Source organism: Plectropomus leopardus, chromosome 6, assembly GCF_026936395.1.
Source record: "Plectropomus leopardus strain MGB_pleo_1.0 chromosome 6, ASM2693639v1, whole genome shotgun sequence".
Classification (NCBI taxonomy): domain Eukaryota; kingdom Metazoa; phylum Chordata; class Actinopteri; order Perciformes; family Serranidae; genus Plectropomus; species Plectropomus leopardus.
Window position 1 is genome coordinate 10,125,841 of NC_142181.1, and position 113,554 is coordinate 10,239,394.

The 113,554-nt window shown below is 40.2% G+C and overlaps 3 protein-coding genes across 10 annotated transcripts; 1 reads left to right on the forward strand and 2 right to left on the reverse strand.

The window, feature by feature from the left end:
* Nucleotides 1-10,821: 10,821 nt before the first annotated feature.
* Nucleotides 10,822-45,673, reverse strand: kcnj5 (potassium inwardly rectifying channel subfamily J member 5). 3 transcript variants are annotated; one of them, XM_088078671.1, is made up of 5 exons: nt 45,414-45,673; nt 39,958-40,149; nt 24,439-24,521; nt 21,390-22,263; nt 10,822-13,149 (listed from the first exon to the last, which is right to left on the reverse strand). In XM_088078671.1, the coding sequence occupies exons 3-5, from the start codon at nt 24,499-24,501 to the stop codon at nt 12,764-12,766; spliced, it is 1,323 nt and encodes a 440-aa protein (XP_087934797.1). In that variant the 5' UTR covers nt 24,502-24,521; nt 39,958-40,149; nt 45,414-45,673; the 3' UTR covers nt 10,822-12,763. The 3 variants fall into 3 exon arrangements, with proteins under 3 accessions (XP_087934797.1, XP_087934796.1, XP_087934798.1); XM_088078670.1 differs by lacking the exon at nt 39,958-40,149; XM_088078672.1 differs by lacking the exon at nt 45,414-45,673 and having other exon boundaries at nt 39,958-40,271.
* Nucleotides 45,674-53,977: 8,304 nt separating this feature from the next.
* LOC121943644 (ATP-sensitive inward rectifier potassium channel 1-like) lies at nt 53,978-59,183 on the forward strand. Its single transcript, XM_042487220.2, has 2 exons — nt 53,978-54,144; nt 57,135-59,183. Exon 2 carries the CDS (start codon nt 57,153-57,155, stop codon nt 58,272-58,274), a length of 1,122 nt encoding a protein of 373 aa, XP_042343154.1. The 5' UTR covers nt 53,978-54,144; nt 57,135-57,152; the 3' UTR covers nt 58,275-59,183.
* Nucleotides 59,184-60,998: 1,815 nt separating this feature from the next.
* Nucleotides 60,999-97,823, reverse strand: fli1 (Fli-1 proto-oncogene, ETS transcription factor). 6 transcript variants are annotated; one of them, XM_042486131.2, is made up of 10 exons: nt 97,653-97,823; nt 95,717-95,828; nt 84,910-85,121; nt 84,445-84,596; nt 83,197-83,400; nt 74,188-74,256; nt 66,632-66,691; nt 65,229-65,288; nt 64,381-64,428; nt 60,999-64,211 (listed from the first exon to the last, which is right to left on the reverse strand). In XM_042486131.2, the coding sequence occupies exons 2-10, from the start codon at nt 95,780-95,782 to the stop codon at nt 63,682-63,684; spliced, it is 1,401 nt and encodes a 466-aa protein (XP_042342065.1). In that variant the 5' UTR covers nt 95,783-95,828; nt 97,653-97,823; the 3' UTR covers nt 60,999-63,681. The 6 variants fall into 6 exon arrangements, with proteins under 6 accessions (XP_042342065.1, XP_042342063.1, XP_042342066.1 ...); XM_042486129.2 differs by having other exon boundaries at nt 84,445-84,599; nt 97,653-97,821; XM_042486132.2 differs by having other exon boundaries at nt 84,445-84,599; nt 95,744-95,828; nt 97,653-97,820.
* Between the last annotated feature and the right edge of the window lie 15,731 nt (nt 97,824-113,554).

A 113,554-nucleotide genomic window follows, 5' to 3' on the forward strand; every position in this document is an offset into this window, starting at 1 on the left:
TACTGGGGATATCACTGCCTAAAGCAAAAAACAATCTCTCTGAAACCATAGAAATACTAAAAACTCTGATCTCTCACTGTGAAGCAGCACTTGCTGATAAAAGGTGCAACAGTACAAAGCACCGTTAACTTAATTGCATAGAATTATGTGTAGCTGGAAACTGTGCTAAAATAGAGGAAAACACTGAAGGATGACTTGTTTGGCATACACAGTTGTCATCAAAATACATTTAGATCATAGTTGCATGCTTGCGTTTTGGCAATACGTTGACAAACTAACATGCAGTTAGGAAACAATAAACTGCACCATAGGGACTTACTGTATGCAAAATGTTTAAAAAGCTGTCATTATGATAATGCCCCCCCCTCCCTCTTTTACAGGACCCTCATTTGTTTCACATGGCCTCAGGTGTCTCAAGTGGTATTTGTTTTCACAAAGGCTATTGCGTAAAGGAAGTTTGCTGCATAATGCTTGACACGTCTGCGTTCAACTTCAAGGCTATTGCTTTCACTCACACAAGATCAACAACAAAGTGTGGCATGATCACATTTTACCACTTTTTGAAAGAATTGCTGATGGAAATGCACTTCACCTTTCAAGATTCCCTGAGATGTTAGAAAGAAACAAAAACATAAATTGTGATCAGCTTTGAATCTAACACAACTGCCAGAACAAATGTTGGTATTTATGCAAACCACAGATATGAGCTTTTGTAAGTTAAGCTTTACATTTCTTTACATTTCAGCCATGCTGTGGTTAGGGTGTAATTATGTTTGGCACAAAAAAACACTGGGTTATGGTTAGTAAAAGAACACATTGTCTTAAAATACCCAATTTGGTGGCACAATCCTGCTGGAATACCACTGATGTCTCATTAATATACAACTGGTTTTGTTGTTTGTTGGTCTTAAACAGTGATCTGCAATTTCGCAGCCATCTTGCCATCGCATCACGCCATCCCCTCCACTTTGCAAAGACAAAGACAGCTCATACACATGTTGTCAGAACTATGTCACTTTTTAAACACTGGTGTGATAAATATGAAATGTACAAATTAAACATGTTTGGTTTGCAAAAAGTACAATGCCAACATTTTATTCTGGCAACCTGGCATGACATATTAGAACCAAGATCCACAGAATAGACTTTTTTTGGATAAACTGAGAAACTGATTCACTTGTAACATAAGCTACTGTTTTTTTGTTAAAAAAAAATATGCACAAAGTGTGCTTAATGCTTCATGATTGTAGGTAACCCACAAAATGGATGGACCCATTATACGATTTCTAATACAATTGTAGTTATGCTTCATTTTGGAAAACAGAATTTCATAATACTGCACATTATCTTCCACTCACAACCTTTTGATTACAAGCATCCAGTATTTTTTTCTTTTTTCCAGCAATGCATTGAAGGTGTGTAAGGTTTGGGGGGATTTAGTGGTATATAGCAGTGAGGACTGCAGATTGCAACCAGTTGAAACTTTTCCCAAGTTATAATTTTTCAGTGTCCATAGGAGGTGAATACTGAGCCAAATTATCTGCAGACCCACTGATTCAAAGTGGTAAAAAAGCACTGTATAAGGAAGTTTAACGTAAAAAAAAAAAAAAAATCTGTGTTTTCCCAACCCACTCATCTCAGAGAGGCCTCTAACTACGGTGGTCAACGGAGAAAAAAAACACAAGACACAAATGGCCCTATCTAGAGCCACTGTTTGGTATGTCCATTAGTGTGATTCAGAGTGGTGGTCATTGTAAACTAGGACCGTCTCCCTATGTAGACATAAATAACTCATTCTAAGTTAATATAACATTCTGATTCTTATTTTTAGGTCATTATACACTCAAAAGAACATACTTATTGTGTTTTATTCCATTGCGGCCAATATATTCCCCACATCTTACATACTGGAGCTTTTAAATCATGAGCTTTATTTTATTTTTTTTTTCAAATAAATGAGTGTCGTCCACTCAGTAGTTAAAGAACTCCACTGATTTTATACATCAGAGTAAAAAACAAACAAATAAGGAATCCCAGAGACTGTCTGTCACTTTAATAACACACAATCCTCAGACCTTAATCAGGTAAAACCAAGGTTTTCACAAGGAAAAATAACGTGTGGATCCTTTTTTTAAAAAAAAAAAATTGTCTGACAGGAACTGCAATGCTAAATTGAGTAAGTACTAGTTTAAAAGAGAAAATATGTCACCTTTTTTAAATCTAATTAATTGTGGATTTTTAACAATTGATTCCTCCCAAGTTTCCTTTTCTCCCTGACTAATCCAGAGGCTTACAGAGTATTGATGTAAGGGGTTTTAAGGGTTACTACTAAAAATAACTTCCATTGATTTTAGGAATACTGTTGAGCCCCTCTTAATTAGAAACAGTGAACAGCTTTGCTTTACTTTCTTCAATAAACACCTTGTCATTTTAACTTTTAATGGATAACTCTGAAGATATGATTTCTTTTTTGATGATTGTCCTTGCTTGTTTGCACTTGCCGCTTAGCCTAGATAGCAAAGTAGCAACTCTCTGATGGAAAACTGCTCAGAAAATAAGGTTAATTATTTTTAGATGAAACAAGACAACCCTTCTGCTGTGATGAAACTTCTTGAGTGAACAGTGAGACTTAAACTGTTTTTTCCCCCCACCATGGGCAGAAGACATGAAAGAGACGTGACTTAACAGCTTGATCATGAAATCACCATAAAAAGGTACGTGAGTTGAGGACAGCCAGCACAGTTGTGACACATTTCTTATCTCTATCTGAGAGCACCGTTATGCAAGAGCTTTTGTTCTCAGGGGGCTAAGTGTCAAATTAAGATGCACTTCAGTAACTAATAAACGTGAGAACTCCCCTCGCCCTTCACACCCATATCCATGAGAACAAACCATATGTATGTTATGCAACTCCATAAGCATTTTAACAATAGGATCACAATAGAGTGAAGAAAAAATAGAAGCTGGGAAAAAAGGGATTTGGGGTAAAGATTATGGACTTGGCAGAGCGTGTGGTGGAGGCTGTCAGATATGCCTTCCAGAAGCTAGGTGCTCATTAGCATACTTCATTCATCTAAATATAGTCCTAATCCAATGCTGAAGGGCAAACAAACAAATCACAGCATGTGTGGGAAGCATATTACTGATTCTTCATCCTTGAAATATTCCATCATGACAACAACATGCACAATCTGAATAAAAATCATCAAACACCCACCTCTGATGCTAGACATACAGTTTATGACCCTTTTGGAAACGTTTACTATGCTGCTTGTGACGGAGCACACTGCAAATGACTGCAGGCTGCGGCGATGCCAGGGGAATCTGTTAAAAGGTCACAGGCAAAACAAGTAGCTTGGCTGGAGGGAGGACATGCAGTGACAAGGAAGCACGTGTTGAAGATGCATAAAGCTTATGGGACTTGAAGAGTCTTTGAGACTCATCGGCTTAGTTTGCATAAAGGAGGCGAGATGTGGGGAGCGTTTCCCTGAGCAGTGCACTCAAGAGTGCCTGCTGTGAATGTGTATGAAACAGCAGCAATGTACGTGTGTCGCTGTATATGCTTGATGTGATTATAGTATGACTCATAAAGGATGGCTGCCGTATGCATGAAGAGTTATAGCGCAAAGCGGCTAACAGATGCATGTAAATGTCAGGACCCAAAGGAGACAATAGCCCCAGTTGGAATCTCTTCGATTCCGTACAGTGCAACACAGCATAGTTTAGTCATATCTATAAATATTTGATATTTCTCTCAAAAAACCCAAACAGCCCACAGTAGTTGAAGTGAGGCAGTGTTCATACTGTACAAGCGATGTGATATGAGTAATAACTGAGCGTGTCTTTTAAGAGGCAAGGATTTGGCTGGCGGTAGACTCGCTCTGTCAGCTGCTAGAGTGCTGCATTTTGTAACACAGACTTTAAAAGCGTTAAGTAGGTGATATTTTGGAGCTTGTGGAGGAAATGAAAATTTTTGTTGTAATCTTCCCCATCACCAGAGGCACAGGAGAGCACTTGAACAGCAATTTTAGCTGCATGACAAAGCAAATAATTGCAGGCAGCTTTCTTTTGATCCATTGTTTAGCCCCTGTGACAGACACTCTTGTGATAGTTTGGGTATGTAAAAATTCTCCCAAAAGCAGCATCATAATACATTTTAAATGACCCATTGTTTTTAATCATGTGGGTGCTGGTTCTGCAATCTGCGGGGATTATCCGCAGGTAGGTGAGAACCGGACAGCGCTCTTCCCTGTTCTAGTATTGTTTTGATGCGTAGGAGGGAGAGGAGTCATGAGGGTTACCCACTCAATGAGCAAGAGTGATGGATAGAAAAAGAGAAAGAGAGAAATGAAAGGATAAATATAGAGTATAAACTTATCTCTGCATGAGGTAATTTGGTTTCCGACAGCTGCTTTTTGCAGACAAACTGCAAAACTGCACAGTATATGCAATTAAATAAGTAATTTCATTTGGTTTTTGGTGAGTTACTTTATACAACATTCTCTCTATTAAATGCACATAAAACCATTTAGAGTGTACGCCAGTTTATTTTTCTGCAACTGCAACATTATGCACTCACTGTAGGGAGTAATGAAAACATGAATAACCCTACTATGATTTAATTTGTATGATTTGTTAAGGCAGAAGCCAGTTGCTTCATTGGCTTGTGTATTGATTCAGACAGTTAGTTTCTAGTGTTATTAAATCAATAAACCCTTAAAGCATCTGAAGGCATGTATGTGTCTTTATTGTCTTCACCTTCTTTGCTTTCCACTCCACATACAGAAAAGGTTGCATCGTCTTTCCTGTATGGCAGACAGTTTAAATATCACTAGCCCTTACAGCTAGCACACAAAGAAGGTCTTGCGGAGGCTTAAAAAATCCCGTTAGAACAAAGTGCTTCTTGGTAACAGAGCTCCCAGACAAAGATAACCGATGCCTTCATTTGGAGCTATTGTGTGGGACTATAGATTTATCTCTATCATTGATGTAGGATCTTTCACATCTCACAGACTTCACTCGCTTTCTCCTACACATTCAAAAAGGTTCTCAAGAGGGCTTAAATCCATCATGAGTTCAAAAGCAAGCTTTGGCTGTAGCCTATTTTTTCCCTACACTTACCAGTGGAATATTTAGATAAGAGACAGATAAAATGTGTTATGTCATAACTGGCTTTAAAATATTCCAGAATGTGGGAAGTAGTAAACAACGGTCCTGGGATGGTGCAGTTATATTTTTTTTAAAAAGCTGGCTGATAACCAAAGGGTCTCTTGTTTTAAATCCATACTTCTCTAATCCTCTGAGAAAAGTTAAAATATGTGTAGGCTACAGAAAGTGAAAATGTCTTCTTCCCAATTATCTTCTGGATGTTTTTACCTCTAACTCCTCCTCACAACCTTCTAGACTCCCACTGTTTATTTAAAAGAAAAGCAAAGGAAACAATCCAGAAAGCTCCGCCATAATCTCTCAGTTTTGTCACAATCCCACGTATCACAGCATCCAGTGTTTGCTGCATTGCTATGTGCTGTGCCATGACGTTGAGTCAGTAAGCCTCTGAAGTGGCTGTGGATTACCTCACTCCACAACATGCAGAAGCTCTGATTCAGTTCATCTTTCACTGCAGTATTAGCCTAATGTAAGTTATGCCTGACTATAATGCTAAAAGGTCAATGTTAATTGATTCAACCCTGTTTGCTTCATTGGCTTATACGGTTTTAAACAAGACCTGGGGTGACAGTATTGACTCACAGAGCATTCAAAAAAATTATAGCCACAGACGTTTCTGACAAAGAGAGAAGACACTTATTTAATTACCCTTACATTTCTTTTTAAAAGAACTTTTTACCTTGGAGACTGTGAAAACAAGTGTCATGCGTTGGGAAATTATTCTGTTTCTTGACTAATATACGTAGGCTAGGCTAAGTTACAGCTGGCAGATGGCTGGGCTATCTTTCAGTAAAAACTGAAAACAGGGAAAAACACTAGCCTGACCCCTCTGTAAGAGGTCCTGGTTTGCGGGTTTTATCAACCTCAGACTAATATCAGAGGTCGACTGAAAAGCTGAACTCGGAGGCAGCTGAAGGCAATCAATCTTTACCCAGAGAAGAAGAAGAAGAAGAGTTTGGGAACCGGTAATCAATCAGACAGCAAGGGCAAACAAGAAAGAGGCAGAACCCAAGACTGTGGTCAGAAACAAAAACTAGAAAGCAGTGGATGACCTGGCACATAACTGCGGACAGAAGTTTGGTATATATGCAGGTGTGCTGGTGAGTCAGGCAATCAGGGGACTGGGATTTTCGGAAACACACTGAGGGCAGCTTCAAGGCACGTGGGGATAGGCAGGTATCCGGAATGACAGGAGAGAATGATAACTGGAAAAACCAGGAAAACCCGCAGAAATTGGCAAAATGACTAAACAGAGGTAGGCGTTGTGACAATATTCTTGTGCCCTCATCGCTGCCTGCCTGTGCTGCTCAGCCAGCTTAATTTCAAGCCACAGCCACTCTGCGGCCATAGAAATCCTCATCAAAGGCTGCCATCGTCCAAACACATCAAAGGGCAGACCTCTGTCTCCTGGCTGGGAAAAGGCAAAGGTTTCTCTCTCTGTGTGTCTGTGCATCTGTCTGCCTGCTCCATTCAAAACTCCAAAAAACCCACAACAAAACAAACAAAAAAAACCTTTATCCAGCTCCTTTTTCACAGACCTAAACAGACTTGCCTAGCAGTACTAATGGTTTCCTCTTTTCATATTTCTAGCCACTATCTGTGAAATGTTTGGAGTCACACAAACAGTCGAAGAAATGTGTGACAAGACTGCATATTGATGTGTGGTAGCATGCAATGTTTCTGCTCGATGAAAAAATGTGCATGGATGAATAACTCCGATATTGGTTATTCATCCCCAAACCTTTCAAACTTTAACCAGCCACACTTCAAACAAACATTCACCATGAACAAACAGCAGACCAAAATGCGTCACCTTCTTGTGATTGGTTCACTTGCTTGTAACATGTTCCTTGCTGGATCCTGGAGGCTCACAGCTTTTGTGCAGATGAACAGTGCAGAGGGAAGAGTAATGGGAAACCCACCAGATCTTATGGGGTGCAGCATTGTGCTGCACATGAAGATGAATGTGCAAAAGCTTATTCAATGGAACAAGTGCACAAGGGCAGTTAAATTGCAAACTAACAAATAGAAAATAACCAAGTAACATACAAAAAGTCTTCTTATACATGTGGGAGCTGTAAGGGATTATCAGGGAATAAGCAGAGCATCATCAAAATGCCAGTAAGCTACTCAAACATTTTAAAATATAAAAGCAGCAGTAACAAAATAAATAGATAAATTAAGAAAAAAAAAAGAAAAGCATTTTCCTGTCGAGTTAGCTAGTTTATCTAGCTAGCTCAACCCCCTGGCTCAGTTGTACTTACAACTGGAAAAAAAAAAACATTATCATATAACACTAGTATTGGCCTCCCTTCACTGGCTTCAGGATTGATTTTAAGATTTTAAAACTTTTAAGGTCTTAAATGGGCTGGCACCACACTATTTAATGGAACTGTCACACCATCACACTCCAGCTAGAGCTCTGAGGTCCACCAACCAAATGCTGTTAAAGGTTCATAGGTCCCGCTATAAGAACAGAGGTGACCGAGCTTTTGCAGTGGCTGCCCCTCATCTGTGGAACAGTCTGCCTTTTCATTTAAGAGCTGCTCACTCCCTAGAAACCTTTAAGTCGCTGCTAAAGACCTATCTTTTTTCACTGGCGTTCACTTCTAGTTGAGCTGAGGTACCTCAACTTAAAGTATTGTGCTGTATCTCTTGTATTTTATTTTGGACTCTTTTTATCATGTTTTACTAGTTTATAGTTGTTTTGTCCTCTTGTTTTTAGGACTGTTCGCCACTTTGGTCAACTAGGTTTTTTTTAAATGTGCTATATAAATAAAATTGACATTGACATTACATGCTCTCTGTTGCCTGTTGATGGAAATTCTAAAAATTGCAAATTGCAACAGATGCTTTTTGTGGATTTGATGTTTTTAGTTGTTGTTTGTTAAAGCACTCATTCATTCATCACACTCACTTCTGTGTCACGTACCTCAGCCGGGGCTCAAACTCGGGAAACCGCATCACCAGTCAGTGTTTTTAAACTCTAGATCATCTTCAGCGCTGATGGAAATGAAGAGTCAGGGAGAGATAGAAGATGAGACTGAAGCTGCAGAAACATCAACCTGCAGAGAAACAAAGTTTACACACTGAAACATGTTGACACTCAAAGATGATCACAATGAAACAAATTCAGACTGAAACATCTTCACACTGACAAACTTCTTATTTATAAGAGTCACTACCACTCCACAAGTCCTCTCAGCTCAATTGGTAGAGACATTCTCCTGTCATCTCAAAGCTGTGGGGGTTCAGGTTCCTCCATTATATTTTGTCTTTTCCTTCTGTTACCCATTAAAACATGCAGACAAACCATTAAAACTCTTCATAGGAAATATAGGATTGACTAAAATTCGGATCCAAAAGAACAATGCTTTTTAAGTGCTTTAAAAAACTTAAATGGAAGAGATAACCAATCAAAACTGCTAAATAGATTGTAATAGTTATTTATCCATTAAATGACCTCAAACCTGCTGTGAAACTCCAAAAATGCTGGGCAAGAAATTTAATTTACATATTTAAAAAAACATGATGGTGTCACACTGACCTGAGAGTTCAGTTGGTAGAGAATCTGCTCCATACTGTGAAGGCTATGAGTTGAAATCTTGCCATTGTTTTTGTTTTTTTTTCCCTCTGACCAGCCTCACAGGTGTCTCTAATTGTGAAAAGCTTGTCTTGAATGAGCCGAATACAGCAGTCTGTTTGCTGAAGACAGTCAGAGGTGATCAGAGCCTGAATTCATCAGATCATCTCAGAATGCATTTAAAACAAAAAAAAAAAAAAAACTTTTACTTTCCGAACCTGCAGAGAAACAAAGTCACCACACTAAATCTTGTTGAAACTAAAACATATTTACACAAAGTTTTATTGAGTGAGAGTCATAGTACATCATATAAGTCATGTGGACTAATTGGTAGAAAATGTGTCCCATATTCTGGAAATTCTGGGTTCAAGTCCCTCCTTCATTGGTACTTATTTGACCATGCAGATGATCCATTAAAACACTTATTGATGATATAATTACAGCAGGGAGTTGCTCAAGAGGAGACGATGGGGTTTGTCTTTTCTTTTGTATGCCATGTTACATATGTATATATACATATATATATATATATATATATATATATATCGTTATAGTTATAAGGGGAGTCCGAGGATAGGGAAAGCATATGGAAAGAGCTTACACTGGTTTATTGTACTGGAGTAAAATTCCTCCCACTAGCTTCTTTTTCCTGCAAGTATAATTCCCTCACTTGTGCAGGATGTTTTATTCTGACTACACAGTTGTTAATGGCCTATGTGCTTCCTCCTTTGTCACAAGCATGCATTATTTAAAGGAGAAGGAAAGAGTATTAGCTAGCCATGGAAAGAAAAAGAACAATTGGTAGTTACTCTGTTGGTGCGGTGTCATTTATCAGCTTTAGCAATTGTATCTTTGTTTGTTCTGTCATAATTTCCTTGCTGGCAAAAAAATATAAGGGCACATCTAACTTGGCAAAAGCTTAAATGGAAAAATTAACGTTTTGTTTTCTGTGGGTGTTTTTCTGTGTTCATGTGTGCTGTTAGTTCGAGGTTTGGATGACTGATTATGTCTCTCCCACTCTCTTTCTCTCTCTCTCTCACACACACACACACACACACACACACACACACACACACACACACACACACACACACATGTTCACCCACATGCACCTGCCTTGGGTACCTATTTCAATGCACCATTCAATGGATGCATTATATTCATCATCGTACATTATTCAGATTTGAATCAGGGACTGTCAGCTTGCTGACGATCCGGCTCCCCAAATTTAATAGCTCGTACAAGAATAGCCTTGACAGCACATCGCTGTGATTCAGTGATTTTCTGACACGCTGCCCACTAAATGTAACATCGTGTTTCATTTTCGGACTGGTTGTAGTCTGTAGACACTGGATAAATGTGATTACCCCTGTGAGTTCTGCAGCGGTTTCTCTGTTGCTAGTTAATAGCTGTGGTGGCCTTCTTAATCAGTCTGCTGGCTGTTTTCTGTGATTGTGTCTTCCTGTGTGTGTGCATGTGTCTGTGTAACTGCAGTCTCCTAACACACAAAGCTGACTCAGGGATGCTGTTAATGTCCTGAGGTTGCCAGTGGCTACAATCATGTTTATTCACGTAAAACCATTGGTTGTTTGGCTTTATAAGCTTGGACAGCTACTGCTAGATGTCATGATTTAGCACAAGGAGTGTTACAACTGAGATGCATCTGCACTTTTCTGCTGTATAATGTTAATTAATTAATTCAAATTTAGGGATGGAAAGGAGGCAACAAACTTCTTGATGTTATCACTCATATTTGCTCCCGTACATGAAACAGTTTCAGCCTCAAGCTTCAAGATTGTTCTGTGCTGATAATAGTCTCCTTTTCATGATTCAATACATGAGTAATCCAGTTTTCAGGTAGCTTATACATTAGACACAGTTGCTTTTAACGAAAGCCATGGGTTAAATCTGTCATTTTGTCACAGTGCAGCTAAGAGAGTGCAGTGTCACGAGTGGGAAATGAAGGTGCTCTCAAATCCTCAGTTGCAAAGTTATGTGCAAAATAATTACACATTCACACACTCTCCTACACTCACTCATGCATGCACATATTATCTAACAGGAACATGTTGTTCTTTAGGCCATATTATGTTTATTCCCATGAGAACACACAGACAACAGATGACATTCCAGCAATGAAAGATGATCTCTCGCTAATGACAAACGTATTGTTTAGCAAATGGAGTACATAGTAAGATGCTAAAATGTCACAGTGAAAATTAATACATTGATTGGACAAGCTTCTGTTAAAAAGGAAGAAAAAAACAAAGAAAAAATGTAATGTTAAATTTGGGAGTGGGAGATTTTAAACTTTGAGGAATATTTCTTTCCATAAATGATAATTGAATAAATTATTTGATAATATAGTGTAGAAATTTCATAATTTGCATGCCTAGAAAATACCCTGTTTCTTACTGTATTAAACTTACTAAGCAATGGGATGCATAAGGGTTGATTCATGCATGCAAGCTATGACATGTGTCCTTTCAAAGAAAAGTCAAAAATACTGTAGGCTATGCCCCTCACAGGACAAGTGTCGGCTTCCAAAACAGTAGTCACACGGGTCATAAACTATATTAAGCAAAAGACCCAGGGGTGGTTTTTTGGAACTGGGCCAAAGTGCAGATTGAACCAAATGTGTTCAACTCATGAGTGCAAAAGGTGAAAAGTTCAGGGGAAATAATTACAAAAAAAAAATATTGCAGGCAATGAGCTGGCCAGATATTGAACTCATTAAATAAGACAAAAAACCTGCTACTATCTTCAGAGGACTCAACTTTTATGTAGCCGAATAAATACCAAGGATGGATATCTTTTAAATATTTAAAACAAAAACAAAACAAACATAAAAGGATACACCGAGTATTTCATTTTGCTTGTGGAGCATTTGAAATATTCATGTGCATGGTGTATAAAAATCAAGAACATTTCACATAGCAGTTGAGCATAGATGTTTCATATAAATATTTGAATCTACATTTGAATGTCACTTTTAACTAGGACTGACATACATCAGCCAGTTAGCGGTGGCTAGGTCGGTGGCTAGGTGGGGGGTTGGGGGGAGGTGGGGGTCAGCGTGAAGTCACCTCATGGGAAATTGTGCTTTACAAACCAAGAAAAGGGCTTGGAATTAATGTTTTTAGTTACTGCAGCAGGGAATAGAATTAAATGTTTAACTAGTCAAGAAGATCTCAAAATAATTAGACAGCATATAGCTTTTTACCAGCATTTGCCTATTGTTAATTTCAAACCCTGAAAATGAGTATAAAATGAGGTACTAGCTGGTTTCTTTTGGGTCAAGGCCCCCAGTATGTTGGGGAAACAATTAGACACACACAATGATGGTATTTGCGACAGTACAACCATGAGGAAGGTGTGAACAAAGAACAAATTTGGATAAAGTTTGCCAGTACACTGCCTTTTATAGAACAATTTCATAAGTTCTTCTCTTGCCTACACAAACTAGAGGCCTTATACATTTCCTCCTGGGTGAACTGACACAGTAACAACAACACTGACAGAGAAAGGAAATAATAACCTCCCACATTTAACAAAATTATCAATAACAAGGTTCTGTTACCACTCAGAAGCTGCTGTCAGACACATTAGCTGAGTTATGAGACTGTTCAAATGAAGCTGAATCGACAAACTCTAAAATGAGAATATTGGAGTATCCATAATAAGCCCATGGTACTCTGTCATGGCTACCAGTTTCAGCTCAAGTTTACATTATACAACTTCAGCCGTTATAGCAGTAAGTGGTCGTTAAGATTATAAAAAGACAATCTGAACCACCAACCGTTAAGTGTAGATATAGATACGGTATGTGTGTGTCTGTGTATGTGTACTTACGTGTCTACAAAACCAATCTATACTATAGATTGACACTAGTAGAGGAGTATTGCATGAGGATGTCTTGTATCTCCAAGCACTGCAAAGGAACAAGCTGGTTGTTGACTAAATGAAGCATTGTATTGTCCTCTTGTTCAGTCTATCCTGGTGTTTTCAGCCACATCAGTCAGGCAGTCCATCAGCAAGGGGCAGATCCTCCAAAGCAGCAGCTGAGCCATTGGTCTCTCCTCTGTCACCCCTCTCCTGTGAATCTCTCTCCTCCTCATCTGGGCTGAGTGGGTCCTGTTCAGACAGACGATTTAGTGGGTCAAAAGTATGCATTTTCGGTTCAGGGCTGAGGAGCGAAAGCTGAGGCAATAGAGGCCCCTCCCGAAGCTTAGCAGCTAGCTCCTTGGCGCTGCAAGTGGGGGTGTTGGTCTCGTAGACATCGTGGAAGTTGTTGTAGTCTACCTCGTAGAAGCCCTTCTCCAGGGAGAGGACCGGTGTGAAGCGATAGCCCCAAAGCACCTCTGTGTCCAGGTAGGAACTTCGTGCCTGGCAGGTCATCCCTGTCACAGGTATGGACAGACGTATGTGTCCACATGCATACGCACAATTGGACAGGACAGGTAAACAGACACATACACACACACACACACACACACACACACACACACACGGACAGATGGAGAGAAATGTAAGGAGAAATAGAGACAGGGTCAGTAAATTATAAATTGTTATGCAGGACCTGAACACAGAAAGGGTCAAGTTTGTGAAAGCAATGATGTTGGAAACAGCAATGACTTCATAAAAAGGTTTAGTTTGTTTGGGAAGTATGACCTCTTTGGCAGATAGAATACATACAAAGGTAAAAAAAAAAATGTCAGTATTTTCTGTCTGAGGTGTGTTTTTGCCAATAAGCAAGTCAGGAAAAAAAATAAAAACATTGGCACATTTGGTTTTCAAGTTTAGCAACTGATCTTGTTTTGGAAATGGAAAAGGAGAAAGACTCGGCCTCCAGTGCCGTATGTTTAAATGAGCAGCTTTACTGTAAAATGTTACATTTTACTCATTAATTGTGCTGATTATGAATTTTGACACATTGCATGGCTATTTTTGGAAACATATTGGTTTGTAGGTATCAAGCAAGTGTGACATTTTGAATTATAGCAGTAAAATCATTAAAAAGCTGAGCTGCAAAACATTAGCCTTACAGCTACTGACCATAAAACTCAACAGATAAGAGATAAATACCAACTAGAGAATTGCAAACTACACAATTAATCACAGCGGAGATAGCCCATTAATGTAATGTATGAATCTTAATTTTAGTGGTAACAGGAGGCGCTCTCATTAGTGATTAGCAAGCTAGCCATTATATTTTCCCATGTGGATTTACCATTAGCATATATAACATGTAATGTGAATATTTTTAGAAACACGTGTATGTAACCTTTTAATGCTTAAACAAATGCCTGCCTAGATTGTGAATAAAGAAGAGGAAAGTTGTGGAAGGAATAGAGAGAAAACATGATATGTGCAACCAGAAAGTAGCATTTATTAGACCCACATAGCCTACTCTAATCTAGAAGCTTCATTCAAACTGTACCCATTTTTATTTAAAGCAAACTGTTGAAATTCTGCCAAAAAGAAATGCAAATTAGATGTGTTTCCATCAAACTGGTATGGATCAAATGAATTAGGCTTCACAAAGTTCTTAGTATAGACTTTGCTTTATGCATAGCTGCAATTAGCCAGTAAACATACCAGTGTTAGTAACCATGTGAACTTTGAATTAGAGTGAAGTCATTTTAAGGTACATTGTCACCATGTTTTTTTTGAATTTCCTATTGTAGGTTTATTGCTTTTACAGCTTGTTTTGTTTTAGGTCTATTTGATTTAATTATTTTAAATTGACATTTTGCGTCATGTATCTTGCATTATTTGTCATTTTGTTTTAATTTTATTCCAACTTGACCCTAGTTTTGTCTCGTGTGTGTTCAGTAGGACTATTTGGCTTTCTGTTGTGGTATTCCCTGGTATGTATCCCATTTCTGCTATTGCTTTATCTGTCAAAGCACTTTGTAAACTCTGTTTTTAAAGGTGGCATATAAATAAAGTTATTATTTAGTATGTAACCTAAGTTATGTCTGTATCATAATTCGTAGGGCACTAATTTGTAGGATATCATACAAACCATTGTATGTAGGTTTGGGTTACCCATTTATGGCATTAACTCTTTTCCAACAAAAGCAAAAAAACACCCCCAGTCCACGAAAACTTTTTTTTTCGCAATTAAGAGCATTTTAATGCACTTTGCGGCACTTTACACCTTTTTTAACATGATACTTTAAAATGAGCATGGAACAATTGCTAATGAAGTGTTTAGCTTCTTAAGGAGACACATGACTGTTATCCATTTCTCACTCATTGTTTTGTGCTTTCACAAGACCGTCACCAGTTCACAGGTGTATCATGTTTAGCTAATGAGCCGTTAAAGTGGTCACAAGCTAACTACAGCAACAATGCTCCAAAGCCACCTGTCAAAGGGTGAGAAAGACTCATTTTGGGTGGAGTATCACTTTAAACTGGAAACAACACTCATAATAGATGCTTTGCTCACCCAGCTGCTGAGTTACATAATGTTCTGTCTCTGTAAATACATAACATCACCACAAACATCAAGCATACGCTCTAAAATAGATGTAGATGCCAAACTGATATGGTGTCTAATGTCACGGTAGGAGGGGCTTTTGCACCTTTTCTTCAGCTTTCCCTCTGGATATGAGCGGCCTAGTTTCCACATTTAACTTGTGAAATGTTTGTTATTTCTGTGACTGGATCATCAAAGACAATATAACGTCTTTCAGTCCTCATGAGAAGGATTTTCTATAGTGTCTATTAAGGGCTGGCATATTGTTTGATGTGTTAGTTTTAAATTCTTAGTTTAGCAAATACTTTGGAGTCCAAATACATTATGTTGTGCTGTTGTGAGTATCTATTAGTGTCTTGTACTATTAGCATTTAAAAGCAGCCAGTCATTTTATTAAAGTTTGACACAATTCAAGAGTCCAGATGCCTTTGACATAATATTTCTAGGTGCTGTATAACCAGGATAACTGAGACTTTGCTACTACTGCTACTGCTGTATTGTGCTAATGTGTTGGTATAGTGTTGATTGTTGTGATTATGAAAATACATTTAAGAGTGGTACTTGCTGAGGGATGTGATCATTCAATACAAACAATAACAAAAAACCCACACACATGCAGAGACATTTTTCAGATACAGCTAGATGACTGGGAAAACTGTAGAATATCCATATTCGATGACACACTTTCCATTTTTCACTACCAACAGTAGCACACATTGTATGATGTATGTGCTTCTCTTTCTTGTGCTGCTTAGTTCTTGGCTCCAAATCAGTGAATTAGATTTTTTCTCTTGCATCTTTTGTAAAAACAAAATACCCATCTTTGTTTTATACATTTGGTTGAAAAAGTGTGCTGCAGGGTGCGTAGGAGACACTTGTGCTGTGACGTGTTCATGTGCTTCAAGACTTGACATTTGGCAGATGAGCAGCAGCCATTGTAACAAAAGAGGTTACAGAATTCACATTATTCTTTTAGATGTTATGGCTCTCATTTCTCTGAAAACACAGCTTGTGAATGCACTGATGTCTGGCAGCTGCGCCTCAGGTTTTGTATGTACACATCTTCGCAATAGCACACGAACACATCATCACACCTCTGAGCAGCCTGCTACATTTTGTCCCAAATCTCTTTTTTATTTTCATTACCCAAACTTTGATAAATACTAAATACTAATTCTAAACTTAAATACAACAACAACAGCAAAATCAAACCAGGATGTCTTAAAAGAGATGACGATGAGTGTGGTGGCTTCTTGCAGTGCAAAAGCTGTAGCTGAGGATTACCACAGCCTGTAAACTCACACAGATTAGCGTCACCTAAACAATCAGAGCAGCCAGAACACTTTTTAGCTCAAATATAGTAAACAGGATAAAGCATGCAAATGCACCAGCATGATCTTTGAATGCAAATCATGTTAGCGTGAAGAAGAAAAAAATATAAGGTCATTGCTCTGTAACCAACAGACCTTTCTCATAACAGACTGACTTGTCAAACTCAGTTGTATTTATCAACTTTAATATTGACTGCTTTCCCTTTAGTCATGTCAGTTTCTTGGTATTGTGGATGTTGGTTTACTGGCACGCCAAAATGGAAAAGACTCATCATTCTTAGTAGTTACACCTTTGCTCAACCCATGTTTCCATGTCAGAATGTCAGAGCGTCATTGAAGGTGTAACTGCTTCTCGTGTAGCACGTCATTAAGGGCCTATGACCTCCACCCCAGCATCCACCTGTAGACAAACTTTCCCCGATGGAAGGTTTTTAACACCACACCCAATTCTCTGCTGTGTTTATCTCAACAATTCCAGGCAGCGTTAAGCTCAGAGCCAATAGACTAGACATGTGTTTTATGTCAAAGAAAAGTTCAGACAGGGAAGCTATGTCAAGTGCACATGTTCTTGTTTTTTGTTGTTGTTGTTGGGTTTTTTTAATTATTTGCAGTAAGCCTGTTGCTCTGTGGTTTAAGGCTTTTTAGTACACACTCCCATTAGGGGTGTGCCATATCGTATTGTTCATGATAATACCGGTATATTTTTATGATAAAAAAAATGCATATTGAGATTTCAGTATTTTGCCATATCGTTAAGAACATCGCTGTCGCAAAATTACCCTGAAATATCATGATATTCTTTAAGGGCCATATCGCCCACCCCTAACTCCTATGTCCTGACAAAGCTAAGAATTGGCATGCAATTGGTATAGTGGCAACTAAAACTTGATTTACATGGGTACCACAAGCCAAGACGCTGAGAGCCTGTTTCATGACAAATTTTTAGCTCTATGAGTTGAACTGTACATTAGTCGGTTGGTTGTGGGGTCGGTGGGGCAGTGAGAGTGGTCTACATCAAAAAAGTCCATAACTTCTGGATTCATGTACCATGACAAAACATTATAAGAGGACAAAGACACAGATATAAGAAAACAAACATAAACACACACACACATACATACACACACACACACACACACACACACACACACACCATTTGCCACGTCCTCTTTCACAATTCATAAACCAGATATTAAGGGACACATTACTGTAGCATTAACAAGTGTTTGTGAGGTTGCAGTGTGTTCATCTTTTAGCTTAATTAAATAACTAACTATATATAAAAACACATTGATTATCTTTGATTATCAGCAGTTTATCTGTAATGTTAACCCCAACACCATTCGTGTTTAAAGAAATTACTTCCATATTAATCTTGCATGATGGCATAGAGCAAGCATTATTTTATATATAAATAATTTACTGTGAAGGAAAAAGGAGACAAAGCAGCTACAAAGCTGCTATCTTCAGAGACACTTCAATAATGAAAACAAGGTTTGTTGTCAGCAACAATGACGCACATGACTGGGCTCCGGGCTCAACAGAGCAAGAACAAGAAATGATACAATAAACTGCAGCATAATCCTGTTTTTTTTTTTTCAAGGTAGTTAAGTAATTTCATAGAATGACATTGTAGGGGCTACCAAAAGTAATTACTTAAATTAGTTTTATGAAAGTACTCTTCACAAAGATTAGATACAAAAAACAGATGCATAAAGGCAGGGAGCATAAACATCTTGAGTCCAGATCCCTTGGCTAGAAGGTTTTGGTAACACAGAATACAGTTTGGTTGCTGCTTAAGTGTCCACAGATGATGAATACATTTCCCATCTATTAAAAGCCTTGCCACTTTTGAAATGTTTAAACACTGGGGAGTCAACATTTTTTTTTTGTATGATAAACTAAGACACTGGGCTACAGCGGCCTTTTTGAATGCTCCAAGTACCAGTACCAAAACAGCATGAATAAAGCTGCAGTGTTTTACAAGGTGCTACTGTCTTGTCTATCAGTGCCTATGTGCCATTTTCAATAGTATATTTATTTTTTTACTGCATGAGAAAATAGAAGTGTGGTTTGACAGAGAGTGTAGAGTGCAAGTTGTGTAAGCCTCATGGTCAAAGCGTGAAAGTTGGCAGCACAACATAGACTATTTTCAGTACCAAGTTAGGTACACCTGTGCATGTAGAGCTGAGAATTACATGCACAGCTCAAATTTTACTTGCGCTTTGCCCCTTAATCATAAGGTTAGATTGAGTTTGTTCTTTAAGAAACTAAAAAAAAGAGGTTTATATTTAGTTTTATGATCCTCATTTTAAATATGATATATTAAACATTATGGTTATGAGCTTCAATTTCATACTTTCATGGTGTTATGGTATTTTGAAACTGCTCTGCATTCATTAACAGATAATGCCATTTAGTTGTTTTTATTTTTTAATATTTTCAATGGTGCAATTAAGTTGTGTCCTCAAGTAGCAGGGCAGAATAGTTTTCACGAAGTGATCGACTTTTTTATCCCGAATTCCGTGGGAGTGCCTGAGAAACAAATGTTGTTGTTGATTTTCAGAGCCTGACTCACAACTATGCTTAAAACCACAGGCTGGATGTCAACAGAGAAAACAAGTGATGGCCAGCCATTAAAATGAAGCCATTTCACCACCCACTCGTCTGTCACTACCAAACTCTGTGACAGCAACCAATTTATGATGCAGTAAATATTCTGTTTAATAATGAGTTTTACTCAACGGTATAAAAAGCCTGCGTAATTCTTGGACCTCATCAGATGCGTTTTTTAATCTTTCTTAGTTTGACTGAGTTTATGAGATAATTACTTGCTTGTTATGAGCCATAAATGTTAATTCTCAAAGAAAAAAATAAAAAAGATGTTTGTATCTCCACTGGAACTACTCCTAGAATTTAAGAATATTAATATACTTTTATTGTTGGATCTGATAAAAATTATATATTTTTTGAAGCATTGGTCTTCTATTAAATGACACCTACACTGACAGCAGATTAATCACTTTTAAAATTGCAAGTGTTATCATTTTGCTATAAATTTGAATGTTGGTGACCTTAAGGTCTATATACCTCATTATTATCAATAAATACTACTAACTAAAGGCTTTAATCACAACAGTGTTTGATAACACTGTTGTGATGGCAAAAGCTATATAAAAATAAATAAATACTGTAATTGAGCTATCTTTTAACTCCCTGAATGGTGCTCTGTGACCTGTTTTACAAGTCTCATTAAAGTTTACATGGGAAGACAGTCGGGGGGAGGGCATATTGGTACAGTGCCTAGCGGTCAAGGACAATGACGATATAGCCCTTGCATGATGCCATGGTTTCTGCCGGTGAAGCGAAAGGTGATTTAATGCCTGAGTCAAGTATCCAGCAGCGTGAGCAGGAAGCATGATGACTACTGGTGCTTTGGAGGAAGGAAAAATAAATAAATAAATAAAAATGAAGTAGAGCAGAAATGTTCAGATGCATGCAAAGCCATGCCTGATCACATTAGGGAGCTTGGTGGTTTGTACGAGTAAAAAAAAAAAAAAAAAAAAAACACAAAAAACCCCAATGGTATGCATAACAACAAATGCTCCAAATCAACCAGTGTGTCTCATTTACTAATGCAAAGTATAATCGCAACCAATAAATTAAATTAGTAACATGTATAATGCATTGTATTCAAAATGAATGGATTGTAATTAGTGTTTGAACAAAGCCAATAAACAATGCAGCAAAGGCATATAAACAATACTTGATTTAGCCACAGAAAATACATTAGGACAGTATATTATTAGCTAGCTGTGGTCCATCAGGCTGTAAAGGTTTCTGTATCCACTTCATTATAATTATGAATGACAAGGGGATTGATGTCTCATACAAGGTTTTTCCAAAAATGACAAAACATCGGCTTTGAATATCATAAATTGAGAGTTTTTGAAAATCCCTTTGTATGACACATGGGCGTCACAATCTGCTGTTATTTCGGTTTGATTGCTGAGATGGAGACATTGTTATCTTGCAGCCTTGACTACAGTCTCATGTCGGAAAATAGAAGCTTTGTGGAACTTTACAGAAACACCTCGTCATGTCTGCCTCCTAAATGTAACCAGCCTGGAGCGCTTTTTAGAACTGCTTGGCCTTTACCCAAAACACAGACCAGCAGTGTGGGTGGCTACACTTCATTCATTTTGAGATAAACAATATCAAAGACATAACCTTGAAGTAGCAACAGTGGAAATGCGGGCTGCAGTGAGTATAGAGAAACATTTGCTAGGCTGCGGCGTGCTCAGCTTTGAATCGCCTGCCTCAGCAAAAATAAAGAATACTTTCGTGTAAAATGTGTTGATAAAGACAGAACTGCAGTTGTAGGGGTAATGGAAGAAACTATCGCCACCTTCCTCACAAACATTTATCAGGTGTTATGAAATTGCTGAATAATAAAATCCACATTAAAAGCTGTACTAACTTTGAAGTGAGATGCATTAACAGTATTTATGTCTCACTCTCAAACTGTGTTATCTGATAGCATAGTTAGTCTTTCTGTCTTTTCATCCATTACAATGGTATCTTTTGCAATCTGCTGCACTTACAGATACTCATTCCTGCCCCCCCTCCTTTTGAGCAATTCATATTTCCATGTGAGCCTCTTCTCTCTTTCCATCCATTTATCCATCTTCCCATCCCTCCCACTCAGCTCACTTCCTGCGTCCAACATTTCATTAATCTCCGTCTCTATCCATCCACCCATCACCCATCTGTTCTCCTATTCCACCTTTACCCTTTCCCACTTTCATCCCCCAGTGTGTCATACCTGTGGCCTCCACCATGCCCTCGAGGATAACCACAATCTCGAACTCCTCCTTCTCCATTTGTGCCAGCGTCATCTCCCAGAAGGGGCTCTTCTCATTGATCTCGTGAGAGATGATAAGCGGTGACACAAGGAACAGCCGGTCGTCTCCCGTGTCAAAGCCGATGTTGATGTCAGTCTGGTTGAGTGGGATGAACTCCCCCTCCTTGGTCTGCTGTGAGCGGATCAGCTTCGCTCTGATCGATGCCTCCACGATGTGAGAGTTCCTCAGGTCCCCCACCCGAAACATCAGGCACATCTTGTTGTCTCGCACTGATATGACAGCGTTGTGCGAGAACATGAGGGTCTCGGCGCGGTTCTTTGGCTGTGAGATCTTGACAAACATGCAGCCCACCATCATGGCATTAACAATGGAGCCCAAGATGGCCTGCACCAAAAGCAGTATGATACCCTCTGGGCATTTTTCTGTAATTACGCGATAACCATACCCAATGGTGGTCTCTGTTTCAATGGAGAAAAGGAAGGCTGACACAAAACTGTTAAGGTTCTCCACACAGGGGGTCCAGCCCTCCTCATCGGCGTGCACCAGATCCCCACGGATTAGCGCTATCAGCCACCACAGAAAGCCAAAGAAAAGCCAGTTGACTACATAGACCAAGGTGAAAATGAAAAGACTAAGACGCCAGCGTAGGTCCACCAGCGTAGTGAACAAGTCACTGAGGTATCGGTAGGTCTCTTGCACGTTTCCGTGATGAACGTTGCACTTGCCGTCCTTCTGCACATATCGCTGACGTGGCTTCTTTGCCGGGTCAGAAATCAAGTGGGTTCGCTCTGTTGATATCTGAGCCTCCCGCAAGTGTTTAGGAAGCTTTTTCACCTAAAGGGAAGATAAAAAGAGAGGCAGAGTGAGGAAAGAAGGCATGAAGGCAAAGCGAGTAAAAAAAAGATGCAGAGGGAAGAGTAGCAATTTCAGGTTTTCTCAACATGGGTATATTTTTCAGAAGCCAGTTTGATTTCTTTTCATTAATATTTTCTCTAAAGCTATATTGAGTTTGTACTGGACGATGTAGGTGTTAACCTTTTTAATGAGATTTTCTTTTAGCCTTTGCAAAAAAAAAAAAAAAAAACCCTCACTGCCCTGTGCCGCTGGCGGGGAGGCAAATAAAATTACGAGCAGTTATAGTCACTGCTCCGTGCTGCTCCACAATGACATTGTAGGTGTCAGTGTATGCACACATATATGGGGGGAAAGAGAGTGCGGACAAAACAAGAACACAAGGACACCCAGGTCTTTGTCTATGTTGGCTCAGCTCCAGCGAGGCGATCTGGCTCCACAGCTGTGCCCTGAATCCCTCCCTGTCCCCTGTGTTCCCTCCCCTCGCACCCTATGGGACATTGGCAGGCTGAATAGGAACAGATCCTCCAATCCTTCCCTGACAGACCCTTATGGCATCTTCAAAGAGTGTCATATGCCTGAGCACCCGTATTGCACATATCTAGAAACCGGTTTTAATGCACATACATGCAGGATTCCATTATATTTTAGAACGTTTAAGGTGTAGAAAAACAGTGACTGCTACACAGGCCCGGCAATGTCCCTTTTTTTCGACGCATATATACATACAGACCGAAAGACACACATACAGGAGGACAAAGTTGCAATGCACCTTTCAAACCAGCTAACGACATTTTTGCAGCACACTGACACTGTCCAATGTGAGTTGATAATGGAAATGCATTGTGTCTAGGCAAAAAAACAGCCACCTTGCCCTATGAATCTCTCGATCCCAGAGGACACCTGGGATCCACAACCCTCTGTGCTCACATCACCAGAAAAAAATAGTTTCGTCCTATTGTTGTTACACCCACTGCTCTATCACAAAGACAATCACTCTCACAGTTCAGCCGAGGAAGGACATAATCTAAGCCTCTACAATATCCTTGCAGTGCCTTCGATTTCAGGGCCTGTATAATAAAATCTGTCAGACAGCTTTATTCACAAGGGTTTCTCTGAGAAGTCATGTGCTGTATCCCCGCTGTCCTGTGTACACACTCGGTCAGGCCTGCATGTGCAGTATTGAGTTTTCACATATTGATTTGCAGTGATCCCCATTTAAGGAACAATTTGACAAAGAGGAATTGAAAGACAATGCTTATTGACCGGCATCGCAATTAGTAGCCTGATGACGATGCATTCACCAAATGTCAATGGGCTCCCTGATAACCGACTGTGCCCAGAGATACATGATCAAAAATAGATTCGGGACGCAGTCAGTCCCTTGATTTCTTTTAAAAGCGAAACTTTTCATTGACTACATTTGTTAATCTTGTTGTTCTTTTAGTGTTGTTGATCACTACTTCACAGCTTTTAAAGGAAAACCAGCTAAAAGAGGTCCATTTATCTTGGGGGCTAATTGAGTGATAGATGAAGCTGTCACATGCGATGCCGTCCAATCTTTGGTCCTTGGAGTCAATATGCTTTGTGGGGGTGATGGTAGATAAACAGATTAATTATTTCTCTCTGTGTGGCAGTGGTAAGTGCTGGGTGTTTTTTCTCATTGAGTCCTTCTGGCTGCACTTGGGTACACAATGCAAGTTCCCATCAGCTGGGTGCAACTCCACCATCCGTTATTGGGAGTGAGTGGGGTGTCTTTTTCTTGTCTCTCTATCTCCACTGCCAAGTAATATGAGCTATATATTTATGTGAACAAGGGTTTGGGTTAGTGGGGCTTGATCTATAATCTATACTGCTTATTTAGTCTATAAAGTATGTATAGACCATATCTCCTGTATATCAAACAGCTTTTTTTATCCACCTCGGTACCTCCATTCTTGAAAGCTATCTATCTGGATTTCTTATTCACAGTCATTGCACTATCCTTACTAATCGTTCCCATCTCTATACATATTCTCTATCTCTTTTTCATCCTTTGCTCACCCCATCGCCATGCCGCCTCTATCTCACATCATCTCTCTTGTGTGTCACACTTTCTCTCCCCACTGTGGGGAGTTATCACTATCATGTTTGACCAGTGGTAACTGTGCATTGTACCTGTGCAGGCGTGACTCCTATCTCCATGTTGTGGTCCATGAGGACTCGAGAATCTCCTGCCATCCTCAGCTGAAGCTCAACACCTGTAAGACATGTTTGAAAGTGAGTTGGATTTAGGCTCTTAAACAAACACATTCATAAGCTATTATAGGCATTTTGTCATCATTTGAAGCAGCACTATGAGGTTCCATTCAGTCATTAATGATTAAAATGAACAATTCAACAGAGAATACAGGTCAAAGCTACAGTGCCCAAACAGCTCTTATACAAGCTTTATCCATTAGGCCTTTCAACCTTTCAACCCTCAGCAATATGAGTTACACACACATTATGTCGCACTAACAATGTTGTGCTGATAGATAGTGTAACCCCCCCCCAGGCTCATTAATTTCCACCTGTCATTGAAATTGCTCCAATTTATCAATATGTCAATATTTCCCAAGCAGCATGATTAGAACACATAGAAACCTACGAGAACCGTTTGAACTATAAGCTTTTAAAAGGTCAAATCTCCTACAGAGTAAGATGTTTGCATTGTAGATGGTATGGTTTTTGGTCTCAGTGTTATACTCTGTGCCTTGTGTTTTGTGTGTGCTAAATGTACATATCCAATTGTTAAACAACAAATAGTCCCACTGGGGACAAATAAGTTATTGACTGATTGAGTGTTTCTGTTAGTTGTGATATTTTATTGAAATAGTCTATGTGAAGGTTATTTTTTTAAACAGATACGGCAGGTAAGCTGGCGGAAACTGTTGTCACTGCTATGACATCTTGTTCAAAACTCTAGGAATAGCCTTGTAGTGTATGTGGATAATTCATTTCCTTTTTTAATTACTTTTGTAAAAAATTAACTAGAATCAGGTAGTCTCTGTGCTGTCATCAGCCAATCCAACAGTAGAGCCAAAATTTAAATTATAACTTAACTTAAATATAAGGAATGCAAAATTAACAAGCTTCTGCCGAGTGATAAATGATTCTGTTTGAGACTACATGTTCTTAATAGAAATTCATTTTTACACTAACATTTTGTTCTGGTTTTTTTAGTAATTTATGAAAATTGCCACAAAAATCAATGCAAAAAAAAAATCATGATCTTATGAACGCTAGTAATGAGCAAGACAGTTCAATCTGAGGATTAATGGTAGCTCGGGCAACAGCTCTGCTCTTTCACATTCATAATGTGAGGGTCTGTCAAAAGCTTTGATTCCTCTTAAAAATCATATAATGACTAGTATTTTTATACAGAATATCATCCATATTCAAATAGAGTGGCCTACTTTTATCCACCAAAAGGGACCATTGCCAAATCAATTCAACTTTCATGCTGTTACTATCAGTGGAACTGTATTCAGTTCAACTCTCTCATCACAGCAATGTTAGTTCACTAGAAAATGCACAATGTTGGTGCACTACAAAATGCTCCACATGAATTAGCCTGCCTGAAATACATTTCCTTTTTTATCAATATAATTAGACAACACTTTTAGACCTCATTGCAGTATGCCTGAAGGGATGACAATAATCAGTAAGTCAGCCAGTTGGTCGGTTCACCACTTTGGTCCAGACTGGAATATCACAAGAATTTTGTACAGGTGTTCATGGTCCCCAGAGGCAGACTCCTTTTGATATTGGTGATCCCAATAACTTTCCCTGTAGTACCATCATTAGGCTATGATTTGTGGTCAACACACACTGTCAACACTGTCATCCCAACTCACCAAATATCATCACTTAGTCAGTGTTCACAGACGCATTATAAACTGAAGCTGCCCACCAGCGTTTCAGACTGCAGTAAGTGGTGCCGTCCAGCCGACCGGCGCCGAATCAATCTGCCGCGAAAGGTGCTGCCCAGCCGTGTGATAAATTGACGTTGGCTGCCGGTGTTTTGTAATGCCACAAAAGGTGACGGTACCTCACGACTTTGAAATGGAAACAAGCTGTTGTGGTCCTGACTGGAATATCTCAGCAACTACTGTATGGATTGCCATGAAATCTGTTACAAAAATCTGTTAAAATATCTATTAATCCAACACTTTAATTCAGACCCTTAAAATTTATGACATTCCCATTAACCTTAGCTGTAGGCTTCTTTGTGTTTAGTATTAATAAGCAACTGTTAGCAATGCAAAGAGGGAAGATAGTATGCATTGTACCTGCTAAATATCAACATGCAGGAATTGCCACTGTGAGCATGTTAGCATATGCTGATCTTAGCATTCAGCTCTAAGTACAACTATGTTTAAGCACGGCCTCACAGAACTATTAGCATGGCTGTAAACTGTTGGTTTGAAAACATATTTATCTTGTTTTCACACAGCTGCAATAGTGGCAACTAAAGAATGATGAATATATTTTATGGTTATGTTTAAGCATTCTCAGCAGGACAGTTTCTGCCTAAAGGTATGCACAAATTGGGCTGGAGATGTGAGAACTTATGTGGTACAAACAAAGTAGCACTCCCAGGAGGAAAAACAAATAACTTGAAACGTACATGCATTTTCTTTGAGACAGGGTTGATATTTTCATTAACACTGTGCCTAAATAACCAGTAATGACGAGTAGATGCATTTGCAGCTTGCCTTGTAAAAATACATCCATACTGTAAAGTATTGGCACATAAATGGCAAAATATTAACTTGTTTAAATTTAAACTTACAGCATATATGTATGCAGTGAAAAATACACAAATTGCTATTTTAGAAGCTAGAAAAGCTAGTTACTTCTGCTAGTACTCTTTATTAAGGGAAGTACAACTATGATTAACCATTCCGCCTGGCTTCACTCCCAGGTCATCAAAACATGCTCCGGTATCACTTTAGCCTCAAATCCGCTAACATCTGGCTTTTTAATGCAATGGGAAAGTGTACAATCAGCATTCATACCCAGGTCAAATAACTCTGCAGTAGACATGGGTTTTTATCGCCTCTGGCTCTGATTGGCATTGATAGGAACGCAACACCCGGGTAAATGCGGTAATTTCAGCTCCTTAACCGGCGAGATGCAATGACGCACTACCACTAATTACTGTCTGTGTCCTCCGACGCAGTGCTTAAACACTGATCCAAATACATCTGCACCGAGTTTGAAAGGGGGATTTAATAAGTAAGAGATAAATAATGAGGAGAAACCACTGAAAAGTACAACATCCGTCGTAGCGGAACCAAGTGCTTCTGCCCAAGCATCAAAATATGATGAGTTGGGATGAGATCACGCTGAACCATCAGAGAAATAAAACAACACAATTGATTTGTATGTCCCCAGTACACATGCATAATAAAACTGCATGATAAAAGTTCATTTTCACAGCTGGAAGACCCAAGTAAAGGATTAGCTGAGAACATCACATGGGAGATGACCCAGTGTCCACTGTTGGCTAATTTGCCTGTACAACGAAGCAGGCTCAGCTGCAGTGTTTTTAACAGTGTCATTTTCTCAAAGAGCACGCTCATCATTGCCAGCATCGCCAGTTGCTGCGACTAAATGTGCCCACATGCAGACACAACCGTGCACACACAACCGTGCACACACACACAAATCTCTCTAAATAAAAAAACACACTGCTCTCATCCTGCTCCACCACGGCCACAGCACCCTTCAGATCAGAGGCAGTGATTGCTTTCTTAATCAGCTGGAGACAGAGAAATTAATACTTACTGTCACAGAAAATCCAGTCTCCTATTGTACTTTACATTTAGTCTAATATAAAATGAGTGTACATATTATCTTTGTGGTTGTTTTTAGCTCCACCGGAGCGACTAGGTGATGTGCTGACAGTCTATGTGTGATGTGGTTTTAAAGAGTATTTCTCTGCTTCGGAGTTGTATGCTGAACCAGGTATTTTTAAACATCTGTTATGTGAGGTCCAAAGTGACAGGAGAAGTAGAACAGGAACCCTTTCAATGTCTCCTGAATGATGTGGGATTTAATAAAAGCCACAGCTGTAGTTATGGAGGGGAGTAGGGGTGTGAAAGTGTGGGGGGAACCTCAGATAAAGCCCAAATTTTAGCAGCATACCTTTGGAGCTCCACAAGAGGCAATTAACTTATGGAGCCCTTGGGTGTTGTTTGAAAATCAACTACTTTTAATTTACTAAAAGAACAAGGGAAACGCAGGGCCTTGTAACCGATCACGCAAAAGAACATGGGTAAATTACTTTTGCCGCCTGTTCCTGACCTTAACAACATCTGACATTTCTTTGTCATCTGTCTTTGATGTTACTCTATTTGATCGCCGACAAGTGAGGAGAGGGAATGCAAAGTCGAGAGTGGAGAAGTGAGAGGACCGCGTCACAAATCAGATCCACACAGGAATGTAGTGTTGACATTGATGGTCTAAAGCAAAGGGCAGAGTGACGTGACAGGCATCTGAGCAGGGGAAAGACAGACAGACGGACAGCAGAGGCGTGGGACGCACACACACCGAGCCTCAGAAAAAACCTTCCTGAATACATTAAAGGGGTTGCAAGGTCTCGCTTTCTGACTCATTTTAGGTTCTCTCATGAATTAAACATGGCTCCGTTGAGATTTGTGAACTCCAGACCTGTGTGTATTTTCAGCGAGGCTGTGATTGCAGTGTCTGTTCGCAGCAGCCGACTCAACAAGGCCAAATCAGAGGTGTTCGAATATGGATACCAGCCGGGGTGTTTTATCTTGGCGCTTTAAGAGGGTAACAAGCATTTATCTTGTTACCGGGAGAGTGACAGGATGCTTTGGCTGAATTGTGTTTGGGTCCTGATAACAAGAGCACTCATCTGTTGTGCTTAAAGCCAAGGGGTACTAGTAAACCAGGGAACTTGCTTCCTAAGGGATATCCACAGGACATACATTTTCCTTATTTGCTGACGCTGCACACTGTAAACAATAATCTGCACAGAGCACAGCAAAATGTGGCTCTTTTCCTTCTAACCTGTGGCAAGCTCTATAATTTTCCCCCAGGGCATGTATTGCACTGAATAGCACTGGCTTCATGATTTAATTTTCTACATTTTCAGAACTTCCCAAACTTGTGTTGTCAGCTCTGTGTGCAGTCTGGAAAGGTAAGGACCGACATGACGCTGAACCAAGAGGTTTTTATCAATACTAATGACGGCTCTAATAAAACCCCTTGCAACAGATTAATTACCTACATTGTAATTCTCACTTAATCAACATAATTGCAAACACTTTAATTCAATGCATTACTTTTTTATTCCCATTATATGGAGGTAATCAATTTAGTTTTTCTAGCCTGTGGAGGAACACTGCTTCCTGTTTAAAATTTGCACAGGCGTGCTTGTTTTGCAAATGCTGAGAAAGCTGCTTCCTATCTTCAAATTTTTGACTTTTCAGAAAAAAACAAAAATCAGCAGAATTATATATATTTATATATAGCATATATGCATTTCAGTAACCCTTCTACACACTCTCGCCTGACAGTGGTGCTTATGTTTTCCCTGCGCCTCGTTTGTGTTGTAACCCTGCCGCCGAGCATGACAGGGTTACAAATGGCAGTAAGATGTTGCAAACTCAGCAGGATCCCTTAGTTTACAACACAAATTTGACTATTGGTGGGCGCTCATCCATAGATTTTGAGGTCATAGCTTGCAGTTTTCTGTCAGTTCATCAAATACAGTGCTGACACGGGAGAGACAGAGAAAAATGCAAAAAAAGAAAGTAAAGGGGGAAAGAAAAAAAGGAGGTAAAATAGAAAGACAAAAGTTGTAGCAGAGCTGAGCTTTTAAGACTATTGAAACAGCAACTTTAGGCACCGAATCACTGCATCTGATTGATATCTACACGGGGACGGTTGTTCCAGCTTATCTGCTGTCTCTGCTCCTCTGCCATGGAAGCGCTAGAACTTTCTATTTCCTTGATTCCCTCCTCTCCTTCACTCTTACCCTTGAGTGAAGGCAAAGAGTCATGGTTACTGGGCCTGTCATGATTATGTCTCAGGCTAACATTGGCCCATAAAATAACGTGGCCTCATCCCTATCTCTGCTCACTTATGACACTTTGAGGTCGGGCGGGTCAAATGACTAAAAACGTCCCCAGCTAGTTTGGCTCCAGGCCCAGCAAACACACATGCACGCATGCATACACACAGTAACACACACACATCATACCATCCCTCCCTCCCATTTTCCCATTATGCCCGATAGTGAGCTGAGTGTATCCAGTTGTGTCCTTCTCATGGATGACCTTCTCTGGAGTGACACTGCTGCACCGAGACGTTCGACTCACACTAGAGAAACAATTTCCCTAATGATATGTCTAACTCTCTCTCTGTCTCTCTGTCTCTCTATCACTCTCTCTCTCTCACACACACACACACACACACACACACACACACACACACACACACACACACACACACACACACATCTCTCTCTTGCTGTCTCTCATTCAGTCCCTTTCTTACAGTACATTTTGCACACACTGTTAAAAAAATACAGTTGTTCAAGACAAGAATAGATATTTTGTTGTTGTATGTTTCAGATCTGCCTCAGTACTCAACTAATTTTTAAGTGATAGCCAATATTTCAAATTGCTGCTGAGTGGAGCTTGAATGAGATTAAAACCTAACACCTACTGGAGCCAAATAACACCCTCTTCAACCACCAGGGCCTGGAGAGTGAGAGATGTGATGGAAAGAGACAGACGGAGAAAGACATGAGATGCGTGAGGCTGGGTGGCTGGGAATGCTCCTCAACACCCTGTTTCTTCTTATCAGGCGTTTCTGTCAGGCTCTTGATATGATTTACTACCTTGGATCCCTGATTCCCTATGCCAACGCTCTGTCTTAAAAAGCAATGATGTCTAAGCAAAAGAACAAATTGAGGAGGATGAGCATAACAATCTGTGCAAGACATTAAATATATGATTTCACAATAACTAACAAATCTGACTTTTTTTTTCTTTGCAAATCAAATCTACTTATCCAAATCCTCTGCATCAGACTTGGTCCTGTAATATACTGCATTTGGTCAATTAATCCTCTGCTTCACCTCACTGTAAAGGACAGGATGGCAGGCCATGAGCAGGGCGGGGCTGCAGAACAGGACAGCGCATGGCGAATGTTGGAGGAGCCAAAGGTCAAATGCTCTTGATTGGAATTCCTGACATGCTTCACTGTGTCCCCGTGCTTGTCCCTTTGAGGAGCCTCCTTCTCTATAGTCATCACATACCAAGTCAAAATGAAATTAGGTTGAAAGCCTTCATGCACGGTAAAAATCCTCAGTCCGGCCTGTTTGGCAAAGCAGCTGAGTAACGCACTTTGTGCTCCATGAATTTTTCTTTTTTTGACAAGGTGTGCTTTAGTAATGAGCTTAAAGCATCCCTTGATGACAGTAGATGGCATGCTGTGAATGAGTGTTAGCTGTGGAAATGTGAGGCAAGCTGGTGTAGCAATGACTTAAAAAAATAAAGAAAATAAATTAAAAAATCTTGAATGAAAAAAGAATTTCAAATTTAAAAAAAGAAAAAGAAAAAAAGAATCCATGCTGTCACTTTACAGGTGCATTAACTGTATGGTGTCTGTCTGTGTTAATGAGCTGCAGATTTACAGGAATGTGCTTCCCCTGGGTGACGGATGCTCATGGATGCTTATGTAAAACCTGTTAAAAAAAAAAAATCTCTCCAGATGTGAATGTGTTTGCCTTCTACATCTGAAACTGCAGTGATAAACAACATCACTTACACTCAAATGCTCAAAGTGGAGTGTTTGAATGTCCTCTATTTGCATCGCACGTGTTGCTAAATTGTCCTTGCACCATATGAAACGCTCTGCACCATGCATTTAGCTGAGCTGCCAGCGTGTCTGCATTAATGTAAGCAAGTCATATTCACGGGCATTTGTTATACTGGCCAATTAAAGAGACTGTGGTTATAGTTTTTATGTTTTTAAATCATATAAAAAACTAAACAATATCCAAATTGTCCACACACTATGTAAATACAGGAATGCTGTCACACAATAAACATACACCCTTGTGTGACTTAGTTACACTGGCCTAACCTGAAAGCTTATCAACTGGACATAAGACATCAAAACATCTGTGCTGTCGTCTGCCGTGCTCAACAAAAGAGTCCTAATAAATACTACGAGGGGATCCACCTTTACAAGAATAGCTCCAGATAAAGGCTGGTTTAGCCCCACTGGCTAAGCCCGGAGCAGGAGACACTAAAACTCCCATTTCATTCCACATAACTTGCTGCTGACAGATAAGAACACGAGCCATTTTAAGACTCTTGACAGCCATCTAACCTGGACATGTATACTGGTATGCATTTTTACAGCTGTCAGAAATCTGTGACAAAACACACTGAATAGTCTTTCTGGCAACCAGGTAGTTTTGCTACAGAAATTACGTTCCTCCTGAACTACCTGAAAGGTATGAACATAGCTGCAGATGAGTGCACTGACAGACGCTTAGAGCAAGGTGACCTGAAACAAGCAGCCAGTTTTACTTTTGTTGATGATTATACAGATACAGACGGCAGCTGCATCCAGGGGCGCACTGTCAGGAGAGGCAAACCAGGCAAATGTTTGAGGCCCATTCAATAAAATTGGAAAAGGGGCCCCTGGTTTCCACTCATATTGGCAAATTTTGCAATGACAACTATTAACTCCCTTAAGCATTCCATAAAAGCACTGTACAGTGAACAGCCTTGACCCCAAAAATTTTTTAGTGTGGTCCCCTCTATAGCTGCCATATTACAGCTAGATAGGCTACCATTAAGTTTTGAATGGGAATGGTTACAATCAGCATTTACACCCAGGTCAAATGATTTTGGATATTTATGGCCCCAGCTCCAATCAGTAGTGACGTATATACAATACCCAGGTAGATGTGCTAATTTTATTTTTAATTCAATGATTTGCCCCCACAAATACCATCTGCCACCGCCAAAGCAGCACTCAAACGCCATTCCAAATTAGTCTGCACCAAGAGACTAATTAGAGATATGTAAAAAAAAAAAAAAGAAAAAAAAAAGTATCAATTAAAACATTTTCAAGAGAAAAGGGAGGAAAAAAATGATTGAGAAAAAAAATAGATGACCTATTTTTAGCAGTTTTTCTCATGTTTGAAAAACTCTTGTACAGATCTAATGGTGTTAAAGGTTTCATTGGGTGTAACTGTCAGCACACTGAAACAAGCACACCTTTGTGATCACCAGAAACAAAAGAAAAACAACAAGAGGATGAAAAAAATGACTCCAGGAGGTGTTGAGGGTCCTAAATGGGCTTCTTTGCCGGAGCCCCAGACTGTAGGATCACCACTGGCAGTGTCAAACCATACAGAGCCTGCAAAGTACATTTTCTGCACTTACTTTCTATCAAGGGACTTTAGAGGTGTATGAATTTGTCTACACTTTCATGTCCATTTATTTTTTTACAGGCGGTGAAACTGTCATCTCTTTGCCAAACAGAAAGTGAAGGATTGTTTGTGCTGCATGTAGGCTTGAGCAGAAGCTCCATGCACACTATTAACTTTATGTGTGACAGGAGAAATATACGCATTGTGAAGTTGTTGTGGGTGGGATGCACGATGAACGTGATACACAAGCATCGTAGTCAGTTTAAAATATGGTAGACATGGGTGCTTGAATTTACATTGGTAACAGATTTATGAGGGCATAAACAGAGTCATTTCACTTGGGGAACGACAATATTGGGTACGAAATTTCTGTCAGTTTAACACAAATACCGAGAAATTGGATTGTTTTATATACAGCTCACAAAGTGAGGGGCTATGGCTTTTAAATTATACACAAAGTTATTTTTCAAGTGTACAAACTAGAACTGAAGGAGAATATATACAACTAATTCAGTAGTGTTGCATAAATAAGGCATCTTTATGTACTATCAACAGCCCTGCAAAAAAAGCAGTATTTTATGCAGTTCTCTGACATGCACACACATTTTCCAGGGCACTACATACAAAAAAAAAAGAAAAAATCTTCACGCCTGGCTAAGCTTTTGACACAAATGTGCCGCTGCGGTATTAGAGAGTGTGGATCTGCTTGAAGAACATAGCTTTCCCTACATCCCCCAGAGACACACAGTCTTGACTATATAAACAGATCCAATTAATTATTCACAATGTCCTCACTTCTGAGAGTCTCCTAAGATCCTGCGGGGCATTACATCTGCCCTTTGCCCTCTTTTGTCCACTTGTTAGTGATATCAGGACAGGGATATTAACTGAGCAGGATGGGAGCAAGGTACACAGCGCTGAGTTGCAGCAACAATAATAGAGCTGATAATAAGGTCAAAAAGCCATCAAAAAATACTACAGTTAAAACTGTCCCTTTAATCCTTGCTGTTGAATCAGCTTTTATGTGTTTACTTAACGTAGGATCCCCTGCTAATACGTCTTTTATCAGTTAAGATTTTATCATGACTAACAAGATTTACTTTTTTATCATTACAGAGTCTTGGATGAATCCATGCCTCGTTCATTGAGTCATCACCCCCAGAATATTAATTTTTTCATCATCCAAGACAGACAGGTTGAGGGGGCGGCCTTGAGGCGACACACAATTGATTTTAGTTGTTCTCCAGTCCCACTTGGCTGTTTCTCTTCCTTTGAGAGTCTTAGTTTTAATTTTAAAAAATAAATTGCCAATTTCATGTGTTTTAATCTACACCCACTCAACCCCCAAATTTTTTAGGTTTTATTCAAATTTTTTTAGACCTTTCACTTTTTATCAGTCATATGTTAAAATTCTTGGTGATGTTAATATCCATGTTTGTTGACCCTCTCTTTTTTTTACTTTGTAGTCTATCAAGCTTTTACATTATTTTATAGGTCCAGTGTGTCGGATTTAGGGGGATATATTGGCAAAAACTGAATGCCATACATTGAGTGTATTTTCATTGGTGTATAATCACCAAAAAATTGGAATTGTCATGTTTAATTACCTTATATTTACACAGGGAGCGGGTTCTCTTCCATGAGTCCACCATATTGCACTAACATGTTTCTATGGTGGCCCAGAATGGACAAACCAGAGACTTGCTCTAGATATGGCCATTGGCATTTTTGTGTTGGGTACAGTATTTAACAGCCATTCCACAACGAGCTGAGCAGCATAGAAAAAACACTGATTTGTAACGTGAAACTGCCTTTTTCATTGTTTTTATCTGTTTATTCGCTGGGTCCATTTGTTTTGGAGAAGAAGAGACCTCTGCAGATAATTTGGCTCGTGATAAATCTCTGGAACAATGAACACTGAAAAAATTCTAACAGGGAGGTCATACTTGGACGGGGGAACATTTCAGCTGGTGGCAATGTGCAGTCCTCACACTTAGATGCAACTAAATCTTGCAGACTTATCCTCTTATCTTAACCAATATGTTTACCATTCCAACTTCTTTCAAGGACATACATGACCTTGTGCTCTTCTGGTTTCTGTGTGGAAGCATTTGGTTGATTTTGCCATTGATCGTAAGGCAGTGCTCTTCCTGTTTCTACTCCTCACTCCTGACCCCAAACCTTCCATAGTGAGTCTCCTCATTTCTGTCAAGCTTTAATTTCCGCAAACACATTTTTAATATGAATTAATACCAGAGGCTTGCTATAGAGGAGCACGTTTGGCATTTTTAATAACTGTTGCATAAAGATTTTAGATGTAGCTTGGGTCAGATATAAAAAGTCAAATTCTCCCTCTCGGTCATGGTTGAATGAGGACATAAGGAATTTACAAAGACAATACTGGATGGCAAAACAGAAACTGAAGGATGATAACATCAAACATCTGATGAGGACTTATCAGTGTGCTTTCAAGGTAGCATTCATTTTTCTATCGTGATTGCGTTATAATCCCAGAATGCTATTTAAAACCATTAACTTAGTCATTGCTCCCCCACCTAGCTACCCAGTGGAATCCTCCCCTGTGATTTGAAGCATTTCTTCAATATTTCATTGACAAAATACTTGAGATTCTGCAGCACGTGAACATGTATATCAGAGGGCTTGATGCTGATTGCTGTCAACTTTCAATGTTGACCCACTTCTGTAAACTCTCTCTGTCAACCCTGGAATGCACTGTTGCACATTACAAACCATTCACCTGTGCTTCAAACCGCATTCCCACCTTGTTTGTAGAAGCTGTTTCAGGCAGTTAGTCAGCATTATTTAACCATTATTAACTGCTCTCTGACTACTGGAATGTGCCCCTAATTTTAGACATTCCACACCCACCCCCTCTTTAAGAAGCCATCTCAAGGTCATTTGGTTTAGGTCATTTGTGAGCCCTCTCTACCATTTTAATCCAAGATTTTAAAAAAAAAAATGGAATCAACTGGACTCCTTTATGAAAAAACAATCAATTTCTTTTTCAATTTCAATCTGGTTTTTGCTCTCAACACAGCACTGAGACTGCTCTGGTCAAGGTTTCCAATGACTCACTGTTTGCCACCAAAACAGGCTGTACCTAATTTAATTCTCCTTGACCTCAGTTCAGCCTTTGACACAGTGGACTACAATGTCTTACATCTCTGTAATAAACCTAATGAACAATGTTGCCATCAGTGATGTGGCTCTGGATTGGTCCACCACGCATCCGTTAAACAAATGCTCACGTCCAACTCATCAAACATCAGTGCTTTGTCAGTTGTCCTACATTTCAAATCACTCTGGGTACCCCTCAAGCATCAGTTTTGGATGCTCAGGGACAATGGGTCAATTTCTGCTCTTTACATGCAAAGTATCTTTTCAAAATAAACTTGCATGTTTACCAGAACTACTGAATTTTCAATAGGTTGTACATAGGACACAAACATCGGTTTCCTGGGTGAAGGTTTGTTTGACCCATCCACAAACTATTCATTTCCTATATGGAATTGCCATTTATCTTGTTCCTTATAATACAGTCATTGCTCAGAGCCTCAAATAATGATGTGGCCCACTGCGTCTAGTTTAGATGCTTAAAGGTGCCTCTATGCATCACTACCTCACACAGAAGGCCACTGACAAAGTATCTATACTGCAGTTGATGAGCTGAGAGTGAGAAGAGGTTGATCCTTAACTGTCATACTTGGAGATGCCTCCTCCTCTGCAGACCTCTCTTTAGTCTTTTCTGAGTCCCTTCCTATTTAGTATATACATGCTACCCCTGGGGTAAATCATGCATAGACATATAATACACTTCTATTATTATGCAGAAGCTATGCAACTGTATGTTGTTTCAAGACTGGAACCACTGATGTTTCCTCTTTTATGTTGTTATGTTGTCCCCACTGCAATTAAAAATCAGATGCCCAAAAATTTGCAACTGAATAATAATAAATTTTTTTCTTTAAAAGTTATCCCCTCCATTCTGAGCACAAACAGCATCAACAATCTCTCTTCTAGCCAGGTTGCCTTAATTTTAATGCTTAACAATGGCCTGTAACCTAGTTGTTGTTTTTTTGACCCAGCACTGTCTTTTGGTGTTCAGGTGACTAAAGTGATGCAGTCCTGCTTTGTCCAGACCTTTGACCATGATCAGGTCAACACTTTCCATTGCAGATAAAGAAAAAGTCATTCATGCTTTTATCTGCCCCAGACTTGACCACTGCAACACACTATACTGTAATCTGATATCAGCAGAAATAAAAAAAAAAAAACATCCAAAGATTGCAACAAAACACTGCTGCCAGGTTTTTAACCCCTACTGAGAAAAGCTACCACATCCAAAACATCTTTGCTGCCATTCACATGGGTAACATGGGGGTTAAATAATTGTTTATAAGACAATACTGCTTTTTTTTTAAAGCTTTGAATAGTCATTATCTGTGATAACTCCCTATAAACCTGATTGCATCTGGAGATCCTCCAGCAAGCCCCTACAAATGGTTCCCAAACCTCAACCTGACACTTAAGGTGACCAGTTCTTTGCTGTCACAGCCATGGAGCTCCCTGTCAAAGGATCTCAGGCAGACAAACTTAGAGAGCTTTTTTAAATCTATTATTGAAAATCACTTTCATCATTTGGCTTTTAAAAAAACAATAGCGTTTTACATTATGTACATATGTGACACTATATGTATAAAACACTTTGTATTTCTGTTTTAAAGGTGTTATATAAATTAAGTCATTATAACTATTATGACATCTTAGCAGTCTGCACTTCTCCCTAAAATCTTCAAAATAAGTAATCATGGCTCAATCAGCTGTCAGCAGGATCTTGGTAGATAACAGTGTTTTAAGTAGCCTGTCATGTGGCAAAAGGCAGGTTTTCATGGAAAGCCACTATTAGGAAGACTGAGCTTAACCCATTTGCTCCAATGGGTTTGAGCCAAGAATGTATCATATGTAATTAATGTGGTTAATGGTGAAGGCAGAGATGGTCTGCACTTATTATTTCTCCACAGTGTGTCAAAGAACTGAGATTAAAAAATGATGATCGAGTCCACTCGCTGCCTTAATGCTGAATTGACATTCCCCGATGAGATTATACCAGGAAGGACAGGAGCTTTGGGAAAACTGCACTCGTCTAACGTGGCTGCTAAGCCCACTGCATTGTCATCAAAGTTTTACAGCAACAACTCTCGGGATGCAGATGCTGCGGAGTGCACTGAACTGGAGCCACTGTACAGTACAGGAGAAAATAATGGTATACATCAGACATTAAAGCAAACAGCCCTAATCTTCAGCCCAGGGGGAGTGTTTCAAGGGAATCAATATAAATGATTTTCTCTCAATGCTTTTGGTTTAGCCTACAATATTCATGAAAACATCGCCAACAGCTACGGTTACATCGTAGATGAAGCTTTAACTCCCGCTTTTATTGATGGTATAGAAATGTGTAAGTGCTGCAATGTGTTGGTGGTACAATACCCCCTCCTCCACACACACGCACACACACACACTTGCACTTACAGTCACATACAGATGGATGCACACTGACTCCAGGTTTGCTCCTGCTGCTGCTGCGTTTGTAAAACTCCTGCATTGCACTGACAGAACTACATCACACAAGTACACACAAAGATCAGGAGTGTTGACAGGCTTTTCTCTGCTTGCGTCAGAGAAATCCATCGCCTTTTTGAATACCCTGCCCCCGCCATGAGGGCAAGTAGATGTATGGTGATCATGTATGTATCTCTGCGCTGACATAAGATAAAGGAGGTAAGATGTGATGACAAAGCTTGTAGCTGATGGAGGAGGGTAATCCACATTTCCCATCACCACTTTCCCTTCCCTGCTCTCGTGCTCCTTCAGTGTCTTGCATTGTTTTACATCTTCTGGTGCTATCCCTCCTCATCTCCCTGTCTCTAGCTTTCTGATCTCTCATAGTTTTCCTCCAAGTAATGCACACTTTTTTATTTGGCAAGCCACTCTTGATGGGATTTGCGGCTGTGCAACGAAACACATAACGCAATCACAGCATGCGATGCCATCCTCAGACAAATTGAGAGGAGAACAGCTTGGACACGGAGCCACGGTTGTACCATGCATCAGCGGCTTTAAAAACCTCCCATTCCTCCCTTGCCTTACTCTGTCTGTCTCTTCCTCTGCTTTTGCCTCCATCAGTGGTGCACGAGGCTTACCTTCAGGTCTCTGCAGGAGTTGCTGGCAGGCTCCCTTCGAGGCATGTCACAGCTGCTCTTCTCCCCAGGACTGCGCACTCCTTTCCTGGCTTTGTTCAATCAACAACAGCCCTCCTGCTTCTCTCTCCTGCCACCCAGCCCCTTCTGCTCTTCACCGCTCTCTATCTACTCCTGCGTGAGAGGGGGGTCTGTCTGTGCATGTGTATGTGTGTGTGAGGGAAAGAGAGAGAGAGAGAAAGAGACAGAGTCAGAGCGGTTGAGAGAAGAGATGCAAGGGATGTAAATATGCGTGCGCTCTCTCTTGAACACTCCTCTCTTCTCACTTCCACACATAGATTGGACCTCTTGTCTCTCCGGATTTGTCCTTTATAAGAGTGTTTGTTTATGCCTATTTGCACAGAGCATCCACATCTGTGTGTGTGTGTGTGTGTGTGTGTGTGTGTGTGTGAATACATCCACCACATGGCTACCTTATTGCTGCTGCAAAGGCAAAGTAGGAAAAATATGTGTAGAAAAGTCCAGTGTACAGTGAGTTCGGAAAAGAGGGGACGAGTGCGTGTGTTGGGGGTGCAGACAAGGAAAGAGCAATGGTGAAGAGGAGTGAGGCACAATCCATTTCTCTAAAATTGCAGGTGAAGAAAAAGCCCTAAGGGTTTGAGAGAAATATAAAGTGGAAGCAGAGAAAAGAGTCTTTAGAAAAGAACATACAGAAGTGAGAGGAAGACAGAGCAGAAGGGGAAGAAAGTATCAAAGAAGTACAAGAGAGGCGTCAAAAGGAGGAGGTAAAGGGGGGCAAGTACAAAGGAAAGGAGTTAGATAGGGATAATGGGGGGAAAGGGACATTTTAACCCAGAATTTCTCCTCAGATGTAGCCCACAAATCAGCTTTGTTGTCGCTTTCACTCATTTCCCCATTGCAACAGCAGTTCCTAACTCACAGGATGCCTTCAGAATAATCTGAATTAAAATTGAAAATGTTAGCATTTCATCAACAATGATGATGAGCAGTGTTCTCATAAGGCAGGGTTAACAGCAAAAAGCTAAGCAGCAGAATAGAGTGCGTGGGCTCATTTATCTCCCGTTTTAAATTCTGCTCAGCCATGGTGTGCACATGAGAGGACGTACGGGAAAGACACATGGATTGATGACATTGAGACGTTATTAGGCATAGAGAAAATTGAATGTAGATATGACATAACAGAGGAGGAGTAATGAGAGTGGGAGCAAAGAGAAAGAAAGATAGGGAGACGATGATAGGTGGGGGAGGAGCAACAGAAGCAGCTATCACCAGAAAGCCTCTTCATGTACTTCCTGCATTGAGTTTGGGAGGAGATTTATGACTCTACAGCACCCCTTTTGTTCCTGCATGTGCCCCCCTCCTCCCCTACTGAGTTGCAGAGGCGCAGCAAGATGGCTGGGAGATACTCATTTTCCCAGCCTCGGCCAGTCGGGGAGCCAATGACAGTGGATTATGGAACATCAAGGACTGAGGCTGCAATAATGAGGAGCTTGGGATTTGGCTCAGGGATATGAGTTCTGGGCCACGCTCACACTCGCTCCCGATGTGGCGCCACTAATCTTAGCAGTGATCACCAAGTGTTGGTGATCTTAACTGTAAAAATTCAGGTCCTTTAGCGGCACTGCTCGACAGAACCTGTGCATAGACCAGCCCCCTTATGGTTCAGATCCGGGGCATGTGTAATTATTTCCCCTCCTGAGGTTACACCATTATTGATCAAAGCTGAGCCCCCTCCCTCTACCTTATTGCCTCTGCTGTTAATCCTGTGGTGAAATCCATTCAGTTGAATGTACCACCTCACATTAATCACACGTCACACATTAATAAAGCTTCGTGGCACATTCATTATTACAAGTGCCTGGAGGAAACTTGTATATTGTACATCATTAGACATCAGATTTTCATAATGTTAAGGGGTGTGGGTAACACAACATAATAGCCTTTTCATTGATGCTTTATTAGGCGATCCATTAGAATGATCAAATTGGGGATTATCCAGCTAATTTGAACTGCAGGATGAAGACTCCTAACACGTAGGAGCAATGAAGTGCATGTTCTGGGTCTGATTTAATATTCATCAACGCAGAGGTTTTTATATGAAACAATCTGAGCTCTAGCTCCTATATCACTGTGGGAATGTATTATTCTTGGTGTTCCTCGTGGAGACTAAAAAAATAAATCTCTACAAGCAGAGACTGTTAAATGGAAATACACAACGTAAATCATGGATTTGCCCATTTTGTTGAAACAGTTGAAATGGGATAGCAGTATCAGGGGTCAGTGTAGACTCACACAAAATGCATCAGTCCAAATAAGAAACAGCAGCCCACAGTCAATAGTGTGTGTCAGGCCAGGGCCATCAAGTGAAGAAAATAATCATTTCAGAGGTCATCACTGAGGAAGGAGGAATTAGTTCTTCGTGGCACAGAACGAGGAGGTGAGAAGGAAGTGTCATTTTTCTTAATCCTCCCTCTGCTCCCTTGGCTCTGGTATTCTTTTTCCTCCAGCGAGACCCCCCTCCCCATCCCCATCCCCCCCTTGACTCCATCCCTCTTTGCTTTCTCTCACCTCCTCCCAGGCTTCATTAGCTCTGATTGATCCTCTTGTCAGAGCTTATGGCACCGCGATGAACTGCATTGTTACTAGCAGCCAGGACAAGGAGGAGCGGGGATGGAAATCAGAGGACAACCCCTGTAAACCTATCATGATAAGAGCGTAATGAAGGAAGTTAGGTGTCTGAGCATGTGCGCCAGAGTGTACGTGGAGATACTCCATAAGAAACAGAACAAATGTGTCACACATGTCCGAAGTGAATAGTTTAGCAGAAATGCCATGGCTGCTCTTAAGTTTCACCATGTATGGTGTTATCTAACTGTTCAAGTGCCTGTTTTGCATGTTGTGTCACACAAAGAGCAGAGCTGGAGGCCGGCATTTAATAGCATGGTGAACTGGTGAATGCATTAAGAGGTAAGGTATGTTTGCAATGGAAAGAGTGTAAATTATTAAACAATCTGAGCAAGCTGGCACAGCTTTAGCTTTAACGAATAATCCATGTCATCATATTGGTCCAGCGCCTCATTATATCAAAGACCAAATGCAGATTTAGGAGCGTATTAGCAACTGTTATGTACTCCATGTTTTTATATTCATGCAGTATCATTTAAATGGAGGCTTAACTTTAAGGGAATGAGTACATCTATTAGCGTTTAAATTATGAATTATGTGAGTGTGAAGCCCTACAGCCTGGGACTGTGCTTGTTATATGTGAATACATAATTTAGAAATACTGTAGCATGTTTTTATCTTGTGCGCAGAACACTGAAGTATCCACAGTGGAGGTCTTAAAGTGAAGCAGATCTACACAGGCATTGTATAACATCATATCCAATGACCACTAAACAGTCTGAAATACCATTCATACTGACACACTTAGCTTTATACCCACTATAATTATGTATGGCAGGTCTGACATGAATCAACAATTAAGGCTGGATTATTTCTCATCTGCTCGTGGGAGAATAATTTTTAATTTAGAGCCAAGTGTTAAAGGGTATTATAAGAATAGTTTGCAATGTAGATGCCACTGTGTTCAAGAATCAACCACACATGCTCTTTTTTTTTATATCATAATATGGACTAGGTGAATAGTATGATCCTTAACTGGACACCACAGTCCAGACACAGTGACACCATGTGGAGGAAAGAGGCACAGCAGTGAGGGATTAAACAGAATTGCTTGAATGTTTGGGAGATTAGTTGTTGCAAATATCTTGGGGGCATCCTTTAAGCTAAAATAACTTTGTGCCATATTTGCTGACACTACATGATTAAAGAAATACATGGGACAGATATTCTGTGAATATAAATGTCCCTTCTCCTCTGCTTCTTATTGTCATGCAATGCCGAGCAGGTAGCCCCAAATGCAGGAGATAACAGACAACACAAACAGATTTTTTTTCCAGGTTGCAAAAGGGGGACAGAACATCACACAACGAAAACAAGGATCCAACAAAGACTGAATTGAAACCATGACTTAAATAAAAACCTAGACTGACGAGGGGTTGAAGTGCAGGTGGAGAAAAAACATGGAGAAGCTCAGGTGAAAGGAATAAGGTGATGAGGCAGATGAACAGGCTGAGAAAAACTAAGCAGGGAGGGACTAACGAGGCTGATGCAGGACAGGTGTGTCGATGGCTGCGCAAAACTCAGGAGGTGAAACAGGGCGGGGCAGACAAACACTAAGGAGAGTAAACACACAAAGATGGGAAGTAAAAGCAGACATGACACATGAGAAGTGAATCTATAAAATAAAACAGGAAGAAGATAAAACATATATAAACATATGAAACAATGGAAAACAAACTGAAACCCAGCATATGACACATAAGGAGAATATACCAGAATAAAAACAAGAAACATGAAGCAACAAAGAAACATTGAAATCCCAATACCTAGAAATCAAAAACTTCATTGAAATGAAACATGATTATGGACTTAACATTAAGATATACAGTATGTCAGATAATTTTCAACAAAAAGACTTTAGCAAAAGCCAGAGTAGCTCCACACACAGACCAGGACTGTGACACTAATGGATTTTAGTAGAATCTACTGCGGTGCGCAGACAACAATCAATCAGATCTGACAACTGTGTTCAAACTGTCAAACTCAGCAGCACTTATCAAATGTGAATCACGATTCTGTTACTGCATTGCATATTATCAGCTCAAATGTTTTCAAACATATTTTAAGTTGCTGTTGAGCAGTAAAATGAGAAAGTGTGTGACCCAGTCACTATGTTGGATACGGTCACGTAAGTGCCAAGCACTGCCGGGACCTGTTCTCATTTTAATGCTAAACAGAACTCTAGATTATACTCCTGAAGATATTTAAGAGGAGAAACAGTTAATGCAGCTATACAACCTTGATTCATATTTGAGCAGTGCAAATTTTGTAGGTAAACCACAGTTAACAAGCTGACAACCACGTTAGAGACTCCTCAGCTTTGATGGGCTATTTTCATTTATGTGCCTTTAGGCTTTTAGAAGCGGCACAAGACAACAGAGTAGACTTTTTTATTATTATTTTTTTTACACGGATTATCTATTTCACTTAGAGCGGTGTGAATACGGTGACGGTTTCAGAAAATAAGACAAAAGTATTTCGCTATATTTGTTTTTTTCCTTAATAAAGTTATCAACTACAGCTTTAAATCTCTGCTATTCTTTCATTAGGAGTGAACCTTTTTTTCAACGTATTTAGGCATCTCTATGTTTGCCCCATTCGCATTTCCTTGTACTTGTAACTTTACTTTGACGATTCGGAATAAATTAAAAATCCTAAACAACGACAATAGACTACATGTAGTAAATATAGTCTATTCTTGACCCTTTAAAAATGCTATCATAAATCTGAGACCGTTTGTCGGATCGCCTTACTTTTTTCTCCCGGTGAAAGCTGCCGGCTGCGCCGTTCACAGGGATGTCTCCGATGCATCGTAGCTCTTTTAGAGGCCTCAGTATCCAGCCAGGGGATTCTGGTGTTTTTACGGGACCTTGTTCAATAATCCATAATGACAGATCCGATATCAGGTGTCTTCCGTACATATTTTATCCATATTTTGATGATAAAAGTATATTAGCATCGATGCTAAACGCCATATTGGTTTCCCATGATTCATTTGGAGAGGTCAGAGGTTGTTTTGGTCTTGTCCACCAATCGGAAGACGATACGACGCTTTGTATCCGCTTTTATTGCCATACGTCATCTGGAGCAAACTGCACCGTGATTGGCCTAATCCTACTCATCTATCGCTCTGTGTTATTGGTAGCGACAAAATATTAATAATAATAATAATAATAATAATAATAATAATAGTAATAATAATAATGGTAATAATAATAATAATAATAACAACAATAACAACAACAACAACAACAACAACAACAACAATAATAATAATAATAATAACAACAATAACAACAACAATAATAATAATAATAATAATAATAATAATAATAATAACAACAACAACAACAACAATAACAATAATAATAATAATAATGAGACAAGGGTAAATCAGGAGACAGTCTAACAAGCAGCAGGGCCTCATATGGATGTAAACTGTGTTCACTGCAGGCAGAGCAGGCAGGAGAATCAGGCCCCTCTCTGTGTGTCAGGAGTGTGATGTGGCCCTCCGCAGCATCACAGATATAGGAACACACAATGAACGACACACAATATGCAGAATGGCGCACATAATGGGATACACAAACAGCTGCAAAAAACGATGGGACTTTTTTTTTAAGTGTGTCTATTTTTTTAAAACTATAATAATCACAATAATCACTATTTTCACTTTCCAAACACTTGGGAGAAAGGTTTTCTACAACAGCAAAAACTTGTACATAATAAAACCTCCATTATTTCATACACACTTTACTTTCATAACATAATATGCCACTGGCAGACTGGAGTAGATCCTGAAATTACACCTCATATATTTTGAATCAGGAATCGATTTTGAATCGGAAATCGTTTTGAATCGAGAATGGATTCGGAATTGAATAGTGACCAAATCAAAATCAAATCAAATCATGAGATGCTGAAAGATTCACACCCCTAGTTCTGAATTCAGTTCTTCTGGGGAAAGTCTTGTAGTTTGTGACCTCTTCCTTCGCTGTCACTGCATTGGTCACATGATTGCAGCCTCCCTGAATATGTTAGTTATAAATTTCTGGGTCATGATTATTAGGATATGTATACATTTTTTAAACAGTGGATGAAAACAGCCTGATAAGTGATATTACCTTGACTACTGTTACTGAAAGACTAAGAATAAAATAAATGTTTATTTTTTTAAAGAATGTTTATGACAAGAGAATGTTTCCAAAGCATGGCCAGTTACTGCATTTGAGACGTGAATTTTGCCTTATGCAATAATTTGAGGAATGTCTCAACACCATGAAGATGTTAAGTCTCAGAATTACTATTTATAGTCAACTTGACTGTTTCAGGCTGTTGCCCACTGGCCAATTCTTTCCTATATGCTATGCTTCAGTCCATCAGTGTCAAAAAGGCTTTGGCATCCATGCTTTCGAGCAACCTCCTCCCTCTAATGGCTGCATGTTTAAAGAAAATGCTGTCAGATTGAGTTCATACTGAGAGACAAAGTCTTGTACCTTCTGAGCTTCCCTGCAGGCAGAAAGATCTTTGAGATCGCTGGTCCCCTCTAGTTCCTAAACATTCATATAGGGGGGTTAATGTGAAGTTTAGAGACACCTTGTCTTCTAACAGTGTTATTTCAATATGTAGTGAATTGCTGTCAGGCTGTCATTATAACCACTGCTAGGAGAGATTAGTCTTTATAACACCTTTTTTCACTTAGACAATATCACTCTTTGACACACACACAAAATAATAAAGCAGCCATGAAAGAAGGGTAAAGAACTGTGAAAATACATGAAATGTGATATAGTGGCTATATCCACAACGGAGATAAGGTAAAGTCCCTCGAGTGGAACAATAGGTCAGTGTTCTGTTGTGGATTTTGTCACCAGGTGTCACTTTACATTGTACGAAATTGAATTAACGTTCATTCCGCACATGCTGCTCACCTTGCTGCAGAGCATTGGGGTTAGGGGAAAAAGGGTGAGTGAGAGAGGTGATTTTAAGCTTTTAAGAGGTGTTTTGTATTTTCTTTCCCTTTCATTGAGTTGCTTAATCAGGCTGAAGTCCTTTGAGTTTGAGTTGTATGGCAAAAACACAAGACTGCAATATGACCTGAGAATATATAGTAGAGAGAAAAAAAAGCATATGTGATCCTCCTGTGACCTTGGGAACCTCCAAATTGGTGATTGATTCAGGGGTTAGAGGAACTCCCCAAAGACCCTCTACATGAGCTTTACACACCTTTACAGTTAATTGCTATCATTCATCAAAATAAAGTCCAGGATATTTGTTCAAGAATTCCAATATTACTGGTTGTGATTCCCAAGCTTTATATTTGTCATTTTATCTCTAAACATGTCCACAGGGCAGACAGAAGCACACCCTGGTATTCAAAAAACAATAGAGACAAATAACTGAAATGCATTGCTCCGCAGCCCTGCATAACACATCTAGCCTTGCTCCGCTTTAAATGTTTATGCCATGCTTTTTATCTTACACTTCCTGTAAGTAGTGGCATCACATCCCAGCCATCTGCTTATGAAACTCAAATTGGTTATGGTGGTCTTAGGCCCTGTCTACACATATACAGATATTTTGAAACTAAATAATCAACACACAAACAGAATCACTAAAAATGATTTTTTTTTTTAAATGCCTTCTAAGGTGCAGATTTAAAAAAAACTCAAATAACTGTGTATCTGCCTGGACATGTTAAATGGAGGGTTTGGGAAACATAACATAATCTCCTCCATTTGTACATGTCAGCTGTTGTTGTGTAATATACATGCAACAGAAACAATAGCAACACTGGTTACGTTTTCTTGGCACTGCTTGGTGAAATGACTACCTTAGACTTGGACTTAGAATTGCTGTACCATTTCATGGACAAACTGTGCCATCTACTGCACCCAGTGTTCACTCATCCACCAGAAACAACAGTTTTGGACAAGGCCCAGTCAAACCAGCATATGGTAGGACAATTTCAAAAATGGGATTGTTGTCAATGAGGAGCATAGAAGAACCATGGTTATGAATGGATGAATTATAGGAGAGTAAAAACATGCATGACTCCATTCATTTTGATGAAGCCCAATAGTTTGTGTATAAGCAACCCAGTGGTTGCAGTCTTGGCAGCCAAAACTGGATCAGTTTTTGACGCAGATATGTGACACCTTCATCTCAAGTCTAATCCAAGTCAGGCAACCAACCCAACTTATTTCTTGTCATGTGCCAAGTTTGGGCCAATGCTGGGTCAGGCCATGTTTGATACCGGCCCAGTGACGGCAATGATGAAAGCCAGAATTGGTCCATTTTATTTAGCTTGAGCCTGGGACATCATTCATCCCTAGTCTCAGCCAAGTTAGGCAACCAGACACAGTCGACTTATTTTTTCAAGCCTGCAGAGTTTAGCCCAATGCTGGGCCAGGTCACTCTGGCTATCTGGGACATGTACATCCTGTTTTTAAAAAAACTCACAAACCCTGTTGATCAGGCTTCTCATTCTGGCCTGACCGCCCAAGTCTTCATCTGTAGGCCTGCATTCACATGCACATTGTAGCCAAAGGCATAAAAAATAGATGCACAAATTCTTAGATTGTAATCACAGCAACATGCTTTATTCTGCATGCCTACAGGAGCTCTTGCACAAATGCACACTGACATTAACTCAGCAAATTGAATGGACATCTTATGAGAAATGCTTTGCAGCACATGTTCGTATCATCACAAGAGGCAAATGCTTCACAAGCACTCTGCACAGCTTGGGGTTGCAATGCTTGGCATTTAGCACTTTGCCATTTTTACTCTGAGAATGATGGATATGGAATATGAATGCTCAGTGACATGATGACCCAGCACAATGGCTGCCATCAGCGTATGTCCCCCTCACCACACTCTTACTGCTCATGCACACACACACACACACACACACACACACACACACACACACACAAACACACACACACACACACACACACACAAATGTAACTGCCATCCCCAAAGTACAGATCTATTTACATCAACTGAAGCGAATCATCAAATATGAAACCACATGGTGAATGTTATGTGTTGCAAAGCACGCCTGAATCACTAATCATCATGAATTTCTATTCATACCAGATTTAATTAAAAGATTTTAGCCCAGTGCTCAATGATACATTTTACAATCAATATGAACAGCAGTGGATTGTTTTCCCTATTGCGAAACACTGAAACACTGATGTCTTTTGCAATTGAAGTCTTAAAGAAAAAATAAATTTTAAAAATGAAATTAAAATTTGAAAAAAAAAATGGAATGACAGGAGCAGTGAGAACAAGGATATGATCCTTAAAGGGTCATGACAACATGTTGAATGTTTAACAGCTTCAAAGGAGGTCCTCTGTCAAGTGTTGTCAGACTTAAAAAGTGATCGATGGTCTTGAGTTCCCTGCTTAAGAAGTGTTGTCAATTCAAATCATCAATTGATGGCTAAAGAAAGTAGAGGTTTTTGTTTTTTTCCCCTAAAATACTGTAACTGTTGGTTTAGAGGGCTGGGACCTACAGTTTAATAAAGTTCCATATGTGGATGTGAAAAATCTAACAGAGATACCAAAAAAGAATTTTGTTGTTGTTTTCAGCCCAACTGATTAAAGTGGCAACAATCAATATTTTAAATATTAACAATGGCACACATAATTACTTGCACATGACAGGGGTTGCTCAGAGTTATAAACCCTCAGAGAATTATCATCTGACTCTTCAGTTCCTCTTGGCTCTAAGGAGCTTTATAGTGTGCTATGCAACCCACAACTTTAGTTCAGTCTCACTGCTTGCATCAGCACTGTTTCGGTCTGCAGAAGGCAGCGTAAGAGCTCCAATAACGACCTGCAACACAAGATAGCAGACAGAAAAAAAAATTGTATCTAACAGGTGAACATAGTTGAGCCCCACAGCTAAAGAGCCAGATATTTTCCTCAGGAGTTGGTAGAGCCCAAAATCTGACCCAAAAGAGATGAATATTGTACTTATTGTACTTAGATTTGTCAGGTGACCAGAAACTCTGAATAAATGTTGCTCCGAATCTGTTGGATGTGTAGATGAGCAACTATCTTTTGCTTGCTTTATTTTTTTCAACTATTTCTTGTGCCCCTAAGTGGGCAAAAAAAAATTAGGTTTAATTTTGTGTGAATAAAATAAAGTTTAACACGTACATTATATAATCAAGATTTAAAAAATAAAAGGTGCTAATTCATTCAATTTCTCTTGCCAGTGTCAATTTGACACAGAATACTGACAACAGATGACATTGCTATGTTCTTAGTTTTAAGTTATGTTGTAAAGTGACCAAAATCCAATGTCCTCTAAATGTTTAATGACAATGTCATCTTCACATAGATATGTCTCAAGATATGAAGAGCAAAACCAAATGTCTGCAAATGTCAAAATGTTAACGTCCACACAACACAGAATTCTAACATAATACACTTTAAACATCGTCAATCTGATTTTCATCAAACCAAATTTCAACATCCGTCCAGCATAAGAGTTTCTGATGTCATACTGACACATGGTGCTAACTGGGGTTGGTCAAGATTGTTTTTTTTTTCTTCTGGTTAACCACATCATTTGCACAACAGTAAAAAGGAATTTTCTTCCATTTGCAAGGCTGCCTATAGAATTAGATACACACACATGCAAATACATTATTCATTGTATCTATTTTTATCTTGTGCATATCACCTTATAGGTAGTGAAAGTCAGGTGACTTTCACTACCTATAACACTAGGCACTGACTGACCACCATCAACCTCTTGGCCTTAAAGCTGATTATCAGAGACTGATACAGGAATTAGCATTGTTTATTTGAGTGCTCCAACTGATGCGTGGAGAAACTACCATTGTTTACTATCACCATGAGACATACAGCTATCAGAGGTACTTTAGTGCTGATCTCAAAAACGTGGGTCGATTTCTTATCAGTAAAGATTGCAGTCACAGTGTTCTGCTTATTTGCTAATCAACATAGTGAATAAATGCAAAGATAAACACAAACAACTTGTTAACATGACACAGTGTCAGCTTGTCAAAGAGGTTGCAGCAGACAATGCAAACAGGTAATGCAGAAAATAAAAAAATAATATTTTTATGTTTGGAAATATTGTTCCATTGTATACACTAATGAATATATATATCCAGTATCTAATATATATCTAATATATATCCAGTATCACTCCAGTGATATTATAACTCAGTTAATTATCAACTGACAATTAAGAAATCTTTGTAGAAGAAGATGAAGACGAGATGTTTTTCTTTTAAATGTCACAAAATTTCCAGAAAGAAAATTAATTATTATTGTTATTATTATTAGCATCATCAGAAAGGACACTACATTTAAATGTCTGAAATTGCTGAAAAGTACACTTTTCGGTCTTGATGGTCAGTTCTGCTGAGACTGATGATTTTTTTCTTCCAAATTAAAACAGCATCATCCCTTAAGGGGGATTTATCTGTGATTGTTGTTTCATTATTGTTTTTTATTGGCAGTAATTGTCTCATGTTGCATTGCTGTCAATCAAATGCAGCCTCCACAGCTCCAAAGTTGCCAAACCAGCCCAACAATCAGTGCAGCTATGTGGTCTTGTGGCTATTGGCAAGCCTTTTGTCTAATATAAAGGAGATAAAAACGAGGGAGTTGGTTAAACAAACAGGCAAATCACCTCTTGAGTAAAACAGCTTAAACACAATAGGCTTGTCATCCTTTAACAAAAGCACAGATTTAGAAAAAAAAAACAAAACAGGCGAGCCAAATCTTGTTGTGTGTCATAAAATATGTATTGTGGCTGTCAATAGAATACACATTCTGCAGCATGTAAGGTAATACTGCGGTCCTTTCTGTCACTTTTAGCTGAGAACAATGAAGTTGAAAAATGACTCCCATCATAATTCATAACTTTCCTCCCCTCAGTGTTCTGGACATCTTGGGTTCACAGATTGATTTGGTTCCCTTGTCCACCCTGGAGTGCTATCTGTTTGGATCTATTTTTTGTCATCTCTGCAGCTTCTCTTACTCAGTATTTGAAATTTTGAATGCCTATTTCATAACAGAATGCTGAGTGTTATTATTCGCTACTGTGGTTGATTATTCTGAATATGTAACATTTGCTTAAAACCAGTCTCTTCTTAAGTGGCTTGACCTGTTTGACTGTTGAGAAAGTGCCCCTGTAAGTTTCAACAGTCTGGTCATCAACACTTTGAACGACAGTAACAAGAAATGACCAGTAAGCTAAAGAAAAACACAAGAATCAGCATTAGCGAACTGTAAAAACTGCGGTAAGAAATGAAACGCTGTTCATTCAGCCTAAGGCTCTGTTGAGGGTTCACTGTGTCCACTTGCAAATCTTAAAATAAACCTCTGGAAGACACTGACTGTGAGCTTTTTGTTACTGAAATTTCCACTGCACACTCCATCACCTATTTACGTTCTATGGCCCCCACAATTCCTCACAAAACAGCTCTGTAACTGTGGGGAAGAGAGGAAAGTGCTTGTTGTTGTGCTGTGCTGTGCTGTGCTATGAAGCACTGATGTTTGATCCATAGTGACAACGCTACGCCCGAGATGTGTTTAACACATTTTCATTTGCATATATGTGTACACTGTGGGTTTAATATATATATATATATATATATATATATACATATATATTTGTATTTATTTATGAATATATATTTGTATTTATTTATCCTGAACACATACCGTATTCCATGATTATTTTAATATGTTGTCAGGTGATGAAAAGGATTTTAATTATTATGCTGCTCACATCTTAAGATATTTACTGCTGAACTTTGGCAACAACTGGGAAAAAAAAAAAAAAAAAAAGATTTCCGCTACACATGCCAATAAAAATTGAGTGTGTGTGTCTACAGTAAATAAAAACACACAGTGTGTTCGTCATGGGGACACAGAGGAACGGAACCATATACAGATACAGTAAATGCAGGTTTTGCATTTACATTGTCAACATTAACTTTTTCTCTACAGTGCAACTGTGAAAAGCTTAAATTCCAAAATCATAAAATAGAAACAATTGAATATGGAGCAAATCTGGTAGAATAGGAGTATGGCGAATAGAGGTCAGCTTGGCCCTTAGTGCCAGGCATCTGTGGGGTAAACATCTCATTAGAACTGGGGGAAGGGTATGTGTGTGTGTGTGTGTGTGTCTGTGTCTGTGTGTATGTGTGTGTCTGTGTGTGTGTCTTTGTAGTGTTTGGGGGCGGAGGGGTATTTAATGTGTCTGTGGGCGTAAACATCACCTGGATGATTCCAGCACACCACGACAGGACAGTATAAATGCACACAGGTGTTGGTGAGCAGGCATTAGAGAAGGACACACCTAAACCTCCTCAAACAATTGTGAACAAAAAGGAGAACAGACGGACAGGAGAGGTTGAGTTGGATTTTGCTATTCATCAACCTCTGGATGTGCATCAAACTGCTTCACTTCAAATCATAGAGGTAAGTTTGAACTTAAAAAATGTTGATTTCATGTATATTTCATTTGCAACTGCAACAGATTACTGCAAGAATATGATGGGCACGATATCTTAGTATGAGATTCAATTCAATCCAAGTTAAATCTTAATACAGGGAGAAAAGAGGAGTCTCAAAATTCTAAACCTGAAAGAAATTTATTGTGATGACTTGGAGCCAGTGGCGCCCCTAAGGTGAGCTGGGGGAGGGTCATGGACACCCTGATAGATATGCATTCCCCCTGGAAAAAATAATTGACAATTTGACACTGCTTTTTGGGAAGGAGGCTTATTAACATTTTTCAAGTTAACAGCTGAATTTGGTCAGGGAGCAACTGGCATTACCTTAATACTGGTTTTGTTCTTTACAATAAACATTTATTCAAACTAAACCTGTATGTTTGTCTTAAGGAAAAGAAAAACCAGCCTCCTTGAGGAGAAAATTTAAACTGGATGTTGTGGAACTCAAAATGTTGACTGCACAGGTGTCAGTCTATGCACATCAGATAATTAATATTATTAACTTTGAAAAACCAAAGTATATTAATATGTGATTCCTTAACTCCTTATCCTTATCCTTAACTAGTCTATGTACCTTAGCAGCATAATCAAATTCCTAAAATTCTGTTATAGCTTTTGAACCGAAGATTTCCAGCGGCCCCATCTGACCACACTTTAAAACTTTTGGGGAGGTGCCACTCATGGAGCCCGTCAATTTTAACTGTGACATCTTAATCTCAGCAAAAATGGCTCGTTGTAGCTAGTCAATGCCTAGCATTAAAGCAAATTAAAAAGACCTGTGTAACAAAAAAATTCAAATCATGTGTCAAATAGTATAGAAAATCTATTGTCCTCTTAAGGGCCCTTTGCAGTAGAGTGAATGCTAATCTTTGATTGACTTATTTATTACACTGAAACTGTAATTTTGACTGATTATTCTAAAGGTTAAAATGCTTTAACTCTGAGTCATGACAGTAAATCCTTTGGAGAGTTGAGGCTGTGTGTCCACTATAAAAATGAATGCTCCTCAAGAGCCTACTTTCTTCACATTTCCATCTCTAAGGGTAGTTGTTTTCTGATGCAAAGCAGTACTTTGGGGTACCTTATCAAACATACAATTAAAACACTAAATACCTGAAATTATTTCAGCACATACTATCGTGTTACGGTATGAAAACATGCTGACCTAATGATTAGGTGTGGGATGACTAGGTTTGCTTCCAGAATGATCAAAGCTTGCAAACAAGCTACACAGTGCAATTATCAGATTTCTTTTAGGCATAGTTGCTGGATGCGAGCTTTGAGGAGTTGAAAACAAAAACATAAATTCACTGCACTGATCGTTTTGTACTACTTCACACTCACTAACAAGCACGCCATGATCCAAATGGGTAGTTTGCATGCCTTGGCAAGAACAGAGGCCATGCTTGTTTGGAAACCTCTGTAAAGCCAATACTGCCAGTTACCATCCATCAAGCACCAGAGTTATGAGAGCTCAGAGCTTGAATAAAGTCGATGATTGTTACGTCTTTGAGCAGCTGGCCCTATGGTACGGCCTTGCCCAAAATTATTTTAATGCCATGTATATTTTTGCAGCATTGAAACCTTGCAAACAAAGCTGATCCTTGTGTTTAGACACTTGCGCAGAATTAAAATGATTTGGTTGATTTGGAGCACTTATGTGTCACACTTCATTGGAAAGTTTTGTTTCTCATTAACTTCATGTCTTTACTGCAGTGCTGCATCCACCCAGGATTTTAGCCTTTCAGTGGGGATTAAAAACTGCAGTGGGACAAAACTGCTTGGAACATGTGAGACTGTACATATGCAGTCCAAAGTGAGAGCTAATAAACCAAGAGGAGAAAAACATTTGGAGCAGGAAAACAAGAAATACAGTATACTGATGTAGGACATGAGCTCACTGGACTTGATAATGAAATTACTTGTCTAGATTCTCAAATTTCGACAAATTAAATAATTGCCATCAGTTTAATATTGCTACATACACCACCAACTGTGCATATATATTATTTGTTTTTAGCACAATATGTGCTTGCACATATTCTCTTTTACACCTCCCTTTCAGCCCCAGACTGGCATTGTCATCTTGGCATTTTGCTATTTGAATTACAGTATTTAAGGATGATTGATGTTTGAGAGGTCTTGTAACTGGCTGACTGGTTAAATGGAATAGAGACTGTGATAAAAAGCCCTGTCGAGTATGATTGCTACCAGTATTTTTGACTCCAATTTTTAGGAACTGTATTACAGATTTATATAAAGACACTTTTTGCCATTGTTGGGGCTTAAAAATGTTTTAGGAGGACGTGTGGTGTCAGATTTGCAAGGTCATCTGTGAGCAGGTTGCGGTTGCCTTGAAACAACATATTCTCATACAACAGTTCGTAAGACATCCTTCATGCACGCACAACAGTTTGTATAATATCACACAAATTAGCACCCCGCAAATGACACTGAATCATTAACATGCATCTACAGAGTTATAGGTTTAGGCAATAATAGTTACTATGGTTAGGTCTAGGAAAAGAAACACGGTTGATTGTCTTTAGATTTGGGCAAGTCGGGTGACTGTGGTAAGGTTAATGAACGGAAACATGGTGAGGACAAACCTTAAAATAACACAGACTTCTCACAGTTTGAACATGCATCACCAGGGAAAGGTCCTGGTTGAAAGTCTAGCATTTTGTGACCCATCCAATACCCCAGCCTGCCTCCACTCAGGACTGCCTCCTTGTTTACCCCTGTCAGCACATCAGTCACACGATGACAGCCTTTCAAAATATGTGGATATGCACAAATATGGGTGCATTCATTTTTCATGACAAAACAAACAAACTGTTTTTGAGAAAAGCCTGTTTTGAGAAGTAGTTCAAAGTAACTGTTGGTTTCACAAATCTTAATGACTTTTTTTTCTACTCTGTAATCACGTTCTGTTCCTGGTTTATTGTTTTACAGGTTGTGGGCTTGTAGAAAATGTTTGGATCCCTGAACAAACGCATCCAGGACTGCCTGGCTGAGCGAAAAAGCCGCAGGACCAGACTAGTGACCAAAGATGGGCGCTGTAATATTGAATATGGAAACATCATGTACAGCAAACACTTATCCTTCCTGGCTGACTTTTGGACCACCTTTGTAGAGATCCGGTGGCGTTTTGTCCTTTTCATCTTCATCACCTCCTTCACCCTGAGCTGGTTCATTTTTGGCCTACTGTGGTACTGGATTGCCCGCAGTAATGGAGACCTGACCTGGCAAAACCCAGCAGAAGACCACACTCCATGTGTTGATAATGTTGTAGGACTGACAACAGCGTTCCTCTACTCCCTTGAAACCCAGACAACTATTGGGTATGGTGGCCGAGCGCTCACCCCTCTCTGCCCAGGTGCTGTGGCCCTTCTCATCATCCAGTCCCTCCTCGGTGCAATTATCAACTGTTTCATGTGTGGCGTCATCCTGTCAAAAATCTCTTTACCCAAAAAGAGGGCTAAGACCATCACATTCAGTGAAATGGCTGTCATCAGCCCCAAAAATGGTTCACTTGCCCTGTCAATCAGAGTGGCCAACCTGCGCAAGACCCTGATGATTGGAAGCCAGATCTACGGCAAACTGCTGAGGACAACAATCACACCTGATGGGGAGACAATCATTATGGACCAGGTGAACATTGACTTTATGGTGGACGCCGGCAAGGACAACCTTTTTTTCGTGTGTCCGCTCACGCTCTACCATATCATCGACAAAAGCAGCCCCTTCTTTGAGATGGCGGTGGACACGCTCCAGAAACAAGAGTTCGAGCTGGTCGTCTTCCTAGATGGCACCGCGGAGTCCACCAGCTCTGCCTGCCAAGTCAGAACCTCCTTTATTCCTCAGGAGATCATGTGGGGCTTCAACTTCCTACCCATCATCTCTAGAAGCAAGGAGGGGAAATATAGAGTAGATTTCTCCAACTTCTCCAAGGTGGTGCCGGTAGCCACTGCACACTGTGCCTACTGTTTCCACAACATCAAGGGTCATCATCACCACTCCAGAGATGGGCGTGACAACCAGGGCTTTGAGGTGATCGATATCAATGACCCTCCCAATGTCACCAAAATGTGAGATCATTGGTACATAGTATATGAACAGTGGATACTGAGACTGGTAGAGGCGTATACCTCTCAGTGACAAAGTCTCTAATGGACAAACAGGTGCTGGAGGCAGGTGGGGTTACCTAATGGCAGACAGCACATTGTGTAGCATTTAAATATGAAGTAAATACTTATTTGTTATTCTATTGTGTTTAACGCAGATTTAAAAAACAGTCTGTGGGTCAGGACAGTTATTGTGAACTATTTGTATGTAAAACCACACCTGCCACTGTCTGCTGACAAAAAAAACCTGTTTTAAAAAAGGAGGCCAGGTCATGCAAGATGGTGAGGCTGCAATTCAACAACAGAAATAGAAAGTTTTCCCAATTTCTCACACATGGGTATTCGCTTTTGCTTTTAAATGAAGATGAGTGGTTGTCATTTATCTCTGTGGCTTTTCACATCAGGTTTAGTAAGAGGCAGGAAAGCTTAGCATAATGTACTATCTGGTGTATGAATCTTGTAATTACTTGAAAGACCAGTGTTGAGGGCCATGCTTTGGTCATGGGTGAAAAAAAAACAAACAGATTAAGTGGTTTATTGAATAATTGCTGTTATTGTAGGCTGCAGTTCATGAAGAGACACTTGGACTAGAACCATTAGTATGCTTCATGTTTCAGACACTGAGGCACTAGCAAAGGGTTGGGCTCAGAAGCCACTCTTTTCAAACAGTGGATGATGCAGTTGTGGTTTTCTTCTTGAGTGAGGACATTGTGAGAGAACAAAGCTCTCAGGAAACACTTAAAATATGGCTGCATGCAGCACTGATTATTGTATGAAAATCAATTCTCTTTGTTAAGTCTTTTTTTGTATTTGATCTCAGGGGAAAAATACACTGAAATAAAAGCTATTTTTGCATTCAAAAAAAATGTCTCTGTCGCTGTGTTATTTATCCACCTAACCGAACCAGAGTGTCGTATAAGGACTGTGATCAAAAAGGTCAAAGCGTTGTAATGACAGGTGCCAACCCCTATCACAGCTTTTCATCTGTAAACAAAGAGAAGTTGTGACAGCAAACAGGGATCCAAACACAGCAGTGGAAGTGTTTGGGAGATAAGAGCTGTTGCTTGCTGCCCATTATTTTGCCTGCAGGTTCTGAACATGAAACCAGAACTCTCCATTTAGAGAAATAACAGCGCAAACCATACACTAGCATGGAGCTTTAACAGTTTTTTTTAAGGCTGACCTCCCTCTGTGACCTCTCTGATGAACTGCATATGTTGATGTGTGTGTCTGTATCCAGAAATGTAGCAAGTGATAAAGTAAAAAGCAGGGCTAGGGTGAAAGATTGAGAAAATTATTGACAAATATATGAAATGACTAAGCAGCATAAAGCTAATACATGCCTCACAGACATGTTCTAATAAAAAGCAAGTCCACATCTGTCCCCTGATGGCTCACTGTGCCTGTGATGCATATTTTTGTCTGCATGGCTCATGCAAACTAATAAAGCCCTTTGCAAGGCTGCTGCTGCCATTCAAAACACACACAATGTTGTTAAATAACCAACACCTGTAATTTTAAGCTGTGATCATGGAGAGAATTAAATGATGCAAAGAGTCAAATACACAAAAAGCAGTCTAAGGTGATTTTTACAAATTCAAATGCCTAACTTGTATGACCTGCTCATTCAATCCCTGATAGAAAGGAAAAGGGTGTAAACACACTTGATCTGAGTTTCTTTTGTAATGACATAACACAATTGTTACAGTATCACAGACAGAAAGTCTGTAAACACTGTGTGGCTGCCTCGCCCTGCTACCCCTTCCACCCTTGTCTTCCCATTGGAAATGATTAATTAGAATTAAAGTAAATTAAAATCAGTCACTAGAAAATAAGGTATAGCCACCTAAAACTAGCATGGCCTAATGCCAATGTTGTTATCATTAATATGCAATAATTGAAGCCTTTAATGATCAATCACTTAAATCAAGAATGAGAAAAATAACCCAAACATCACATCCCCCATGAAGGTATGATTTATTGCAGTATGTTGTTATATCCAACTGCATTAGGGGGACTTAGTAAACCAGCAACTGAGTGTATGCTCTCTTAATAGGAAACAACATTTCTGTATAACCTTGTCATGGTTATTTTTTGCATAAACTCAATTATATAAAATCTGATGAAACCACATTCAAGAGACCGAACAACGAACTGTTACACCTCTTTACTGTAAACCACACATGAATCCAGGTGAAAATGCTTCACTTTAGAGTTAGTAAAACTATAAAGTGTAAGCTTGTTTTGTTAGAATTTGTTTTGTATCTTGATGCAGATACAAACAGAGCTGACTTAAATGAGGAGGGTCAGAAAAGCTGCTTTCTATCAGCAGGTGTAAATATTTCCTACTAAACACATGAGCAAATTTTCCATAATTGGTAGTGTATGTATTAAACAAATGTAATACCCTTTGAAAATGTGTATTTAACTTTCAGAACTGTCACAAAATTGAGGCAAAAAGAATGTCAAACCTTGACACAATGCAGACAAGTATTGTGCAAAATGTGCAGGTTGCTCATGATTGTACTACTTTTGTACATCTGGATTCTCAAAATGGCTCAACCATTTGGTGAAGCCACAGGCATGGCTTCTAACTGAGATGTTTTTGCCCACAATAAATAAGAAGACTATTGCTCCATGAGTGCTGGTGTTGTGTTTGTTTTGGAGCCATAGGCAGGGAACGGAAGATAACTTGAGAGGTAAAAACATTTATTTTGTCACATTTTCCTATACAAAATCCCTTTTTCAAAAGGTATTACTTCATACATTGCAGGAATGACAATAATAATAATACATTGGTTAATTGTAAAATATACACATATATTTATATATATATTTGATATCCAAAATACATTGCATATACGAAGTAGCACAGATCCCTTTTCATTGATAATGCTTGTGAAACAGTTAAGGGTACAATAGAATAATTTCTTTATGCTACAAATTACAAGTTCCCTTTTTATTTGTTCTTTTAAAGCTATAAACTTTCAGGAGAAGCTGGTTGTGGATATTAATACTGTCGGTGTTGTTTTGCCTAAAATATCTGAAATTCTTTAATGCACAAGAAAAGGTTTCAATTTCAGGGCTATTTGGCATAAACAGTAATTATAATGGAACAAATCCATCATGATCACATATTGCATATAGAGTAAAGGAATCCCTGGCTGTTGGATAATGACTCAAGCAGGCATTTGTGGTTTGGGGAAGACAAACAAAATACCTTGTGCACGTAAAGACACTTAGGCACTTCAGAAATAATAACAATATCAAGAAAACAAAAAAATGTTAAAATGTATTGCCCAAATGTACAGATATAAAAACGCTTAAAATGCTGAACAAACTACTTAGCAGAAATGGACTTAAAAGGTTTGCATTTTTGACCGAGGTCAACTCGTATTAATTCTCTTGACTTTTTATACTGTGTCACATATGAAAATAACTCTGCATAATTTATACAGTAAGTTGCTTTAATGCCTAGTTGACTGTTGCTTATAAAATAATAAAAAATAGGTCTGACAAACGCACAGCGTTTGCGAATCTGAGGATTTCCTTGTTTCATCTTGTCATACTTTATCTGTTTTGTTCTCGGATAAACTACTTAGTCCAAAGTAATTTATTTTCAAGTGTCCATTTTCAGTTAGGAATACTTTCGCTATTAACAGCTTTGAACACCTGAAGACGGATATGTTTTGACATTATACTGTTACATGATGATGAAATCCTGACTTGAGATTCATGTGCATTTTGCTGGGCTTTAGATCAGTGAGAAACTAACATTCAAACACACATGCTGCTCTCAAACTAGGATCCAGCCCTGGTAAAAAATGCAACTCAACTGTCTACTAACATGACATACTGCTGAGCCACTTCTCTGTGCTGACCTATATGGTCCTGACTGGCCTACAAAGAGGAAGGAAACACCGTGGCAGTTGTTATTAACAGAGTGCACTTCAAAATCAAAAATTGTCAGATTTCTGATGAGACATGGAGATGATGATTATACATCTTTCTATGCATTTTAATTAAAATGTAATGCTGTTTTGTGTATAAAGAGTAAAAACATACAAAACAGCAGTTAAGGCACGGTGAGGGTTTGGTTTCTCATTGTGTACTGAAACTGGATACACCGTAAGGCATTTTGGATAAAAATATTACCCAGGCATAGTCTTGTTGTGTAGATAACATCTACATCATCACATCTGGAAAAAAGGCACTTTCTTGTTCATATACAGATGTGTGCAGCAAATATGGTGTTTAAAAGTAAAAATAGTTTTTTTTATTAAACAAATGAAAACATCTGACAAATTTTGATTTTGCTGCAAGGTATCCCTTTTTTTAACGCATTTCACAAACCAGACAACATTCACATTAATACTGACATGGTCGAGCAACAAAACATCTGGAAATGGCATGGCTGAAAGGCAACAACATGGCAAACATTTAATAGCCTAGTGTGTGGCCCCCTGAAAACATCTGACCTGGGTTGAATTATTGCTGCAAATTACTTCAATTACATCTTGACTCAGCTTCCCCAGCAGTCAACTGTACACGTCGCCCGTCCTGAAATCCTGTACCCAACACACAGAAAGCATTTTAAGTAACTGAGTTGACCCAGGTCAGCAGAACATACAGCGCTTCCTTCTTTGGCATTTAACTCTTCTCTAGCCTTCCAGTTTGGAGGATAAATAAAATTGTGAATGGCATATTCCAGTTGCCAAATTTCATTCAGTGCTGAGAAAAGTCCATCTCTTTGAGAGCTCTTCCATGTCCAGCGAATTCCAGAAGACTCTCCACACACATGTAAAAAGACACAGATGGACAGAAGAGCAGGCAGTGGGAACAGAAGGCTAGTGGTGGGAATAAGAAACCCCAACAAGGCTGTAGCCAAGCAGAAAAGGCAGATGCTTTCAAGCGTAATGTACATAATGTACTGAGGAGGATGTAGATTGAGACCCATAAATAATAGGCCCATGTCTGGTACTGAAGCACAGCGAGGAGGGAGGCAGACTCGAGTCATTCTCCTGTCCTGCTTTGGTTTGGGGAGGTTTTGGAAAGGACACCTTTGGGTGCAGCTTTCTGGAGGGTGGGAAAGAGAAAGGCACAGGAAACTCACGTTCAAAAAACCATAAACAGTCTGGTAAAAGTAAGTAGTATTCCATTTTGGACCATAGCATCCAGTTGTTTATAGATTCTTACAAATAAAAAACAAAACATCCTTCAATTTTATCATCCTTCATTTAGGAGCAAGATTTCTTCAGAGGACAAATGCCTCAATAAACTCATTGGTTCGGTGTCGTTGGGAGTGCAGGTCAGCAATATGGACTTTTGTGTGGGAAAAGGAAGGTTTTAAAGGCTTGATGGTCAGAACGGGGTGTTTAATAGTAACTACCCAAGTGGGATGGCACATGGGTGTTAGGGTGGCGAGGAACATTTGGGTTGGGGTAGATGCCTGCAGTGGGTGAGCTCCAGTACGGAGTGGTGGGTCCAAAGAAATTGGAGGAGGTGACGGGCATGGATGGAGGGTGCGGGGATACAAAGTTGACCTTCTGCTGGTGGGCATGGTAGGAAGGCACATAGGTCAAGTCCGAGGGGTACTTATACATGGAGGACTCGGTTGGGTGCGGCTGCAGCGCCTGAGCGATGCCGTGGAAGTCGAACTTGTAGGCGTAGCGCTTGCCGTGCACCTTGGTCATGATGTTTTTGTCATAGTAGTAGCGCAGCGCACGGCTCAGCTTGTCATAGTTCATGTTGGGCTTGCTCTTGCGCTCGCCCCAGCGCCGTGCCACCTCATCTGGGTCTGTCATCTTGAACTCGCCGTTGGTGCCCTCCCAAGTGATGCAGCCGGCATTGGCGCTGTCAGACAGGAGCTCCAGGAGGAACTGCCACAGTTGGATCTGGCCGGACCCTGATGGTGGACACAAACAGTGATATGAGATGCAACTTCATCCAAGAGCATTACTGTACAGCTCCACAACTCAATGTCTGTCCAGGGTGCCCTGCATGAAAGGACATTTTTACATGACAATTGCCTGTTCACAACAGATGCGCTCTGAAAAGTGTGCTAAAAGTCTTACCTGGATTGGCTAGGCGACTACTGGTGGGACCCAGAATTTGGTAAGGATCTGTGGACAAAAGGAGAGCTTTACTGGAGTAAACAGTGATTACTGTGGTAAAATAACGGTATGTGTGGAGTACTTGAGACAAAATAGACACATCACTGAGTAACTGATGATATAATGATGATTCTAAATTTCTTCTTTATTACTTTTGCTTAATAATGTCAAATTTCAGATTGATTAAATAAAGCAAAATATGCAAAACATTGGCATTTGGGCATTATGTGCTGAACTCTTGTATTATTGTCTCTAAATAATTAGCTGACCAGGGAAACCAATTACACATGCTAATAGTTGTGTGGCAGAGAAACACTTGTAGACACTCATAGCTTGGTGGTAAACAGCAATCATGCTTGTTTTGCACTTTTTTTGAAGACTGTGACAACATTACTTGTCTTTATTTCTTGCTTACCTACATTAACTTTTACATATTAGGCCTTCAGCTCCTACCATTTCACTACCAATGCAACAGCAGAACAAGCAAATACAAGGAGCATGCATTTCAGAATCAAAGACAATATAATTCTCTTCTGGTCATAGAATAATCATGCTTATCTGTCTTCACTATTAGAGGAGAGGAGATTTAAACAATGTGATTATTTCTGCTGGACAATGCTGGGGAGACCAGGGCATCATTCAAAGTCAGAGTTTCAGTATTTTTGAAAACAACACTCAAAACATTAAGACTAACCAAACCAACCTTAACTAAACTGGCACAAAGTAAGCTGATATCCATGCTGACAAAGTCTGCTTGTATTTCTTTTTTTATACAACAAGCTCAAGAAAGTCACCAAGTAAGGCATTACCTGGCTGAGCTCTAGGCTGCTCAGTGGACTTGGTCACATTCTGAGTAACCACCGGTGAACCTGCAGGGATAACTGGGATAGTTATTATAATATATACAGGAGAGGACACATTCCTCAAATATGCTCAAAATGCTCCACCCAAATATATTAGCAAAAATATAATGAAAAAAAATCACTATACTATGACAGGTAGCTGTGCATCACTGTCCAATATAATCACTAGCAAATGTAATGACTAACATGAATAAACTTTAAAAAAAATTGCTGTGGTTTAGGACTAGTTTAAGACTAGTTTCAATAGTATGGTGTAGTGCAGTTTTGCATGTGGTTTGTCCAAGTGGTATTGCCGTATCAAAGCAGAAGCCATTGCTCGACTGCTTTACAATAAATGTCAAACACTGTTTGAAAACGCTCACCCATTCACTCATTCACTCACTCTTCACTGTGTACTGTGTATTAAATAGTGAACTACATAGGGAATAACTGAATGAGATTTGGGACACTAAGCTGGAATGTTCTTTCTCCAGAAATACACGACCGAATTGCATTGTGGTATATGGGAGTAAAATTTAGTGTACATTGTATGTGCACTCAAATTTGCTGTGTGTTGTGGGTAATTTATAGTGCACTATATAGTGGATGAAATTAACCGCTGAGAATTCAAACACTACTACAAAATGGCGAACACACTAAATAGTGCAGTATTTCCATGATAGGGGATATAATTTCGAACACAGCTAATGTCTCTTTATTTCATTACTTCCAAATGTATTAAAAAGTGGAAAACTAGGATGCAATATGAGTGTTAGGTAGGCTAAATAACTGTAGACTGTTATGTTTAAGTTGTTATAAGGTCATAAAAAACGTCTTGGAAAAAAGTTGTAGCACAGTGGGGGCTTTTGTTTTCTCTATTTGACAGGCCACAATATAAGAATGAAAGGGAAAGATAGAGGGAACAACACGCAGCAAAGGACTGCAAGCTGGATGTGGACCCATGGCAGCTGCAGCAAGGACACTGCCATTGCACATGGGGTGCCTGCTCTATCCACTGAGCTACTTGGTTTTGTATGTCCTGAAAAGAGTAATTATAATATCCTTGTATAATATTTCATTAAAAAAATGAATAAATGTATCATAGTGTGTGCATTTTTCCTGTGTGGTTCTCAGGCATATGCTGGCTCCCTAAAATGGCATTGAATCATAAAAACTTTGAGAACCCCTGATCTGAGATATTTGTTTCCAAATGCTAAAAATAGTCTTGTTTAGCTCTGAAGTTTGCAAAATATCTTCCTGGGTGGGATTCCCCTGAAAACTGGTGTTCATTAAAAATGATGCCCCCTCTCAGGACAGCCATGCATTCTCACTGTCCAGTCAAAAATGCACAATGATTTTTGTGTCCTCACCTTTGCCACTGTGCATGTTGTTTGACCATCCTGTCCGCCTTACAGCATCATATGAAGGGTCTGACAAAGACACAAAAGAAGAGAAGTTTAAGTATTTTTTAAAAATATTTTCCAGCTGCCATTTTCTCTAAGAGTGAGACAAACACTCATACTCTTATAAGATCAGTGGATGCATTTAAAGAAATCGTTTTTTAACAAAAAAAGCTTTGTATTTGATGAAATCTATAAATCTGTCCCATATGAGTGTCTCACTGGACTGCAACTGTGACAGCAAAAACATTGAGACAAGTGCCAAATGGTGTCAATAATTCTATCAAACCACATTTCTAGATGCTCTTCACCGGATATCTGGGCATGGCAGTGTGGTTTGGTTTGGCTCGTTGTGATGGTTTAATAGATGGCACAATCTTGAACAGAGTACAGTTGGCTGAGCAGCTTGCAACACTCTGACCACAAATAAAGGGAATGATGCAAATTAACGTACAACAGGGACACATTCTCTCTCACAGACACACACACACACACACACACACACACACACACACACACACACACACACACACACACACACACACACACACACAGACAATACATGCACATGACATTCACCCTTACCTCCCTCCCCACACAAGCGGCTTTTATGAAACCTTGACAAACAGCCAAATTGGCCCAGTTTGCATGAGTTCTACCTGCTGTGTGTCTGCGGTTCAAACCTGACTGAGTGTGAAGCTGGACAGCTTCCAGTAACAATCAATCACTCTGACATGACCAGATAAAACAGAGGATGTATTCTTCCCCTGGCAATGTCTCAAAAACACCCCGCTCACAGTGCACCTGGCCAGCACCCTTGATGGTTCATATTAATATGGGCTAAAAGCATTCAATCAGTTGCCAGAATACAGGGAAATATGATGCGCATTGTAGCCAGATATGCTATACATTCAATGTTTTGTGCGACATGCTATTCACAATGTTATCATGACCTGGACATCTTTTTCTCAGCAGTTTCTCCCAGAGGGCAGACAGTGTAATGGTGATGACAGAGGTTGTTGCTGGGACAAGCAAGCTAGAAGGTCAAGAGGCCATTTCCCATCAGTGTAGGCTGAATTTTTGAGAAGCAAGTTTTGATGTGAATCCCTAGATTCAAAAATCTTTACTGAGAAGGAGAGAGAACAGGGCTCAATCCTGCTGCACCAAACACCAAAACTACGAATTACTCAGAAAAGGCACATGTAAACCAGTGCAAATATGAAGCACATCAGGACCTCATCTCAAACATGAAAGTGTTGATTTCTGGATTGTGATTTCACCCGACATACATGATTAATTATCAACTAGAATAGATTATTAGAATGTTTTGACATTTCAGAAGTGAGTGTGTTGATCCCAGATTTTAAATGCATTCTCTGTGTGTCTGTGTGTGTAGGTGTTTGTTTGCCAGACATGAATATTTATGTGTTTGCAAATTATTCACCATCAGTGCAGTCAGATAACTCACACGCTGATAAGCTCTAAATCATTGAATAAAAAAAGAACAAATTCACTATCATATATGTTCTTGTCTAAACTGACATGGCCAAACTCATCAAGCAGCTTGCCGACATAGGAGGGTTTTTAGCTTGATTACATTTACCTGGGTCAACTTTTATAGCCAGGGAAGGCCCAGGTGAGCGTAATCAAGCTAACGACCCTCCATGTCAACAAGCTGCCTGATGAGGCTGGCCATTTCTTCCTCCAAGACAGTGAAAGGGTGTAATTATTTAAAAATCCCATAAATTTGGCATCCAAAACACACTTTAAAGATGACTTGTTGTAAGAGTGACACAATTTGAACATCCTTATCCAAATGAACGTCCTTACTACAACAACACATTTGGGTCTTGTGTGCCATTTTGACCCATAGAACTCTTATGCAGCCACACCAAGGGAACATCAAGTGCCATCAATCAACGTTCATCATCAGCTTCCACTTCATGTACAACCATTGCTAAACACTGTACAACACTGCCCTCCTGTGGTTCAGGACAATCTGACCTCTTGATTCTCCTGAAATAAACAATAAAATACACAAAGTCAAACTCCTAATTTTCTCCTTTCAGCACAACTGAACTCTAGATTACAATCTCTCTGCACCCATAAACTCAAAGTCTGCCTGTTAACCTGCCACACAAGTGTTTTGTTGCTTTTTTCATTTGATAATTGTCCAGTGAGAATGTAAAAACATTTCAGGTGACGTATGCTTTCTTTAAAGGATCTTTTTTTTTAGTTTGTTTTGTGCAGTTTTCTCTTCCTTACAAGCAAAATATACACTGATGATGAAATGTCCTGCTGCTAAAGGACCTCTTAATTAATTTTTAACTTTACACCTTTTAACCCATGACTTTTCAGCAAAGACTTAAGTCTTGTCTGCAGATGATAAGAGCGGTTATGGTCTCTGTGACTGAAAAGAGAGATATTCAAAACAGAGTAAAAGTGGTACATGAAGTGGTTCAAAAGATGGATAAGGTAAAATGTGGGCTTGCGACAAAGCAAAAGAAAAGTGAATGAATTAAGATATGATCAAAAGGATGAAAGAAAGGACAGTGTAATAGAGAAAAAGACAAAAAAGGGGAGAAGAGGGACAAATAACAAGCAGGCTGCCGTGGCTCAGCGGGGCTGTCAGATTCAATCTGGTGTGGGCCGGCAGGATAGCCAAGGAGCAGCGACTGGGGGAGAGTCCTGGGAGACTTGCGTTTCCTGCCTGCCTCGCCTGCAGACAACCTCTCTTTGTTTTACTGGCCCTTTTTTCCCCTCTACTCACCGCCAGCCCCCCCTCCCCACCTCCATTCACTCTCCACCACCCCGAAAAAAACACAACGGGGCTCCCTCCATACGTGCAGCGAGGGGTTGCAAACAGGAGAGGGGGTGGTGGGGGGGGGGGGGCGGAGACAGAGGAAGGAGAGATGAGAGAAAAGGTGAGGAAGTCACCAAAAGAGAAAGATTATTGAGAAGCAGACAGATGAGGATGGAGACAGAGTGACTAAGTCCGTAAAACGGCTTGAGAGAGAAAGAAGAGAAAAAGAAAAATAATGAAAAAAAAGTCAGACGAAACACAACTTTGGAATTTGAAAAGAAAACAATGGCAGCAAACCCAGCTACTGTCTGGTATGGGCTGGAGGGGATGCCCAGTAATATGGGCTCATCCACATCTCTTACCCTTGGTGTTGTTGTTGGCAGCAGGTTACATTAACTCCCAAAACAATTTTCTTTTACCAGCATGCGGGCAAGAATGTGGATATTAAAGGTTTGCAACAATGTTTTGGGCTTAATTGGAGTGAGTGAAAGGAAGGAAAGCGGAAGGGCAGAAAAAGGAAGAAGCAGCAGATGTAAAATGTACAAAGCCCAAGTGGTCTGGGGTACGCAGGGCGACCCAGCCACGCAAACGCAGACACAGACCTGAATGTGCACACACAGAGCTGCCTCCCCCCCACCTCCCTCCCTCCTTCATTTTTCCAGGCCTCGCTCTGACTGCGACTTGAGCCAGTTTCCACTCTGGTCTGGGGTGTGGTGCACGCTCCTGGGAGACTTTGACTGCAGGACCAGTTAGTCAAAACAAGGCCCGAGAGCTAGACAGAAAGAGAGAGAGAGGCAGAGAGACATAGAGAGTGACGGAGAACGACAGCGGGAGACAAGAGCGGGAGAGAAAGAACAACTGAGCAGAGAGGGTGAGATAGACAGAGAAACAGAGGAGAGGGACAGACTAGAACCATGGACTGTTTTTAACATAGAGTCTGAGCCAGAGAGAGAGACCCAGACAGGGCAAACTTTTTTAATACCAGTAATACAGGTGCTTTAAAAGCCATCTGTGTGGGGAAGGAGCCATAAGAGGAGGAGAATGATGGCAAAGTACAGGAGTTAGACACAGAGAGGAGACAGTGGGTGCACAGGAGCAGAGAAGCATCTTCGGAAAAAAATGTTCAGAGTGACAGGGGACTGTAACGCTGCTGCACACAAACATTTTCACATGCAGTTATGCACAACATTATAAGTATTAGTGCTTTTATTCTCCAGAGAAAATAACATCTTTCATCTACTTTTTACTTTAATTTCAAATTGCAAAAAGGAGCAATTGAAAATCATCAATGTTGGGACAGTTTGTACACATAATGGCGCAATTCAAGTTGCATTGCCACTTTGACTTGGCAGCAGTACATTCACAGAGGTGAATCATCATTTTTCCTCGTTCAGTTAGAAGCAGCGGAGAATATGAGTGTCCTTTAAGCTAATTATATAATTACAAAATGTTATAATGGCGACACTAATGGAAGCTAAAAATCGACCAAGCTTCAAAAACTTAGCACAGGAAAAAAAAGCAAACAAAAAAAATGTTGTATCATCTGCAAACATTAACACCAGAATAACACTACATACACATGTGCATATGCTGTACTCAGACATGCACGAACCAACCCACACACATACACACAAGGCAGTAGACACAGACTTGAGATACACACAGAGCCACACACACACCCTTTCATAGCTGCTGCATTCCGTGTTTTATATGCTCTCTTTTATTCATAACATTGCATTTTACACCACAGAGTCTGGAGCAGATTAAGGGTTGTCTCCTGCTGCATGCTCGTGCTTACTCTACCCCAAAGAGCCTGTATGGTATTTGACTGTTCTCGAAAGGCAATATGAAGTTGAACATCTGGCAGTGCTGATCCGAGCAAATGTTGATAAATGCTTCTCCTGAAGCAAGACTTCTTTTATTGGTGAGTCGCAAACCCCCAACTCCAATTTTGATGCTTGTATTCTTCATGTTATTTCACCTGTATATATAATTATATATTATATAATGTGTAAATAATCTTGCAATATTTCATGTGATTATCAACAGAGGTGTGGACTCAGGTCAGATGACACAAATTTTATGACTTGACAAAATCAAGAAAGACATGGTCTTTAACACCAATGACCCCAGACCTACTTTGATTTAAAATACATGAAAACTTTTCCGAAGCCTAAAGATTAAAGTCCATACTATGCTATGTCAGCACTACTTTTTTATCATTAAGTTCAGTCACACTTGTTTTAATGGAAATGTTAACAAAAGTTAACAAATAAATGCACATTTTCCAAAGCATTCATGGTTTTTGTAGTTTTTGTGTTAAAATGGCATTACATTTCTTAAAGAGTGAATTATGACTTATTTAGAACTCGAAACTCAAAGTTTAGGACTTTTTACTTGACTCGGGACTTGTCAGTCTTGACTTGGAATAGCCTGTAATTACTTGGGACTTGACTTGTGACTTGAGTGCAAAGACTTAAGACTTAAGTGAGACTTGCAAAACAATGACTGGTTCCACCTGTGGTTATAAAGTTGCAGAGTGAGAGAAATGTTGAGTATTAGACACTTAGTTTCCTGCATTCTGGTAAATTTTTGTGCATCAACTTATTCTGTAAAAAAAAAAAAAAAAATACACAATACTTTTTTTGTTTTTTTTATGTTCTTAATATTGTGGGGGTACGTCTTTGCATCCACCCTGAAATCAACACCTATGGGTAATAACAAAATAAAGCCATTTATTTTACACTGGACTGCAACAATTTTACTTCCGAATTCTTGAAAAGTCACCCTGTTAGAGACGCAGACTTTCCAAAGTTCAGAACTGTTCATTGGCTGGGATCACAGGACATGACTCGAGGCACAGTTAGTGTTACAGGAGCCCATAATAGAAGTCACCTCTTGTGAAAGGGAAATGCTGTTGAAGGGAGTGACCCTGTATTCCTGCCAGTCCAAATACCTGCCGCTGAGAACCAGGAAGACAGAGGTCGGGGGGTGACTGAGCAGAATCTTATCTGGCCTGCCCATTGGTCTATTGGTATTGAAGCCAGGGCGAGAACAAGTACGCTGCCTGCTAACGCTCACCGCTCAGGCAGATATAGAGAGGCAGAGGGCATTCTCGGACACTTATCAGACTTACTGTTTCCTCTCCTCCTGCCTTGATAGGGCCCCTCATCCTGTGAGCAAGGCTATCACTGTTATTGCAGTCCTTTCTCCCGTCTCTGGTGGTGACACCATATAGCTGATGTAAAGGATGTGTTGCTTTTTTTTATTATTACTGATACACAGTGCAGCCTTCGCCTTGCTGGTGTTGTGTCAGCACAAAATAATGTTTGTAGAGTGAAAAGGTATCAAGAGGAAAGAAGCAATCGTCCAAAGCTGCTGTGGGCGTCGTTCTTAGAAACTCAGCTTTGCTTTTGCAGGATTTTTACTGGTGCAACACTGCAACAGGTCTCATTTGACTGCTACATTTATACTTTATTACAGATTTGTAAACACCAACAGAATGAGAAAATTGGACCAAGTGACAGTAAGATGCTTGTAGAAAAACAACAAGTCCATAGGTTTTAAGTCAGTCCAAAAATAGTATTTACAATTAAAAAAAATATATAAAAATAAATATCTATGGTAAATCTCAAGATGAGGTCAGCTGATGCGTATTCTTCCTTTTTTCAGGTAATATGCCTTTTAAAAAAGTGTTAATATATTGAAAATGATAGAATAAAAACAGGTAAATTGACTAATATACAGAAAAATAAATAAAAATGAAATGTTTGGTGTAGACTGAATTATGTTCAAAACAAGGGAAATAACCCCAACCAATGTACCGATTTTTCTTTTTGTTTAAAAACTGGAATAAGAGGTACATTACATTTTGTGTTTCATAAACATATTTATAAACATATAGTGACAGCAATCAAATAAAAATCTAAGCAACTTCTAGAGATGTTTTTTATTGAAACAACATATGTAAAAGTGCAAAATGAGAAAATGTGCGAAGTTTATCACAATGACAAAAGTCCCTCCAGCATACACTACATGGCACTCTACACAGTAGAACCACACACTCCACTCTCCACTCCAGTCTGGTCTGAAGCTGCCAATCAGGCTCCTCTGCCATGTTTACCGCTCACGTACTCTCTGCAGCACCTGTCCCTGATCCCCGTCTCTCTAACAAACAACCTCATTCACACATCTTACGTCCCATGTCTTTCCCACAATCGCCACATTTACTGTCTGTTCTCGCCCCTGCTGCCCCTTTTGTCTTCTTGTTAATATGCCTCTATTCTGACACTACCCCTTTGAGCTGCTATGTGTCGTCACAATGTTCAGGTAGCTGTTTTGAATAGCACTGAATGGTCTGCATGTAACAGCTTGGCTCATTTTATTTCAGCAGCACAAAAGGTGCACCTGCACAGAGCTCTGTCAGCAGCAATCAGTGACCACATAGTGGTTCAGATTTTTCTGTGTGCTCTATGTGTGTATCCGCTTGTCTGAAGCTGGCAGGTACTGTGAAGCAGAATTTGCCATTTTTGTGTTTTTTTTAACTTCTTATCAGGCTCTTTATTTTTGTCTTCCATTCTTTTCTTTATCTTTAAGTAATGTCACATTGCTCCCTTGTAAAACTTCTGGGCTATATCAACCAAAATACACACATGCATGCATACACACACACACACACACACACACACACACACACACAGACATTGGGATAAAGTGCACCTACCTTCTTTGGCAGCCAGGCGTGGGGATGGGTCTGTGTGAGATGGCGTGTTGTAGGATAATGATGAGCTACCTGTAATAAAATGAGACAAAAGAGAGCATTATTAGACATGATGTCGGCCTGATGATTATATGACAATGATGTCTCTGTTATGCAATAAGACAAATGATTACACCTAAAACCAGCATTTAATAACATGGATAAGAAATACCTTAATTTTCATAAAATACATCCAGCGATTAGCAGTACACATGAAGCACTGCTGCACTTAAAAGTTTCAATAGCATTAGGTTTCTTGGTGTATGCTGTAAAGTACGAGATCTTGCATAACATTTGTAGATGTTACTTTGTAGACTAATCATGATGAATAAGCTGTTAGTGACATTGTAATTCAGAGTAAGCCCCCCCCCCAAAAAAAAATGGCACAATGGTGTGACAGTAGCCAGCAGGTGGCAGTAGAAGGCTCAACTCAATTGCTGTGAAGCAGAGAGCCCTTTTCATTTCTGGAATTGTGTTCCTGTTTTGTCATGAAAAATAATCTCAAAAGGAAAACAGTTCACAACACATAAATTTTGTCACATATAAACTAAATCCGGCATAGGTCAGTCCTTCAAATGTAGGAAAAAAAAACCCTGTAGCCTGTCAGCATTTTAACTGCAAACCCAACTCCTGAATAATAAAGTCAGAGAGGCAAGAGTCTGCATATGGCTGCCTATTCATTTCACCTTATGGAGCAGAACTCTGTGCTGCATTCCTCCACTTACACAGGCACCCTGGGCGGCACCAAAATGCTCTCTTAATTTTAGCTGCCCCCAGGCATAAATCAGCGAGTGGAAAAACAGAGCCAAAAATGCACAGAGAAAACACAAGAGCGGCTACTGCATGGGGAGTGTTAAGATTTAATGCTATGATGGCTACGGAGATCTGCTGAGTAAGGAAGATACCTTTTCTGAATGGGGCAATCTGGACAAAAAAAACAACAACTTTGAAGCAAAATAAAATTTGTGATGTGCTTTGCTTGAGATTGGATGCAGGATCTCTACCTAACTTGCAGTGCTGCTGGTGTAGGGGCTGGGGGGGGGGCAGATGAAGGGGCCCATGGTGGCAGACTAGGGGTCTGTTTTTTAGGGGTGGCTGTGGGGGGAAGAGCAGGGTGCTCCACAAATGTATTCTAACCTCCCAACACCCCACCCCTCCCGGTTCTACCTTCTCCGCAGCACCCCCAAGGCTCTGGGTCTAGTTTAGAAACCTGGGGGCCTCAGAACAGGGGAGCCATTGTATGAGGCCGGGTCCCTGCACAGCAATCAAACGCAGCTCCCTGTACAAAAATAATTCCACACACAGAGTGTAAGCGCACAGGGGCAAAGCAAGCCACCGATGCTTTGGAAAGTGTAAGAGAAAGATGAACAGACAGAAAAAGAAAGAGAGGGAGAGGAGGGAGGAGGAAGGGGCTGTTAACCCTTTTCCTGCTGTGTGCCACATATGTGGGCTGACCCAGACAGGCAAACAGGCAGCATTGCTGAGAAAACCTCAAACCATCCCACAGAGAAATTCAGGGCTGCTGTACAAGAGAGAGTGAGAGTTAGTGAGGGAGTTGGGGAGAGAGAGAGAGACACCACAGCTGACAGTTTGGTGGAGGGAGTCTTGGCTCTGCTGCCTATTTATTTGGACGGCTTCTTCCTCTTGCAGAAAACAAACATGTCCCGGTAATCTGACAGCACAGTTGGAGGACTGGCCAGTGTTCAGTCTTTAAGACCCTCACTCTCTCTCTCCCTCTCCCATCACATCTGCTCAGAGTCTGTTAGATTACATAACATCCACAAACAATTTTCTTTTCTCCCCTTCCTATGACTGATGGCTATTTCAAAAGGCCCTGTCCTCCAGTTTTTGCACGCCCATAATAGTGAGATTTTTAAGGGCTTGTTCAGCATTGTGATTGACCTCCATCGGGCCTCTGCTGTTTATTCTGCAGAGCTATATGATACCATTGCCTCAAACATGTGGTCTGGGCTTTGTCAACAAACTGAGGGTCCCAGTCACACAGTTTTCAGCATCTTGCCACCTCAAAGGGGGATGAATGGGCTCCAAGTAACAGCAAGTCATCCTTTTAGCTTTATAGGATTAAGCTGCACTTAGTAGCACTACTGTCCACCTTTCATAGTGCACAAAATATATTTCCAACAAGTCATCCAAACCAGAGAAGATTATTTGTCATTGCCTTCCAAAACAAACCATTTCAGCTGACGCCTATACTCTCAAAGTGACATTGTTTGTTAGCAGTGTTGAGGCTGTTCTCATGCACTGTTTGTACATTTTCCTACAAGAAGTAACAGCAACATTTTCTTATATCCCACTTAATGATGAGCCAGTAATTTGTGCATAACTCATGTATTTTGGAAGGCTGTGATTATGTGACCAATGTGCTGGTGGGAGTAAAAAGCGGCCATGATCAGTCTAGTTAGGAGGCAGCTTGGGGTGGTGGGTCAGGTCGTTCTTACTCCAAACTCATCATGACGCTTGGTCAGTGACCTTCCGCGTAGGAGTGTGACGCCAAATGCCACCTTCAGCATCCACATACAATGCGCATGGTCGTGTCAGATGATAACAGTCATGTACACCTATAATGCTGAAGGACAGCGTCAGGTAAAATGCTGCCAGTAACCACATAATATAAGTAGCGCAAGTGCGCTTATAGGTGGGCGGGTGGTGAGGTGGATGAGTCCTACAAAGAACTGACTTTAATGCAGGAGTTCGGAGTTTGATTCCTGTGTGTGTGTGTGTGTGTGTGTGTGTGTGTGTGTGTGTGTGTGTGTGTGTCCCTGTCTAGACACCAATCCATGACTTTGGTGTCTAATCTAACCACTGTGACAGTCCACGCTGTTGTGTGAACATAGGGACCATGCCATTTCAATTCCCCCACACGTGCATTTGTTGACATCTAGGTAACGCGCTACATCATTTTACCATGACATCATCTCACCACGGGCAGTTGCTGACATCACCGTAGCGGCATCCCGGAACATAGACAGCTGACGCACAAGGATACCTAAAACATCATAGGTTGACACGGAAGGTCACTGACCGAGCGTCACCATGTGACAAGTTTGGAGTGAGAACGTGTTGGATGGATGGGTCACAAAACTTTCCCCCCAGACTCTGCCCAAGAGACTGGTGATCGGTAATGTATGAATTTTGAGTGAAAGTTGAGTCATTTTGAGATACGTCGTCACCATGTTTCTTTTCCTTGATCTACCCACAGTAGCGTTACTTGCCTTAACCTGAATGAGAACATATTTGCCCAAGCGAACAAACTGTGCCCAACTTTTCAGCAACTTGGCTCTACTGTTGTCTTATTTTCTTTATGAGCTTAGAGCTTTGTCTGCAAGCACATTCTGTGGAAATAATTCATTTACATATTGATTACGCTACAGGAAATGATGCTCTCACCCCAGTAGACAGTTAACACTTGTGAGATCACAAAAATCCCTTTGAAGATCCAAAGCTATGGAGTGATGTACAGAGCACCAAGATCACAAATGGGGATACCTCCAACCACCATGTTAGCATGGAAACCACCTCCAGCTCCTGTGTCAGTCTAACATGTCCAATAAATTTAAGAGAGTTCAAACTGATAAGTCTGTCAATAAATCCCTGATAAGACAGCGAACCACCTGAACTACAGAATGCCAAAGTATCAAAGTGTTACTGAGGTTAAAGCCAGAACTTAAACTGTAATCCCTTACACTTATCTTTAGCTTGCTAAAACACATTACTAAGAAGTCGATTACAGCCAAACTCACTGTCAATGGTTTTCTTATTGCCTAAGATAAAAAATGTTTAATTTGACTTTTTTTCTGCTACACATCAGGTTTGGTTTTGTTTGGGCCATGGTATGGTTTAAAAAAAATAAAAATAAAATAAAAGCAAACATTTATTACAGGTCTGTGACTATGTGCTACGCACTTGTCCCACACCATGACCTCTACTTTGCTTCCTGCCTTGCTACATAAGGGGCACACTACTTCCTGCACTGGCACTGAATGTTGGCATTGCAAATCTTGCCATGCACAATGGCCCAATATGAACGTAATTCCTAAGGGTGCTGGACCAGTACTTGGGTATACAATACTGTTCTCACCAAAGAACGACAGAATGGGTTGTTTGTTTCAATTCCTAAAATGACAACAAAAAGCTCAACAAAACCCTTTAGTGGGGAGGCTTACACTGAGTACAACACAGCACAACACATCTCCAACCACCTTATTTTTCATGATCTAATGAGAATCATAATTACAACCACCCTAAGTCTGACAAGGTCTTTAAGAGACCAGACCTTGATGGCTTTCTCATCTCCACACATCTGACAAAACACCGCATGAAGTGGGTGTTAATTTCATATTGTCAGTTCCGTGAACTGTCAGTTCACTCCTAATTGTTTGACCCTTGGGCAGAAGCCCACTGCATACTATAATGATTATTATTTGTTGTATCTTGCTGCAGGGGATCAGTGGATCTTAATGCAGAAGGGGTCAGCAGTAATTCATGTGCATTAACTAATGTGACCAAGAAGATATCAACAATTAAGTTTAGACAACAAAACTACTTGGTATTGGTTAGGAAAAGATTGTAGTAGACGTTAGTTGAGTCGACTCACGTGACTAACATCTGACTTGACACTATAACTCAAAAATGACTTTTTATTTCACACTGGGCACAAACACAGGTCTCGTGGGTTAAGTCCTGTGCTTGTTGAGTCCATCCACCTGCTCTCCTACCTACCTAAAGTGTACTTTCTTCCTTCTAAATTTAATCTAAATCTGTTGCTCTGTATGTCTAATAAGATGTAAATGGGTTTACATAGGAGTGTGTTGAAAACATGGCGCATCTCATACAGACACTAAACACTGCCCAAGTGAAGTACTTTGACACCCTGGGAGTGCTGAAAACCATCAATGACTGAAATCCAACGTTTTGCAGAATTACCCCATATTAACATTCTTAACTGGCACTTGGGTTGCAAGTGCAATTATTATGCACCTCTAAGCAGCTAGCTTCAATTACAGCTGAGCTCATCTCAGTGTTTACATGAATAGCAACTACTCATTATCCACCTCCACTTATGCTAATGTGATATGCACATAAATTCCCGTAGCGCTAAGTGCCTGAACCCCAGCAGTCGAGGGAGTAGCCGCAGACTGCTCTGTAATGGTGGCTAACAGCAGACAGCTAACAGTAAAGGGCGCGGAGCCAGGCTGTTGAGCCCCTGTGCACCAGTGATAATCTGCCAATAGAAGGAACTAATGCAAGGGGAGCTCAATAAAAATGTTGTGAGGGGAGAAAAGGGAGAGAGAAACAGAGAGCGAGCTCTCCAGACCTCCTTTTTCCCTACTCAGCCTTCGAGCCCAGATGTTTATGGTCTGTATAAACTATTGAGGGCTCGAGAATGTCCCCCACTCTGGAGCAGCAGTGCAGAAGCCCAGACTTATCACTCTCTCGCTCTCTCTCTCTGTCTTGACTCCCTCACTGTAAATCCATCCAGACACACAAGCAACGGCGACAGCTGGGAAACAGAACTATTGCTATTCTCCAACGACACTCAATCATGACCGCCTCGGACCATTTCCACGTACTTCTAAAAAGGAGTTCACCCCCCTCTCCGACTTCTTTTTTTTAATCTCACACTCGCTCACTATAATTGTTTCTCTTGCTCACAGCCTTCTGCCCATGTCCTCAAATAACTACTGTAAAATCAGTCAAGGATATATTTCTGCTCTTATATTTCTTAAGATCCACAGATTTACCCTCAGTTCTCTGTGCTCTTTTTCTCCTCACTGCCTTTTCATTTTACCCTGTCTCTTCTCACATCTCTGTGTGTCAGAGGATACAGTCTTTCGTTGTCTGAGGTTTCTTGCTCTGCTCCGTTTCCAGCACATGTGGTATCAAACCGACCTACATGGGTGCGATAAAGCAAACAGTCCGCGGTCCCTCCCTGACAGACTAATTTGAACAAATTCTCAAATTGCGCCCCAAATTGAAAGCACATTGGGGTGCGGGCGGCCATTACTTATAAAAATCTGGATAAGTGACCAACAATGAGGCCAAAATAATGCATGGGCAACTACCCTTGTTACTGCAAGCAGCTGGGTAGCCAGACAGATGTTCAGATTGTGCCCGCGGTTGAACCAGTGTGGGTGTCTGGGCGATATTTCTGCCCATGACGTGGCAGGAATGTTTTGTTATGGTATGGCTGTAGGGCGGGGAAGTGTGTCCCTGCCCCGTGCCGAGTGTACATACAGGACTTAATGACTCTGAGGAATGTTAATCAGAGGTTCAATAAACAGAACCAAACACACACATGATGCACACAGATGTGTATGAAATGATTGCAGTAGCCCCTCAGACCATCTCTTTTTTTTGGAAAAGAACAGGGGGTAATAAGAATGGGGTTGGAGGAAGACATCACATGACCTGCAATCACTAATACTTCCAGGGCTCGGCTCATTCTTTCCCTTCCTCTCTCTTTTTCTGTATTCTGGAAGCTCGGCTCAGCTCCAACTCTCGTGAGTGAAGCCAGAGGTCTATTTTCTGGACGGGGTTACTCCTCGTCTATGATTGTGTTTGTTTGTGCTGCGGGGGGAAAAGAGAGAGCGGCTTTAGTTTCCAAATCATCAGCCCTGCAGGGTCTACATAAAGCCTCAACCTTCCTCCTCCTCAGTCTTCCTTAGACGTTCATTTACTAACATGGTTCCTCTTGCCCTGAGGCTCCCAGTGTCAATAATACACACTGCTCGCTTCTCAGAGAGCTGCCCCAAAACAGGTCAGTCAGTCCAGGCACGGGACGGTAGCATTCATCTTTTTGATTATCGGGAACGGATCCAAAGCAATTTCAACTGGCAAGTGGAGAGGATTCCCGAGACATCTTCTCTGTCTCCAAAACACACAAGGTCTAAATCAAAAAAAGGGCAGCAATGGGCAGAGTCGTGGTGCAGCACGCCTAAGCCGTGGCTAAGTCGCGCAGCCAGTGGCCATAATGAAAACTGCTCTGCGGAGTGTGCCCAGTGGCGGTCAGACAGATCCACCCGCTGCAGCACTGCACAATGAGGCTGTTATACTCATGACAAGCATCTCTCTCTGCCCAGACGCTGTGCACAGAGAAAACTGTTGACACCCACAAAATACAGTTCCCATTACATCACGCGGAGGCCCATCGCAATTTTTTGGGAGTAATGTTAAATTTAGTTGAGCCATCTGTCACTCCACCCAACGTGGTGTCATGATATTCTGCAGCCGCAGCAGGAGCCGCTCACACTATTTTAAAGTACAGAATGCAAAGAATTCAAAGATGGGACAAACTGTTCTCTGTGTACAACAATCACATTACTCCTGAAGCGCTGTTTTTTACAGTAAATGGTAGACATACCTATTGTTTGAACCAGACACTCACTGTGTATTCAGAGCAGCAGCCATGCCAGATGTTCCATCTTATATCAAAATGTAATTTGCATACTGCCTCAGAAACTTGTCTTTGTTTCCCCGCCGAAACATATGAAGCAGGATTGCACCGCGGAACTCTTCAAAGGTAAGAGGCTCAAATTTAGTTGCCTCCATTGCAAATTGCAGATCAACTTTCTTTGCTGTGCTGAACACACAGGCCTAGCGTGATTCCTGAGGCAATGCACCTGGGCTTCATCTTTCTGGACCATGTGGAATAAGGCACAGCAAAGTCAAGTGGGGGGATGTAGTCGATACTTATCTCGAGGAGGGAGAGAAACACCCTTGGTTTTCATAGCACTGCTTAATGCTGGGTAGCCATTATGGAGGAATGAGTTTCCAGTAAAAGCAATTTCATTGTTTATTGACGGTAATATGAGTATAGTGCGGTGACAAAAAAGAAAGTGTCATGTTGTTTGCCCGGGTTTGGCATTTCTTCACTTTCGCTTTTCATCCAAAAGTAGAGAGAAATATATGAAAAGAGGCTTGTGTCTTCACTGAAAGTTGATTTTCACTTCAATTCTTTGGCACACATGGTAGCCAATGCCAACTTCAACCTTAGCACAAACAGCATGATGTAAAAGAGCACAGTTCACCAAAATTACTGTCCTTTCGCCTGCTATCTTCAATATTCAAATATTTTGTTTTGTTTCCTTTTGTTTGTCTGGTTGCTTGTTTGGGGGTGGGGGGGGGTCTTTTTTTTGTTGGATGCTGTTTTCTTTTCCAATAAACCATTGATTGATTATCATCCACTGCCCCTTTTAATTCACTATTTTTGTTATTACAGATCCAGGATTTAGGGAAATATATTGCCGTAAATGGAATATAATACAATGAGTTTATTTTCTTTAATGCATAATCACCTGAAAATAAGAATCATCATGTTTTTGTTACCTTATGTAACCTTTATACCTAAATAGGGAGTGGGTCTCTGTCCATGGAGAGCACTATGTTAGACGGCTATGTTTCTACAGTAGCCCAGAACGGACAAACCAAAATCTGGCTCTAGATAGGGCCATCAGGTTTTTATACAGGACACCATAGTTAGCAGCCTCTATGTGGCAAGTGGTTTAATTCATCTGGTTTTACCAGTTTTTGCCAGTCTAAATCACTGGGGCCATTTGTTTTGCAGAGGAAGAGACCTCTCTGGATTATCCATCTCCCAGTGAGAATCTCCCGAATGTCTGGATCTTTAGTTATCAGAGAAAAAAGATGAGCACACAATAGCAGGTGTTGGGCTTAGTGGCCTGACTCCAATTAGCCAAACAGTGTTGGAGAAGCACTAAACTGTAACCTGAAACGGTTTTAATTACCTAGTTCAATTGTTTTAGAGAGGAGGAGTCATCTGCGGATAATTTGACTCCTGGTAAAAACCTCTTGAACAATGAAAACTGAAGGAATTCTAACTGGAGCAAGTTTCAGCTGGTTAAAATCTGCAATCCTCACAACTAGATGCCACTAAATCCCCTTAAATCAGACACACTGCTCTTTTAACTCTGAAATTGCAAAAAGGTCACTTACTTTCCCTGAGGTAATTGAGATGAGAGAGAAGCACTTCAGCATTGTACATGGTAGTGAGCCGGAGGAAGTCATCCTTGCCCATCTTGCAGAGCTCTTTGCCGTCTGTGTTCTGAAACATGGCCGTGTCGATCTCTAACAGGCCGTACTCCTTGATGGCCCACTCTAGCCACTGGCGAACATGGTCCTGAGACCACAATGAGGGGTCTGAAGGAAGATAGTAGAGCAAGAGAGAGGACGTTTATTGACTCCATAAGAATTGTTCCTGGACAGACACCAGGAAAGACAGTTGGGAGAGCCTCATATCTGACTAAGGTAAAGGGAGGGGGCCATGTAGAAATTGGAAACAGAATTTTGTATCAGTAGCAGACCTCTTTTAGATACTTGTAAATATTCTTGTCTTGTTTTAACCACATGAAAAGGATTTGCCAGATGACTCATATTATGTTTCAGGTAAATAATCTTTTAGAGCGTACTCACATTGAAATCCCTTCCTGTGATTGTACAAACTTTGCACTATGTTTTGAATTGCATTTGCAAGTAGTACTCGCCCCAAATCTGATATACTGCAATGCCAATCTGGAAGCCAAACCCTAAACTTAACACTTGTGGTTAAGGAGTGGCCTCTATGTGGAGCTCCTATTAGGTTAATAGATGAGTGGACGTTTGCATCACTTTAGAAAACACTTGAATAGCCTTAAAAATGGAAAATTCACCGAGGCTCCATTCGATTTTGATTAAATGAGTTACATGTGCTCATTTTTGGGAAAGAACAGTCATTCTCTTTGGCTCTGGTGGCTTACGTGGAACAACGTAATCAACTCATTGTTAAAATTACTTTTCTGAAGGCTCTAACCTTGCAACTGCACTTGTTAGTCTGTGAACTGTGTTATTTCACATACTGAAAGATCAAAATTGTGAAACCAGTGATTAAATTTAAAGGTCTGGCAGACATACATATCTACCTGCACGCATTCAGCTGTGCTCCCATTAGTGATGTAAAACAGTGGAACAATGCTTTAGCCCACAAACCAGCAAAATAGAAATGGGACTCATAAAACATTTACAGCATTGGCAAAATTATACCAAAACAAAGCAGTGATTCTGTCTGTAATAGCAGCAGTAGCACAGAAAAACACCTACAACAATTAGCACCTGTATAAATATGCAGTCAATACACAGATACACAGTTTCTGACACATATACAACCATATCCATCTCTTGTCAGATGTCTTTTCTTTGTATTATTACCTGCAGGTACAATGACTCTCCGCTCATTGGTGGTCATGTTTGGGGGAGGGGCATTCTTCTCGTCCATGTAGTTTCCATAGTTCATCTGAGACGCGTCATTACCCCCCACAAGCTTATTGCATTTACCCACACTGCAGTCAACTGGAGACTCCCTGCTGCACAAACATACACAGACAAGAAAGTTGTAAAAATATTATCAGCAGATAAATTGGGTGTTGTTGGTTTTCTTTTCCAGTCATTGACTTTGGCAGGGGATTTTTAAGCCCTACACTAGCCGGGGCCAAGTAAACTGAAAAGTAGAGGCAAAAAGTCCGAGTTAGATGTGGTAAAGAAATGGCCTGTTGAAGGACAAATGACAATATTTATAGCAGTAGCTGATGTGATGAAGGTTACATGTCTAACATGCCTAAAAAAGACCACAGACACCAAAAATGTAAGATACAGGAAGTGGTTGTCATGCCATACCTGGATCCATTCATGTGCTCATATTCTCTTTTGACATTGACCCGCACAGGCTGGTTGATCCACTCCTGCTGCGGGGGTAAGGGGTTGATTTTGTGGGTCTGGCCGTAGTCCTGTGTGCCAGATGCAGTCATGTCTGTCTTGGGGAGAGGGGCAGCAGCAGCGTACGGAGGCTCAAATAGGGACTGGTCTTCACTCACCACTGATAGCGCCTCCTGTAGGTGGAAGGAACAAATAATTGGTGTGTCTTTCTTGACTGACTTTATAAGTGCTGGTATGCAAGCACATTCCAAATAGAGTGCATACAGCATCCAAACTAAAATACCTTTAAAGAAATAGACTACTTTGATGTTTTGGAGAAATAGTCTTGCTTGCTGTCTTTCAAATTAGAAGACTGATACTACTCCTAAGTGTGTTTGTTAAAAGGGTTACTCAGCTGGTCATTTGCATCAATTACTCACCCTGAACTATGTTAATTTTGTAAAGAAAAGAATCTAAACATAGAGAACATTTTTGATGAATTGGAGCCATATGCAACCACTCTTAACAAAAGCAAAACTATCAAAACATCTGTTTACAAACTATCCCACAACTCAGGCAGTATTATACAATTATCATTTATCTAGTCATATGCTCAGAGCTTCCCAAACAGAACTGAAAGTAAAACTTATCTATACTCTTTAAAGCCAGACTCCATTGACAAAATAGTTATTTTACCTTGCTGAACATAGGAGCTGCTGTTCTACCACTTCCAGATCCATGGTTTGTTTGTTTTATTGTGTGATTTTGGTGAATCTGAACTAGTCAACTAAACCTTTAAAACACCAAAGTCACTCAGTAACACAAGCAAACTAACTGATTGAGGCAGTGGTAGACCGGTAGCTCCCAGCACCGACTGTTTTTGTCAATGGAGTCTGGCTTTAAAGACAGCATTAATTAAGTTTCACTTTTCGTTCATTTCCCCATCGAAAAGAGCTGTCTGTTTGGGAAGTACTGCGCATATGACTGGATAAATGAGACGTGGATTGTACTGCATGAGTTGTGTGAAAGTTTGTAAATGGACGTTTTGATGTAGTTTTGCTGTTGTTAAACATGGTTGTCTATGACTTGAAGTTTATCAATGAAGTTTTTAGATTCTTCATTCACCGGAGGCATGTGAGTTTTCGTCATTGTTACAAGGGGTGAGTAACTGATATAAAAATGGTCATTTAGTTGGTAGCGTATTAGTTTAATTCTAAGACTACTGCCAGCAGCTGGTTAGCGTAGCTTAGCATTAGCTAAAGCTAGGAGGCAGGGGGAAAAGCTAGTGCGGCTCCACCCAACTGTAACAACAACTGTGTGTTAAATAAATGAAATATTATGTTTTAAAAAATTAGTTTGAGGCAGTTTATTTCAAAGTTTCCTTCTCTTTTGGGATGCTAAGCTAAGCTAACCATCTCGTGGCTGTAGTTTCATGTTTTACAGATTGATATGAGGGTGATATCAATCTTCTCCTATAACTCACAGTGAAAAAAAAAAAGCAAAGCAAACATTAGCAGATACACCACAGTCACAGTCTTTCATTTGACCCGAAACTTATGATGTCAAATTTTCAATCCCTTGTGTATTTTTTGTTTACAGTAATTATGTGCAGTTATAGGTCATATCGCAGTCTGGCATCCACAGTAGTTTGTGTATACAGCCCACGTAGCAACTGTAGCTTCCTGTTGATGTTAGGACCACTTCAATCATGCCCACAGTGGAGTAAGACAGAGTTGTGACATTATCAGTCAACACATACAGTTGTTCTACCAGTATTGATTCACATATAACATTGGAAAAACAGCCTCTCAAATTCTCACATTTACTGTATGAGCTGACAATAAAAATGTTCTAAATCCAATTTCTCAGATGCTTCTATGTGTAATGATTCTCTCTCGCCCATTATCATTCTTAACTTTGCTGAACACAAAAATCCCCTGTCATGCCCTGATGTGTCTGTCTTGTCTGGGCGTTCAGCTTCCCTCCACAGCTGAGGACTCAACAGAAGCAGGGGGGTCACGGCTACACTGACCCCTCTGCTGTGGCTCAGCTGGAGCAATGTAAGTTTATTAAAGAAAACAAACGCAGAAACTCGCGGCTGGCCAAGATATTACGTGGTTTCCAACATGCTCCTCGTATAATGTCGTTGAAGTAAAGCATTGGTTGTGCACTTGGTGGGTTTCATTTTAACAAGCAGATGTCACCACAGAGTGAACAGAGTCCGGCAATGTCACCATATCAGACCAACGTTTGGCTGGCACAGGATGTGGGTATTTCTCAACAATACCTTGATTCAGGCTTTGTTATAATTGCTCCATTTGTCGTTGTTAAAGATCAAACAAACAAATACTACATATATATATATAGTATATATATATATATATATATATATATATATATATATATACATATATATATATAAGTCAAAATATCAAGAGAAATCATTACAGTCATATGCTTCTGCTGGGGATTAGGCTCGGGTCTGATGCACATCTGGATCTGATAGGATCTGATGGCACAGCTTAGACCGAGACGTGTCTAATTCCCCAAGACTGAATTATTTCATTCCAAAATGCCACATATCTGCTTCAGGGGGAAAATGCTACTTGATATTCATTGATCAGTATTTCCAACATGTAGCCATTTGCATTCTCTAAAATGTTGCTTTTATGAGAGCAAAATCCTCATGATCTCACATGACTTAAGCATCATTCCATTCTGGGACATTTCATGCAAGTAGAGTTTTTCACTTATCCCCGTTTGGATGATAAATGTGTCTATGGTGACAAAAGTTTTTGCTTATACAACTCAAGGCTGACTTAGTACGATAAGGCTAAAACACTATAGCGACTTTAAATGGCAGGGATGCTCTTTCACTAAATCTGTTTTGACACTGAGCTGAAAAATACATTTCCCTTTACTTTATTCTTTAATTTCCTTTAACTACAATAATCATACCTTGTTTGTCTTTATTGACAGTTATAGCTGATTTATACATTAAAAATACAAACAAAATGACTCTGATTTTTACTTTGAACTTACATAAATAAATAAATTTAAGAGACTGAAAGACTAAATTATATAGCAAATTATCGTATCATTTAAAAATAAAAAAAGATCATTGCTATGCCAATACCTGACCTAATATTTGAACCATTTATCCTTTTTGTATTGCCTGGCAGCCTCTCAATCTGCATGTTTCCTTAATAACTAAAGCTGAAATCATTATAATTAATATTTTAAACCATCACAGATGTTTGCATGGAAACTAACATATTAAAAGAAAGTGACAGGTGAGGCCTTCGCTCTGTACCATCTCAGGTTATGGCGACCTTTGCAGTGGAAAAACAAAAAAGGTTTTAATTTGTAGCTGCACTACAGTGCCCTCTGTTGTAATACAACAGACCCACTACTGATTGTCCACAAAGTAAAGTGTAGATTCAAAGAGTTGCACAATGTGACAGCTTGGAAGAAAGGCACCTGACCTCTGTTTTAATAACGTGAAGAGTGGTTGTCAAATCAAACTCCTGTTCAAACAAGAGAGAAATCTTATTGAACTTCTTTGTCTATGTCACATTTCAAATGCAAAACTTCTGTTCAACTACTTCAGTAAAATACTCTTCAGGTTAATCTGTGGATAAAAAAAGCTGAACCTCTCCAGAGCATTTAACCATCTCGCCAGAATTAGATTTTCCAGTGATTTCATCAGTGGATCCATCACAGGCTGAACTTTGGCAGCAGGACTCATTATCTGAGCAGAGCACACCAGCTCGACTGCGGATGATAAAGCGTCAAAGAGTGAGGGAATGTCTCATTACTGCCCGATAAGGGCTCACTGAGCTTTTATGACTGTTGCACGTTATATTTACAGTGACATATCAGCCTGTGCAATAGAAACCATGATTGGCAAGTGGTGTGTGACAATCAAGATTGCAGAGGGGTTTTTAAAAATAGGATCACACCACTCTCATGGAGAGAAGCTGAAAGGATGACAGACCACTGCCTATGTTTTCTTTCCAGTATCTGCGGGGAACACACACATACTGCCAGAGTTACACAGTTACACTTAGTTTTCTGTCTGTCTCTCAATGTCCTCTGTCTAGATGAATTCCTCCCAGAGGATCTGAACAAAAACTCTATGCAAATTCTGAGTAAAAAGAACACAATTTAGCCTTTTTTTCTAGAAGCATAGGCTAAATAAGATCTAAAACCTATTTTAGCAATATATCTTTCTCAACAGACAGGGGGGAAACACATCAATTAAATCATATCTCAGCTGCACCATTATAAGCATTGTGTGAGTGTGACACCTGCTGGGAGCCACCTCTGTTCTGTTTATGAGTCTATCTCTCCAAAATGCGTCACGACGCGTCTGGAGCACACTGGATACATGCAATAGGTCCACATCCAGACTACACGTGTGATTGTTTGGCGTTCACACACAGCCATCTAGCAGGAGCCACCCAGAGGGGGGCATTCCTGTCTTTTGTTTAAGGAGGAAGAGGAAACCTGTCAGGAAAAGATTGTGTGGAGCAGGAAGCTCTCATGGTTAGAGAGCCCTTCCTCTCTTTTAGCGAGGGTGAATGCAGCCAAGCAGCCAGTCATTTACACCCAAGGATTCAATTATGATTACATTAATTGTCACAACTCATTGCTTTGTTACAAACATCCAGGCTGGGACGTTAATCTCAGCCTGCAGCGTGGCTTTCATCCCCAATACATAACAAAATGATCACTGGGAGCCTTGAATGACGGGATTTAAGTGACTATATGCAGCCTGACATTTTTTTTTGTCTGGCCAACGTTTACACTCTTCCCAAAACTCACACCACACCCAGCCGCCACAAACCCGCCACTTTAAATTTCCAAAAGAAAACACTTTTTAGCAACAGTAAGAGCAAACTCAGAAGCTGCATTGTTACAGAGCTTACACTTGTTAACCGGAGGACACAAACTGAATGCATCGCGGGGTGAACTAATAGGGACTTGCCATTCAACATCTGGTGGCTGCAGCCATAATGCATCTGGAATTTGACTGTCGGGGGCCAGTAGCCAAAGTTAATGTAGACCAGCGCTCTTGACTACCAACATACCGTTTCAAAATAGTTGTGTAACTATAAAAAGGAGTAAGCCAAGGTATCATTGTGAAGCTTGTGGCTTTGAAGTGTTGCAAACTGAGCAGTTACCGCACGAAGTTACCAAATGACAGCTTTCCTTAACACAAAACTCTCTGTGCGGCGGAGCGAGGGAAGTTACAATAACCAACAGCAACAAAGATAGAGATTATTTATTGTGTAAATTCCAAACCATCACACTTTTTTGACCCACGACGGGATCTCCGGACCGAGCCGGGCGATGTGCCACACCGCTGTTGCGCAGCTCGACACATCGTATCCAGCGGTACATCCACTCATGGGCTATTGCTCAATCCCCGCTGCCCACACTAAACCAAACCGTTGAACTCGTGGATAACTTATACGAAAGTAAAATTTGTATTGTGTTGTCTGAAATAAATAGCCACTCCTTTTGCCTTTCCAGACGTGCGTAATTGTGCGCTTGGTCCACAAAATCCAAAGCGTGACTCTGATTTCGCCTTGAATCCACACCGTTGCGTGTCCTCACAACCAGGCAGTTTATTGAAAAAAAAGAGTGAATACTTTCAAAGAAAGGAGAAAAAGAAGGAAATCTGGTTACCGCTTTTAGACCGAGAGAAAAAAGCCGCTCATCGTCGTCAGATTGGAGGTCCCAGCTCACAGACCGACACACAGGAGCATTTCAACCCATTGCTTAAAAAAAGGAGGCGCAACTCCGAAAAAGCAGTCTCCCACAAAACTCATACACCCCGTTCTCCACCCTTACCTTAATAGTTCCGTCCATTTTGCGCAATTTTCAGCGGACCCCGACAATATCCCAAACATGACACGCTCCTGAATTAATTCCAGCCCCCGGTATGTGGCGGAGAGAAAGAGACACTTTTACCGGATTGAGTTTTTTCTTTCCTCTAAATTTGGGAAGTGAAGTCACCACTGTTGAGAAGGTTGAGAAGGAAGCTGTGTGTCACCGAAAGCCCTGCCTTCAAAAAAGCAGGATACTGTCCCAGCGAGATAAGCAGGGAAAACAATTGAGTGTTCGCTCCGCTGTTATGTTTTTCTGCTCGGAAATATTTACAGGATGACTGCCTGCGTTGTGCACAGCCATTGCTGTGTAGCCTGCTGTAGAATAGGCTGCTGTGTTTTGCTTTCCCAGTAGTGTCACAGATGGCGTGGAAGAGTTTACTATTTACCCGACTTATGAATTATTTCTGCACATATTTAACTGCGACTTTTTGGGGAATGAGCTTTACTTTCGTTATGTTATGTGATCCAATGTTTTAGAGAGCTTTTGGTTCACGCCTACACACTTCAGCCTTGCATTTGGCCATGCCTCCATCCCTCTTTAAATCTCTGTTTTATCCTATATTTCATAGTGAAAGTGATACATGGAATAAAGTTTATCTTTGAGTGTGGACAGATGTTTCTCCCGTACTCGCTGATGGAGCTCTAAATCAGAACAGGAGAGCATCCTGAACACCTATAGCAGGAGCTGTTGCAACCTTGTCTTTTTTGTTACAGCTCTCTGTGAAGTTTTCCTGAGACACCATTAATAAAACCCAAGCATTCACCGCACTACAGTCTGAGGGTCTGCACTACACGTGTGCGTCTGCTGCTCAGCGCGGGGCTGAATGGATGAAATGCAGCCTGCGTCAACAAAGGCGCATTTTAGAAGGGGGCAAAAATGTCGGATTATTATTATTGTTCTATTATTGATGTTATTATCGACTTTGCTTTTGTTAACAAATGGTTTCGCCCTATTTCCCTGAGCCTAAAAAAGAGAAATAAAGAAATCCCCTAATCCCCACCCCCACATAGGTATTTTTTTCTTCTCGTCTGCCCTATGAAATTGCCCTCATCAATTCAGGCATAATTTCAGTGCAGATGGAGCCAGCGCTGAACGCGAGCAGACCAATGCCACTGCAAAAAAAGACGTCTATTTTCTCAACACAGTCTGCATTTCAGTGCTATCTTTCACTGAAGACAAATTAAACAAATAACAAGCAGATGAGAAGAGTAAATCAAATCAAGAGATTTTTAACTAACTTGAGAAGGCTGACTTAGTTGATCAATTCATCAGTATCAAGACATTAATTTGATAAGAAATAACTCTGCTTAGCACCAAAGGGAACGTTTCTCTCCACATTACCAGTTTTTATAATACATAAAAATATAATTAAAATGAAATGGTGCTGGTCATAGGTGTAGACTTTTTATTTTTTTATTTTTATGCATCAAATGTATGCAAAAAAATTACCCAAATGCGTGTTTGGCACTCAAAATCTTCTGGAGACGTGTTAAAACAAAACCTATGCCCATGGTGATGATGAATATTTTTTGCAGTGTTGGGGTTCTAAAGAGTGGCCAAACGCAGCAAACACTGACAGCAGGGCCGGCCTGTCTGCTTTCGACTTGGGGGTCTGGTGGGGCCGAGGGCCCCCACCCTTGGGACCACCACATCTGGATCCTGCTAAGGGTCAAGGCTTCTCCTGCCTGAGGCCAGTTCAGACTCGTGTAATTAAGGGAGACACCTTGTTTAACTCTTCAGTGACTGGTTTGGTTTCTTTTACATTCCAGAGTCTTAGGTTTTCATAAAGGCAAAGCATTTTATTTTAGGGGTACTAGTGATAAAGTGGCCAATTAAAGAGGTGTTTAAGACATGACCTCGAGTTGATGATTCACCATACAGGACTTTATAACCAGTAGTAACAGATCTCTTTCTTTAAGTTGTATACCGTGATGTGCTTAATGGCATGGGGGTCCATTAATAAAATCCAAGCTCCACCCCACTCAAGTTCAAAATTAGATTCACTTGTATAAATAATTTAATTTCAGTGTTATAAAATACTGCAACAAACTTCCAGGATTCTTTTAAATTGACACAAAACCCCCTTGTTTTCCTGAGAAGTCTGATTTTCTAATCAAACAACATCTCGCCAACAGCTCGCCGCACACAGGATCTCTCCCTCTCTGTATTAAAATACCTGCCATCCCACTCACAGAGCTTATTAGGAAGACTGGGGGTCCAGGACCTACCAAGACCATAATGAATACAGCGGTAACAAACATTTTGGAAGGCCAATAAACAGATGCAAGTTGGTTTACACAGTGAACCACAGAACATCTGGCTTGACGCTGGAACTAGACAGCCAGACATTTCTTCCTTACACCACGAGCCAGTAGCTCCTCTGTCTCTCCGCTGGGGCAACAAGCCAAAGGTGGGCGGACACTATACAGGGTTTATGTTCAGCAGCATTTCAATTCTTAGGCCCAGCCTTTCTTTCATAGCTTATACGAAGATATATTGAGATTTAGTTTATGGAGACTTTGGTTCTAATGAGAGAAAGTGAAGCCTAACAAGTGAAAACAATCTGTCAAAAGGGGAATATAAAGGGAGACATAAACTTTTAGAGGCTTCTGTAATCAGGCACATTTTTGTTAACAGTGTGTTGAGTATATGCCAAGTTGCTGACCTAAAACAAGTCAACATGCATGTGGAATTTTTCTCTTTTCTTGCACTCTCTAAAAGTTCACTTTCTGACAAGTTGATTTTACTTTTAAAAATCTGCAAACTGACTGCCTTGAAAAATGTAAGTAAATGTAACTATGAGTCTTAATTTATGTTTACATTAAATCTAATACTTCAGTTTACTTAAAATGTAGTTATATTTACTTACTTTTGTGAAGCTGTTGCAACTTAAAAATGACAAGTTTAATTAAATAAATCTTTTTAAGTTTTAGCAACTTCAGTAAACTAAGTTGACTTTGATATAAATCTGTATTCTGCTGGTTACAAAATAGTCAATCATAGTTTTTTTTTTCTTAAACATGTTAACAAAGCAGAACTTACAGATCTCTGAACATGGTTTACTGAAGTTGCTAACACCTGGAAAGAACAAGGTAATTGACTGCATCTATTTTTTGTAAACTTAACAATTTGATATAATGTAAATGTAAATTGAGATTAATAGTTATATTTACTTTCATTTTTTGAGGCAGTCGGGTTCCAAGATTATTTTAAGTAAGATAAATGTGCCAGATTTTACAGCGTGGGTACCTCATTTGATCAGTGCTGGTGTGGGAGATTACAGTACTGAGTTTTGTGAGAAACTTTTTGGTGGAGTGTTATTCCAAAGGAAGAAATAGTACCATCAAGCCTGCTAACTTCATTGTTTATTAGACAGCAGACTTGTATCCACATCCCTCCTCTCCGGCTAAAAGACAGCCTGAGTCAAAATACTGAGGGCAAAAAGTGGAGTCTGCAGCACCATAAGCACGAACTGTCTGGCCCCTCGCTCTAGGCCATAATTAATTTGAGATTTATTTTTATTGGAGAGTTCCAGTCTCGCCTGGCCTTAACCAAACAAAACCAAATGTTGGGCCGTGGATTCGCTTGAATGAGGAATATTTCTTTAAATTTTTGTATTGAGGCGTGCCACATTCTGACCAATATCTCCCTGAATGCGAGTGAGCCAGTGAGTGTAGCACGCAAAAAAGCACGCTAACCCTGAATCCGGGCAATGAAAAATAATAACATCATTATTGGAATCACAAGAAACAAATATGCTAGGTTGCCTTTCCAAAACAAATCAAATCAGATATGATATGCAAAAGCTTAACTCCTTCCATGCTCAAATCCCCTAACCTGTTTGTCCCTCCTGTCTTTTTGAGGGAGCAGAAAGACTCATTCAAAAGCATATTTTCTCCTCAAACATTCCACTATTCAACTCTCTCACAACAAATCAGGAATTGTCCTGAGCCCTGAAACGCCGAGTCTCTCTGCAGTGGCACAAACGCTGTGGCTGGATGAAAAGAGCCCTTATTCAAAGGGCAAATAAGTCTTCAAAACATTAGCAAGCCCCCTTGGAAAAATACCTTGATTATGAAGATATTACCATAGCCCGCCTCTGCACAATGGCTCATTTTAATGAGACACAATCCGAGCAGTCACCCCTCAGCAGATTCTTATTATGATGGATGTGAGCAAACGCCATGCAGCCAAAATTAACTGAGAGAAAAAAACACATTGAACTTGACATTTCACATTGTGTAGTCATATACGGTTTTATATAAAATATTTAATGGTTCCAGTGCCCGTGATATGTAGCAGTTGCAGGTATTCACGCTGCGCCATATGTGACGCGATGGAGCTTTTTTTTAAATGTGAAAACCAGATGTGCGCTGTTTGCTTTATTTACATTCTCAGGACTGAAGCAGAGAGAGAGAGAAAGAGAGAGACAGAGAGAGAGATTCATGACGTCAAGCATAATAATGAGCCATAGCAGCAGTATTTTTGGAGACAAAGAAATCGGCAGAAGTCGAATTGATCTTGACACTTCAGTTAACCACAACAGAGCAACATTTCAACAAGTGACTGTGCAGCGCAAACATGCAGACACTTTCAAATAGAGCGGAAAAAAACTCGCAACTAAATGCAATAAGCCTGACAACTGTGTAAAGCCACAGGTGTTAAACATATAATTGTGCAATAAGAAAGTTTTAATATTTCTCATAAAATAATCACAAATGCGCTGTGTAAACAATTAATTTCCACATTTTCTTATGGAAATAATTGAATATAATCCTCACAGCTTGACTACTTAAACACTCAGAGTAAGACGCTTGGGGAGATATGACATCACAATCTGAATAAAAAAAAAAAAAATGAAAGGACCCCCAGTTTGTCCCTCCAACATTACCTGATCGAAGAGACGGTGGTGTCTTACCTTGACGTAAGACGACGTGTCAGGGACAGTTTGAAACATGTCTACTTGACAGACAGGCCCAAGGGTGCTCAGTGTCCAATGGGCCCTGAGAAGAGGAGAATAATAATAATAATTATTATTATTATTATTATATTTATAAAATCATTATTATTTTTAATTATTATTAGCCTATTGTTGTTGTTGTTTAATGCAGTATTTCATTTGTACATATTATTGTAATGGTTATCTAAAGTTTCAGTCGAAAAATACCTCACAGTTACATTGTTATGTTGTCATCAAGCCATAATTTGCACCTGACAGCTCAGTGCTGTACAGCAAACATCCACGGGGTTTTGTGAACTTCCACATATGGGTTACCACTTCCACCAAAATAAAGAGAAAGTCAAATTTGCTTAAAGCCCCCCCTCCCCGGCGCACTGCACACATAATCCTTTGAGAGGCTGCATTTTTTTCTCCAGAGTATTCAGAGGTATCACATATGGCTAGGTTTTAATTACTGCTCTCCATATATTAACACCACCAATTTATACACCACTAACCTACTGGCAACATGGATGATTGACTCCAAGTCGCCCAATAGGAGCTGGGCAGCAAGGAGAAGAAGAAGAGGGCCCCATCCCAACCCCCATCACGTTTTCCCCTAAAGCTTACCACATATTGAAACACTTTTCGCTTTAATAAGTGCAGCTTACAAAGTCTAGGGTGAAAGGGCACTTAGAGGACGGTGTCTTCAGCCCTTCCCTCCCTGCGCAATTATAAGGAAGGCAGTGGCGTATACCATCACGAGTGGCTGTTATATAGACTGTGTGATAAAGCAAATGAACGTATATGGACCTCTATATTGGCATTCACTGAGGTTCAACATATCTTAACAAGGCCTATGGGACATCATTCTCCTGCTCAGTAGCATGTGTGCTCTGACCTGTCAGAATTACAAATATACAATCATGAACCCACTCTGCGTTTGAGCGTAATTAGCGGCGGATGCAGTTTACGCGTCCTTGTGATCGAAAGCCAATGCCTGACAGGGGGAATTCAACGAAAAAGAAGGGGAAAATGAAACATTAAAATAACTCAGGCAGACTTATACCTTCCTACACACAATCAGGGGCTTAATAGCGCTCCAATTTTTCTTTTCTTTTTTTTTTCACAGCACAATTTCACGTTTCTGCTGAAGCTTTTTTGCGCATTGAATTCCTTCTCTCATGATAAATTAGCCAAGAAAGAGGGGGGTTATATATGAACGTGGCACGGTTTAAACACTTGTAGAGAACCAATGTTTTTTTTTTTTGTCTTCTCGGCTCCTGCAGGCAAACGCAGGGCTCGCCTCATAAAGTTCCCCAAATGCATCCAATTTATACGCGGTAGAAAGCACATAGGATACCCGCATCTGCAGCCAATTAGACAGAGGAGAACTGGTGAATAACGGCGTGAACCTCCCTCCGAGACAGCCCCGTGGGCCGGGACCCCTCTAGTGTTACATTTTAAGCATCTTACCTTGCTGTTATCCATCATAAACGAGAGCCAACTGATTTTCAGCTAATACGCATTGCATTCTTTCCCCTTACCTATAGACTGAAGCCCCAAAAGTGAGACTGCAAAGAGGGGAACTGACAAAAGTTCGGTGTTTTTCGATTTTCAAAACTCATATTTAACTTGAATACAACAAAACTTTGAAGTCTGATACAATGAGACAAACGTAATACAAAGATGGATGCATTGGAGTCGCTCCGAAACGTCCACACTTTTAAATTTGACTGAAGTGCAATCTTTTCACAACGTGACTGCGCATCAATAATACCAATAAAACAAGTGCAAATGATCCATCGTCCTTCTGCATGCACACCTACGCTAGAGACTTTGCTCGAGCAGGATTTTCAACAAACAATGATTATTTCTTTTCACTCACCTGTCGTTTTTGCGTCGGTCGTTTGATCTTTGTTTTTTTACGATCTAATCACTCCTCCGTCAATTCTCAATAATTAGTCCCGTACAAGCAAAGCCGTTTTTCCAATGATGATGACAGTGAGTTATTTTGAAAGGGGCTGAAAAGGAGCGCCCGGTGTATGAATGGAAATGTTGCTGAGATGGTGGAGAGCCGCGACCAATGAGCAGCGAGAGAAAACCTCCCCTTGCCTGCCGTGTGAGGCCACTGAACCATGAAATAAGGGGAAAGCAGAGAGAGAAAGAGCGTCATAAATCTACTTTATAAAGTCTTTTTGGTATTGGACATCCCACGAAAAATATAAAAAAGAAATTTTGTTTGGGTTTTTTTATTCTCTGATTTTTTAAAAAATAGCTATTAACATGAATTTGTGGTTAAGTCTGCACAACCCTGCAAATTCTGGAGCAGCGGTGGTTGCGTGTGGGAAAACTACTCTGTGTACAGTGAGAGAACTTCAAAAGTGCACAAACATCATTGCAAAACATTTTTTTTCTCCCAAGAAATATGATTCTCTCACCTTCCTTCCGCAAATTAAGATGTAGACAAGGTGTGTTCATTAATGGATTTAGTCCTCTATTATGCAGCAGAACATTTTATCTGATAAATCTGCAAACTAATGGAATATCAATGCTGGATCAAGCTTGATGCTGGATGTTTCTGACAAAAAATGAAGAAGAATTTGCTTGATTATCACACCTCTACGCTGCAAAATAATCCATAAACCTTGAGTTAGGCTGCTGATAAATACACACAATTTTTCTGACTTTAAATCACTTCAATACATCTTAATAGTCAGCCATAAGCAGTATCCACTCAGTCTGTCTTTGCAATATTCATTCATGTTCCTGTCTGTCCTCATGGTGACAGTTCCCGCAGGAATACCACCAGCAGCACGAGTTCCTCTGTCTTTTCCTGCTCAGTTGACCCCACTCACTTCACTAACTTCATTTCCTTCACATTGCTGCCCTCATCTTCGACCAAGAGTCCCCCCCCAAAGGATGTGGGGCAATTCACGGTGAGGAAAGTCGCCCAACCATAGCATTTTATAGCCTCATCAAGGTCGCTATTTCACGCAGAGCAACCAAAGTGAAACAGAGAAGTAGGCCTGGAACTTTTTTTCCCCTTTGCATTGGAGAACCTATGCAGAAGATGAGTTTGAGATGTGAGATCTACACTGCTGTAATTTAGGCCTATTTCATGTGCTCATTGCAGCAATAATCCAACATAAAATTATGCATTTTTATGCACATGATTACTTTGTAACATGTGATACTTTCTGCCTAATAGTGAGGTAATTATGAAAAAAAATGCCTGGAAACGTTTGTAAGAAATACAGAAACTACACTCCATAATGTAGAGCAATCATTTATAAAAACAATACTACCCTAGGATGAAATATTATACTGACTGACCTCACATTTTTTTACAGTGTTGGGGGTCATCTGGTAAAAAGGTCGTCTTTCATCAGCGGCTAGACCTTCTGTTTGTGGCACCGCTTCCTAATGCAATGATTAAAAACAACAACACTGATAATCATGTTCCCAGCATGAAACAATGGACGGAAATCCCAACATCCGTTTTACTGAAAAATGGCATTCATGCGCCTGCTGTGTTGCCTTCCTCAGGATGCAGTAGAAGAAGTTTTCTAACACATTTGAACAGCAACTATTAAATTCCACCCAAAGAAAAAAAAAAGAAAAGAAATATATTATGTAGTCTGATATAAATTGATACTCATATTAATATTAACAAGGAATTAGCTGTTTCAATGGGTCACAGGGAAAGTGAAGTGTCCCCATTTAACTGAATAAGAACTCACTCTTTGCCATCAGCACTGATCACATTACATATTAAGTTGAATCATATATCAGTGGGTTGAATTCAGAGTAAAATGAAAACAGGGATTGTTATTTATTAGCATGTTTGGATACAGCTGTTTTAAAATTGCCACAGTGGCTACAGTACTAGAAATACACTAACTTTATTAATATTTTCATTTAATTATAAGCACTTGTTAACCTCAAAGCAGCAAGCATAGTGACATTTAAAATACAGGCTTCTTTTATATCAAATCCAATGACTTTTAAATGACTCATTCTCTCATATTCATGGACCCAGGGTGTCATAATTTAAGGCGTGGAGCAAGGTCAGTCACTAAGGATTTTTAAAATGAGAAGGAGCAGACTTTACCACAATTCACAGACTACACTGAAAGACAATTTTTTTTTCAAAAATGCATACATGTTATTCTTATGGACGAAGACAGGTAAAAAATAATAGAAAAAAATAAACAACTCTTTCCCAAATCCAATAGCTGGAGTGCTGTCACTCAAATTTGTGATGTCATAGGGGATAAAGTCTGGAGCTGCACCATAGCCTTTTAATGGTGAAAGATGTTCCAGGTGACACTGGGAGGACCCTGGGGAATGGTCTGAGTATTTGGGTACATTCTCAGTTTCAGGTCTGAGAACACTACAATAGAATAAAGATCACTGGGTCATGAAAAGGCACAAAAAAAGGAAAAAGAAACTTTCTGGGGGTCACCAAAATCAGTCTCAAATTAATTGTCTATGGAGCAGCTCCAGACTTTATGCTTGGTGACGACCAGTTTAAGACTCTGACTTTAAGAGGGAGCTCATGTTCACAAAAATTGATTGAAATTTCCTAGGTCAGTGTTTCCCAAACATCTCCTAGAGTACCACTTGACTTGCAAGTTTTAGATCTCTCCCTGCTTCAACACAGCTGATTCAAATGATTGGCTCCTTAAGAACTCCTGAAGCTGCTTGCTGATCATTTCATTCAGCTGTGTTGCAGAAGGGAGATATTTAATCAAGTGGTACTTGAGGAGAGGGTTATAGGAAACACTAAAGGCCATAGAAATGTGACTTTTTAATTTAGGCAGTCTTCCCCTTTAAAAGAAAGAGAGGCTTGAACTTGTGAACACTTCTTAATTATGTTACAGTGTTGAAGTGCACTTTTCATTTATGGTAAACAATATTAACAGAACCTCAATTTCTGTTCTCGCACAAAATACATAAACCCAAGCAATTTCAAAGTTGCATATCCATTTGTCTATTTTCAAAACCTACACACTTTACTTTACACACTTTCAAGGACTAGAAGGATGTTTAAAATGTTTTTAAAAGTGACATGTCAGTTATCAGGTTGTTAAAACTGAACTGCTCTGACGGTTAAAACATTCTGACACTGATTGCTTTGTCCTCTGTGGTAACACTTTTTCTTGTGTTTTTAAAGAGTTGAAAATCTCCATATATTTGCTAATGCCTCAGGTCCTCTGTCTGCTTGTTTCATCAAGCCTTGCACCATCCAGGACTTCTTGTTTCTGCCATGGTAATGACATTAAAATGTGGAATGTGGCTGTGAGGTGATTATGTCTCTTGCAGAAGGCCTGGACTCCCTGACAATCATCTTTCATGATTATTTAGCACGCCTATGCTTAAATATTGTGGCAAACAGAATCTCCCAATGTATTTTCATAGCAAACTTAATCCTCCTGTGCAGCGAGGCCAAACAATCTGCCATCAACAGCTTCCCATATGCAGTCCTCTGCCAGTCTTTCCTCACTGTTGTGTTAACATTTCAGAGCTCTTTCTCTTGGGAGTCCACCAAAAACACTTGTATTTGAGATGATGTGGGCAACATACAGACATTTGCGATTACATCGCCTGGAGTAAATGAAGCTCCTTACTCTGAACTGTAATGACTTATTTATTTAGTTGAAGGGGCTACCGAGAGATGATCTAGAGATGGAAATCAGTCTCATTCCAGCCCTTTTTCTTTTTTTTTTTAAACTCCCTGGGGATAGAGAAAATGGCAGTGTGGCACCAGGGAAGGCAGGGCAGAGAATCAAATCTTTTCACGCAAGCTTCCAGGCAGTCATGGGCCAGACATGGAAAAGCAAAGCATGGGGCTCATGTTCAAAAGAAGTTGTTTCACTTTAATATCTGCATCATTTTTATGCACTGAATTACAGTTTAACCTCTTGAAATTTGGGTTGATATCGTCAGTTTGCTGTGTTGAGATGCCTTTCACGAGCTATTTAACCCTTGAAATATGAACAAATTGGTTTGATCTATTGCAAAAACATGAGGAAAAAGGCAAAGAGCAACTTGATAAGATTTGGCCCGCAAATTTAAAGAAATTAGTAAAAGTCTAAATTTAAGTAAATTTCTTGTCGTTGTGTTACAAATTTGCTGCTCATTTTTGGACAATGTCTTATTACATTGTTTGACTGCTTTCAAAAGCATGTTGCTTTTAAAAGTAGTCAAACCAATTCGCTCAGGTTCCAAAGGGTTTAAGGACTGACTGAGTCCAAAGGGATATATGTCATGATGTACACAACTGTGACACTTCTCCTATGATAGACCCTTTCTGTTGCAGAAAAACATCAGAAAAGGGTTTTGGGATGGTTTGCCCAACTTTAAATGACATTGCCCAACAACAAAATTCAAAGAAACTCATCAAAAACTCTGCCTGTCCATATAGCTCACAGAGTGCAGACAGCAGCCCACTTGTGTGTGCAGTGATAATTAGCAACGGGAAGTATTAAATTAAAGCAAGGCAGTCATTTTATGAGGCAAGCATTTATGAAGGTAATAGCATCCCTATAAATTAACGACCTCCCAATGCCTCCTGATGTGTTGCCACTCATCAGGTCCAGAGCGAACCTCTGATACGTCCACTGTGTGACCTCATCCGTTCAGTCTTGGTATTCTCGCCCCCAGGGGTTGTACGGAGATCAGAGCTGGATGTTTGTGGAGGGACATGTGGTGTCGAGACAAAATGCATGTTATCATTACATATAATATACTCTGGTATGCAGTTAAGCAAAGGAAAAGGGAGTGGATTTGGGTCAGTGTCTAGCATGTGTCTATGCTTTGTGCATCTAAAGTGTATGCCCATCTTATCACTTTTCACAACACCAAAAAATACTGTGAATTTCTCCTTTCTGCAGGGTGTATACATGGATTTCTCAGACCACTTATCTTGTGTAAATTCAGCTGTGAGTGTGGACACACCCTGCCTCTAGTCCAGACTGGGCATGGGAAACAAGGTGCTCACTTTACATTTTAAATCAATCTTGGTTGCCAGGGGGGAGTCATCCCTGCATGAGCAACACGGGGCTGAAATAAAGCCTCCGAAAATGACTGCTCCTGTGGAAAAAAAGCAGAGCAGGAGGAAAGCAGTGCCATTTCGACAGCCTAAATCATCCCCTGAACTATAAATCCACTGACCGCTCATCATTCAGCAGCATTTTAAAAACCCCTTAAAGAAAAACACTGAGTGAAATGAATATGCTGTCACCTCTCATTTGGGTCTGGCCCGCTGGCTCAATAAGAAAAGTGTTGTTCCCTGGAAGGCTGCTAGCCCGGGCTGAGCTCTCAGGTTTAGGGTTTACCCCTGTCCTGCATTCTCAAGGCTTTTGAGGCCCGCGTCTCTCTTTTCCTCCCCCACGTCCCCCCAGACATGTCTGACAGGCTGAACTCGATGTGGGCTGCTCACCAGACTACAAAAATCATTCATCTGTGCCTTCAGACGGTCAAATCTGGATCTAATAAAGGGAGCTTGCCTATTGATCCTATTCATAAGGAAAGCTACTGCCAGCTGTCACCACTGGAGGGCTCTCTGGCTCAAGCTTGCAGCGGCTCATTGACGACTTTGGTACCCTTTTGTTCAGAATGGGAGACATTGTAAGAAAAAGCTGTGATGAACTTTTTTATGGCAAATCAGCTCAGGTGATTTGTTTCTAAAATGTGCTAAAGGTCATAAGGAAGCCTTTTCTTTCTTTTTTTTGTATTAAACATCATAATACCTGGGCCTGTGATTTATCCAAAGACATACTATATACATATATCTGCAAGATAAGATGTTTGTTTGCTATTCTGGATCATGTGAAGCATTAAAAAAAAGCATTGTGGGGTTATTGAGGCCAAAGACAACCACAGCGCCCTCCCATTTCACCTGTGGCACAAACAAACATGTGAAACAGGAAACATTCACATGCTGTTGTGCTCTGACACAGCGCCAGCCAGATGAGGGCAGGCCATTGTTTTCTTTTAAACACTCAATTGAATCAGAATGAAAGCACAGGCTGCCAAAACAACACACATCCACACACCGGCCAACGAGGATAGGGAGGCATCTGAGAATGAAAGTAGAGAGGGACAGCGAGAAGAAGAGTGAGTCACAGTCACTTTTAGGGCTGTGTTTATGTGTGGGTGAGGGCACTACCCCAAACGCCTAGTCGAAACCACAGCATTCCACGCCGGGTCTTAAAGAGACAGAGCGACGCTGTCATCATGGGTATTTGGAAAGTAAAGTGTTAACATATGGTGAGGTCTATTTGAGACGGCTGGTGAGACGAACAGAAGCCAGTAGGTGGCCATGCCAGCTCTCTGATTGCATTCTGACAGAAGAACTTAACAGCTCAAACTGTGTGTCAGGTGGTGCTTTAGAAAAGGAACATGTCGATATTTTTTGTTTCGATTAGGCACAGTGGCAGAAAGAAATGTAAAAAAAAAAACCAAAACATCAGAATTTCAGACCAGGATTATCTTTATTCAAGCCAGGCAGACCAGACACTTAGTTTTGGCTTGTGTCATCCCTCCGCTAAAAATGATGGTTTGGGATGTGTTGTATCTGCGTTACAGAGATCCAGTGATAGAGGGCAGAGTTGAGCTGCGAAACAAGTGTGATAGAAGAAGAGTTTTATGTAAGGCTTGTGCTTGAAACTTTGCTCAATAAGTTACAAGCATTTGAGTAGACCAAAGCTGAAAACTTGACAAATATGAAATTTTAGCTATTTTATCTCTACTATTCCTGAAGCATTTATGGATAAAGACATTCTGATCTATATTTTAAGTCAAACTCTTACAACTTGAGAAAAAAAATCATTACAACTTGAGAAAAAAAATCATTACATCTTGAGAAAAAAAATCATTACATCCAAGTGAGATTTGTGCAAATCTAGAATTGGATTTACAGTCTGGAAGTCAAAAATAAAATGAACCACTCTTCTTGGAGAATAATGTAATATACAGTATTGCACATTTGTTTGGGGTCACATCATAAACATAATCTGTATAATGCAAGTCTTAGTTAAGCAGCACTGTGAGGTGCCGTACTGAAGCATCTTCCATCCATAGACAGAGTGGCTGGCCATTCTGAATGATGTCAGGCCCAGATTGTATGTAGAGGAAGAAAAACAGCTCACTGCTAGGAAGTAAGAGAAAGAAGACGAGAAGGTGAACAAGAAAATTAGAGAATTGTGTAGGTGTGAGGAGGGAGGTGAGAGCATGGTGGTGATGTGGTGTTGTGTTGATGATCGGGTGGTTAGAGAGAGGGTGAGGCTGGGGTATAAGAGAGGAACTGTGTTCGTAAGGTTTTAGAGAGAGGGCTTCGGAGAAGGAAAGAGAGGATGCAGGGAAGGAAATGAAATGAAGGTTAGGGGGCAAAAAGAGAAACAGCCTGTTTCCTCTGAGAATCCATGGCACAATGTGGACTTAACATCCTTAAACCATCAACCAAGCTCTAAAAATAACTCTGTTTCTGCACAGTAAGAGGTGGGAGTAAGGGTGAGTGAGGTGTGGGTGAGTGGGGGCGGCTGGCGGTTGGAAATGGGAATAAGTGCATGAGACTGAGAGTGAAAAGTTGAGGAGAAACAAAGGAACGCCACCCTGCCAGACAGTGGTGATGAGAGATGGGCCAGAGATTGCTTGGCTGCTTCTGCATATGTGAAACAGACAAAGATGGCGGGTGATAAAGAGGGAGTGAAAGTGGAGAATAGGGAAACCCCAGTCCAGACCTCAGATACTCAGGTATAACAATACTTTCACTTGGTAAATAAACTCTACGCTTGAACACTGAATCAAAATTGGTAAGAACAGGGCGTGGTAGTGGTGTTCACCTGCTGCCAGTTATACTGCAGATTCACATTCATCTTATAAACATGTGATGAGCTGCGGCCTTCTCCCACACAAGAGAGGTGAGAGGCCATGTACTGTTTCTGGTGCCCTGGAAATTTATCTTCTTCTTGCTTCTAAAGGCATTGCCAGAGGCACTATTGCCATATGACATGGCTGCAGAGAACATTGGGGAGGCACTGCAACTAACCACTGCAAGATCTCTACTCAGTATACCTTTGGAACAGGTTGCTATAATTTGACCTACTAATGACAAACTCTGGACTCGACCTCTTGTGTCTCAATTGTGAGTGAACATTTTCTAAACGCTCATCCAGCTGCCTTGAATAAACGCCCCGTGACCACCTGCCTGCTCTGTGCCAGCTCGTTCAGTCGATGCACAGCAGCTGTACGTATAAGGCAAGTTCACTATTGGAATCAGACTTGGAAAACATGTGAGGCAGAATTTTAGGGACTTAGAGATGCTTGCAGTCATATGAATTTGGGATATTCTGGAAAACCACTATGATCTCTTAATTCTCAAAAACACAGTACTGCCACTGTGGGACATGAAAATTCCCCTATTGCCTAAAGGACAAGTCGTGGCTGCCTATTGCAGTGTGTCTGTGCTAGCATCCACTGATCCCCCTTTCCCTCCAACATGGAATGGGTTCTGTTCCAGTTTTGCATCTAATTTTGAATCGTTTGGGGTATTTTAACCAAAATTGGTTTGGAATCCAAAAAGTTCCTGTTACTGTTTGGTCTAAGGGTCTTGATTTGTTGAAGGCCTCGTAATTGTTTTTTTTGTTTGTTTGTTTGTTTGTTTTTTTTGTTTTTTACTTAACCTAATGGTGAAGCTTGATTACCTAACCACTGTCAGGTGTTTAACTATATGTATGTGACTGTGTGACTTGCTCAACCCAATGGTGGATCAGTTGTGTGACTAAGGTGTGTCCTGTATAAAAGACCAGTATGCTTGTATCCCGTGCTGTCTTCCATTGCAAGTCAATAATTCTGTGTCGGTTTTTCTGATTTCTGATTGGCTACACACATGTATTGCTGGACAGTTACAGAGACAGTAGGAGTAAGCTAGTAGGCTACTACATGCTTACAAAGACTTCTATCAAACACAAATCAACTGAAATGGAAATGCCACTACAAAGTGGTTATAGCACATTTTACAACACAAATAAAACATAAAAGAAGCCGACAAACTGACAAATAGGTATTTCTGCTTACTATTCACTCTGTGGGCTGCCATATTGCTGTGATCTTGCCCGAGTTTCCAATATGGAGTCCTGACTTAAATGACATTTCAATTGCACTTCTCCAGGTCGTACAATGGAACGCAGCATCAGTTTGACTGTTGATCTTGAAGAAGGCCTGAGGTGCTGAAATGTCATTAAAATAAAAGAAATGCATATGGAGCCAGAGTGCGCAACACTGCTATAATGGGTTAAAAAGCAAATCACAAAATATATATACATTTTATGACCCAGGTCTGGTGGTACAGGGAGGTGATGTTGAAAAAGAAGCATATAAGACACGGGAAGAAGACCAGACATTGGACACAACCCAGGCTCTGATGAAAACCAGCCACTGACAAGCAGCTCCTTCTTCCCTCTCATCACCCTGATAAGCCCTCCTCTGCTGCCCGAGCCACACACCTCATCACAGGCTGGATGAGCTGAACAAAGCCGACAGGTCTACCAGCGTGCTGATGTTGTTATCAGTGTGAACACAATGGGAATAAAGTGGAGCTAATGATACCTCTTTCTCACAACAAGCGACCAGGGAAATATTCAAACACTACATAGACTCAACCAGGTCCTTGATTACTTCTCACATAAACTGAACTCAGACTAAATAATTATAATCATTGTGTGTTTACCCCTTTGAAACCAGGAGCGACATCACTTTTATTGTGTTGCTTTCAGACACAAAGTATTAAACCCTTTGAACCCTAAGCAAATTGGTGTGATTTCTTTCAAACACTTTGGGAAAAAGACGATGAGCAACTTGGTAAGAAATGTTCAACAACTTGCAAGAAAATAGTAGATTTAGAAAATTATTATTTTTTAAAGCTAGGGGAAAGAAAGGTAAAAAAAGAAGCTGGGGGAAATTATAATAAATACATATATAAAATTATTATATTTTCTAAAACACTTTTTAAGGGCAATTTCCATGTATTGTTTTACTTTCTTTTTTTCTACATTTTCAGGTAATTTTCTTGAACTTTTTTACGAATTTCTTGCTATTTTTTGGGTCATTTCTTCTTATTCTGCTCATTGCCTCCCTCCCATTTTCTTGATAGAAATCAAACTTCTTTGGTCAGGTTTCAAAGGGTTAAGAAGTGTATAATGGAAAGAATAACTATGTAATAACAATAATGAGGAAGAAATAGCCAAAGTATCATAGCATGTGTCTTATATTCATTATGCCTTTTTATCTCTATTCACTTTCTCATTAATCATCACATTTAAAGCTGATGACTCTGCAAAAAAAACTGGGCAAAGGTTTTCTTTAATGCCTATTGCAGTGTTTATGAATATTGATGAGCATGCCAGTTGACTGAGGTAAGTCGTTATAATTTTGTCCAGACCAAGTAGTTGTCATTCACGTCCCTAGTTGGCGCACTCAACTCAAAAATCTCGCCTCTCATCATGTCAGTTTTTTCTGCTGGTATCAACACTTTTCTCTGGCACGTTTTCTCTCTCTCCATGTCCCCCCATCTTTCTCTCTCCCCATCTGTCTCACTGATTGCTCTCCCTCGACTTGCCTCCCAGGCCTGCCTCTCCACCTCTCCTTTCTCACTCCAGCCTTCTCTCACTTCTCTAATGAGAGTGTGTGTTACACAGGCATTCAGAAAACCTCCTCTGCTAATTACATGACAAGCATCTCGTTCTGGAACACTAATGAAGAGGAATAGCGAGTGGTGGACGTCACTGGAGTGGTGGTGTGTGTGTGTGTCTGTGTGTATGGTGGGGATGGGGTCAAGCTGGCCATTGGGTGGGGTATTTGTGTGTGTGTGTTTGTGTTTGAGGGGGGGTAGTATTCTGGCGCCAGTCCAACAGCTTATCAACTGGGGCATGTTGGACTCAGCATCTCCCTCCCTTCTCGTCCTGCTTTTTCCTTTCATCTTACTACACTCATCTTTTTTGTTTCTCATAAAAGATTACCATAAGGGCGTTGTTTTGCCAAGCAACGTTAGCTTTAGACTTATTAGAGATTGTACAAAAAGGACACTTGTTCTATCGGTCTTTGAAGTATGATGTAAAATTATGCAAATCCGGAATGTGTCACTGCTCACTGTCCTGTGCTCGCTTTTTGCACAAAATGTGTTTAATAGCAGAATCAGTTGGTCGTGGGCATGCTGTTAACTAAACACAACATTGACTGACAAAAAGCTACAGCACATGCACACACATAGCCTACAGATAAACCCACACACGGAGGAAACAGAAAAGAAAAGAGAGAGAGCGACCTAGGCAGAAATCCAACGACTCAGCATGTGGTTTGGAGGAACTCGTTCTGTCAAGAGGCACACTCGGAACAGAAGATCGCTGTCCCGTACCATCCCTCGTGAAACGCTTGAGAAACACAAACCATCTGGAGGCTATAGTGCACACTCTCGACCCACCAAATATTGAGGATGTTTGTCTGATTTACAGGGCCTATTTAGGACTGTTTGGACAACTTGGCTGAGGGATTGGTGCTTTAATTAAAGATAATATTAAAAGCTAATATTGCCCCCAAGACCTTTGCCTCACAGTCAACAATGCAGCAAAGTCGCAGTTCTGTGGGTGAGGGTGAGAGTCTTAACCACGTACGCTTCTAAATAAATCCTTTCAGGCTTGACACAAAGGCCTCTCCATGTTCTTTATTTCTACAAGGTTACTGCCTCATATTCCCCCACTTTCTCTCTGCCGATGCCAATAGCAATGCAGGCTTTTTCAGGCCCAAGTCTACCGCGGTGATGGCATATTGATACTGTCATAAAATATTTCATCCTCACTTTATTCATTAGAACTGGGCTTTAATCTAAAAATACCATGGGCAGGGAATAAAACAGAGTTTTCAGCGGCACATAGATTAGGCCCGTGCTTCTCTTGCTGAGCGCCACGGCTCGGAAACACTGAGGCCCAAAATAGATGTTCTTCTCATAAAGGGCTCCTTCTTTGTAGTCAGCATACAGCAACAACATCTGCAGGGCAGTTTCTATGGGGGGAACAGATTCGGGCAGGCTATCAAAGAGAGAGGCGATCTCCTGTGAGAAGCAGTGGGCGGAGGACTTCCATTTTCTCTCTCTCCTTCATTCTTTTTTTACTCTCTCATGCTCTTTCCTCTATCTCTTGCTTCCAAAAATCTGTAGCAATCAGGACGATGCTAATAAAAGACCATTAATATCACCTGTCAGCGCTATCTTTGGAAGATCCAAAATGAGAAAATGAGACAAAAGGATTCACAGTCTGGAGCTGCTCATCAAGGTGCAGGAAACCAGTGGAGGACAGACAGCAGTATGGTTTGGTGTGCCGGTTTAAATAAAGCATTTGGATGACAGAAATCAATCAAAGTTCCAAGATAAAGACAACACAAGGGCTGCAGGACAGTCCCATTTATCATCACTCATGTTTCATCTACAACACATTTGGTGGAACTGTGGAATTTATATGGCAAAGCATATTAGTTAATTTTGATCAGACTAATGGATCATTTATGCTCCATTTCAAATGAAAACGTCACTGCCGTCATACTTCCATGCTTCCTTTATGATAGCATAGATACATCCAATAGATGGCACGAGAGAGCACACAAAAGTTTTATATAATAACAAAAGATGTGACAGAAAGTCATATACCTTTTAACGGATGCTGCATTGTAGACAGCGGCGGTCTGTGAGGCCAATTTAAATTGTGACATGTGGACGGAGAACTCTTCTCACTTAATTACTCATCAAAGTATTTTCATAAAACACTCTGAATGATACACAAATGCATGCACAACGATTTGTATGATATCATACACATTTGTGCCCCACAAATGATGTAATGTCATGTAATGTAATGTAACAAATAGTTATGTAATTAACATACAGTTACGGAGGTTAGTTGTAGGAAATAAAGTTACCATAGTTCAGTTTAGGAAAAAAACATAGTTAGGTGTCTTTAGGCAAGTAAAGTTTAGGTGTAGGAAAGGAAACATGGTGAGACATACTTTAAAATGACTCAGAGTTCAGAGTTTACACAGTTCTGAACATGTATCTCCAGGAAAAAGTCCCAGGTGAAACTTGTGACCCATCCACCACCCCAACCTCCGTCCTCACAAGCCCACTCAGCACTGCTTTCTTGTTCTGTCCCATCAGCACACTGGTCACGTGATCGCAGCCTTTTAAAATTTGTAGGATTTTTAGACTTTTGGGTGCATTACTTTTTTGTAGGAAAATGCACAAACATTTTATGAGAACAGCCTGTAGTCATTAGTTCTGTTCCACCATTTTTAAATATCATCGTAGTCACCTGAACCCACAATCTCTGGTGGTACAGCTCCACTTCATCTGTATCCATAAGCTTTAAGAAAAAGTGCAAAAAATACGCACAGAGTGAATGCAGAGTAGGGGCAGAGGGCCTCATCCTTGTCTGAATCTAATGTTGAGCATAAATGACTCCTTACGGCAAACTCTATCTTCAAATTATTTATCTTTTTTTATGTGTTTTCTTAGAGATGTTCCAGTAATACTAAAATGGGTTTGAATTTAGCATTGTATTGTGGAATTGTCACTTCTGAAAAGATGGTAAGGATGGTAATATGACCCTTTGGTGACTCCAGATACTGTATCTATTTTAAGGTAGGGAATGAACCTGTCAAGAAAACGTTCCGTCACCTTTCAGAGATTATAAGTATATAGTTAAGATTTGAAAATCCTGGTAATTTTTGGTGAGGAATGTGGCATTGGAGACTATGAAGTATGGAGAAAAAGATTTCAGATTTTCCATTAGAAACCGACCCATATCAGTTTAATTCAAATCTGATGTAAAATACCAAAACACTGTAAGACTAAGCGAGTGATGGTGAAGGCCATAAACCCCTGCAGCTCATTTTGACTGATGGCTTTTACGGGCGGCGATGGCAAGGCGTTCACTATCTGTTTAATGCAAAACATGAGTGCAGCCAGCATATAGATGGAGGCTCTGATCGGAAAAAGGTGGTACCATAATGGGGAGGTGAAAGGCAAGGGGGCAACGTGATGATAGTGGCTTCATGCGGAGCAGAAGTGTATCGAGGGCCTCGCCTTTGAACTGGTGAGCCAGCTAATTGAAACAGCATTGCTGGGGCACCGGCTGAAGATCTGGATCGCATTCATCCCCCCTTCACTTTTATTCAATTTGGTCCCATCACAGGGGCGCGTCCCGTGCTTTTCTCTCCACATGGCAATAAGTCATACCCTCGCCTTTTGCCCTCGACGTGTTGCCCATCTGTGTCCCCTGGGGGCCCGGAGCGCTGAGGCCCACAGTGCACCAAGGGATTCAGACGAGGTCTTGAGAAAATGCAGCCTGCCTGCCACTGAGCCCCTTATGGTTCTTCTTCACGCCTCTCACCTTGGACTTGACCCCCCCACCTTCCCCTCCTCAGCTCCTCACTCACTCACACACACACACACACACACACACACACACACACACACACACACACACACACACACACACACACACACACACACTTCTTACCCCGAGACTTTTAAGATTTACTGTTAAGAGCTGTGGCTGTCAGGAGGATTGAACCGTGCACTTTCTAATTCAAACAAATGCTGCGCCGGGGTCACGGAATTATCATGGAGTCACAAGGTGTTTCAGATGACTCGCAAGTGTTGAGTGTTAAGCTGATAGAGAGAGAGAGAGCGAGAGAGACTGCACTCTATGCTGTTAGGTAGCAATGCAGCGGAAAGCTTGCGACCCTGCAGCGTGGAAATAAATAAACAAATAAAGCGATAAATAAGCAAATAGATAAACCTTGGCGCTCTTACTTGGTTATCACCGACCTCTATCAGAGCAGGTGGATGTAGATCTTGTGTCGTACTAGGGGGGGACTTCTCATTTCGCAGAAGAGTGGTCAACGTCTTCTGTCATAGCTTTAATCAGTGTCCCACATGCATCTGCTGTTGGTTGGGCTTAGGAGCTATGACTTTGAGGATGATATGATAGTCAGTGATGTACAGTAAATAATTATTCAAGGAGCAGATGCTTCTCAGGTGTGTTCTGGCAAGACGTGAAAGAAATTGAATCGACGGTGGCAGTTCTTCAGATGGTTCGTTTTAGCTTTGTTTAATGCCAGATTTTAGAGGGTCACCATACAGGGATAATACAAGTGTATGCCAAGAGATGTTTAACAGCCAGTTGAAAATATTAGAATTTAATTAAAAGATTGATTGACACATAAGTCTGAAAAAATGGTGTTTTAAACAAACCTGATGTGACACACATACACACGCAGATGTGTTTATTTGGTTTTTTTTTCCACATGACAACATCACAGGAAGATCAGCCATTGTCATTATCATCACACCCCCGCTCCCTGTGATGTTTTCCTGCCTCTTTCCTGCTATTTTTCCCAGTAAGACTCTTGGCTTTATGCAAGAGGAAAACAAACAAAAAAAATAGACACACTTAATCAAATGTAGCTTTAACTTAAACAGGCCATATTTAGTGAAACATTAACTCTTTAAAACCTGGGAAAAGGGGCTTGATTTCTTACAAAACCATGGGAAGAAGGCAATGAGCAACTTCAGAAGACATTTTAATCTTTTTTTAAAAAAAGTAAGAGAAAAAAATACCTGAAAATTAATGTACAAAACAACATTAAAGGAAAAAAATAAACAAACAACAGAAAAGTAACAAAAAAGAAAAAGAGAGAACATGAAAACTGTTTGAATATAATTCTGTAAAATCA

What these genes read in the sequence shown, in the direction of transcription:
- kcnj5 (XM_088078670.1), bottom strand. Translation starts at nt 45,471, where the DNA reads ATGCATCGGAGACATCCCTGTGAACGGCGCAGCCGGCAGCTTTCACCG. An exon ending in TAGGAGTCACGCCTGCACAG is followed by an intron (nt 22,264 to 24,438) that starts GTACAATGCACA and finishes TCTTCCCTTTAG; the next exon opens with GTGAAAAAGCTTCCTAAACA. An exon ending in GGGCATGGTGGAGGCCACAG is followed by an intron (nt 13,150 to 21,389) that starts GTATGACACACT and finishes TACCTGTGACAG; the next exon opens with GGATGACCTGCCAGGCACGA.
- LOC121943644 (XM_042487220.2), top strand. Translation starts at nt 57,153, where the DNA reads ATGTTTGGATCCCTGAACAAACGCATCCAGGACTGCCTGGCTGAGCGA.
- fli1 (XM_042486129.2), bottom strand. Translation starts at nt 95,782, where the DNA reads ATGTTTCAAACTGTCCCTGACACGTCGTCTTACGTCAAGGTAAGACAC. An exon ending in TCTCAATTACCTCAGGGAAA is followed by an intron (nt 74,257 to 83,196) that starts GTAAGTGACCTT and finishes ATTTTATTACAG; the next exon opens with GTAGCTCATCATTATCCTAC. An exon ending in CAACATGCACAGTGGCAAAG is followed by an intron (nt 65,289 to 66,631) that starts GTGAGGACACAA and finishes TTATCCCTGCAG; the next exon opens with GTTCACCGGTGGTTACTCAG.